This window comes from Zea mays, chromosome 2 (genome assembly GCF_902167145.1).
Source record: "Zea mays cultivar B73 chromosome 2, Zm-B73-REFERENCE-NAM-5.0, whole genome shotgun sequence".
Classification (NCBI taxonomy): Eukaryota; Viridiplantae; Streptophyta; class Magnoliopsida; order Poales; family Poaceae; genus Zea; species Zea mays.
This window is the reverse complement of record NC_050097.1, coordinates 170,743,795-170,886,662: the sequence shown is the minus strand read 5'-3', so window position 1 is coordinate 170,886,662 and position 142,868 is coordinate 170,743,795. Positions and strand designations below refer to the sequence as shown.

Genomic DNA, 142,868 nt, shown 5'->3' with positions numbered 1-142,868 from the left:
TCGCCAAAACACATATGCTAATCAACGAGTGATTCTATTAAGCACCTGTGTGTTTTGAGCTATGGATTGGTGTTTAAACTCACATACTATGTATCTCAGCTCTCTACACTTGCAAATTATCTTTTGGGGTGGTACTTATAGCCCCCAAGTCCAAAGGAGTCGTTCTCAAAAAGTTGTTGTAGTTTGCGTATGCACTGGACCTGTCCTGAGCGCCACCTGTGTGCACCTGACCTGTCCGGTGCCTTCCATGTGGACTAGTTATTGGAGCATATGTTGTCTAATGTCACATCGGACCTATATCCTATAGCGCACCGGACTTGTTGTCCAGTGTTACACCAGACTTGTCCTATGGCGCAATTGACTGTCATGTGCATAGTACGACCCTTCTTGTATTTTGAGCATAACTTTTATCTCTAAACTCCGATTGTGATGATCTTGGACTTTTTGGAAAGCTAATGAAAATCTCTACAACCTAGATGGAAACCATGTCAATTTGAGTAGATCCAAATATATCAGACACTTATAATTCATTCACCTTTTTGTCTCAACTTTGGTGACTTCACTTTTGTTTGTTAGGGGCACTACCAGGTGACATGACAATTAAGTCCTTAGATTAAGTGCAAGGGGAGGATGAACCAGGCTAAGAAAAAGTGACACCATAACAAAGCAGATTTATATCATGATTTAGTTATACCTAGTGTTTCATCTCCAAATCTTGCTAATATGCTCATGTAGGGCCGGTCGTTGTTACTTTGGCCCAGAAGCCAAAGTGTTGGTTGCAATGACATTTCATGTCTGCACCCTTTTTAATGAGGCGTGTCATGTCTTGAACCCAAATCCCAATCATTAAATGGAAAAAGGATTAATTGTTGATATTTTTAGGAGAGATTAATTGGTAATCTTGTGTGGTCCTCGAGTGGGGCTAGCTTTCCAAGTGCGTATGATGAAACTATCCCATCATGTGTGACATGAATTTCATGCATATTAATCAAAGTAGTTGGTTGGTTATCTTCTGTGCATTTGCTATATCGCACGAGTCACTTATCATGCAGGACATGAGATGCTTCAGGTTCTTCACCTAGGAATAGAGAGGAAGAGGCAAGCAAGGATTTTAAGTAGGTTATGTGGTATTTACCTTCCTCTTTCATGTAGTTTGTAGCCTTTTTCTCCTATCTTCTCCTTTCTCTAGTAATCTTCTTCCTCTGGCTATCCTCCTCCCAAAATGGTTGCCTTCATTGTCCTTCCCATTGACCATTGTGGTTGCAATCTCCGTTATCGATTAACTGTCTTAAGGCAAATTGATGAATTAGGAGGGGTTAGATAAGACGCGAGAGCTCCTAGGTGGGTAGTGCCTCCTGCTTCCAACAATGTCTCTTTGGTGTAAGCTCCACTACAAAGCCCTTGGGAAGAATTTGGAGAGTATATCATGTTTTATTCTCACATGATGGTGGGCATAAACTACCTTCTTCATGCTTTCTTCTCTGAATCCTTGACGGATATGGCCTCTAGGTTGGGCATCTCATGCCCAACACTATTATTGCCCTCTCGACCTTCACATACCTATGCAAAGCATTCATGGGGGTGATAGTGTGCATAGAACTTTTTTGTCACTTTTTCGTTCTTTAGGCTTTGAGCAACCAACGTCTCTTTGGCAAAGTCTATTTCTAGCTCTATATTAGGCTCTAGTACTGGGATTCTTATGTGTTGGCTCCTCAAACGACCGTCCACCAGTTTACCTTGATAATAGATAATGTTGGTCAGTTGTTTTTGATTGCTACATGGTATCAAAAACAAGGCAACACAGTCAACAGTATGAACCTTCGACATGTTGTTACTTGTTCGAAGTAATAACTTGAAGACGAAGGTTCTCGAGAAGAAGTATGGAAAAAAGAATATTAAATTGTAAAGCAATAAGTAATGAAGTACAAGACTCATCTCTTATGCCTTAGCATTTTCATTCCATTTCTCTTCGTATTAAACGAGTTTACAATCATACCTTCGGCTTCTCTACATAGGATAGTTCGAAGATACTTTGAAGGCTAAGTGAAACCAAGCTAAGGCCCTTAAAAAGGTGTCTTTATATATGGCACTATTCACCTATTTATAGGGAAGACAAACAATCACTCATGAAATTACATGCATGCCCACGAAGCTTACATATGTGGTTAACAAATGGTACAGGGGCAATGTCGCCTTTTCTCTTTTTTCTTGCTGCATAAGACTTTAGATTCTCCCCCTTTGTTACCTCGCGCTTGATCCTTTCTTTACGCTGATGCCAGCAACCTTTGTCCCGCGTCTTTGCTGCGCGTACACATAGAAGAAACTCTTTTATTCACTGCACAACCAAAGGTCAGCTTCGTCTGCCCTTTACTGCATATCTGAAACACATTTGCATATAGCAGAGTAAAGACGTTTTGAGGATCTTTGACAAGGCAAGCCCCCAATAGTAGCCCCTTGCGTGATGAGTTTATTCCTTCATAACATGCTTAGATCGCAAAAAACATAAATGGGAGGCCTTGCGCCGAAGGTCCAAAAACACCTTCCCGAAGCTTGTTATGAATCAACATGGGACCATTTTGACTAGTGGGGTTCGATGCTTAGAGAGTGCAACGATTAAATTTTTAAAGTTGCCCGTATAAAAGGGACAATGCCCGGTGGCATTTAGCTCAGCATTTGTTGCTTGCGCTCATTTGTTGCTATAGCCTGTTCTGCCTTCGAAGCTTGCTTCGAACCCTTTCACTGCCTCCGAACTAGCATTAGACAGTTGCGAAGCATCCACGTTTCCATTAAAAATGGTCGAGGAGCGATCTATCCCTGAGGTGTCCTTGGCACCTTCATTAGATGTGGCTGAGATGAAGGTTGAAGATTTGTTTGCAGCGACAGAGCCTACCGCCTACCAAACCGAAGCTGATACCGTGGATCCTTCTGAAGATAGCTGTAACACCCCTGGTGTTACTGTAACTAAAACTTGAGCATGACATCATAAGCATTGGCATTGCATATGTTTGATACACCTAGAGTGCATTCACTAGGTAAAAATTTCAAACAAGTTGTATTGTTTTAGTGTTTTGCAAATAGAACCCTAGATAGGGGACTTAACCCTAAATAGGGATTAAAGGGGTAAGACCTAACCCAAACTGAGAAAACCTAAAGGCTTTAGGGAAATAGTTATAAAATATCCCCAAAAATAAAGTTGAATCACATTTATACCCCTGGGATACCAGAAACCCTAATTGGAACCCTGAAAAACCCTAAAACCAAACCCTAGGGACCTATGTGCAAAATTTGTCCACTTTTGGACTAAAGTGCAAAAACCAAGTTAAATAAGTATCTTAAGTCATTTGGGTCACTCATATGGGAATTTACAAGCCAAACCCTGAGTTTTGGACCTAATTGCAAAATAGACCTCAATTGAGTTCTATCCTAAGTCTGAAAAACAATGTTATGGGCTCAACTTTTGAGCTTTGTAACTTTTTAATCATAGGGTTTTTGCCCTAGGTCACCACATCAAAATTTTAGACCAAACTAAGGAGAACAACTTTGCTTAAGAGTGGGGGCATAGTTGTTAAGAAAATACTGGAGATAATTGAGCCTGAAGTTGGACTGTCAGACTGCTTGAAATCTGAAATTCAGATTAACATTGGGATGACATGAACTTAGGGCTTGATTTTAAGCAAGATCCAGTGACTTTTTGTGGGAGCACATTGTAGCAAAGTTATAGATGGATTGTAGCTCTACAACTTTGCTGCAGATCATTGGTTATGTTGCCATGAAAATTTGTGAGAAAATCAAGCCTAAACTATGGCTGTCAGGTTGACTGAATGCTGCAGCCCATGGTACAGTGACTGTTGTGGATCAGATCGCCAGCACCAGAAAAGATCTCGCCGCCGGTGGCTCCCCACCGTGATTCGTGCCGTCGTCACCACGATTGGTGCTCGGATGGTGTTGGATAGCACTGCGGGGTCGTGAAAATATCGTCACCGTGGATAACTCCGGGCAGTAAACAATCCCGGCCGCCGTACCGCACTCACCGCGGCGGATGTGGATATGCTCGCCGGCGACAGCCGCCTCCCGGCCTTGCGCCGCGTGGCTCTGCCCCTCCACTGCATCACCGTGAACCCTTGTGCCTCTTTGTGGCTCGTCGGAGTAACTGCCACGGTAGATGCCACGAATTCACGTGCGCCAATACCTTCTTCTACCTCCGGCCGTCGCGCGTCGTCGCCCAAATCCACGGCCACCGCTCGCGGGCTCTATAAATTGACCGTGCCCCCAGCTCCGCCATGTACCCAAGCAGCTACCGCACCCACCTGCATCCCAAATCCCCCACTAGCGAGCACAAATTTTGAATTCCCCCCAATTCGGTTCTCCGCCACCGCAAAGGGTACCTCACCGTGGCTAGCTCGATTTAGGTGAGCTCAAGTCCCTCTGCTGCTTGTTCTAGCATCCTTATGTCCTCCTTAAGCTCTTCGACCCCTCCAATTGAATTAGACCGCCACCAATCGCCGGGAACGCGTGGTTCTTTGGTTCATCCGCGCGGTTACCGTGGCCAGGCCAAATTAGCTCATCCTTCTTGAAATTAACTTGGGGAAAACACTGGATAGGACTTGAATTCGGTTTCAACCGAAGTAGGGCACCAGTCCTTAAGTTAATCGGCCGGTGCAAGTGCTCGCCGGAGCGTCCCTGCGCCCACCGCCGTCGTGGACCTCTCCCTATGAAGACTTAGAAGTTGGAGGACTCTTCTGCAAAGTGTCAGTGACTGTGTTAAACAGTGGAAGGACCTATCCCCAGTTAGTGAAAACACCGAGGGCTTTTCCGCAAAGCCGCCAGCGCGGGCGCGCGCGTGCGCTTTCTCCTTTGGATTGGGCCGCTGGGCTGAAACCAGCCCATCACTGTTGCAACCTTTTCCTTTTTCTTTTTCAGTAGAGCTTTGGAAATTTGTTAAAAATTATAGAAAAATCCTAAAATTGTGAAACCAATTTTCCTAGACTCCTTATTTTCCCTAGTATTTAATAAAAATAGTTTTATGATTTTTAGTTTAAACAGGGAATTTTAGGGCATTTAAAATAGCTTCAAGAAATAGTTCTGGATTTTTAAAAGATAAATGGTAATCCCAAAAATGTTCACAATTTTTATATGAACTCCCCACATTATTTAGAAGCCTTGGGTAGAGTTTGAATTGATTTGGACCATGTTTGATAACTAGAACCCAAACCCCCCTGCTCTATGAACTCCTTTACAGACTCCGGAAACCCTAAGTTCTCGAAGTTCCGTGAAGGAAAGTTATATTCAAGACTTAGATAATAAATCTTTATTATCTTCGCACTCTCATGAGCATTACATGGCATTCATTCTTATATATGTATGTATATATATATGGTTATGTTAGAACGTGAAGAAGAAGTGGAAGTCACTGAAGAAAGGACACCACCACCCTCGGATTCTCAAGCAGGCAACTGCTTCTACTTTGATATTTGTGGATCCGAGCCTGACTCACCTGTGAACGAAGGCAAGCCCCGGTGCATTTGCCACCTTCCTTGATGTTTTTAAAATCTTTCTCACTTGATTGTTGCATTAGGTGATAGGAGTTGAATGCTTAAACAATTCCTACATTACCTTCCTTGAACTTGATTACCTTCCTTGAAACCCTGTTTTTACAAAAAGGTTTTTCTATGCTTAGTATTGCTTTAGAAAAACAAAAGGATTTGTTTTACAAAAGATGATTGGCAAAGTGGGAGGGTTGTTTTCAAAAATAAAACTTGATGGTGAATCCATCATGGCCATGATGGATTCAACATCGGAAAAGATGTACCTCTGCCAGGTACCAAGTTTTTGGGTTGAAATGATTAAGCTGAGACCGGGCGGGTGACTTGCACGAGAAGAGAGTCTCGGTGTAGTGTCTCCGTCTGAGTCGATTAAGGACCTTGTCGATGTAGGCTTGATGATCGAGGACCCTTTAACTGGTCACATGCCTCGTCATGGGTAAGCCTTGCCTCAGGCAGACTAAGGCCAGAATAAGATAACACGAAATGGGCGTGGAGCGGTGGCGAGAGTAGCGTGTACCCTCCGTGGCAAGAGGCTGGACGGTGGTGTATCTATGCTCTCGGTTTGCGTGAACCTGATCTGGTCTTAAGAACCCCGGTGGCGGGTTGACATATGCAAGGGTTAAGTGCTACATATGTCGTGTGATTGGAGATCCTCAGCTGAGTATAATCGATTCAGATCGCCGTACCTTCGCGGTTATGAAGACTTGGTCACTGACCTACACGTAGCATTCCACTAAAGATGATGGGTTTTTGTTAAGAAATTGGCTAGTGCAGGACCAGTGATTGAACTAGGGTAGAAAGAACTCTAGTTGCAGGTAATTGTACTTAACTTGACAAATAAAATTGGATTTCTAAGGATCCACTTTAGTAAGCATTTCTGCAAAACAGAGTCTTTGATTATTGAAAAGCCTTACCTTGACTCCCTTAAGCCAGCATACCCTTGAGAGTCTTTTCTTAGTCGGGTAAGACTTGCTGAGTAATTCCATACTCAGGGTTTATCCCTTCGTTGTTTTTAGGTGAGGAAGTAGCAGATTTCTGTTGCTTCTGTGCCAAGGTGGTTCCTAAGGAGGAGAAACAAGAGTGAAGATGCGAGAGGATTTGGTCCTCCATATAGAAAACTTTTGTGAAAAACTTATCGGGAGGAGTTTTTGCCTCCCTTAGTTATGTAATAATACTACTCAACACTTGTTTTATATTTCTGGTCTGTAATAAACAACTTGATCTTACTTTTTAATAAATGTAAGTTTATGTAATCGCTTCTGCATTTCTTTATCTCTGATGTTCTGCAATGTCTGCAAGACAGGTGAAACGTTCCTGGAAAGGTAAGGAAAGATATCGAACTTGTCAAGTAGTTCAGGGGCACCTACAGGGTTGTCTGAGGTCCGTTGGACAAGGACAACTGTAGATGGGCCTAATTACTTGGGAGGTTCCGTCACAGCTGGTATCGGAGCGTAGCCCTTCTTTGCAGATATTATGAGGCATCTTCAAAAGGATTTTCTAAAAAGACTTACCTAAAAAAACTCTTTTCTCTTCTTACCTAAGTATTCTGAAGAGTTTATCTTAAAGACCAGATAGGAAGAGTGCAATGTATAGAAGGTTGAATCAACTAAGGTTGATTCTGTACTTACACATGCATCATGCTAAGAATTATACTAATAAAGTTTTCCCCCTTAGAAAGATGTCGCCGCGCACAAGGAAAACGGCGCGCAAGTCAACTGGACCAAACGGTGTGCCTCGGCATCAACTGGCCCCTCGACATGAGAACAGTAGCAGCGGGAGTAATGATCCAATAGGAGATCTTGAAGCACGAGTAAGTCGACTTCAAGCGGAGTTGCAACACAGGACCAATGCATGGGTTGCGGATGGAGATAGAATAAATGAATTAAGAAGGGACATCCGCCACCTGCGGGATCAGCTTGCTGATCGGGACTTGGCGCTCGACTGGGCAGTTCAGTCCCGTTTGCTGGCTTGTGCTAAGGAAGCAAGGGCTCAGGCCCGAATCAAGGAACTTAGCTCAACTGTCGATGACCTGCAAGTCTATTGCAATATGTTACATGAGGAAGTCCATGTACTGTATTCGCAATTACACCCTAGTGCACCTGTGCACCCTGTTGAGGCGGAAGCCGGACCCTCCCATGTTGCGGGACACGCGCTTGGTGGGGAGTTAGACCTTTTTGAGCCCCCTCCATCCATGAGGTTGGTCGACGTATGGACTCCCACACCCGACGACGAGGCCGCTAAAAACAACGGGAAGCAGGACTAGTGGTATGGTAGAAGTAGAAGTAGTGTAGTGTATTGTAGGTTGTACTAGTGTATAATAGGTAGTGCTATTGTATACTAGGTATTGTATCCTGTTGTAAGAGTCTTGAGTCTGTAACATTACTTTTGGTAATGTAAAATGGAATGGCTTTTTCTTTGGCATATCATATTGTTTTCAAATGTTGTTGCCACAGATGCCTTCCAAGACTCGAGCTCAGGACGGAGCTGGTACCTCCCGAGGGAGGGAATCTACACCCAATCCACCTCCTGTTCCTCCCACATTGGCTGAGGCAATTGCTGCCTTAGTGAACGCAACTGCTGACAATACCCGCTTTCTGAGAGAAATGGCGGGCCAACAGTTCCAGCAGCCCGGTGGGCGGGGCTATCAACAAGGCCTCCGCGAAACTTCTTATTTGGACTTCTCGGAAACCCGCCCACCACTATTTGTTAAAGCTGAAGATCCACTAGAAGCCGATGAATGGATACGGGTTATTGAGCAGAAATTTGGTCTTCTGCGCTGTTCAGAGACATAGAAGCCTTTATTCACAGCGCAACAGCTACGCGGCTCTGCCAGTACTTGGTGGGGTAATTTTGTGGCCGTTCAGCCGGCCAATCACCAAGTAACCTGGGAGGAATTCAAAGTAGCCTTCCGTGAGCATTATATACCCGAAGGTGTTCTGCATATGAAGCAAGAAGAGTTCATGAAGCTAAAACAAGGAGGAGATACTGTCAATCAGTATCTCAACAAGTTCAATCATCTATCACAGTATGCAATCGATCAGGTGAACACTGATCTGAAAAAGAAAAATTGCTTTATGAGAGGATTAAATGATCGATTGCAGAGAAAAATGGCCACCTGCATAGATCTCACGTATGGAAAGGCTGTCAGCACAGCCCTATCTGTTGAAGCAAAATATGCAGGTTCCGGAAAGAACAAGGGATTTGGTGGTGAGAAGACTAATTAGGGCCAGGCAAAAAGGCAACGGTTTATTCTCCGGCCTTCTAACCAGACTCCTCCACGTGCACCATCCTTCCCTTTCAAGCAGCCGATAATTATTCGTCCCAATAAAGCCCCCACTGCCCCAAGTCAACCGGGTGCCCCAGGCACTCGATTCCCTGCTTTGCCCAGCTCTTCAACCGGATGTTTCAACTGTGGCAAGTCTGGGCATTTCATCAAAGATTGCCCCTATCCCAAGCAGAATCAGACAAATAATCAGCAAGGGTCGGGGAATTCATCTCAAAGCAAGGGAAATGTTAAGGGCAAAAATTTCAAGAAGACGGGACGCGTATACTATACACAAGTGGCCACTACACCGGAAGGTGAACCAGTGATGATGGGTACGTTTCTCGTGGCCAGTCACCCTGCAATTATTCTTTTTGATTCTGGTGCTTCGCATACGTTCATTAGCAAGAAATTTGTGCAGCAACATCACATTGCATGCCATGAATCAAAAGAGGGATTTAAAATACACTCACCTAGGGGACAAATCTTTACTAGAGAAGTGGCCTATCAAGTGCCCGTATCATTGGCCGGACGGGACTTTCCTACCAATATGATCGTCCTGAAAGGCCAAGACATAGATGTTATTTTGGGTATGAATTGGTTGGCCAAGCATAAAGCAACACTCAATACTGATCAAAGAACCATCAGGTTGAGTCATAATCAAGAAGAAATTCTTTTGCCCATCCCTATTCCAAACAAAATTACTGGCAGAGTTTACGAAGTTATGGTACCGGAAATCAAGGATATCCCGGTAGTATGCGAGTTCCCTGATGTCTTTCCTGAGGATTTGCCGGGATTGCCACCTGAGCGGGAGGTAGAGTTTGTAATAGAGTTGAAGCCCGGTACGACTCCAATATCTAGAAGATCGTATCGGATGCCTCCTAATGAGTTGGCAGAGTTGAAGATTCAATTGCAAGATCTCCTGGAGAAAGGATTTATCCGGCCAAGCTCATCGTTGTGGGGTTGTCTGGCCATATTCGTCAAAAAGAAGGATCAAACCTTACGAATGTGTGTGGATTATTGGCTCCTGAATGAGGTCACCATCAAAAACAAGTACCATCTTCCAAGGATTGACATTCTATTTGATCAATTGACTGGAGCTAGGGTATTTTCAAAAATTGATCTTCGATCGGGCTATCACCAGATCCGTATTCGGCCCGAAGATATACCAAAGACCGCCTTCACTACGCGGTATGGGTTGTTTGAATATCTGGTAATGTCTTTCGGGTTAACAAATGCTCCGGCCCACTTCACATATCTGATGAACTCGGTATTCATGCCCGAGTTGGACAAGTTTGTAGTGGTCTTCATTGATGACATTTTGATATATTCCAAGAATGAAGAGGAGCACGCCCAACATTTACGGATCGTGTTAACGCGCCTGAGGGAACATCAGTTGTATGCCAAGTTCAGTAAATGCGCGTTTTGGCTGGAGGAAATTCAATTTCTGGGACATGTTCTATCTGCCAGAGGGATTGCGGTAGACCCCAGCAAAGTCAAGGACATTTTGGAGTGGAAACCCCCGACCACTGTTCATCAGGTCCGAAGCTTCCTTGGACTGGCGGGATATTACCGCAGATTTATACTAGACTTTTCAAAGCTTGTGAAACCAATCACAAGTTTATTGAAGAATGATGTTAAATTCAACTGGTCTTCGAAGTGTGATGAAGCCTTTGAACAATTGAAGACATTATTAACCACTGCTCCGGTATTGGCTCAACCGGACATCACCAAGCCTTTTGATGTATATTGTGATGCATCTAGCAGTGGACTCGGCTGCGTGCTAATGAAAGAGGGCCGAGTAATTGCATATGCTTCAAGGCAATTACGCCGACATGAGGAGCATTACCCAACTCATGATCTGGAACTAGCTGCTGTTGTTCATGCTCTGAAAATTTGGCGTCACTATCTGCTGGGAAATGTCTGTCATATCTATACATATCATAAAAGTTTGAAGTATATCTTCACCCAGTCAGAATTAAATATGAGGCAGAGACGATGGCTTGAGCTTATTAAGGACTATGAGCTGGAAATTCATTATCACCCAGGCAAAGCCAATGTTGTGGCAGATGCACTAAGCCGCAAGGTTTCCTGCCATTGTTTAACGATGAAAACCTCTGACAACACTTTATGTCAAGAGATGGAGAAGCTAAACCTGGGAATGGTCCAACAAGGAACTTTGAATCAGCTAAAGCTTGAGTCAGTCCACTTGCAAAGGATAATTGATGCCCAAAAGGATAATGAGGGTATGAAAAACATTCGTGAGAAGTTGAGGGCTGGAAAAGCCAAATGTTTCAAAGAAGATGATCAAGGCATTGTATGGTTTAATAACCGCATAGTGGTGCCAAAGAATGGAGAGCTCCGCCAGCAAATTCTTGATGAAGCACATCTTAGCCGTTACTCTATTCATCCCGGAAGCACTAAGATGTACCAAGACTTGAAGCAACATTACTGGTGGACAAAGATGAAGATCGAAATTGCACGCTATGTGGCCAGATGTGACACCTGCAGATGTGTCAAAGCCATACATTTGAAAGCTGCCGGTCCATTACAGTCACTACCAATACCGACATGGAAATGGGAAGACATAAGTATGGACTTTATCGTGGGATTGCCCAGGACCGCAAAAGGATATGACTCTATTTGGGTGATTGTTGATCGACTTACAAAGATTGCTCACTTTCTGTCAGTCAAGACATATTACCCGGTACTTACCTATGCCGAGTTGTACATTGCCCGCATTCTCAGTTTGCACGGTGTTTCGAAGACTATAGTGTCGGATCGTGGACCACAATTTGTATCCAAATTCTGGGAAGAACTCCATACTTCCCTGGGTACCAAGCTGCTCCACAGTTCGGCCTACCATCCTCAAACCAGTGGACAGACTGAGAGGGTTAATCAAATACTCGAAGATATGTTGCGAGCATGTGTTCTGGACTTCTCACAGAAATGGGATGAATGTTTGCCCTTGGCGGAGTTTTCGTATAATAATAGCTATCAAGAAAGTATCAAGATGGCACCCTTCGAAGCCTTATATGGACGACGGTGTCGTACTCCACTAAATTGGTCTGAACCTGGAGAAAGGTACTTCTTTAGGCCTGATATGGTGAAGGAGGCCGAAGAAAAGGTTCAGAAAATTATTCATAATATGAAGAAAGCACAAGCTCGTTAGAGGGGTTATGCAGACAAACGGCGAATGCCCTTGTATTTTCATGAAGGGGACTATGTCTACCTGAAAGTTTCACCAATGAAGGGAGTATCGCGTTTTGGGGTTAAAGGGAAGCTTGCACCCAGGTACATTGGTCCATTCCTGGTACTTGAGCAATGTGGACCAGTGGCGTATCGACTACAGCTCCTCGAAACTTTGTCTGCTATACATAATGTGTTCCATGTGTCACAATTGAAGAAGTGTCTTCGGGTTCCCGATCGAACCATTGAAGTAACAGATGTTGTCCTTGAGCCGGACTTGACATATTCTAAGCACCCTATTCGAGTCTTGGATCAAAAGGACAGGGTTACCCAGAGAAAAACCCTCAAGTTTTATAAGATACAGTGGAACCATCATTCTGAAGATGAGGCTACATGGGAAACTCAAGACTTTTTAAATAAGAATTTCCCAGGCTTTTTAGCCTCATGTAATTTGTAAAGTATATTTAGTCTTGTAATAAAGAAGTGACCCCCACATCACCCCTGCCTTGTACCAGAAATAAGGAAATAAAAGTATGACGCGTTTCCTTTTCCATTACTTACCCTAGGACTTTTAATCTCGGGACGAGATTCTTTTATGGGGGGAAGGATGTAACACCCCTGGTGTTACTGTAACTAAAACTTGAGCATGACATCATAAGCATTGGCATTGCATATGTTTGACACACCTAGAGTGCATTCACTAGGTAAAAATTTCAAACAAGTTGTATTGTTTTAGTGTTTTGCAAATAGAACCCTGGATAGGGGACTTAACCCTAAATAGGGATTAAAGGGGTAAGACCTAACCCAAACTGAGAAAACCTAAAGGCTTTAGGGAAATAGTTATAAAATATCCCCAAAAATAAAGTTGAATCACATTTATACCCCTGGGATACCAGAAACCCTAATTGGAACCCTAGAAAACCCTAAAACCAAACCCTAGGGACCTATGTGCAAAATTTGTCCACTTTTGGACTAAAGTGCAAAAACCAAGTTAAATAAGTATCTTAAGTCATTTGGGTCACTCATATGGGAATTTACAAGCCAAACCCTGAGTTTTGGACCTAATTGCAAAATAGACCTCAATTGAGTTCTATCCTAAGTCTGAAAAACAGTGTTATGGGCTCAACTTTTGAGCTTTGTAACTTTTTAATCATAGGGTTTTTGCCCTAGGTCACCACATCAAAATTTTAGACCAAACTAAGGAGAACAACTTTGCTTAAGAGTGGGGGCATAGTTGTTAAGAAAATACTGGAGATAATTGAGCCTGAAGTTGGACTGTCAGACTGCTTGAAATCTGAAATTCAGATTAACAGTGGGATGACATGAACTTAGGGCTTGATTTTAAGCAAGATCCAGTGACTTTTTGTGGGAGCACATTGTAGCAAAGTTATAGATGGATTGTAGCTCTACAACTTTGCTGCAGATCATTGGTTATGTTGCCATGAAAATTTGTGAGAAAATCGAGCCTAAACTATGGCTGTCAGGTTGACTAAATGCTGCAGCCCATGGTACAGTGACTGTTGAGGATCAGATCGCCAGCACCAGAAAAGATCTCACCGCCGGTGGATCCCCGCCGTGATTCGTGCCGTCGTCGCCACGATTGGTGCTCGGATGGTGTTGGATAGCACTGCGGGGTCGCGAAAATATCGTCGCCGTGGATAACTCCGGGCAGTAAACAATCCCGGTCGCCGTACCGCACTCACCGCGGCGGATGTGGATATGCTCATCGGCGACAGCCGCCTCCCGGCCTTGCGCCACGTGGCTCTGCCCCTCCACTGCATCGCCGTGAACCCTTATGCCTCTTCGTGGCTCGTCGGAGTAACTGCCACGGTAGATGCCACGAATTCACGTGCGCCAGTACCTTCTTCTACCTCCGGCCGCCGCGCGTCGTCGCCCAAATCCACGGCCACCGCTCGCGGGCTCTATAAATTGACCGTGCCCCCAGCTCCGCCATGTACCCAAGCAGCTACCGCACCCACCTGCATCCCAAATCCCCCACTAGCGAGCACAAATTTTGAATTCCCCCCAATTCGGTTCTCCGCCACCGCAAAGGGTACCTCACCGTGGCCAGCTCGATTTAGGTGAGCTCAAGTCCCTCTGCTGCTTGTTCTAGCATCCTTATGTCCTCCTTAAGCTCTTCGACCCCTCCAATTGAATTAGACCGCCACCAATCGCCAGGAACGCGTGGTTCTTTGGTTCATCCGCGCGGTTACCGTGGCCAGGCCAAATTAGCTCATCCTTCTTGAAATTAACTTGGGGAAAACATTGGATAGGACTTGAATTCGGTTTCAACCGAAGTAGGGCACCAGTCCTTAAGTTAATCGGCTGGTGCAAGTGCTCGCCGGAGCGTCCCTGCGCCCACCGCCGTCGTGGACCTCTCCCTGTGAAGACTTAGAAGTTGGAGGACTCTTCTGCAAAGTGTCAGTGACTGTGTTATACAGTGGAAGGACCTATCCCCAGTTAGTGAAAACACCGAGGGCTTTTCCGCAAAGCCGCCAGCGCGGGCGCGCGCGCGTGCGCTTTCTCCTTTGGATTGGACCGCTGGGCTGAAACCAGCCCATCACTGTTGCAATCTTTTCCTTTTTCTTTTTCAGTAGAGCTTTGGAAATTTGTTAAAAATTATAGAAAAATCCTAAAATTGTGAAACCAATTTTCCTAGACTCCTTATTTTCCCTAGTATTTAATAAAAATAGTTTTATGATTTTTAGTTTAAACAGGGAATTTTAGGGCATTTAAAATAGCTTCAAGAAATAGTTCTAGATTTTTAAAAGATAAATGGTAATCCCAAAAATGTTCACAATTTTTATATGAACTCCCCACATTATTTAGAAGCCTTGGGTAGAGTTTGAATTGATTTGGACCATGTTTGATAACTAGAACCCAAACCCCCCTGCTCTATGAACTCCTTTACAGACTCCGGAAACCCTAAGTTCTCGAAGTTCCGTGAAGGAAAGTTATATTCAAGACTTAGATAATAAATCTTTATTATCTTCGCACTCTCATGAGCATTACATGGCATTCATTCTTATATATGTATATATATATGGTTATGTTAGAACGTGAAGAAGAAGTGGAAGTCACTGAAGAAAGGACACCACCACCCTCGGATTCTCAAGCAGGCAACTGCTTCTACTTTGATATTTGTGGATCCGAGCCTGACTCACCTGTGAACGAAGGCAAGCCCCGGTGCATTTGCCACCTTCCTTGATGTTTTTAAAATCTTTCTCACTTGATTGTTGCATTAGGTGATAGGAGTTGAATGCTTAAACAATTCCTACATTACCTTCCTTGAACTTGATTACCTTCCTTGAAACCCTGTTTTTACAAAAAAGGTTTTTCTATGCTTAGTATTGCTTTAGAAAAACAAAAGGATTTGTTTTACAAAAGATGATTGGCAAAGTGGGAGGGTTGTTTTCAAAAATAAAACTTGATGGTGAATCCATCATGGCCATGATGGATTCAACATCGGAAAAGATGTACCTCTGCCAGGTACCAAGTTTTTGGGTTGAAATGATTAAGTTGAGACCGGGCGGGTGACTTGCACGAGAAGAGAGTCTCGGTGTAGTGTCTCCGTCTGAGTCGATTAAGGACCTTGTCGATGTAGGCTTGATGATCGAGGACCCTTTAACTGGTCACATGCCTCGTCATGGGTAAGCCTTGCCTCGGGCAGACTAAGGCCAGAATAAGATAACACGAAATGGGCGTGGAGCGGTGGCGAGAGTAGCGTGTACCCTCCGTGGCAAGAGGCTGGACGGTGGTGTATCTGTGCTCTCGGTTTGCGTGAACCTGATCTGGTCTTAAGAACCCCGGTGGCGGGTTGACATATGCAAGGGTTAAGTGCTACATATGTCGTGTGATTGGAGATCCTCAGCTGAGTATAATCGATTCGGATCGCCGTACCTTCGCGGTTATGAAGACTTGGTCACTGACCTACACGTAGCATTCCACTAAAGATGATGGGTTTTTGTTAAGAAATTGGCTAGTGCAGGACCAGTGATTGAACTAGGGTAGAAAGAACTCTAGTTGCAGGTAATTGTACTTAACTTGACAAATAAAATTGGATTTTAAGGATCCACTTTAGTAAGCATTTCTGCAAAACAGAGTCTTTGATTATTGAAAAGCCTTACCTTGACTCCCTTAAGCCAGCATACCCTTGAGAGTCTTTTCTTTAGTCGGGTAAGACTTGCTGAGTAATTCCATACCCAGGGTTTATCCCTTCGTTGTTTTTAGGTGAGGAAGTAGCAGATTTCTGTTGCTTTTGTGCCAAGGTGGTTCCTAAGGAGGAGAAACAAGAGTGAAGATGCGGGAGGACTTGGTCCTCCATATAGAAAACTTTTGTGAAAAACTTATCGGGAGGAGTTTTTGCCTCCCTTAGTTATGTAATAATACTACTCAGCACTCGTTTTATATTTCTGGTCTGTAATAAACAACTTGATCTTACTTTTTAATAAATGTAAGTTTATGTAATCGCTTCCGCATTTCTTTATCTCCGATGTTCTGCAATGTCTGCAAGACGGGTGAAACGTTCCTGGAAAGGTAAGGAAAGATACCAAACTTGTCAAGTAGTTCAGGGGCACCTACAGGGTTGTCTGAGGTCCGTTGGACAAGGACAACTGTAGATGGGCCTAATTACTTGGGAGGTTCCGTCACAATAGCGACAACATCGACATCACACCGTCATCCGTCCGACAAAGCCAAGTCACGTGGACTTTGGCAAAGCAAAGATCAAAGGAGGACACATTGAGTTAATTAATCGGTTTGGTTACATTGACAACATTAACTGGGTCCAACTAGGAGGCGACGCCTTAGTGCCGAAGCCGAAAGAAGACGAAGTTGTTGGCTTCCTAAGCTTTTTGAAGGTTGCTCTTAGATCCCCATTACATAAGACGATAGTTGCTATTTTGAAAAGGTTTAACATATACCTGCACCAGCTTACACCAAATGCCATAGTGCGCTTAGGACATTTTTATCTAGGCCGTGCGGAGCCAAGGCATTGAGCCTGATGCTGAAGCTCTTTGTGAAGCTTTTTGTCAGATACATGAATTACACTTTCAGATGAAGGCAACCAGAGGCCTTCACAACAACTTTGGGTGTTATAACTTTGCCTATTGGAGAGGTGCTCTATTTATGGCTCTTACATACTGAAGCAAGTGGCCGAATGGGTGGGCAAAGGAATGGTTTTATATGAAGAATGATTTGAAAGAGAGACCTGATATAAAGAGAATCATTCTGACTCCTATTCATACATGCTTAGGCTATAAAAAACAACATGTTATATCAACTTCGAAGCTCAAGATGTTATGGTTGCTTTCAATGTCGTTTGCACATATGTTGGGTCAAGGGATCTCGTTCAAGAGCAATTAGCATTTAAAACATGGCCACTGAGGGCTGAGTGGGAGATGCCGAAGATGTCTAAAAAGATACTTTGGACGCGGAGCCTAGACTAGTTAGATGTCGCTATAATTATAAGTTTTAAGATGAGTTCAGTGAGCCTTGCGATGAATGATGAGATTTTATCGAAGCAAAATGCTACGAAATTCTTGAGAATAATATCAAGTCGGAGGCCGAAGCTTTACATCGGGCTTTCGCAGCATGAAAGAAACGTTGATTAAACCGTGTTTTTTATGTTATTGGCTTCTTCTATCCTGATTACCCTGACCTGGTTTAGGATTCAAAAAATAGGAAAAAGAAGAACGTGACAACAAAGCGTAGCAAGAAACTGAAGATACGGTCTGGGGCTACACCTTCTCAGGCTTCGGAAGAGATTTTGCCGGTAGAACAAACTCTTTCTTGTCTTTTTTTTAAGTCGTATTGTTTTAGATATATATTATTTGACTTAGTTATTCTAGAATTTTTCACAGGCTGCACCCGAGGTTGCGACGCTTTCTACTATGGAGGAGGCTTCTTTGATCATTGCAGCTTCGGAGACTCGGGAAGCAAAGGCCAAAGAGGTTATTATTCCGAAGGTTCAAGGGGTTGCTACTTTGTACCCCCTTTTAGAAAGTTAATAATAAGAAGATGAGGAGCGCATAGTGTCACACCCGGATTTAAGGGACAAAGCCGGATGCGTCTCATGTGCGCCAAGGAAGAACAACACATATAATAACAGAGTGCATAGAGATAAATGTCATAAATATCATAAATGTACTTATTACATAGCGGAAGTCTTACAAAATAAATGATAAATATAAAACTAACTAATTATCATTTCCCTGGTGCCACAAAGCTGACTGGGAGACGCCACCTAGATTAAGTTCAACTCTTCATTGCGTGGCTCCTCTTCGACCACCTGCTCTTCTCCTGTGGGGGTGTGAGACAGCAAGAGTGAGCTCACATATGTTCATTGCTCAACAAGTTGCGAGGAATAATGTGCATGAACTCACCAAAGGTGGGAGTTCATGTGAAGTGTAAGGCTGATCAATAAAATAAAGGTTGAAGCTGAGCATTGCTTTTATAAGTTGGTCAAAATTTTATTAGCAGTTACTAAGTGTAAGTAAATACCAAACCATAGTAATAATAAATAAAAGTAATAATAAATAATCCCAATGCGATGCAAATGACAAATTAAATTTAATTCCATAGATTAATCATGTGAGTGTCCGAGCTACTCATGACCGTGAGCACCGCTAGTATACCAGTTTTACACTCTGCAGAGGATGCACATCTTTACCCACAAGTCGTGTTACCCATTTGCCACGGGGTTGATCGGACCCCATACACCTCTACCAAGGAAGCGAGGCAGGGTACCACTACGAGGCTTTTACAAAGTTCCACTAGCTTCAGAAAACCTGCTACAGTTTATATATAGGAAGCTCCAGTGCAGGGATCTCTCGCCTGACCGTCATCGCAGCAAAATCAACTCAAAGACCTCCCTACACTAACCACTCCTCTACTGCCCTTGCCCCTATCGGGTAAGGTAGTCATCCACTAGCTTTCCTAGTTAATCAGCCAAGGGTGTCCCATACCACCCTTGTGGTAGCACTGTTTTCCCGGGTGGTTCTCCATGTTCCATTAACATAATTATCTTATCATGAATAGTAATAATTAACTGATAATAAAAGGTATAATCATGAGTGATGTATATCTTTATACCCAAAATCACATAAAGCAATAACATGTACTACCCAAAAATTCAGTGGTAAAACAAGGTATAAAGATAGCCAAACTAGGGTAACCTATTGGGTCCCATCAAAATTAACCTATGGAGATTATTATGATTAATAAGAACATGACTGGGTAAAAAGGAAGTGATCAATGGCACAACTTGCCTTCAACGAGCTCCTGCTCAGCAGTCTCCACCTGCTGAACCCCTGGATCCTCTGTGGCTTGCTCATCTACTCGTATCAATACAAACATACATAGTATAGCAAAAATTAACATCACACCAAACAATAGAATAGAATGCATGATAATATTCTACGCTCCGTAACGAGATCATAGGAACAAGAATCACTAAATTCGGACCTACGGTTATTAAGTTATGTATTTTAGTAATTAGAATGGAATAATTCATGTGCATAATTTTAATTCAAGTTTAATGATTAAACAGAGCTACGAATTGATAGACAATATTATTACAAAATTAATGCAACTAGAATAGATCGAAAAGGAATTAAAATGAATTAGTTATGCATTTTCTAAGGTTTTAGAATTATTTTGGCAATAAAATCAATTTTAGAATTAGTTTTATTACTATACAACGATTCCTGGGTTGGCGATATTATTTTAGAGTTTTCCAGGGAGCCCGGTGTAAATTTTGGGACCTATGCGTATTATTCTATGTCTTTGGGTGGATGGCGGGCTGATTCATCGAAAATAGAGGGGCTCATATGTAAAAGCGGCTGACCAAAAGGATATGCGCGTGCCTGAACCGTTAGATTCACCATCTATGGTCACGATCTACTAAAGTGAAGGGGTCTCCATTGGTCTAATCTACGCCGTCTAGATTAGATCAGACAACACAAATCCAGTCTTCATCGCGTTTGTTGATTGTGACCCCGACGTCCCGGATCACAATAGCACGGACCGGTATCCCATTTTGATCTGGATCACCCACGCCGCGTTCGACGACCCAGCAACACCCTCTGAGCCAAAACTTGAAAACCTAATCGTAGTCGTTGCTGAACAGATCAACGACCTAGAGGGGATGATGCGGTAGATAATCAACGAAACTCATGCATACAAAAGCGTTCTCTCAACTCGAGATGACTATGACGCATGGATAGACACCGAAGCACTGCTTCGTTCTATTGAAGGTTGGGTCAACCATGTGAAATCTTGTATTGAGCCTAATTTTAAAGTTTCTGCCGACAACATCCAAAGATCGAATGTTGAAGCTTCGGAGTGGTTGACAAAATTCTTATCCAATATATGGAAGGAAGGCTGAAAGGAAATCAGTATCGAGGAATCATTGAAGAACATAGAGAAGGTTCGTACTTGACTACCTTCGTCTTACCTACGCGAAGTACATGTGTGTTCTAATATCCAACCATTTTGCAGGCTCAAAAGGTGGCTGAAAAAGCTGCAAGCAATAGGAAAATCTATAGACCAAGAAAGCCAAAGGTACCTTTTCTTTTTCACTTATGTTGGATTTCTTTGTGATTATTTTGATAATTGCCCTCTAGCTTTTGGCGGGAAGTTTCTACTTCATAGGTAATAGTTGAAGTAAAACATACTGAAGTCGAAGCCGAAGATGTTGCTATTAAAGCCGAAGCGATAGCTGCCATGGCCACGAAGAAAGATGCAGATGACATTGTTTCAAAATATGTGAACAAATTTATGATGAGACGATGCAAGGATTGTGAACACTTGGTGGAGCTCTTTGTTGTAATATTTGTGATGTGATGGGATCAAACATTCGAAGCTCTTTAGCTCCTTTATTGTAATATAATGTACTTCTATTTTGATTTGTTGGTTTCCTTTTTTCCTTTGTGATGTGTGAAACTTATGATTTGTGCATTTTTTAGCCGGAGGTGAAAAACATCTTCCCTTCTTTTCAAATATTACAAAGGAAAACTTTATAGTGTTTTTACCATTACTTAGGTGATCGAAACAAATCTCTACATTCCATTAGGAACGACTTCAGAGCTTTTTTCACCGTTACTTAGGTGATTGAATCGGAGCTCTGTATTCCCTTAGGAACGACTTCGGAGCTTTTTTACCGTTACTTAGGTGATTGAGAAAAGCTCTATATTCCCTTAGGAACGACTTAGGAGCTTTTTCACCATTACTTAGGTGATTGAAACGAAGCTCTGCATTCCCTTAGAAACGACTTTGGATATTTTTTCACCGTTACTTAGACGATCGTAACACTTGATCATTGCACTCGAAGGTGCCAACTTATTATTACATTGGGTTGGAGAATAGAAACAAGTTTGGGAAATAAACATGAATGTATAATAGCTTCTCCTTGATAGCTTCGGGTCTTCTTACCCAGCCCCTTGGGGTCTTCAGTATATATGCTTCATCTCCGAGACCATACTGTTAACAGTACGAGTTTCGGATCCCTCCCTTCTATCCCCTTGTTGCAAATCTTGCACTGGAAACTTGGGATGACCAGGGGGCCTGATCATAAAGAGGTGGTCCTGGGGCAAAGGAAGAAGAAGACAACCACACACTCATCACAAGGTTACTTGAAGCATTTGAGGCCGAAGGTAGATGCAACCTTGGCTCCTATGACTGAGGCTGGACATATTATGAAACATAAGGTGAACAGTATGAAGATGTACATAACACCTCCTTCGACTGTGAAGGTTGAGTGGTTGACAAAGTAAGCTCTTTTTGCTTGTTGATTGTATGGAGGAAGGTTCTTGCTGTGTGGACTTTGTCCTCACCACAAAATAAATAAAATGGATTCCATGGGGGTGCATTAAACTTGTCTCCAAAGCTTTGGCCTCCCCTTCTCCCTCTCAAAGCTGGCGGTCAGAATGTGCTATGAGAAGATTGTTGTTGAGAGCTTGTTTGTTGTTGTGCTGATTGACCCTGAGACTAGGCTGACTTTTCTTCACTCTGCACCGGGTTATGGATGCTTCGAACATGCCTTGGATGAAATCTTCCGCCAAAGCACCTAGTGGCTTCGGTGTACTTGTGTAACTCCTCCATTCTTTGGCAAAAGTAGTTGTCAGCCCTTATGTACTCATCCATCTTCTGCAACAACTTCTCAAGAGAATACAGAGGTTATCGATCTCTTGATCAAGCTCCTCATCTTGCGGTTTGTGCTGATGGCATTCCTCTACTAGTTTCTTGCCTCCCTGAGGAAAACTTGGTCCCATTGATTAGGGTCCAAGGTCCTAAGGACAGAGCCGATTGTTGTTACCTTCTTCGATGGCATGATGTGAGTTGTTGTGGTCGTGGAGTCACCGGAGGTGGGCGCCAATGTTGATCACTTGTTTTCGATTGCTACATGGCATCAAAAACAAGGCAACACAATTTGGAGTATGAACCTTCTCCCACATGTTGTTACTTGTTCGAAGTAATAACTTGAAGACGAAGGTTCTCGAGAAGAAGTATGGACAGAAGAATATTAAATAATAAAGCAAAGGTAACGAAGTGCAAGAATCATCTCTTATGCCTTAGCATTTTCATTCCATTTGTCTTCGTATTAAACGAGTTTACAAGCATGCATTCGGCTTCCCTACACAGGATACCTCGAAGATACTTCAAAGGCTAAGCAAAACGAAGCTAAGGCCCTTAAAAGGGTGGCTTAATACATGTCACTATTCACCTATTTATAGGGAAGACGAACAATCACTCATGAAATTACATGCATGCCCATGAAGCTTACATGTGTGATTAACAAATGATACATGGGCAATATTGTCTTTTCTCTTTCTTTCTTGCCACATAAGACTTTAACTTCTCCCCCTTCACTACCTCGCGCTTGATCCTTTCTTTACGCCGAAGGCAGCAACCTCTGTCATGTGTCTTCGTTGTGTGTACACACAGATAAAGCTCTTTTATTCACTGCTTTGGCCAAAGGCCAGATTCGTCTGTGATTTAATGCATATCTGAAACACATTTGCATACAACAGAGCAAAGGTATTTTGAGGATCTTTGGTAAGGCAAGCCCCCAACAGATAGTTTGCCAAACAAAATGAAAATCCTTAGCATACATAATGATGATCTATCTAACAAGCTATAAACCGTCCATAGTACCCTCGAGGCATCTAAAATTGAAATAATTAATTTTGATGGCACCTCTACTTCTTGCATTAGTTTAATGATATAAACTTACCCTTTGCAAACAAGTTTGTGTTAAGAATGTCATTTTAGAAACATATTGAAAATAAACTACAAGGGTAAATAAGCAACTCAAGCAAGAAGTGGCTCACCTCACTAGCGACTTGATCAAGAAGAAAGGCAACACAAAGCCAACCCGGCCTCATCAGGATAACACCATCAACCAATGAAGCCTGATGGTCAAGTAAAATACAGTAGCATCAGCTTCAGAAGCTATGGTGGTGGTATGCAGATGCTTGCCACAATTATAAACAGGGAGCATCATTTGGTTGACTGTACATTCACACGATCGACCTGTCCATTGGATTTCGGGTGTGCCACCGCTGTCCAGTCGATGCAGATGTTGAAGTCATCGTAGAATTACAGGAAAGGTTCCCCCATAAACTGGGTCTTGTTGTTAGTGATGATGGAGTTGGGCACCCCGAAATGGTACATGATGTCACAGAATAAAGTTGCAGCCTCCGATGATGTGAGCTCAGCAATTGGTCTGGCCTTGCTCCATTTGTGAACTTATCCCCCGCCACAAGTAGGTGAGTGCAGCCCCCGGGTGCTTTCATGAAGGGCCCAACCAAGTCCAACCCCCAAACCACGAATAGCAAGGTGATAGGGATGGCTGGAGGGCTTGAGCCGACATATGTGTTTGCGAGCATAGTACTGGCAGCCAGGCATCAAAAGTCTTTATGTACATGATGTTGAGTCTGCTCCTCCCCGTCCATGAAGACTTTGGAGAGACGCTTCGGTCCGACGATTGCTTCGACGATAAGGGGTAAGTTCCCTGATGCGGGACCCTACTGGGGTGATCGCGTCGATCGTATGCGATTAGGGCCTCCAGCCATGAGGGGCATGGCGAGCTAGAGGACTCCGCGCGCGTACACCTCTCGGTTGCTAGACTCATGGGGTGCTTGTTGTTGTCCTTCTATGGATGGTTGGCGACGACCTCGAACACTGGCGACGGTGCCTCCTCTACTTGCCAACTAGCAGAGGCAGCAAGTTGGCTAGGGCGTTGCTTGATAGTGGTAGCACGCTTCCCACGGCATCGCCTCTCCGGCCTGCTTTTGGTGGAGCGCCCGGGTGCCTCACCCGTGACGGCTCGCACGTTGAAGCGTCCCGATCCTTTGAGACTCAAATGTGATACAATTACTAGTCCCAGGAGGCTAGTAAACACATTCATTTCCTCATATAGCATAGAGTCTTACATAAAATTATTACATTACCAAAAGCAAGCTCTAGCGAGCTTTGGATACGTAGCGGAGTGGAAGAAAACTAGCCCAAGCCACAGGCAGTCTGGGTGCAAACATGAAGTGTCCCGATCCTCTGGGACTCAAATGTGATACAATTACTAGTCCTAGGAGGCTAGTAACCACATTCCTTACTTCAAATAGTATAGAGTTCGAATAAAAGTTATTACAATACCAGAGTACAAGCTCTAGCGAGCCTGAAATACAAAGCACAGTGGAAGTTCAACTAGCCCAAGCCACAGGCAGACTGGGTGCAGACACGGCCCCCTTCTAGTCAAGCATAGCAGAAAAGAAGTCTTCAGCTGCTGAAAAACATAAATAAATCTGGGTGAATACACTAGGTATTTCGCAAGCCCATCCCGCTCGTAAAGAGAGAGGGACCTATATAATACATGCTTTATATGGTGGAGCTAAAGTCACTCTTTTTTCTAGAAAAAGGCAATACTTTGATGGTTTTCCCCAAAGGAAGAAGTAGCACATTTTCACACTCAACCACCACTGAGCTTCCTGCTCCCGTGGCATTGTTTTCATTTCCAAAAACACCCACTCACACATTTCCCTGTTCGCGGAGGTCATAAACACTAATTGTCATACCACACCAGACTCGTCCATACCAGTGGACACGAACTATTCGAATAGGTTTGAACTCTGCGTAGAGGGGTACACTTTACCCACTAGTCCGGCTCTGCGGTCTCATGGCCAATGAGACCCAAATCCGAATCTCTTTCTTTCCTCGCACGTCCTTACCTTAACGGTCATACCGGAAGGAGTCAGGCCACCGCCATGTCCAAACCGGACAAAACATTCCCCCTCCTTATCCTCCCGGTGCTCCCCAGCCATCATAACCCTGGGGTTTGGACCGTACGAGTTCAGATTGAGTGACTACCCATACAGTCTCGAGTGGTTGTACTTGTCATGAGTACAGGTAGTGAAGGATGACAAACCGGTCCTTATATGAGGGGACAATCCTTCTGCTCACACCTAACCCGGCTGAGCCAATCACCTGAGGCCCTCCCCTAAACCAGGGAGTCCCTAATTATCCCACTCAAAAGGTGATAAGGGTGAATACCCTTCATCATACACTTTTTGAAAACATCGTTTAGTAAAAACACCACCCTTTTCTCATCCCACATTTTGTACTCAAAAGATATTCTTTAATGCGGGTTATCTCTCTTCTCACAATGCAAAGGACCCAACCCTTATTCCCGGCTTAGGTAGTGGTAGAAAGAGTAGGTAATTTATGCATCAAGGGAAGAATGGACTTGCCTTCGTCGAAGTTCTCCTAGCACGAAAGATCTATTTCGGAGAGGTCAGGTTCCTGCCCTTCTTCCGGAGCTACAAATTCCGAACGACTGAATCCCTCTTCTCCTAGCAAAAATAGGTAATGAACAATACATCAACCATGGTGGCTTGGTGGAGTGTGCCAAGTTTTAAATATTATTTTTTTGTGTCCTATAATTTATTTAGATTGTTTTTGGTGCATAAAATATCAATATATGCATTTTTATATGAAAATAGGAAAAGAAAAAGGGGAAAATAAAAAGGGAAAAGGATTTTGGATAGCAGGGCCTGGGGGATTTCGGCCCAGCCGAGCGCGGGCTTGCGGCGCCGCGGCTGAATGGGCCAGACGACCCACGAGGAGAGGGGACGGCGCGGCTGATGCCGTGGGCGCGGGCCCACACGCCAGAGAGAGGAGGGGGTAACGGCGTCAGGGGGGAGGAGGAGGGCGGTCCGCGGCGGTGAGAACCGATCGCCGGTGAACCCGGCGGCGGTTCCTCGCCGGTGGTCTAGTTCTGTGTTGACGGAATGGTGGCAAAGCACGGGTGGAGGTAGGGGGTCACGGAGGTGGAGTCAATTTGGCCGGTGGACGCTCGGGATGGCCGGTCCACGGCGGGTGGCGAGCTCCGCGGCGGTGAGATCGCCGGCGAGGCCAACAGGTGTAATAGGCGAGGGGAAAAAGGTGTGTCGTGCTCGTGGTGAAGTGGTGGAGCTCAAGAGCTACACTAATTTGACCAAAACCACCCTACTGGGGTGATCACGTCGATCGTATGCGATTAGGGCCTCCAGCCATGAGGGGCATGGCGAGCTAGAGGACTCCGCGCGCGTACACCTCTCGGTTGCTAGACTCATGGGGTGCTTGTTGTTGTCCTTCTATGGATGGTTGGCGACGACCTCGAACACTGGCGACGGTGCCTCCTCTACTTGCCAACTAGCAGAGGCAGCAAGTTGGCTAGGGCGTTGCTTGATAGTGGTAGCACGCTTCCCACGGCATCGCCTCTCCGGCCTGCTTTTGGTGGAGCGCCCGGGTGCCTCACCCGTGACGGCTCGCACGTTGAAGCGTCCCGATCCTTTGAGACTCAAATGTGATACAATTACTAGTCCCAGGAGGCTAGTAAACACATTCATTTCCTCATATAGCATAGAGTCTTACATAAAATTATTACATTACCAAAAGCAAGCTCTAGCGAGCTTTGGATACGTAGCGGAGTGGAAGAAAACTAGCCCAAGCCACAGGCAGTCTGGGTGCAAACATGAAGTGTCCCGATCCTCTGGGACTCAAATGTGATACAATTACTAGTCCTAGGAGGCTAGTAACCACATTCCTTACTTCAAATAGTATAGAGTTCGAATAAAAGTTATTACAATACCAGAGTACAAGCTCTAGCGAGTCTGAAATACAAAGCACAGTGGAAGTTCAACTAGCCCAAGCCACAGGCAGACTGGGTGCAGACACGGCCCCCTTCTAGTCAAGCATAGCAGAAAAGAAGTCTTCAGCTGCTGAAAAACATAAATAAATCTGGGTGAATACACTAGGTATTTCGCAAGCCCATCCCGCTCGTAAAGAGAGAGGGACCTATATAATACATGCTTTATATGGTGGAGCTAAAGTCACTCTTTTTTCTAGAAAAAGGCAATACTTTGATGGTTTTCCCCAAAGGAAGAAGTAGCACATTTTCACACTCAACCACCACTGAGCTTCCTGCTCCCGTGGCATTGTTTTCATTTCCAAAAACACCCACTCACACATTTCCCTGTTCGCGGAGGTCATAAACACTAATTGTCATACCACACCAGACTCGTCCATACCAGTGGACACGAACTATTCGAATAGGTTTGAACTCTGCGTAGAGGGGTACACTTTACCCACTAGTCCGGCTCTGCGGTCTCATGGCCAATGAGACCCAAATCCGAATCTCTTTCTTTCCTCGCACGTCCTTACCTTAACGGTCATACCGGAAGGAGTCAGGCCACCGCCATGTCCAAACCGGACAAAACATTCCCCCTCCTTATCCTCCCGGTGCTCCCCAGCCATCATAACCCTGGGGTTTGGACCGTACGAGTTCAGATTGAGTGACTACCCATACAGTCTCGAGTGGTTGTACTTGTCATGAGTACAGGTAGTGAAGGATGACAAACCGGTCCTTATATGAGGGGACAATCCTTCTGCTCACACCTAACCCGGCTGAGCCAATCACCTGAGGCCCTCCCCTAAACCAGGGAGTCCCTAATTATCCCACTCAAAATGTGATAAGGGTGAATACCCTTCATCATACACTTTTTGAAAACATCGTTTAGTAAAAACACCACCCTTTTCTCATCCCACATTTTGTACTCAAAAGATATTCTTTAATGCGGGTTATCTCTCTTCTCACAATGCAAAGGACCCAACCCTTATTCCCGGCTTAGGTAGTGGTAGAAAGAGTAGGTAATTTATGCATCAAGGGAAGGATGGACTTGCCTTCGTCGAAGTTCTCCTAGCACGAAAGATCTATTTCGGAGAGGTCGGGTTCCTGCCCTTCTTCCGGAGCTACAAATTCCGAACGACTGAATCCCTCTTCTCCTAGCAAAAATAGGTAATGAACAATACATCAACCATATGGTGGCTTGGTGGAGTGTGCCAAGTTTTAAATATTATTTTTTTTGTGTCCTATAATTTATTTAGATTGTTTTTGGTGCATAAAATATCAATATATGCATTTTTATATGAAAATAGGAAAAGAAAAAGGGGAAAATAAAAAGGGAAAAGGATTTTGGATAGCAGGGCCTGGGGGATTTCGGCCCAGCCGAGCGCGGGCTTGCGGCGCCGCGGCTGAATGGGCCAGACGATCCACGAGGAGAGGGGACGGCGCGGCTGATGCCGTGGGCGCGGGCCCACGCGCCAGAGAGAGGAGGGGGTAACGGCGTCAGGGGGGAGGAGGAGGGCGGTCCGCGGCGGTGAGAACCGTTCGCCGGTGAACCCGACGGCGGTTCCTCGCCGGTGTTCCAGTTCTGTGTTGACGGAATGGTGGCAAAGCACGGGTGGAGGTAGGGGGTCACGGAGGTGGAGTCAATTTGGCCGGTGGACGCTCGGGATGGCCGGTCCACGGCGGGTGGCGAGCTCCGCGGCGGTGAGATCGCCGGCGAGGCCAACAGGTGTAATAGGCGAGGGGAAAAAGGTGTGTCGTGCTCGTGGTGAAGTGGTGGAGCTCAAGAGCTACACTAATTTGACCAAAACCCAACAAGTAGGGGAAGGGGGGAGCTCACCGGAGATGAAGATGATGGCGACGCTGGCTCAATCGAGCTCGGGGAAGGGGGAAGAGGTGGCCGAGGCCGGGGTGAGGAGTTGGGGAGCTCGGGGCGGTCCTTTTATAGGCGGACGGGGAGGGGGAGGAAGGGGGTGGCGAGCACCGGCGACGCTTCCCGCGGCGGCGATGATGGCGCAAAGTGGTGGCGACGGGATGGCTCGGGCAGACCGGGTGACGGTATGGCTCGGGCAGGCACAAGGAGACAGGGACGCAAGGCGCCAAACCTTGCTGGCGAGCGCATTAATGGTGAGGCGACGGGGCGGGTGGTGGCCGGCGGTGATCGCGCCGATAGCTTGATCATGGGCGCGAGGGAGGGGCTGACAAGCGGGGTCGGGTTGACAGAGGGAGAGCGAATGCGGGGGAGAGGGCAGGAGCGGCCGACGTGCGGGGTCGGGCTGTCAGGCGGGTGCGGGCGCGCGGGAGGTGGGCCGAGTGGGCCACGAGGGAGAGCGCGGGCGCGCGGAAGAGAGAGGGGGGAACTTGGGCCGAAAACTGGCCCAACCGGGGGGAAGAGAAATTTCCTTTTCTTTTTTTCTTTTCCTATTTCCAAATCTATTTTACTTTCTTCTTTTCTATAATCTCCCTTTTCCGTTAAACAAATATTTATCTATATTTCTTAGGTGTCAAAATATTCTATGTGAGGTGCTACTAACAACCATAGTGTATGCATATGATGAATGAAATGTCTCATGAGCTGGGGGTCTTAGGAGATAATTAGGGGGGTTTAGGAGTTTTAGGGTTTCTAACCTTGGGATCATAATTGGGATGTTACAAGACACAACCCCCTTCTAGTCGAACATAGCGGAAAGGAAGTCTTCAGTAGCTAAAAACATAAATAAATCTGTGTGAATACTTTACGTATTCCGCAAGCCCATCCCACCCGTAAAGAGGGAGAGACCTATACAGTACATGCTTGGTATGGTGGAGTTGTAGTCACTCTTTATTTTTCTCAGAGAAAGGCGATACTTGATGTTTTTACCCAGAAAAGAGAGAGGTAACACATTTTCACACTCAACCACCACAGAGCTCCCCGCTTTCGTGGCCTTGTTTTTATTTCCAAAAATACTCACACACCTTCCCTTTTCTGAAGATAAAAGCACTAATTGTCATACCACACCAGACTCGTCCATACCAGTGGACACGGACTATTCGAATAGGTTTCAAACTCTGCGCAGAGGGGTACACTTTACCCACTAGTCCGGCTCTGCGATCTCACTGCCATGAGATCCAACATCGAAGCTATTTCCTTCCTTGCATGTCCTTACCTTAGAGATTATACCAGAAGAACAAGGCCACCATCATGCCCAAACCAGGCCAAAACATTCCCCTTCCTTATCCTCCCGGTGCTCTGTAACACCCCTGGTGTTACTGTCACTAAAACTTGAGCATCACATCATGAGCATTGGCATATCATGTGTTTGTTACACCTAGAATGCATTCACTAGATAAAAATTTCAAACAAGTTGTACTGACATGACTTGATGTGTGGTTAACCCTAGGGTAAAGTGCTTAACCTCAGATCAGGGTTTATGGATATAAGTGAAGCCCAAATATGTGAAAACATCAAAATACATGAGATATGATCATAAGATATCACATTTGAAGGACTTTAGTGATACCAAAACCCTAAAGTGCTAAAAACCCTGAAAAGACCCCTGGAAAACCCTAAATTAGAACCCTAGGGGGCTAAGTGTAAAATTGGTGCACTTTTGGACCAAAGTGCAAATACCAAAGTATTATAACACCACAATTTATGTGTTGCCCTGCTCCGCCTCGCAGACTTGCTCGACAGGGGACTTGGTCTCGTGCTCCACTTCGTTGTCCTCAATGAAGTTTATGACCTTATGTTCGGCATATTTGACAAATTCTTGTTTGAGGAACCAGAAGAGCATTCAACCTTTGTATGGACTGAGTTGGATTTGTATTTGGAGGAGCCAACACTGTCAAGAACTCAAGAGCTTGACATCATCAATTGGTGGCAATATGCAGGGATCAAGTATCCAACTTTGAGAAAAAATGCTCGAGATGTAATGGCAATTCATGTTACAACAATGGCATCTGAGTCTGTCTTTAGTACTAGGGGAGAGTAATTAGCCCACATCGTAGTAGACTTGCTCCAAAAATAGTAGAAGGATTGATATGTATGCAAGCTTGGACCCGAGCTAACATGTTAGGCGACCAATCCTGTTTTATAAATGCACTAATGACTTGGTTGGAAGATGAAGAGGAAGAAATGGTAACATGATTCAACTCTTTAGTATGTTCTTATTTTTTGGTTATTGAATCTCATCATTGATTTAACCATTTATCTTTTTTGTTGTTTGCCAGGATGGACATGATTCTACTATCATTGACTAAAAAATTCAACCTCGGCTACTTTGGTGATGGCTCTGTGCTGAGATTTTCTGGTATGTTTTTGCATATATAATATATTTATGATAAAATATTATAACTAGAAAACAAAATGTTCTTTTCTTTGATTTGCATGCTATTAAGCACTAGTATATTGCCTTAGTGGTGGTTCTCTTTTGTTGTTGTCAGATAACAAAATGTTCTTTTCTTTGAATTGTTGAAAATGGTTCTTTGACATATCCGATGGATATCCGAAACCCGATGAACATGAATATGAATATGAGTTTCTATCCGTGGGTATAATTGCGTACGGATATTATCTGTGATCGTGGATATAGCTACGGACAAATACTTATAATATCCGTTTCGAATTCGACCCGTTGCTATCACTATTCATTGCTGTTGTTCTCGCTATTTCGGCAAACCTTCTTGCATGTTCGGCTCGCAGCTAACAGCTCGGTGACAAAGGATATTCAGGAGCCTGGTGACTACGGTGGCTTCACCGCTGTGAGCAACTTTGCTCCCCTCTTTATTCTAGGACAGCAGTAAATTCTAATGGTTGGCTGTGCATGCTTTAGGTACCGATAAATGAGTGGCGCCGGCAAATTGCAAATTGCAAATCTGCGGTTGTTCTCCTGTAGCGGAGAACGAGGGGATGGTGTGCTTCAACATTTCGGCTATACAATGGAAATTTTTACTCTTTGTTGTTTAACTTGGCCATAAGGAAAGAAAGCTCTGCATCAGTAGCCGATTCTTTTCTAGCTCGCTCTTCATGCCTCTTTCAGAGGTAGTATTACTATCATGCTCTTAGTAATAATACAGTACACGGCAAAACTCTTGTCATCACTCCGAGAAAAAATGGTTTCCCCACACTTTCCAGAGAAAAAAAGAAATGCAAGAAGGTTTTTTTTTTTGGAAGACATACCACCTACGCAAGAAACTGGACTGACATGAACATAAGAGCAAGTTTGAAAGGAAACCACAAAAATTCTGGTGCGGACGATCAATCAGGCACAAGCCAAGCTCGTAATCGGCGTCGCACTCGGGCCTTGACGAGCATTAAAAAAAATAGCGACCACGATGGGACTCGAACCCACAATCTCCCGCTCCGGAGGCGAGCGCCTTATCCATTAGGCCACGCGGTCCTGTTGTTTAAGGGATGCGTGATTATTGTTTACTAGTGTATGAGCGCGCCCATGCGCGCATGTTAAACCATGGTGCAAAATCTTGTTATATAAGCATGTAAAACTTGTCAATGTGTCATGAACATTTTTACATCTAGAATATTTATTACTAAGGATAATGAGTACATAAGTATTAGACCAAAGTAGCATTAAAGTAGCATGCACCAAGAGCTGGTAACAATGTGTTTCTAGGCGCTGCATTTACACATAAACGACTTCTGTCCAGAAGTGGTGTTGCTCTTGAAGTGTGGGTAAAAACCAAATATCTACCTGTATACATGGGAGGAAAATATCAGTTATGGTAAAAGTGTTTGTCAAACATTTTTGTTGTTGTGTACTTGGTTCAAGGAAGAGTGAAAGATAATATGTGGACTGTGTATAAGAAAATATGTCATGTATGACATAGGAGTGCACATGATGTTATAACTTTATAAATCAGAAGCAATTTGGTAAAACTCAAACATTAGAAATAGGTAACAAAACTCGAGAAGGTATGAAATTGAAACTAGATTGGAGAAAACTAATTGGATTACTTCTCTTTCTACAAGAAGTAGCCGTGAAAGCTGCTATCGTCATTGTGCCCAAAAAGGTACTGCAACAATGTATGACCACAAAAAACTATTTTGTTGGACAAATGAAATGCAACAAAAATTCGCATCCTAGACGGAGCAGAATAACCAGGGATTAGATGGAAGAGTTGGGACTAGAGAGGAACAAGATTTTTAGAAAATATTAGTAAACACCGTAGACCCTAAAATTGGGGCCGTAAAAAAGGTTAAGATTGAAGAACGGAGAAGAGAGACAATGGATGAACCAGCGAAGAAAAATAGTGGCCTTTTGGAACCTAGATGCGTCTATAAATAAAAGAAAGCAAAATCTGAACATCGTACGGTACGAACCATTTCACCCAAAAGAAATGAGTTGTCCACTAAAACAAAACGTCTACGAACGAAGAATGGAAACGTAGCTTAGGAAATGAAAGCACCGAGGACCAAGCTGACAGAGGAACCGTAAAATAAGAAAATACAACCTGCACTTGATGCGAACAACTTTACCAAAAGAAAATAGTGGCCTTCTCGGTCTCAATGTCCAAAATGAAGTTCAATAAAGTAGAAACATTTCCTTATAGGTCTACATGTACCAAAGCAAGAGGATCTCGGCTAGAGGATGCCAGATATGATCCAAGCACGAATCTGGAACCAGATGTCCATATGCATTGCATGCGAACCACTTTACCAAAAGGATATGATCCAAGAGGATTTTCGGTCTCAAGCTCCAAAAAATATAGTTGGATGAGGTAGAAGCATTTCCTTATTTATCTACATGTACAAAAGCAACAAGATCTCCAAAAAAACAAGATGCACTCGTCTAGAGGACCTGCACAGTGCACACATAAAACATAATTGAATTATGTGTTTCAGTTATATATAATTTAGATGCAACTATAGAATAAGAACTCTTTTGAGGTGATTCAAGATGGTTGGTAATGTCTTTGTTGACGACAGGATAAACATCATCCATTTGCTGCCTAAAAATGGTCCTAGTATTTAGTGAAAAAAATTGGAAAAACAATTTCGATGGTAGCATGCAAGTACCAATTAATATGGAGGCTAACCTTAGTTGGATCTATGTTAGTTTTAGTTACTTGGAAAGCTAACCTGCATACATAAATAGGAAATATGCGTTAAGCATGAGGTGATATGCCGAAAACAGTGATATATACATTATGTGTTAAAATGCATGCAAAGTGAAACTAAAGTATTCTAGTATGTTTTCTTCACTTGTATGATAGATTAATGCTCTAGAAACATGTTTTACAGAGTATATCATATTTCTTTGCATATAACATGTCGTATTAGTAAAAAAGTCACATATCTAAAGTATTTATAAATGGTTATATAGTCATATTTGAACCCATAACAGAATTTCTTTAGCATTCTCATATCAAAAAAGTTTCTGTTCTAAGCATCTCTGGACCATTGGTAGCAGCTTATATATATAGAAACAATTAGAAACACCAATTCTCCTTTCGTTATTATCAGCTTGCTACAAAAATTCAGTATAACTCTTCAGAGATTGTATTCTTGATGAAAGAAGAGCCACCCAACATTAAAAAGCATAACGACTGATGGCTTGTTGTAGTTTTAAAGAAAAATAAGTTACTTTGTAACTTTTATAAGCATGCATTGTGCCCATCTTAAAAGCAATACAATCATAAATCAACTAAACTTAAATACAGAGTATAGGAAGAATGAGTGTGCACCTTGCACTTTGGGAAGTTATGAAGCACTCACCAAGCTAAACATCATTTTCTACAGGCCAAAGGAAGAGAAAAAAATGTGAGAGTTAGTAACCGGTGAATGAAAATCATGTGAAGGTAATAAAAAACAGTTTTAGAAAGAATATAATGTCGATTGTCTAAGAAGATTTTAAGACAAAAACCATATTTTTACATTTTTTCAGGAAAAAGGAAAAAATGATGTGAAAATATAAACACGAAAATGCAGTATAAATGGCCGACTAAGTAAGGTAAGGGAAAAAATAAATATGCGATTAAAAAGACTGTGGATCTTAGAAATGAAGAACGTGTATAGGGGAGGGGTTAGGGAGAGAAAATCCAGTACATTTTGCAAGTAAATACAGAGTAAATAAGTTATAAGGGTGCATGTCGAACCCTAAAAAGAGGGGAAAAGATAAAGCTACACCGGAAGCACACGTTCTTATGTTGGAGAAGAACAGTTAAAATGGAGTATCAGACAAAAGAAATCCAGTGATTCCTATGGACGAAGTCATTATTTCAGTAGATCCCAACACAAGAATGCTAGACCCACATACAAGCAGCCCAAATCGATAGAATTTGAAGCATATTTTATAAATGAGAAGATATAGGAATGGAAAACGCAAGGAACAGGAGCCAACATTGAGTTGTAATACAAACGCAGGTGAGCAAGTGCTAATTTACCGAAGGAATGGAGATCTCTTTCCCATGCAGAACACACGCCCCTGTGACATATCCTCCTCCGGTGCTGCAACCTCGTTGCCATGACTTGATCTCCACCGCCGTCGATGCACGCGTCTGTGGGTAGCAGTAGCATTAGTAGAGGCTTCGTGTGGTGCTTGTTGACAGGGGATTGAGAGTGGCACCAGCACCGTGGAGAAGCCAGCACCGGCATCACCAGGGCCATCGACGGCAAGGTGCCGGTGGGGCACATGTCGAGCGCTTCGACGAGGAGACGGAGGGAGAAGGGGACGGGGACGCGTCGGTTGTTGATCGGTGCCCGCCGGTGCACTGCAAGCTCGCCCACTCGAGTTGTTTCGATCCGTCACCTGGCGACTGCGAAATTACGTGTTTTATACAGTGCATGGAACTGGGAAGGCGTCGCGTGGGTTCTGGAATAATCGAGAACGAAGTCTGTCGTCCGCTGATGAAAAGAAACACTTGGTGATGCTGTCAATATCGGATCGGACGGTCGAGAAAAATAGAACTACGTGGATGCTGTCTCTGTGGCCGTTTTGAACCGCGTTTCATATATAGAAATGATGCAATATCTGGCACATAGCTAGATAGAAACTAGTTTTTTTTGTTTACAAACTGCATAAATCGAGCGTGGCGCAAATTAGGATAGGAGAGTTTTCCCTTCTCGGTTTTAAGAACACAAACCCTATACATTTTTGCGCACCTATTTACTCAATCAGGCTCGGTGCCTCATGTTGTTTGCCTCAATCCAAACAATTGCCACGATGAGTTACTGAGTTAGGTTATTGATAGCATGCTTATTTAATACTCCGTCTATCCATCTTTGATACTCACTACGTTTTAAAATATAATTCGTTTAGACTAATTGCACATTCATTAAATAACATATGAATGCAGTTTGCATTTAGGTCTATGTTTATTATTATTTAGGTGAATGTGGATAGAAAAAATGGACTAGAAAAAACTATATTTTGGAACGGATAGAGTAGAATCGAGTTGTACGTCATTTATTAGCTTTAGCCCTTATACGATCGTTGTTGGAAATTTTTCTTTTGCTTATATGACTATCAAGAACGGAGGGAGTGCATGGCATATGTGATGAAAAGTTGATGTAGCATATAAGTAAAGAAGAAAGAGAATAAAACAGTATCTTGAGGAAAATACTACTGTCGGGGACCATAATTAAGGGTACCCTCAAGACGCCTAATTCTCAGCTGGTAACCCCATCAGCATAAAGCTGCAAAGGCCTGATGGGTACGATTAAGTCAGAGATCAGTCCACACGAGTGACTCGATCACGCTTCAACCGAGCCTAGCCTCGGCCAAGGGCAGCCGACCTCGAGAGACTTCCGTCTCGCCCGAGGCCCCCCTTTTTACGGCGGACACATCACCGGCTCGCCCAAGGCCTTGGCTTCGCTCAGAAGCAACCTTGACTAAATCGCCACACCGACTGACTAAATTGCAGGAGCATTTAACGCAAAGGTGGCCTGACACCTTTATCCTGACACGCGCCCCCGGCAGAGCCGAAGTGACCGCCGTCACTCCACCGCTCCACTGACCAGTCTGACAGAAGGACAGCGCCGCCTGCGCCACTCCGACTGCGGTGCCACTCGACAGAGTGAGTCTGACAGGCAGTTAGGCCTTGCCAAAAGCGCCACGGCGAACTCCGCTCCGCCCGAACCCAGGGCTCGGACTCGGGCTAAGACCCGGAAGACGGCGAACTCCGCTCCGCCCGACCCCAGGGCTCGGACTCGGGCTAAGACCCGGAAGACGGCGAACTCCGCTCCGCCCGACCCCAGGGCTCGGACTCGGGCTAAGACCCGGAAGACGGCGAACTCCGCTCCGCCCGACCCCAGGGCTCGGACTCGGGCTAAGACCCGGAAGACGGCGAACTCCGCTCCGCCCGACCCCAGGGCTCGGACTCGGGCTAAGACCCGGAAGACGACGAAACTCCGCCTCGCCCGACCCCAGGGCTCGGACTCGGGCTAAGACCCGGAAGACGACGAAACTCCGCCTCGCCTGACCCTAGGGCTCGGACTCCGCCCTGGCCTCGGCCGAACGACTTCCGCCTCGCCCGACCCCATGGCTCGGGCTCGGCCTCGGCAACAGAGGACAGACTCAACCTCGGCTTCGGAGGAGCCCCCACGTCACCCTGCCTAGGGCACAGACCCGCCACGTCAACAGGAAGCGCCATCATCATCCTACCCCGAATCGACTCAGGTCACGGAGAACAAGACCGGCGTCCCATCCGGCCAGCTCCGCCGGATGGGCAATGATGGCGCTCCACAAGCTCTGTGACGACGGTGGCCCCCAGCTCTCTTACGGAAGCAGGACGACGTCAGCAGGGACTCGACCGCTCCAACAGCTGTCCCTCCGCCAGGCTCCGTCGCACCTCCGACCGCCACGACATCACGCCAGCAAGGTGCCAAGACCTCTCCGGCTGCCACATTGGCATGTACCAAGGGTGCTAGTTCTCCTTCCGCTAGACACGTAGCACTCTGCTACACCCCCCATTGTACACCTGGATCCTCTCCTTACGACTATAAAAGGGAGGACCAGGGCCTTCTTAGAAAAGGTTGGTCGCGCGGGACCGAGGACGGGACAGGCGCTCTCTTGGGGCCGCTCGCTTCCCTCACCCGCGTGGACGCTTGTAACCCCCCTACTGCAAGCGCACCTGACCTGGGCGCGGGACGAACACGAAGGCCGCGGGACTTCCACCTCTCTCACGCTCGACTCCGGCCACCTCGCCTCTCCCCCCTTCGCGCTCGCCCACGCGCTCGACCCATCTGGGCTGGGGCACGCAGCACACTCACTCGTCGGCTTAGGGACCCCCCTGTCTCGAAACGCCGACAGTTGGCGCGCCAGGTAGGGGCCTGCTGCGTGCTGACGAACAGCTCCCCGTCAAGCTCCAGATGGGCAGTCTCCAGCAACCCCTCCGGCCCGGGACGGTGCTTCGTTTCGGGACTCTTGAGTTCATGTCCTTCGACGGCAGCTAAGACATGATACTCCTTCCACCGCCGCGCGACGACGACAATGGCGGCCGACAACCCGCCCGCCGACGGCGGAATCGACGACATCTTCCCCGCGTGGTGGAAGAGCAACATTCGGGCTCGCTCCGTTCTCTCCCCCGCCAACGGAGGAGGAGGCGGGGCCATCAAGGCCAGGCGGGAGGCCGCGCTTCGTTGGCCGTCGAGCGAATCGACGCCCCCGACGCCCCGACGGAGGGCACGCCGGACGTCGACCTCGCGTTCAAGACGAAGGCAAGCGCCGTCCCCCCGCGACGCGCTGACCCCGAACAAGAAGACGACGCCAGCGCGCTCGCGGAAAGCCTGCAGGACGTCGCCCTCGTACCTGAGATGACGGTGCAACCAGTTCCCGATGTGACTACGTCGCTCCTCGTCGACCAAAAGGTACCAACTAACTCCCATCTTGCGTCATTTCGACTCGGCCTCAACCCGCCAAACGACCTCGTTTTGGCGGGCACTCTCATTGAGGCGAGTGCAACCCCACTGGGGTTTCGTATGCGGTCGCCTTGGGACCGGCTGACGGACGTCTCGACCTACGGGCCCTCTAGGTCCGAGGAAGATGACGATCCCAGCATCTGTTGGGATTTCTCCGGACTTGGCAACCCCAGTGCCGTGCGAGACTTCATGACCGCATGTGACTACTGCCTCTCCGACTGTTCCGACGGAAGCCACAGCCTTGGCGACGAGAGCTGCGGCCCAAGCCGCGAATGTTTCCACATCGAGCTAGGGGATCCCTCCGAAGGCAACCATCTTGGCATGCCGGAGGACGGTGATCTCCCTAGGCCAGCGCCTCGCGCCGACATCCCACGGGAGCTAGCTGTGGTCCCCGCTCCGGCGGGGGGTTACGACCCACAACTCGAGCAAGTCCGCGAGGCGCAGGCCAGGCTCAACGAGGGAACAGGAGCGCTTGAGCCGATCCATCGGGACGTCGGACAGGCATGGGTGGGCCAACCCCTGGCCGGAGAAATACGTCACCTGCCCCAAGGTCTCCAGCACCGCGTCGCCAACGATGCTAGGGTCAGGCCGCCGCCCGCATCCAGCGGGGTTGGTCAGAACCTGGCAGCCGCAGCGATGCTCATCCGCGCGATGCCGGAGCCATCAACCACCGAGGGTCGGCGAATCCAGGGAGAGCTCAAGAATCTCCTGGAAGGCGCTGCGGCCCGACGGGCCGAAAGCGCTGCCTCCCGAAGGCAAGGATATCCCTCGGAACCTCACGCCGCGACTTCCCGATTCATGCGGGAAGCCTCGGTCTACATCGGGCGCACGCGCAACACCGCGCCTGCGGCCCCGGGCTACCTCGGCAACGAGCACCATCGACGCGACCGTCGGGCTCACCTCGACGAAAGGGTGCGCCGAGGTTACCACCCCAGGCGTGGGGGACGCTACGACAGCGGGGAGGATCGGAGTCCCTCGCCCGAACCACCCGGTCCGCAGGCCTTCAGTCGGGCCATCCGACGGGCGCCATTCCCGACCCGGTTCCGACCCCCGACTACTATCACGAAGTACTCGAGGGAAACGAGACCGGAACTGTGGCTCGCGGACTACCGCCTTGCCTGCCAACTAGGTGGGACGGACGACGACAACCTCATCATCCGTAACCTCCCCCTGTTCCTCTCCGACACTGCTCGCGCCTGGTTGGAGCACCTGCCTCCGGGGCAGATCTCCAACTGGGACGACTTGGTCCAAGCCTTCGCTGGCAATTTCCAGGGCACATACGTGCGCCCCGGGAATTCCTGGGACCTTCGAAGCTGCCGGCAACAGCCGGGGGAGTCGCTCCGGGACTACATCCGGCGATTCTCGAAGCAGCGCACCGAGCTGCCCAACATCACCGACTCAGATGTCATCGGCGCGTTCCTCGCCGGCACCACTTGCCGCGACCTGGTGAGCAAGCTGGGTCGCAAGACCCCCACCAGGGCGAGCGAGCTGATGGACATCGCCACCAAGTTCGCCTCTGGCCAGGAGGCGGTTGAAGCTATCTTCCGAAAGGACAAGCAGCCCCAGGGCCGCCCATCGGAAGAGGCTCCCGAGGCGTCTGCTCCGTGCGGCGCCAAGAAGAAGGGCAAGAAGAAGTCGCAATTGAAACGCGACGCCGCTGACGCGGACCTTGTCGCCGCCGCCGAGTACAAGAACCCTCGGAAGCCCCCCGGAGGTGCAAACCTCTTCGACAAGATGCTCAAGGAGCCGTGCCCCTACCATCAGGGGCCCGTCAAGCACACCCTCGAGGAGTGCGTTATGCTTCGGCGTCACTTCCACAGGGCCGGGCCACCCGCCGAGGGTGGCAGGGCCCGCGACGACGACAAGAACGAAGATCACCCAGCAGGAGAGTTCCCCGAGGTCCGCGACTGCTTCATGATCTATGGAGGGCATGCGGCGAATGCCTCGGCTCGGCATCGCAAGCAAGAGCGCCGGGAGGTCTGCTCGGTGAAGGTGGCGGCGCCAGTCTACCTAGACTGGTCCGACAAGCCCATCACCTTCGACCAGGCCGACCACCCCGACCATGTGCCGAGCCCGGGGAAATACCCGCTCGTCGTCGACCCCGTGGTCGGCAATGTCAGGCTCACCAAGGTCCTGATGGATGGGGGCAGCTGCCTCAACATTATCTACGCCGAGACCCTCAGGCTCCTGCGCGTCGATCTATCCTCCGTCCGAGCAGGCGCTGCGCCCTTCCACGGGATCATCCCTGGGAAGCGCGTCCAGCCCCTCAGGCGACTCGACCTCCCCGTCTGCTTCGGGACGCCCTCCAACTTCCGAAGGGAGACCCTGACGTTCGAGGTGGTCGGGTTCCGAGGAACCTACCACGCCGTACTAGGGAGGCCATGCTACGCGAAGTTCATGGCCGTCCCCAACTACACCTACCTGAAGCTCAAGATGTCGGGCCCCAACGGGGTCATCACCGTCGGCCCCACGTACAAACACGCGTTCGAATGCGACGTGGAGTGCGTGGAGTACGCCGAGGCCCTCGCCGAGTCCGAGGCCCTCATCGCCGACCTGGAGAACCTCTCCAAGGAGGTGCCAGACGTGAAGCGCCATGCCGGCAACTTCGAGCCAGCGGAGACGGTCAAGGCCGTCCCTCTTGACCCCGGTGGCGACACCGCCAAGCAGATCCGGATCGGTTCCGGGCTCGACCCCAAATAGGAAGCAGTGCTCGTCGACTTTCTCCGCGCAAACGCCGACGTCTTTGCGTGGAGTCCCTCGGACATGCCCGGCATACCGAGGGATGTCGCCGAGCACTCGCTGGATATTCGGGCCGGAGCCCGACCCGTCAGGCAGCCTCTACGCCGATTCGACGAGGAGAAGCGCAGAGTGATTGGCGAAGAGATCCACAAGCTAATGGCAGCAGGGTTCATCAAAGAGGTATTCCATCCCGAATGGCTTGCCAACCCTGTGCTTGTGAGGAAGAAAGGGGGGAAATGGCGGATGTGTGTAGACTACACTGGTCTCAACAAAGCATGTCCGAAGGTTCCCTACCCTCTGCCTCGCATCGATCAAATCGTGGATTCCACCGCTGGGTGCGAAACCCTGTCCTTCCTCGATGCCTACTCAGGGTATCACCAGATCCGGATGAAAGAGTCCGACCAGCTTGCGACTTCCTTCATCACGCCGTTCGGCATGTACTGCTATGTCACCATGCCGTTCGGTTTGAGGAATGCGGGCGCGACGTACCAGCGGTGCACGAACCATGTGTTCGGCGAACACATCGGTCGCACAGTCGAGGCCTACGTCGATGACATCGTAGTCAAGACAAGGAAGGCTTCCGACCTCCTCTCCGACCTTGAAGTGACATTCCGATGTCTCAAGGCGAAAGGAGTCAAGCTCAATCCCGAGAAGTGTGTCTTCGGGGTGCCCCGAGGCATGCTCCTAGGGTTCATCGTCTCCGAGCGAGGCATCGAAGCCAACCCGGAGAAGATCGCGGCCATCACCAGCATGGGACCCATCAAGGACTTAAAAGGTGTACAGAGGGTCATGGGGTGCCTCGCGGCCCTGAGCCGCTTCATCTCACGCCTCGGCGAAAGAGGTCTGCCTCTGTACCGCCTCTTAAGGAAGGCCGAGTGTTTCGCTTGGACCCCTGAGGCCGAGGAAGCCCTCGGCAACCTGAAGGCGCTCCTTACGAAGGCGCCTGTCTTGGTGCCCCCGGCGGATGGAGAAGCCCTCTTGGTCTACGTCGCCACGACCACGCAGGTGGTTAGCGCCGCGATTGTGGTCGAGAGGCAAGAGGAAGGGCATGCATTGCCCGTTCAGAGGCCGGTCTACTTCGTCAGCGAAGTGCTGTCCGAGACCAAGATCCGCTACCCACAAGTTCAAAAGCTGCTGTATGCTGTGATCCTGACAAGGCGGAAGCTACGACACTACTTCGAGTCTCATCCGGTAACTGTGGTGTCATCCTTCCCCCTGGGGGAGATCATCCAGTGCCGAGAGGCCTCGGGCAGGATCGCAAGGTGGGCGGTGGAAATCATGGGCGAAACAATCTCGTTCGCCCCTCGGAAGGCCATCAAGTCCCAGGTGTTGGCAGACTTCGTGGCCGAATGGGTCGACACCCAGCTGCCGACGGCTCCGATCCGACCGGAGCTCTGGACCATGTTTTTCGACGGGTCGCTGATGAAGACGGGAGCCGACGCGGGCCTGCTCTTCATCTCGCCCCTCGGAAAGCACTTGCGCTACGTGCTGCGCCTCCATTTCCCGGCGTCCAACAATGTGGCCGAGTACGAAGCTCTGGTCAACGGGTTGCGGATCGCCATCGAGCTAGGGGTCAGACGCCTCGACGCCCGCGGTGATTCGCAGCTCGTCATCGACCAAGTCATGAAGAACTCCCACTGCCGCGACCCGAAGATGGAGGCCTACTGCGACGAGGTTCGGCGCCTGGAAGACAAGTTCTTTGGGCTCGAGCTCAACCACGTCGCTCGGCGCTACAACGAAACCGCAGACAAGCTGGCTAAAATAGCCTCGGGGCGAACGACGGTCCCCCCGGACGTCTTCTCCCGGGATCTGCATCAACCCTCCGTCAAGCTCGACGACGCGCCCGAGCCCGAGGTACCCTCGGCTCAGCCCGAGGTACCCTCGGCACAGCCCGAGGTACCCTCGGCCCCCGAGGGCGAGACACTGGACGTCGAGGAAGAGCAGAGCGAGGCCATGCCAGATCGAGATTGGCAGGCCCCGTACCTGCAATATCTCCGTCGAGGAGAGCTACCCCTCGACCAAGTCGAGGCTCGGCGGGTAGCGTGACGCGCCAAGTCATTCGTCTTGCTGGGCGACGAAGAGGAGCTCTACCATCGCAGCCCCTCGGGCATCCTCCAGCGATGCATCTCCATCGCCGAAGGTCGGGAACTGCTGCAAGAAATACACTCGGGGGCTTGCGGCCACCACGCAGCGCCCCGAGCCCTTGTCGGGAATGCTTTCCGACAAGGCTTCTGCTGGCCAACGGCGGTGGCTGACGCCACTAGAATTGTCCGCACCTGCGAAGGGTGCCAATTCTATGCGAAGCAGACTCACCTGCCCGCTCAGGCTCTGCAGACGATACCCATCACCTGGCCCTTCGATGTATGGGGTCTGGACCTCGTCGGTCCCTTGCAGAAGGCGCCCGGGGGCTACACGCACCTGCTGGTCGCCATCGACAAATTCTCCAAGTGGATCGAAGTCCGACCTCTGAACAGCATCAGGTCCGAGCAGGCGGTGGCGTTCTTCACCAACATCATCCATCGCTTCGGGGTCCCGAACTCCATCATCACCGACAACGGCACCCAGTTCACCGGCAAAAAATTCCTGAATTTTTTGCGAGGATCACCATATCCGGGTGGACTGGGCCGCCGTGGCTCATCCCATGTCGAATGGGCAAGTAGAGCGTGCCAACGGCATGATTCTACAAGGGCTCAAGCCTCGGATCTACAACGACCTCAACAAGTTCGGCAAGCGATGGATGAAGGAACTCCCCTCGGTGGTCTGGAGCCTAAGGACGACGCCGAGTCGTGCCACGGGCTTCACGCCGTTTTTCCTGGTCTACGGGGCTGAAGCTATCTTGCCCACTGACCTGGAATACGGCTCCCCGAGGACGAGGACCTACACCGATCAAAGCAACCAAGCTAGCCGAGAGGAATCGCTGGACCAGCTGGAGGAGGCTCGGGACAGGGCCTTACTACACTCGGCGCGGTACCAGCAGTCCCTGCGACGCTACCACGCCCGAGGGGTCCGGTCCCGAGACCTCCAGGTGGGCGATCTGGTGCTTCGGCTGCGGCAAGACGCCCGAGGGAGGCACAAGCTCACGCCCCCCTGGGAAGGGCCATTCGTCATCGCCAAAGTTCTGAAGCCCGGAACATACAAGCTGGCCAACAATCAAGGCGAGATCTACGGCAACGCTTGGAACATCAAACAGCTACGTCGCTTCTACCCTTAAGATGTTTTCAAGTTGTTCATATACCTCGCACCCATGCAAAGTTTAGTCGTCAAGGAAGGGTCGGCCTAGCCTCGGCAAAGCCCGACCCTCCCTCGGGGGCTAAAAGGGGGGAGACCCCCTCTGCGTCGAATTTTTCCTCGAAAAAGGATCTCTTTTTAGCAGGATTTCTTTCGTACTTCTCGACTACTTCGAAAAGCGGATCCTAGAAACGACGGAGTACACGTAAGCAGCCAAGGCTGACCGAGCCGAGGGACTCCTACGCCTCCGGGATACGGATACCTCACTCATCACCTTCTGCGATAAGTAACTCGCGCTCGGATAAAGCGACTCCGTGGACCGAACAAGTCTTCACGTTCGGAAGCTCTCCTGCCGAAGCAGTCCTTCAAGCTTTCTCGACTAAGTCGGGGACAGGGCCTCATGAACGGGTGAAAGTACGCGTAAGCGGCAAGGCCGACCGAGCCGAGGGATTCCCACGCCTCTGGGATACGGATACCTCACTCGTCCCTTCCGCGAGAAGCAACTCTCGCTCACACAAACATCCCTGTTACCGACAGAGTCCAGATGCTCGAAACAAGAGGAAAAAAGACGCAGCTTCGCAAGCGCGGCGAGGGTGTGTTTCCTGGCCTCGGCGGCCGCAGAAAGCACACGCTACAAGACGATCTGATCCTGCAGGCTCGGGTCTTCACGCTGAAGGGAGCCGTAGCACCCTCGGCATCGACGACGTCTTCAGCAAAGTCCGACCAAGCCTCGGACGGCAACGCGGTCCAGGGACTCCTTCGGGAATCCGGCCCGAGCAGGCGGCTCGGCCGGTTACCCCTGGGGCCTCGGCCAACCGGCCTCCAAGGGCGCCAGCCCGACCCGAGGCCTCAGCTGATCGACTTTGGTGTCGGCTCCGCTGACGACACGACTAGGCTCCGGCCAATCAGGTTCCCATTCTCGAGCCAACTCCGCCTCTGTTCATACTGATATCGCTACCCCTGGCCTCGGTCCATCAAAGGGCGGCCGAGGGGTCTCTTTAACTAAGCTAGAGGAGCCCCAGACAACAAGGCCGAACGGGCCGAGGGATTCCTACGCCTCCGGGATACGGATACCTCACTCGTCACCTTGACACGGGGCGACTCATGCTTGGTAAAGCGGTTCAGATAATCAACAGGCGAGACTTAGTGCTCGAAAATGAGGAAAAAACACGGCTCCGTGCCGAAATGACATACATGTTCAGGCCTCGACAGCCACAATGAACAAAAAACACTGGCATTCGAAGTGCCATTACAAACGGAACTCCGGTTCCCCTCCGCAGGAACGAACAACCCCACTCCGAGGGGGAAGGCCTGCGGAGCAACGGGAGGCCGACGGATGGCGCGCCGTCACCTGCTCCAGCAGCGGCGACTACGACGACTTCTGCTCCGAGGGGCCAAGCAGCGGCAACGCTGACCTCAGGCTAGATGCCGCTGCCAGGAGGCCCCCGCCCATGCCAAAACTCGTAAGGCAAGGACGGGCAGAAGGCCGTAGAGTTGGAGGTCAGTCCGTGGCCGGCCCCGGCTATCTTGCCGGCAGCAGAACCTCTTCAAGCTGCCATGGCGGATGCCGGCACCACGAGCGGCCCCGAAGCCACTCGCGCTCGAAAGCCAGGCACGCTGCAGCTGCCAGCGCCACGGACGACGGCCGCCCTTCCCTCCGATCACTGAGTGAAGGAGCGGGCCGCCGCCCACGCAGGGGCCGACCTCAACTCGGCGCACTCCCCTCCCCAGCCCTGGTGATGAAAATCCTTGAGGCTGAGGGAGGGGCAGAGGCCGCAGCCCGGCTCGCTTTCCCCCACCATCAAGCCGGAGGTCGCTGTCTCGGGTGACCGCCGGTGGAGGGGTGCGACCGGGCTGCCTGATGAAAATCCTTGAAGCCGAACGATGGCTGAGAGGTACCAACTCCCATGGAGTTGCGTTCCTCCAACAAGGAGGCGGAAAGGCGGCGGATACCACCCATCCGGGGGCTTGGAAGATGGAAGGACACGACGCATAAGGGAGGAAGAAGACATGGTTGCCTTCTGAAAGGAGTCTCCCTCCTTTTAAAGGCAACTCTCCCTACGTGCGCCCCCAGACGCCGCGGGCTAAGTCTTCTCCAACACGCTCCAAGGCCCTCCCCTGCGACTCGGGGGCTGGGTCCCGCATGTCATGCAAACCGGCTCAGGGCAGAAGAAGCCAAACCGCCGCGCGTGGTGCGCACGACCGCCCAGCGGTTACAAGCGACACCCCACTTTTGCCCAGACCAACGGGCGGAAGGGGCGGCCAGCCATGCAGGCGGCATGCAACCGCGCCAGGTGGATGCGCTTCTCCGACTTCTGACACGCCAGCTTGGAAGCCCAGGCCCACGTGTCAAGCAATCGGCGCGCCAGTTGCTGCACGCACGCAACCGCACCGCCACTTGTGCCACCGTCGCGCCTCTTCAGTTGCGGAGCCTATGCCGCGACTCGAGGCGACCCAGCAGCGCCAGCCTGGCGCGTCGGTCAAAGCGACCGAAAGTGGGCCGGCAGTAATGGCGGTGGCAGGCGGGCGGACGCAGCAGTCACGTCGTCAGCCAGGCTCACGTCCCGTCCCGGGACAGCAAGAGAGCCTCCTCTCACGGCGTGAAGACGGTGCACCCGTGACCCGTTCCTCGAACGGATCGCGCACGCGCAACAGCCGCCCCGCCAACCACTCGCCCCGTCGCATTAACTCCGCGGCGGGACAGGCGGCGCCTCTGGCGGGAGAAGCGCGCGACGCTTCACCTTCGCCGTAATAACTGCGTCAGAAAAGGTACGCCACGTCATTCGATTTCGTATCCTTTTCCTTTTTCCTCTTTCTCTATCTCTTGCAACAGGGACCGGGAAAGGGGGATACCCCGAAAAGGACCCTTCTCCGCGAAGGAACCGGGCTCCGAGCCCCCCCTACTGATCAGGGGTTCGAAGACTGGCCCTCCGAAGGGTTCAACAGTCGCCTCAGATCGCGTGGGCCCGACACCCACTACTGGTCAGGGGTTCGAAGGCCAGCCCCCCGAAGGGTTCCATGGCTGCCTCAGGCTACTCGGGCTCCGCGCCCATTACTGATCAGGGGTTCGAAGGCTGGCCCCCGAAGGGTCACAGTCGCCTCAGACACCGAGCGAGGGATGACCAGGGGTACGTTCGATACATAACCGAGGCTCGGGCTGCGCTCCCGAGGTACCCTAGGACATTTCCGAGACCAGCGAGAACGATCTTGTAACGGAATCCCATCGGAGGGAGGCATCGAGCCCTCGGACCCCGTCGCCAGGGGACCGGGTCCGGCAAATCACTCGCAGGTACTTTTGGGCGTGCCTCCGGGCCCCTAGCCGACCCCCAACGAACGGGGCACGGACGTCCACTCGGATTACCCGCTTGCAGCTCACCAGAGACACCATGTTCGGTGCCCATCGAGGGTAACATGGCGCACTCCCCCCTCCTCCTTGCGGAAAGGCGACGTAGGGGCGTATGCAAAAAGTTGAGTCTGTCCCTGATCGTCCTCCTGCCCTGTGCAGAGGCTCGGGGGCTGCTCTCGCAAAAACCGGCTCCGGCCAAACCGTTGACAGCGTCAACATACCAGCCCGAGAGCTTGGGCCCCGACCGTGCACCCGGGCTACGGCCAGTTCGCATGAGGGAACGACCAGACCAGCCGAAGCGTTACGCGAGGTATTAAGACCTCGAAGGAGTGTAACCGCTCCTCCGAGGCCTCGGGGGCTACACCCGGCGGGTGCGCTCGCGCGCACCCACCGGAACAAAATGCAACCGAGAAAGGCTGGTCCCCTTGCAAAAAAGTGCGACGAAAGCCTCCAAGCGAGTGCTAACACTCCCTTCGAGGCTCGGGGGCTACTGTCGGGGACCATAATTAGGGGTACCCTCAAGACGCCTAATTCTCAGCTGGTAACCCCCATCAGCATAAAGCTGCAAAGGCCTGATGGGTACGATTAAGTCAGGGATCAGTCCACACGAGTGACTCGATCACGCTTCACCCGAGCCTAGCCTCGGCCAAGGGCAGCCGACCTCGAGAGACTTCCGTCTCGCCCGAGGCCCCCCTTTTTACGGCGGACACATCACCGGCTCGCCCAAGGCCTTGGCTTCGCTCAGAAGCAACCTTGACTAAATCGCCACACCGACTGACCAAATTGCAGGAGCATTTAACGCAAAGGTGGCCTGACACCTTTATCCTGACACTCGCCCCCGGCAGAGCCGAAGTGACCGCCATCACTCCACCGCTCCACTGACCAGTCTGACAGAAGGACAGCGCCGCCTGCACCACTCCGACTGCGGTGCCACTCGACAGAGTGAGTCTGACAAGCAGTCAGGCCTTGCCAAAAGCGCCACGACGAACTCCTCTCCGCCCGACCCCAGGGCTCGGACTCGGGCTAAGACCCGGAAGACGGCGAACTCCGCTCCGCCCGACCCCAGGGCTCGGACTCGGGCTAAGACCCGGAAGACGGCGAACTCCGCTCCGCCCGACCCCAGGGCTCGGACTCGGGCTAAGACCCGGAAGACGGCGAACTCCGCTCCGCCCGACCCCAGGGCTCGGACTCGGGCTAAGACCCGGAAGACGACGAAACTCCGCCTCGCCCGACCCCAGGGCTCGGACTCGGGCTAAGACCCGGAAGACGACGAAACTCCGCCTCGCCCGACCCTAGGGCTCGGACTCCGCCCTGGCCTCGGCCGAACGACTTCCGCCTCGCCCGACCCCATGGCTCGGGCTCGGCCTCGGCAACAGAGGACAGACTCAACCTCGGCTTCAGAGGAGCCCCCACGTCACCCTGCCTAGGGCACAGACCCGCCACGTCAACAGGAAGCGCCATCATCATCCTACCCCGAATCGACTCGGGTCACGGAGAACAAGACCGGCGTCCCATCCGGCCAGCTCCGCCGGATGGGCAATGATGGCGCTCCACAAGCTCTGTGACGACGGCGGCCCCCAGCTCTCTTACGGAAGCAGGACGACGTCAGCAGGGACTCGACCGCTCCAACAGCTGTCCCTCTGCCAGGCTCCGTCGCACCTCCGACCGCCACGACATCACGCCAGCAAGGTGCCAAGACCTCTCCGGCTGCCACATTGGCATGTACCAAGGGCGCTAGTTCTCCTTCCGCTAGACACGTAGCACTCTGCTACACCCCCCATTGTACACCTGGATCCTCTCCTTACGACTATAAAAGGGAGGACCAGGGCCTTCTTAGAAAAGGTTGGCCGCGCGGGACCGAGGACGGGACAGGCGCTCTCTTGGGGCCGCTCGCTTCCCTCACCCGCGTAGGGATGGCAATGGGTCGGGTTCGGATCGGGTATGGTAAATATCCGCCCGCGACAATACCCGCGGGTATTACTTATACCCGCCCATGACTATACCCGCGGGTAGGAATTTGTACCCGTGCCCGTACCCATCGGGTATCGGGCGGGTATCGGATACCCGCGGGTATAATCACAAAACAATATATCTGTACTGTTACAGAAGGTTGACAAAACAATATATGTGTACATAGCGTTTACACTTGAATTGAACCAAACAATATATCGGATCGCAGCGTTTACACTTGAATTGAACCAAACAATATACGCAGGGTCGCAGGCAGCGGCTGACCAGCTCGCTAGCGGTGGCGGCTGGCTGTTGGAGAACGCAGCCACACAGGGTCGCAGCCTCGCTCCTCGCAGGGACGCCGGACCTAGACCGCTGGACGACAGCCGGACCTGGACGGCAGTCGGCAGGAACGCACCACGGGTCCACGGCAGCCGGACCTGGACCACGGCAGCCTCGCAGGGACGTAGCCACGCAGGAACGCCGAACGCACCACGGGCCACGGCAGGAATGCACCACGGCAGCCGGACCTGGTTTGGCCTTTCTGGCCGCCGGCGGCTGGCGGATGGGGTGGCGCGGCTGCTTGTGGCTGGAGCGCTGGGCGTGCAGGCGGCTGGCGGATGAGAGGATTGAGAGCGAGAGTGCGAGACAGAGAGTCAGAGAGAGACACGGCGTGAGAGTCTGAGAGAGCCAGAGAGGAGAGACCGAGACTAGGGTTCCCTGGGTGAAAACTGGACGTTGGGCCGGTTTCGGTTTCTAGACTCTGGTGGGCTCAAAAGTGAAAACTGAGAATAATTCGGATATCCGCCAGGACCCGCGGGTGAAATATAAAACCCGTACCCGACCCGATTTTACCACGGGTCGGGTATGGGTGAGACCCGCGGGTTAAATTTCGTACCCGAACCCGAAACCGACGGGTCGGATATCCGTGGATATCCGAACCCGCGGGTAAAATTGCCATCCCTACACCCGCGTGGACGCTTGTAACCCCCCTACTGCAAGCGCACCTGACCTGGGCGCGGGACGAACACGAAGGCCGCGGGACTTCCACCTCTCTCACGCTCGACTCCGGCCACCTCGCCTCTCCCCCCTTCGCGCTCGCCCACACGCTCGACCCATCTGGGCTGGGGCACGTAGCACACTCACTCGTCGGCTTAGGGACCCCCCTGTCTCGAAACGCCGACAACTACTCTAGCACGAGATTATAGGTATTGAAATCTGAACCATCTAAGGTCTTGTTCGGTTATTCCCAATATATATGGATTGGATGGGATTGAAAAAAATTAAGAAAAAGTTTGACTTGTTTGGGATTCAAACCTATCCAATCTCACTCAATCCACATGAATTGAGAGCTAACCGAACAAACTCTAAGTAAACCCACAATTTATACTCTCTGCACATCTAGCATTTAATTGTCTCGTGGAGACTAGGCAACAACACACAATACTATGCACCAAGACAATTATATCTTCTATGATATGATGTGACGACCTTGAATATTGTGACAAAAATGACGGGTTAGGAATGCAAAAAAAGTGCATGCGCCGAGGAGTCAGCTCGGCTCCGAGCAGGCTCGTTGAGCTAACGAGCTAGTTCGACTCGCTCGTTAAGCCACAGAATTAGCTCGGCTCGTCTTATTTACGAGCTTAACCTGACTCGTTTAGTTTGCGAGCCAGAGTAAAAAAACAATATATATAATAATTAATTTCTAGTTAACTCTAAACCAATTTAACAATAGAAAATAATAATTATACTAATAGTTTCATGGACCACATCAATGTAACACCAATTAACATAACTAATCATTTATCATCAATTGACAAGTCACACACATATATTCATCAGTTTAACCCACAGTTGCAGTCGTAAAATACCAATTTAACACAAACACAGTTCATTAATCATCAAGTTAACTCATAGGACATAGGCACTACCCATACATATAACATGTTCATCAGTTGATGCGCATATAATGTGCATATAATTTCGTTTTGCTGAAATTTGATAGCTCATTTAACTCGTTAAAACTTATAGGACATAGGCACTATCCATACATATAACATGTTCATCAGTTGATACACATATAATATACATATAATTTCGTTTTGCTGAAATTTGATAGCTCATTTAACTTGTTAACAAACTGAGCTGACTTGTCAGCTCATAAAGAAATTCAAACGAGCTAATCCGAGTCGAACCAAGCTAACCACAAACTGAACGAGCCGATGAGTCATAAGCATTTCATCCAGCCCTACAAAGAAACACAAATTATACTAGCACCTTCCTGTTCACACGAGTAGGATCCAGGGCTATCAGGGATCAGGTAATAAAATCTGAACCAATTGCAAATTCTGGTAACCAAAAAATATTCTCATGCAATGTCACCACATTATGTACGGGAAAAACTACAATGATTCAAGTCACATGTGATCTGACAGAAACACAAAAAAAAAGAGAAACAAACATGATCCATGTCCTAATCATACATCAGTCGGCAAAATGGAAAGAGCCCAAACGCTGCTATTCTTCCTTCTTGGTAGCAACCTTGTTGCCAGACTTCAGCGGCGTTGAGAAGAGCAGAGTGTACTTGTGGTGCTTCATCACCATGAGCATAACAAAGGTGTTCGCAGCCAGAAACATGAGGCCTGCAACCCAGAGCTGCACAAAAACGTTTCGGCCCTCGAATTCCAGCAGGTAAGCCCACATGAGCCAATGCAGTTGGGACCCCATCCACACTACCGCGCAGGCCAGACCCTTCCACTTAAGTTTCATGCTGCTCCAAGGGAGAATGAGGGGCAACAAGCAGAAGAACCACACGAAGTACTGTGCTGTCATCACCTGCTTGTTTAACAAACCAAGAGTAAGGCACCATGTAAACACTGTGCTGCCATTACCTCAAGGCGCTACCACGTAAAAGAAAATATCAAATGTATGTATGAGTCACCATATACCTTGTTAAAAGCAACAAATGCAACCGTCTGGAGAAACATGCAGAATGGAAGATCCCTAGAGAAGCGTAGAATGAGTGCCAGTTGCACGATCAGTTGAGGAAGAAACGAAGCGAGCCTCTGAATACTTGAGAACCCTTGCTGATGGTGTAGATATATGTGGTAGAAATATATCGAGAAATTGTGCCTTGGGTCGGTACGAGTAAGGTGATAAAGTAATGCTTCATTTAGGAAGTCCCACCCATACAGATAGAAGAAAACACCGGTCCAGGCAAAGAACATGGATCCAGAGAGTAATCCAAACAGGATCCCATTTCTGCTTATGAAGTTTGAAAGAAAACCCCATACAGTGGCCAGAAATGATGTTGGTTCTTCTATTTGACTGACTTTATCATCTTGCAACTGTTGTTTGGACCTCCACATCGTAAGAGTAGGCCTACCAACAGGACCAGCATAGCCCTTGCCAAGAACTATTACAAAAGGAATTGCATATATGATTGGGTATATTCTGAAGTGCACAATAAACCCATACCAGAAAGCTGCCTGCAACACTCTACCTGCAAAAGACACTTAAACTGTAACATACCAATGTTAATCTATCCAGCAAATTTTTAAAAGCAATCTTTCTTCCTAGACATAAGATGAATAACAATGTCCTCATGCAACTGCAAAGTAAATGACATAAGCTTTTTTGGGGGGTGGGTCGGGGTGGGTGTGGGGGTGGGGATGGGGGGTGGGGTGGGGAGGTTGCAGAACAAGCAAGTAGTACAAATCAAACCATATGGTTCAAATAATGTTAACATTTGACTTCATGAACTAAATAGCAACAGACACCTTTGGATGAGTTTGGCACGGCCTAAACTGGGGCCATCCACATGGATGGGCCAGGGATTTCATCCATTCAAAAAAAGACCTTAATGAACACAGCAAAAAAAGCCGAACATGAATTAGTAACGTCTTCAGGGAGAAACAAGAAGGACAGGCCTAGTGCAACGTCGAGAACTGTCTCACTGAGTCACCAGGTTGCGGGTTCGAAGCGGCTTCTCCGCATTTGCGGGGAAAGGCTTGCATCAGCTTATCCCTTCCCCAGACCCGACTTGTTTTGCAGCCTCTGGCATTGGGTCTGCCCTTCAATGAGAAACAACTACACTCAATGCATATAAGAAGATGGATATTCCAAAATTCAGCGGTCAAGCCCTGATAAACTATCTGTTTGAACAAGTGGCATAACTAGTACTTTATACACTTCAAGGCCAAAAGAAATCACTAACTACAAATTTCACTGAATATGAGTACATAAGTGTGTACTGTATTTCATTGTATGAGCAAAACTGAACTTGGCAAATGCATGAGTGTGAAGAGATCTATTAGCACAGGACAAACTGAGGGCTTGTAATTCAGCTACATATATGGTGAGGTTGATCTAACAATGTAGTATAAAATATTGGCTATCAAAACCAAACAGAAGATATCTGAGACATTGCATAAAAAATCACGGATATGAAAAAATTATATACTGTGTATAGAACAATAATATGCATACCCCATGTTGAAATAAAAAAAAAATTAAAAACAAACACACAGTTACAAAAGCATACATTAGTACATGAGAGCACAAGTTGGAACATGTTTAATGGTCCTATCACATTCCACCATAGCAACTTAACAAAGGTAGCAATAACTGAACAAACAGCATAAGAGATTCAGAGCTTACACCCTTCATCAAACATATGAGAATCCAGAGTATGACTGCGCAGACTATTGGTTCACAGTTTCCTCTTGTACCAATGGTGAATGTGAAGGGATTGAACAGCCAAGCTACCACAGACCACATCCGCATTTTCTCAGGAATTCCTCTTAGTTCCAGAATGGTGTTTATGAACAACCCTACGAGCAAATCTGCGTAACAAGAACATTCATACAAGGCCATCACAAACTTTATCAAGGTAGTTACACAAAGAAGGTATTATCATACAACACAGTAGTCCTGAAGCCACGATAAATCCTAGCAATTGATGATTCAGGATCAAAAACTCCCTTTCCCAACCAAGCGTGATTGTAAATGTGACCAAGAAAATAAAAGTTTGCTGTAAAACTAAATGCTACACCCTATCATTGCGAATGTAGATCACAGGCCGAACAACGCCTGTGTTATGATCACTGTGAATGAAATGGATAAAAGTAACGCACTTAAGTCTCATACATCGATTCTCAATTAGGAGTACGTTACCGAAACAAACCCAGGCATCTCGAGCGCCCATTATAAATGAACCGTAGATCAAGCACACGACGTTCTAGAAACGAAATAAATTACAAATATGTACGTAAATTAGTTACCGGTGGCAAACACAATAGATCGGGAAGCAAACAGTTCCAAAAACAGCAGCAATGCGTGAGCAGAGAAGGATACCTGCGGCAGAGAAGAGGAGCTTGCCCCAGGCAGCATGGAGGAGTGAGTTCGGGACAAGCAGGAAGGCCAGGATTGGAGAGTAGCGGTAGGTTGCGCGGGCGAACGGGGAACCGCCTGTGGCCAGAGAGGCAGCGGCGTCGGAGAAGACGAGGTAGTCGACATCGGTATAGCGCACCTCAAGGTGGGCATCCTGCCACTCCCCGAACACCACTAGTGCGAGCCGCAGCGCAGCGGACACAAGCACCACGCGCCGGAGAGTAACGGCGGCGGCGTAGGCCATTGGAGGGATCGTCGCCGGAGCTGCGAGGCCGGGTCGTGAGATGCGCTGGGCAGTTGAGTAATTTCTGCTAGAACTTTGGTGGTCAAAGAGGCGCACTTTGGCCCTCCGTTTATAAACGAACGGCTTTTATGGTCCGATCTGAGAGAGCGGCCGCAACTCCTGGAGTTTTTTCTTTTGGACAATTGCGTCGGTGCCGTCCTTGTTTTGGGTGTAATAAGAGTAGCCCCTATTTGTATGTTTGTCTTTTTTTTTAAATGAAACTGTTGTATTGTAATTAACGGTGCTATAACAATAATTCAAATTATTTCCACGATGATTCAAATTATTTTTACAATAATTCAAAAATGTTTTAATAAGTTAAATTATTTTCAAAATAAAAAATGTCAGTAATTTAACAATATTTTTGAACATATTAGCAACATAACACCCTCATCATATTAAGTCTATGGATATTAGTACTTATGCTCATTTTATATAGATCCCAACTCTTGCTACCCTTTCTCCCCATGCCCTAGCTATTCTATTTAAATCGTAGATGACATTAGAAGCGATTATGATATTTTTTTAATATATTTTAATTGAAAATATGAAAACCTTTATTTTGATTTTTTAAATATAAAATTGATTACATTTCAAAAAAAATACTATAAGCTCAAGGAGAGCAAGATATAGAACATATCTCTCATACAACTCTAATTTAATAGTAAATTCTATTCATTCATAAAGTAAAATAAACTTATTCCTGTATATAAACAAAACAAAAAAATTAAGTTCATTCATAAGACGATGATAGATTGCTTGGGTGCGGTAGCCCATGATCAGAGAGCGGCTGGCAGCGGCGTGAGGAAGATGTCGAGCGATGGCGACACTGTCTTAGGGACTGACTTTATTAATGTATCGTTAGAGAGATCAAGAGGAAAGATATTATTTTAAGTGATAGAGAATGATAAAACAAATTAAAAGGATAAAATAAGGCTAGAATACTATTTTAGAGAAGATTTGCATTTATAAGTGCTATTTTATAGAAGCTCAAACTGTGAATACTATTTTAGAAATTGCATACAATACAAGTACTATAATATCAAAAACCTCCTTAGATAGTGTTTGTTTCCAAAGCCAGTTGGGATGGAGCGACTTCATCTTGACGATTTTGGGGGAGTCGGATGGTTAAACATTTAAGCATAATTTTCTTTTTTTAGAGTTATTTTGTCCTACATGGAACCAATTCAAACAACAATAAATTAAAAAGTGGACAACTATGTCACACCATACTCTGAAATCAAACACTACCTTAGTTTTTTTTGCATGTAGGGCAGGTGCATCTAGAGGTGGAAACTAGACGAGCAAGCTCAGCTCAGCTCGTTGCGGCTCGATCACGTAAGCTCGACTCGCTCCTAGCTCGCCGAGCCAACGAGTCTGACCATAAGCTTAAACTTGTACTCTAAATTATAATATAACATCTCAAAAATAATTTAAGTAATATATTTTAAATTAGTAAAATAAATGTATTACTCATATAATATAGAAAATAGATTGTTTTTTATAGTAATATCAAATAACATAAACTAATTGTCTATTTGGTACTAACATTATATGCTAATCCGTGCTGCCAGCGTTGGCTCAGCACGGTGGACGAAAAGCTGCTCTTGTAGCCGGCGCCCTTGTCATCAGCTCACTGAAGGGAAAAAAAAAAGGCACTGGAACAATCAAATTCCATGACAGCAATCAACTCTAACAACAGAAGAACCATCTAAACGACGCATCTGTACCTGATGTTCTGGCTGATTATGGCATCGTGCTGGGCCGGTATCTTCATCAGCGCTTCCAACGTGAACTTGCCCTCCTTGTCGCCCTGTGACGTTTCCCTCGACATGATCTCGGTGAAATCCATGAACTGCAAGGAACACAGACGGGCACAGGAGGAGGACAGATCGAGTTAAGCGCTAGACTGAAACAATCCTCTTCTTGAAACTGGCATGTCGCGATTGGGGCACGCAAACCGCCGCAGCGAACCAGATCATCCCATGGTCCGTTGCCTACTCCGACGAGCACAATCGACAGAGGGGAATCGCTGCAGTGCAGAAAACAAGAAACGCATCAGGTTTCCTTTTTCAAGAAAGCTAAGAACAGGTCGCTTTGCCGTCAATCAAGCGAAGCAGGGGGTGAAGTTTGTTTTGGATCACCTCTCTTTTCTCTCTTAATATAAAGATACACAGCTCTCCTACCTATTCGAGAGAAGAAAAAAAGAAGAATATATGCCTATCGACAGCATGAGATTGGCTTCATATCCTATTCCTAGTGTGACCTGGCATGTATGAGAGCCTGAACAGTCCTTTCTTCTAGCCTTCTAGGTAGTTTTCTAATCTTTGCTTCTTCCAAGCCGCGAGCACTAGTAGACGTTGGGACCTGGAGGCTGGAGCAATACAAGGAAAAACAATTGCCTTAGCAAAAGCAGAGGAAATTGATCTCGGAGTGAGAATCCTGTGCTTCTGTACATTATTTAGTTCGTTGCTGCAGCATGCATGAGTACTGATGTTTCTTATCTAAAGAAAATACAAAGACAAAAACATGGATATACATCAATATCCGCTGCAGCGCTTCATTGACGCCATTGCATGCCCGGCCACCTCGGTAGAAGCTGAAGGCGTTGGTCATGAGTGGACGCTGGAGAGATGAGGAGGAAGGAACCATCATTATTCAGACTAGTAAAGACCCAAGGACTGAGCTGCTGCTCATGGGTATCGTGGAACGAGCCAAACAAGAGAGTGGCCTAGCGCTCTTACTGTCACCGAAGCCGAAGAAAGACGAGGGAGGCCAAGCACATCGATTGGCCCGAGCAGAAACTTGGCTTGCCCAAGAAACAAAGAATGCCAGTCTTATTCCTACACTGACACTCAAGTCATGCGTCAAAAATCCCACAGATAGTTTCTGAAATATCCACTTCTTTGTTTGTGCACTCAAGTCACAACAATCCACCGACAGAAAACATAGGGGCTTCCTTGCATCCAGCTTATTTTATATAGATTATATAATTCAGATATTATATAATCCTGTCAAAGAAAGGTGTTTGTTTACATAAATTATTAATAGGTAAAAAGCCAAACAAGAATCCTATGTTGTTTGTCTGTCGACTTATTTAAACTGGATTATTATATAATCTAAAGGGTAAACAAACAAGTTCCTCCGTCTAAGTAGAGTAGCAGTGTAGCACATTGTTATCACAATGAAGATCAAGCGAGACTTGTTTCAAGAACAATCTTGTCAAAGAATGAACTTCTCAGCATCTTCACTAAGTGGTACCTTTTACAATTACACGGCGCCTTCCAGCACCCGCCCGTTTTCCGCAAAGCATGCATCAAGAAATTGCGAAAACATCTACACAAGAACCCATCAACCCAACCCCCCTCCCAAAAAAAAAACTACTGTTCCCCCTTATCTAGTGAAAGAGCAGGATCTGTATATATCTGTAATCTGTACAAGTATGGAGGTCGGAGCACCTATATTATTAGGGGCTCAGATAGCTCCATCTCGTTGGACGTCTGGTCTGTCTCCGCTAGAGGTAACTGCACGTAGTTCAGTCCCAGCCACTGCCATGGCCAGCACATGTACCTATGGCCATTGCGATTCACCGACTCGGTTCTCGTATCTGATTCTTCGAGCTGCTTGTTGAGCTCCTCCAGCCTCTCACGTAGCCTGGACGATCGCGTATCTGCTAGCTTTAGAGACTTCTCTGCAGCATCGCGTGCCGCCATTGCAGCAGCAGCTGTCTCTTCCTTGAACTTCAGCTTGTTTTCTAGCTCCACCATAGCTCGGTTTGCTTCGTCCAACTCCTTGCGAAGGGATGATATCTGTGCAACAAATAAAAATCGGTTAGATTCGGCTCGGCCAATCAGACATGAAAGTGATGCTTCAACATCATAGGCAAACTATCCATTCCCCTTGCACAAGTTGATCTATACCAAGGATACAATGGCTCTATATAAAAGTTCCCTTGCAGATTATTGTAAGCTTCACACAGTTGTTAGCAGAGAATAACCAGGGAACCTTATCCTTATCCCTACAGGGCTTATTCCTTTACTCTAGCAATCGGTTAGCTGAGAATATCAAGGGCCTCTAAGCTGTACACGGACAGTAGCTTGTACCAGGACTTCCATCAAAGAAGTCTCCCCCAGACGAGTTTGGCTCCTTCGGTCACCGTGGCAACTAATCAGAAGCAGTCCTTTCCGCTCCCTTCCCCAGTCTAAAGCTCTCTTGCATTCCCCTGCACACTCCCAAAATGCCATGCCGTAGCCAGCTGCGCCGACGATCGCCCGCACCGCAAGGCAGCAGAGGTAGACACCCAAAATTATGTTGGTCACCTCAGACTGGTCATCAGATTGCGGGTGAAAGGCTGTGCTCATTCGCAGCTGGATGCCAAAGAGACGGAAAAGGTCCTGCGAGAAAGTGCTGGTGAAGACAGGGTAGGATTTTTGGAGAGGCTTCTGGGCTTAAAACAAATATGTCAAAGAGCAGCGTCTTCCCCATCCGGTGTGCTGCTGAAAATCTGGATATCATTCACAACTTGTTGCCATGCGTCGTTGCCAGCTTCCCCTGCAAGTATTTGGGGGTGCCTCTTTCCTTGAAGAGGCTTGGGAAACAGCACCTCCAACCGCTCATTGATAAAATTGCGGGTCGTCTTCCCAGCTGGAAAGCTGATCTGTTAACCAAAGCTGGAAGATTGATCCTTGTCCAAGCTGTCTTGTCGTCAATGACTATTTATTTAACTATGGCCATGGATCTACCTACTTGGGTGATTAAAGCAATTGACAAAATCAGAAGAAGTTTCTTGTGGAGAGGAAGGAAGAATGCTTTGGGAGGACATTGTATGGTAGCCTGGAACAAGGTTACTAGACCAAAAAAAGCTTGGGGGGTTGGGCATCTCGGACCTACAAAAAATGAATTGGGCTCTTAGGCTGTGCTGGCTCTGGCTGCAAAAAACTGATCCTGGCCGGCCTTGGGCTTCCTTTAATATAAAGGCTCACCCTTCAGTGAAGGCCTTTTTCTCGGCAGCGGTTTCCTCGGTGGTGGGCAACGGTAAAAACACTTTGTTTTGGACTGATAAATGGATTGATGGCCAGAGTCTCTGTCAGTTGGCCCCTCACCTGGTCAAGACGGTCTCTTCTAGGGCTAAAAAGAGGAGTGTCCACAATGCTCTCACTACAAGGGGATGGGTGCAGGACATTCAAGGTGCTATCACCCTAAGTGTTCTATCTGAATTCTTCAAAGTTTGGGATCTCACCGCTCACTGGGATTTACAACAGGACCATGAGGATAAGCACATCTGGCTACTCTCTAGCTCAGGTCTTTATTCCACCAATTCGGCATACACTGGTTTCTTTTTTGGATCAACAACATTTGAACCCTGGGAGAGGATTTGGAAAGCTTGGGCACCTGGAAAATGCAAGTTCTTCATATGGCTTGTGGCTCATGGTCGCTGCTGGACAACTGACCGTCTGGCAAGAAAGGGGCTGCCTCACCCTCATCTCTGTCCGTTGTGTGATCAGGAGGAGACCCTAAACCATCTGTTAGTTTCCTGCGTCTTCTCACGTGACGTTTGGTTCCAGATTCTGAAAATTGTCCGTTTGCAGCACCTTGCTCCTAACCTTGCGACCTCTTCCTTTGAGGTTTGGTGGGAAGGAGTTGTCGCGGTCCCGGGTGATCCAACGTATAAGGGGTTGTCAAAGGGCCTCAATTCTTTTATCATTCTTGGGGCTTGGGCCATTTGGAATCACCGCAACCGTTGTGTCTTCAATGGAGAGCAGCCTTGTTCTACCATGGTCATCAAGTGGGTCAAGGAGGAGTCTCACAACTGGTGTAGGGCTGGAGCCAGTGGATTAGATAGCATCCTTTCCGCTCCAGCGCACTAATCGGCGACCTTCTTTCTTGGTCATGAGTGCAGTTGGTAACATTATCATTGTATTTCTAGCTATCCTAGAGTGCGTGTGTGTGTGGTTTTGTTTGGCTTTGTATGAGGTTTCCTATCCTCACCTTTTTTCCTCTTAATATAATGATATGCAGCTCTCCTGCGTTTTCGAAAAAAAACAATTGTTGACAATGGAGCATAGAACACCATAAAGCTTGACGACGTTGTCGCTTGGAGAAGCGGTCAACCACCGTGTGGATCACAGACGTCCCACCGACGCAAGGGAAACCCTCCATAAAGTCCATGGCGATGTCAACCCACACCGAACGGGGCGGCTCAAGAGGTTGTAGTAGGCCCACTGGCACTGGATGAAGATTCTTAGACTTGTTACGCTGACAAGTAGCGCAGCTCCTAGCCTCGTAATGTAGTCTTTCACAAGCTTTGTGGTGTTGGTGTTGTAGAACGAGGCGCGTAGATGATGCAGAGTCTTCTAGACGCCATCATGCCCTGCCCCGTGCGTCATGGCTAGAATGGCCAGCCACATGGAGGAGGCAGTGGGCACAAAGATGCAGCCTGAATAGACAGCAAAGCCGTCCACCGCAGACCACTGTGCGGCGACTGCAGCCTTGCTGCCGTACTTGGAGAAACACAGCTTGTGAGTGGCGGCATTGATGAAGGTGTCGGTCCTGCCCTCGGACGTAGAGGATTCCGGCTGGAACATGAGTTGGGTCTGCTCGCATGGCTTCTTGTCGCTGACTACCGATTGCTTCGACTGGACGTTGTTGACAGCGATGTGGAGACGGCCCTGATCAGCCTTGAGGGAGGAGGCCTTGGTGGAAGGTCGGTGACCTTATCCTCCATGTCCGTCTGCCGGCTGGTGTTGCCGGTGATCTTGTCAAGCACTTCCTGCATGGTGGTGGTGAGGCATTGCAGCTAGGCGGAGAGATCATCGACAGTAGCAGAGTTGGCAGCGCTGGTGGAGAACATAATGGCGGCTAGGCGGTGGTGCAGGGGTGGTGGTGGGGCTGGGAAGCGCAGGATCTATGTCTCTGATACCAAGTTGTTGGAAACCAGGGAGTTTATTGCTCAAGAGGAAAGGTTACAACAGATTTAAGGGGGAGGAACCCCTACCTGCGGCAGGCTTAAGGGTCTTTCTTCTTTACCTGATTACCTCAGCCTTGTCGCAAGAGCCCTCTATTTATAGCCTTGACATCCCAAATCTGTAACTAACAAATATAGCTGTAATCCAGCCATATCTCTAAAGACAGCAACTAACAGATTTATTTCTCTGTCTAGTGCTTTATCTCCTTTAGCCCCTTTTGCAGCCTGATGGGCTAGCTGTACCTTCTCTGGCCTGGGCCAGCGGCCGTAGGTCTTGCCTATGCAAGCATCCGCAACAAGTGAAAAAATCATAGAATCACTAGATTCTAAGAGCAAACCCATCCGCCCAAGAAAACGCAAAAATGACAATGAAAGCATAGAGAATAAGAACTATATGGAATATGTTTGTATTAAAACACCTGAATTTGGAACTCTTGTTCAATTGATCTACCAGCTTCAGCTTCCTCCTCTGCTGCCATCTTCCACCGTTTAATCTCCTCTTCAGCAGCTGTCACGTCCATCATCAGACCCTCAACCTGAAACAAGTGCATCAAAATGCAGTTACCAATTGATAATTGATCATAATCTTAAAGAGATATAAGTGGTGTACTTGAGACATCAAACAAGACATGAGGAAGAAAATTACGCTTTCATTTGCCACCTTCTCCTTCTCTTCAAGATTTTTTATTTGCTTTCTTAGCTGACCAATCTCCTTCTCTTGCCCTTCTAGCCTTGTTCTAAGTAAACCAGACTCCGCCCTTAAATCCAGCAAATCATATAGATGATCAGAAGCACGAAGCAATTTACGATGGTTCAAAATATCCACAACATGAAATAGCAACACACCAATTCCAAATGTTTTTCTTTTGCTGCAAAGAAGCTCAATACAAATGTCCTAGAAAACCATATGATCAGTTTACACAACCTAGATAAACACGCTTCCAAGTTCATTAAGTGATTATATGTTCAACAGGCAGAGAAAACAAGACCTTGAAACAGGGGATTTCTCTAACCCCTACAACTAGGTCTGATCTGAAGAAACTTGGTTATGCAAGATATGAACATCACATTTCACAAATCATAGAATCAAAACTCATCTGTCACAGTAAGTACCTTAGTGCTTCGACAAGATGTTGGAGCTCAATAATTTTGACCTGAGACTCCTTCATGGTATTCTCAAGAGCCCCTGCCTGTAATGTTGATTGCACAACAAACAACTCAGGCACTATACAGGTTCAGGAACTGTCAATTCCATGTATGGTAACATCAATTGAACTTACCAGGGTATAAACCTCGTCCTTCTCCACACTCCCTAGCATGTGCTCCTTTCGCTCGTTAAGTCCAATCTCAATGCCAGCTTCTCTCAGACCATCCTCTGCAACCTTTAACACCTCACTTGTGGTGGCCTGCAGTGCGTTCCGGAGCAGTACACTAATGTGCTCCTTCTCTTTAATCAGTCCATCCACCATGTTCTCCAAACGTCTAAGCTTGCTCTCCTTGTCATCGATACAAGCCCCAACCTTCTCCAGAGCTATTGCCGCAAGCTCATAGGCCAATTTCGTCCCTTCCAGAGACACCTTGAGGCTCTCCTCGACGTCAGTCTCCTTCCAGACAAAAACCGAGTCCGATAGGGCACTGACAGCTTCGGCATCGACCAGCTTGACCACCTCCCGCATCTCGTGATACAGCTTCGAGGTGCACCCGATCTGTTCCGCGAGCACGGGCCTCTGCGCGGCGAGCTTCCCCTCGAGAGAGGTGATTTTATCACGGAGCTCGGAGATCTCGGCTTCACGCTGGGAGAGGGACTTGGAGAGGGATTCGCCCTCGGCAGACCTGGATGCGAGCGATGCCTCAAGCTCAGAGACCTCGATGGCGATCTGGTAGTTGCGGTGTTCCATCTGCTCCCGCGCGCGATCGCGGTCGCGGTTAGCGGCGTCGATCTGGGCGAGGAGTTCGTCGACGATATCGTTGGCGCGCTTGAGAACGCCGTACGCGAGGGCCGGGAGGCCGGAGGAGTACTTCTGGGAGGTCGGGAGCGGTGCGGGGGGCGAGGAAGGGGAGGCCTTGGCGGAGATCCTCTCGAAGCCAGAGGAGAGCATGGAGGAGGCGGTGGCGGCCTCGGCCTGGAGCGCGGCGAGGGACCGCGCGGAGGCCGCGGCTTGGGCGGTGAGGTCGTCGCGCTTGCGGAGCGCTTCCTGCGCGAAGGCCTTGAAGCGGGCGACGCGGGGCTCGGCCTCTGCGAGGGAGGCCTCGGCTGCGCGGCGGAGGCGGCGCTCCTCCTCGAGCTCCGCGGCCAGGTCCAGCAGCCGCTGCTGCTGCGCCTGGGCATCGGACTGTGATTGGGGTTGAGCTTGTGGAAGGGATTTGTGGGAAGAGGCGGAAGAGGTGGAGGGGGGCGGGAGTGGGTCCTCGTCGACGTCGGAGAGGACAGCGTCGTCGTCGACGTCGGCCATGGCGTCGGAATTGGCCGGCTTTGGGCTTTGGCGGTGCTTCCGGTGATGGGGTGGGTGTCTGTCCTGTCGTCGCGTGGACGGGAGGGTACCGTATCCCTTGCTGCGTCGCCGGCTCCGCGAGCTTGGCACCACGGGGTGGGAACTGGGAAGCAAACGGGACCGAGCCGGCCCGGACCGGGCCCTTATAGATATATATATTTTTTTATTTTATCCGCGCACAAGATGCATGCGTTGATGTGGGTGGGAACTGTCCCCTTGTGATTGGGTGATTGGGTTGATTGGGTCGTATTGTGAGGCGTTGACTTTATCTAAATTTATGTTTAACTAGGTTAGTGCCCGTGCGTTGCAACGAGAACATATAATATCATGATAACTTATATATAAATGTGTTATATTGTTATGAGAAAAGATTTTATAATCTATTGGTGATCCTAGCTATACATATAAATTTTGTTATCTCTGGACCATTGATTAGAAAGAAAAAGGCTCCAGTCTCGTTTGCAACAGCACGAGCAATAAGAGTCTTTCCAGAACCAGGTGGCCCATATAGCAATATGCCCTTTGGTGGCTTCACACCAATAGATTTGAAAAGCTGAGGATGACGTAGTGGAAGCTCAACAAGCTCTCTGATTTGGGTCATTTGCTTTCTAACTCCACCAACATCATAATAACCAACTTCATCAAGACGCTCCTCATCCTCTCTCTTAATAGGCTCCCCATCACAAAATATTTCAGTATCTGGGGCAACGATACAATATTCATAAGGGTCAGTCTCTATCACTTTGAATTCCACGCTTCTCATTCCACCCATGACAAGGAAAAGGTCTCCTTTCCTCACGGGCCTGTATGCTTCTAGGAAGTATGTTGCACAGTTCCATAAGGGGTGTTATTATGACAAAACAGCTGCAAGGTCTACATGAAATGGCAGAAACAATATACAAGCATATTAATTAGGTAGTATAAATGGCAGACTCCTCCTTGATCAGAACTCAGTAAACCATTGACAACAAAAGAAAAGGGAGCTACTTCAGTTGAAGTAACATGAGAAATAAGCGCCATGGAGCCATGCTGATGCCCAAAAAAACCTAGATCAACTAAGAAATTCACAAGATCAGAAACTTACGTTTCAAGAAGGCATCAAATAGGTTCCCTGTAATGCCTTGAACTGTACCATCAATTGGAAGAATGTGCACACGCTTCCCATATTTCACATCCTGGCACTGGTGGACAAACAGTAGCCATAAAGAGACTTTAAAAAAGATAGGCCAACCCATATCCAATTGACCAGTCCCTTGAACACACTTGAGTTACAAGTACAGCCATCAAATCCAAATTATCACGATAGGGATCACAAAAAAGAATTTTGTATGCAGCACATCATCTTCATCTAGCAGAACAATGAAGACAAATTTGAATAATACTAAATAGTGTTGCTTCCCTGTTCTAACTATGAACAATGAGTTAATCATGCATTACTAAATAGTGTTGATTCTCTGTTCTAACTATGAACAATGAATTAATTCATACAAAAAAATGGTTGCATTTAAATATAGAACAAATGTATGAGGAGATTTGAACACAACAAACCAAGTGTCGGCGTTTCGAGACAGGGGGGTCCCTAAGCCGACGAGTGAGTGTGCTGCGTGCCCCAGCCCAGATGGGTCGAGCGCGTGGGCGAGCGCGGAGGGGGGAGAGGCGAGGCGGCCGGAGCCGAGCGTGAGAGAGGTGGAAGTCCCGCGGCCTTCGTGTTCGTCCCGCGCCCAGGTCGGGTGCGCTTGCAGTAGGGGGGTTACAAGCGTCCACGCGGGTGAGGGAAGCGAGCGGCCCCAAGAGAGCGCCTGTCCCGTCCTCGGTCCCGCGCGGCCAACCTTCTCTGAGAAGGCCCTGGTCCTTCCTTTTATAGTCGTAAGGAGAGGACCTAGGTGTACAATGGGGATGTAGCAGAGTGCTACGTGTCTAGCGGAGGGAAAGCTAGTGCCCTAGGTACATGCCGATGTGGCAGCCGGAGAGATCTGGGCATCCTGCTGGCGTGATGTCGTGGCTATCGGAGGTGCGGCGGAGCCTGATGGAGGGACAGCTGTTGGAGCGGTCGAGTCCCTGCTGACGTTGTCCTGCTGCCGTAAGAGAGCTGGGGGCCGCCGTCGTCATAGAGCTCGTGGAGCGCCATCATTGCCCCTCTGGCGGAGCTGGCCGGACGAGACGCCGGTCTTGTTCTCCGTGACCCGAGTCGATTCGGGGTAGGATGATGATGACGTTTCCTGTTGACGTGGCGGTCTGTGCTCTAGGCAGGGCGACATGGGGTTTCCTCCGAAGCCGAGGTTGAGTCTTGCCTTCAGTTGCCGTGGCCGAGCCCGAGCCAAGGGGTCGGGCGAGGCGGAGGTCGTTCGGCCGAGGCCAGGGCGGAGTCCGAGCCCTGGGGTCGGGCGGAGCGGGGTTCGTCGTCTTCCGGGTCTTAGCCCGAGTCCGAGCCCTGGGGTCGGGCGGAGCGGAGTTCGCCGTCTTCCGGGTCTTAGCCCGAGTCCGAGCCCTGGGGTCGGGCGGAGCGGAGTTCGCCGTCTTCCGGGTCTTAGCCCGAGTCCGAGCCCTGGGGTCGGGCGGAGCGGAGTTCGTCGTGGCGCCCTTGGCAAGGCCTGATTGCCTGTCAGACTCACTCTGTCGAGTGGCACTGCAGTCGGAGTGGCGCAGGTGGCGCTGTCCTTCTGTCAGACTGGCCAGTGGAGCGGTGGAGTGACGGCGGTCACCTCGGCTCTGCCGGGGGCGCGTGTCAGGATAGAGGTGTCAGGCCACCTTTGCGTTAAATGCCCCTGCAATTTGGTCAGTCGGTGTGGTGATTTAGTCAAGGTTGCTTCTGAGCGAAGCCAAGACCTTGGGCAAGCCGGTGATGTGTCCGCCATAAAAAGGGGGCCTCGGGCGAGACGGAAGTCTCTCGAGGTCGGTTGCCTTCGGCCGAGGCTAGGCTCGGGTGAAGCGTGATCGAGTCACTCGTGTGGACTGATCCCTGACTTAATCGTGCCCATCAGGCCTTTGCAGCTTTATGCTGATGGGGGTTACCAGCTGAGAATTAGGCGTCTTGAGGGTACCCCTAATTATGGTCCCCGACAGTAGCCCCCGAGCCTCGAAGGGAGTGTTAGCACTCGCTTGGAGGCTTTTGTCGCACTTTTTTGCAAGGGGACCAGCCTTTCTCGGTTGCATTTCGTTCCGGTGGGTGCGCGCGAGCGCACCCGCCGGGTGTAGCCCCCGAGGCCTCGGAGGAGTGGTTACACTCCTTCGAGGTCTTAATACTTCGCTTAACGCTTCGGCTGGTCTGGTCGTTCCCTCATGCGAACTGGCCGTAGCCCGGGTGCACGGTCGGGGCCCAAGCTCTCGGGCTGGTATGTTGACGCTGTCAACGATTTGGCCGGAGCCGGTTTTTGCGAGAGCAGCCCCCGAGCCTCTGCACAGGGCGAGAGGACGATCAGGGACAGACTCGGCTTTTTACATACGCCCCTTCGTCGCCTTTCCGCAAGGAGGAGGGGGGGAGTGCGCCATGTTACCCTCGATGGGCACCGAACATGGTGTCTCCGGTGAGCTGCAAGCGGGTAATCCGAGTGGACGTCCGTGCCCCGTTCGTTGGGGGTCGGCTAGGGGCCCAGAGGCACGCCCAAAAGTACCTGCGGGTGATTTGCCGGACCCGGTCCCCTGGCGACGGGGTCCAAGGGCTCGATGCCTCCCTCTGATGGGATTCCGTTACAAGATCGTTCCCGCTGGTCTCGGAAATGTCCTAGGGTACCTCGGGAGCGCAGCCCGAGCCTCGGTTATGTATCGAACGTACCCCTGGTCATCCCTCGCTCGGTGTCTGAGGCGACTGTGAACCCTTCGGGGGCCAGCCTTCGAACCCCTGATCAGTAATGGGCGCGGAGCCCGAGTAGCCTGAGGCGGCCATGGAGCCCTTCGGGGGGCTGGCCTTCGAACCCCTGACCAGTAGTGGGTGTCGGGCCCACGCGATCTGAGGCGGCTGTTGAACCCTTGGGGGCCAGCCTTCGAACCCCTGATCAGTAATGGGGGGCTCGGAGCCTGGTTCCTTCGCGGAGAAGGATCCCTTTCGGGGTATCCCCCTTCCCCGGTCCCTGTTGCAAGAGATAGAGAAAGAGGAAAACGGAAAAGGATACGAAATCGGACGGCGTGGCGTACCTTTTCTGACGCGGTTATTATGGCGAAGGTGAAGCGTCGCGTGCTCCTCCTACCAGAGGCGCCGCGTGTCCCGCCGCGGAGTTAATGCGACGGGGCGAGTGGTTGGCGGGGCGGCCGTTGCGCGCGGGTGATCCGTTCGAGGAACGGGTCACGGGTGCACCGTCTTCACGCCGTGAGAGGGGGCTCTCTTGCTGTCTCAGGATGGGACGTGAGCCTGGCTGACGACGTGACCGCTGCGCCCGCACGCCTGCCACCGCTATTACTGCCGGCCCACTTTCGGTCGCTTTGACCGACGCGCCAGTCTGGCGCTGTTGGGTCGCCTCGAGTCGTGGCATAGGCTTCGCAACCGAAGATGCGCGATGGTGGCACAAGTGGCGGTGCGGTTGCTTGCATGTAGCAACTGGCGTGCCGGTTGCTCGACGCGTGGGCCTGGGTTCCAAGCTGGCGTGTCAGAAGTCGGAGAAGCACGTCCATCTGGCGCGGTTGCATGCCGCCTGCATGGCTGCCCGCCCCTTCTGCCCGTTGGTCTGGGCGAAAATGGGGGGTCGCCTGTAACCGCTGGACGGTCGTGCGCACTATGCGCGGCGGTTTGGCTTCTTCTGCCCTGAGCCGGCTTGCATGACATGCGGGACCCAGCCCCCGAGTCGCAGGGGAGGGCCTTGGAGCGTGTTGGAGAAGACTCGGCCCGCGGCGCCTGGGGGCGCACGTAGGGGGAGTTGCCTTTAAAAGGAGGGAGGCTCCTTTCGCTTAGTTGAAGAGACCCCTCGGCCGCCCTTTGGTGGATCGAGGCCGGGGGTAGCGATATCAGTATGAACAGAGGCGGAGTTGACTCGAGAATGGGGAACCTGGTTGGCCGGAGCCTAGCCGTGTTGCCCGTCAGCGGAGCCGACGCCCAAGTCGGTCAGTCGAGACCTCGGATCGGGCTAGCGCCCTTGGAAGCCGGTTGCCCGAGGCCTCAGGGGTAACCGGTTGAGCCGCCTGCTCGAGCCGGATTCCTGGAGGAGCCCCTGGACCTCGGCGCCGCCCGAGGCTGGGTCGGGCTTTGCTGTAGACGTCGTCGATGCCGAGGGTGCTACGGCTCCCTTCGGCGTGAAGACCCGAGCCTGCAGGATCAGATCATCTTGTAGCGTGCGCTTTCTGCGGCCGCCGAGGCCAGAAGAACACGCCCTCGCCGCGCTTGCGAAGCTGCGTCTTTTTTCCTCCTGCTTCGAGCATCTGGACTGCGTACTTTCACCCGTCCATGAGGCCCTGTCCCCGACTTAGTCGAGAAAGCTTGAAGGACTGCTTCGGCAGGAGAGCTTCCGAACGTGATGACTCGTTCGGTTCACGGAGTCGCTTTACCCGAGCGCAAGTTACTTATCGCAGAAAGGGACGAGTGAGGTATCCGTATCCCGGAGGCGTAGGAGTCCCTCGGCTCGGTCAGCCTTGGCTGCTTACGTGTACCTCGTCGTTTCCAGGATCCGCTTTCCGAAGTAGTCAAGAGGCACGGAAGAAACCCTGCTAAAAAGAGATCCTTTTTCGAGGAAAAATTCGACGCAGAGGGGGTCTCCCCCTTTTTAGCCCCCGAGGGAGGGTCGGGCTTTGCCGGGGCTAGGCCGACCCTTCCTTGACAACTAAACTTTGCGTAGGTGCGAGGTATATGGACAACTTGAAAACATCTTAAGGGTAGAAGCGACGTAGCTGTTTGATGTTCCAAGCGTTGCCGTAGATCTCGCCTTGATTGTTGGCCAGCTTGTATGTTCCGGGCTTCAGAACTTTGGCGACGACGAATGGCCCTTCCCAGGGGGGCGTGAGCTTGTGCCTCCCTCGGGCATCTTGTCGCAGCCGAAGCACCAGGTCGCCCACCTGGAGTTCTCGGGACCGGACCCCTCGGGCGTGGTAGCGTCGCAAGGACTGTTGATACCGCGCCGAGTGTAGCAAAGCCCTGTCCCGAGCTTCCTCCAGCTGGTCCAGCGATTCCCCTCGGCTAGCTTGGTTGCTTTGTTCGGTGTATGCCCTCGCCCTCGGGGAGCCGTATTCCAGGTCAGTGGGCAAGATAGCTTCAGCCCCGTAGACCAGGAAAAACGGCGTGAAGCCCGTGGCACGACTCGGCGTCGTCCTTAGGCTCCAGACCACCGAGGGGAGTTCCTTCATCCATCGCCTGCCGAACTTGTTGAGGTCGTTGTAGATCCGAGGCTTGAGCCCTTGTAGAATCATGCCGTTGGCACGCTTTACTTGCCCATTCGACATGGGATGAGCCATGGCGGCCCAGTCCACCCGGATATGGTGATCCTCGCAAAAATCCAAGAATTTTTTGCCGGTGAACTGGGTGCCATTGTCGGTGATGATGGAGTTTGGGACCCCGAAGCGATGGATGATGTTGGTGAAGAATGCCACCGCCTGCTCGGACCTGATGCTGTTCAGAGGTCGGACCTCGATCCACTTGGAGAATTTGTCGATGGCGACCAGCAGGTGCGTGTAGCCCCCGGGCGCCTTCTGCAAGGGGCCGACGAGGTCCAGACCCCATACAGCGAAGGGCCAGGTGATGGGTATTGTCTGCAGAGCCTGAGCGGGCAGGTGTGTCCGCTTCGCGTAGAATTGGCACCCTTCGCAGGTGCGGACAATTCTAGTGGCGTCAGCCACCGCCGTTGGCCAGTAGAAGCCTTGCCGGAAAGCATTTCCAACAAGGGCTCGGGGTGCTGCGTGGTGGCCGCAAGCCCCCGAGTGTACTTCTTGCAGCAGTTCCCGACCTTCGGCGATGGAGATGCATCGCTGGAGGATGCCCGAGGGGCTGCGATGGTAGAGCTCCTCTTTGTCGCCCAGCAAGACGAATGACTTGGCGCGTCGCGCTACCCGCCGAGCCTCGACTTGGTCGAGGGGTAGCTCTCCTCGACGGAGATATTGCAGGTACGGGGCCTGCCAATCTTGGTCTGGCGTGGCCCCGCTCTGCTCTTCCTCGATGTTCAATGCCCCGCCCTCGGGGGCCGAGGGTACCTCGGGCCGGCCCGAGGTTTCCTCGGGCTGAGCCGAGGGTACCTCGGGCTGAGCCGAGGGTACCTCGGGCTGAGCCGAGGGTACCTCGGGCCGAGCCGAGGGTATCTCGGGCTGAGCCGAGGGTACCTCGGGCTCGGGCGCGTCGTCGAGCTTGACGGAGGGTTGATGCAGGTCCCGGGAGAAGACGTCCGGGGGGACTGTCGTTCGCCCCGAGGCTATCTTCGCCAGCTCGTCTGCGGTTTCGTTGTAGCGCCGAGCGATGTGGTTGAGCTCGAGCCCGAAGAACTTGTCTTCCAGGCGCCGAACCTCGTCGCAGTAGGCCTCCATCTTCGGGTCGCGGCAGTGGGAGTTCTTCATGACTTGGTCGATGACGAGCTGCGAATCACCGCGGGCGTCGAGGCGTCTGACCCCTAGCTCGATGGCGATCCGCAATCCGTTGACCAGAGCTTCGTACTCGGCCACATTGTTGGACGCCGGGAAGTGGAGGCGCAGCACGTAGCGCAAGTGCTTTCCGAGGGGCAAGATGAAGAGCAGGCCCGCACCGGCCCCCGTCTTCATCAGCGACCCGTCGAAAAACATGGTCCAGAGCTCCGGTTGGATCGGAGTCGTTGGTAGTTGGGTATCGACCCATTCGGCCATGAAATCCGCCAACACTTGGGACTTGATGGCCTTCCGAGGGGCGAACGAGATCGTTTCGCCCATGATCTCCACCGCCCACTTTGCGATTCTGCCCGAGGCCTCTCGGCACTGGATGATCTCCCCCAGGGGGAAGGATGACACCACAGTCACCGGATGGGACTCGAAGTAGTGTCGTAGCTTCCGCCTTGTCAGGATCACAGCGTACAGCAGCTTTTGAACTTGTGGGTAGCGGATCTTGGTCTCGGACAGCACTTCGCTGATGAAGTAGACCGGCCTCTGAACGGGCAATGTATGCCCTTCCTCCTGCCTCTCGACCACAATCGCGGCGCTAACCACCTGAGTGGTCGCGGCAACGTAGACCAAGAGGACTTCTCCGTCCACCGGCGGCACCAAGACCGGCGCCTTTGTAAGGAGTGCCTTCAGGTTGTCGAGGGCTTCCTCGGCCTCTGGGGTCCAAACGAAACATTCGGCCTTCCTTAAGAGGCGGTACAGAGGCAGACCTCTTTCGCCGAGGCGTGAGATGAAGCGGCTCAGGGCCGCGAGGCATCCCATGACCCTATGTACCCCTTTTAAGTCCTTGATGGGTCCCATGCTGGTGATGGCCGCGATCTTCTCCGGGTTGGCCTCGATGCCTCGCTCGGAGACGATGAAACCTAGGAGCATGCCTCGGGGCACCCCGAAGACACACTTCTCAGGATTAAGCTTGACTCCTTTCGCCTTGAGACACCGGAATGTCACTTCAAGGTCGGAGAGGAGGTCGGAAGCCTTCCGAGTCTTGACTACGATGTCATCGACGTAGGCCTCGACCGTGCGACCGATGTGTTCGCCGAACACATGGTTCATGCACCGCTGGTACGTCGCACCTGCATTCCTCAAGCCGAACGGCATGGTGACATAGCAGTACATGCCGAACGGCGTGATGAAAGAAGTCGCGAGCTGGTCGGACTCTTTCATTCGGATCTGGTGATACCCTGAGTAGGCATCGAGGAAGGACAGGGTTTCGCACCCAGCAGTGGAATCCACGATTTGGTCGATGCGAGGCAGAGGGTAGGGAACCTTCGGACATGCTTTGTTGAGACCAGTGTAGTCTACACACATCCGCCATTTCCCCCCTTTCTTCCTCACAAGCACAGGGTTGGCAAGCCATTCGGGATGGAATACCTCTTTGATGAACCCTGCCGCCATTAGCTTGTGGATCTCTTCGCCAATCGCTCTGCGCTTCTCCTCGTCGAATCGGCGCAGAGGCTGTCTGACGGGTCGGGCTTCGGCCCGAATATCCAGCGAGTGCTCGGCGACATCCCTCGGTATGCCGGGCATGTCCGAGGGACTCCACGCAAAGACGTCGGCGTTCGCGCGGAGAAAGTCGACGAGCACTGCTTCCTATTTGGGGTCGAGCCCGGAGCCGATCCGGATTTGCTTGGTGGTGTCGCCACTGGGGTCGAGGGGGACGGCCTTGACCGTCTCCGCTGGCTCGAAGTTGCCGGCATGGCGCTTCACGTCTGGGACCTCCTTGGAGAGGTTCTCCAGGTCGGCGATGAGGGCCTCGGACTCAGCGAGGGCCTCGGCGTACTCCACGCACTCCACGTCGCATTCGAACGCGTGTTTGTACGTGGGGCCGACAGTGATGACCCCGTTGGGGCCCGGCATCTTGAGCTTCAGGTAGGTGTAGTTGGGGACGGCCATGAACTTCGCGTAGCATGGCCTCCCTAGCACGGCGTGGTAGGTTCCTCGGAACCCGACCACTTCGAACGTCAGGGTCTCCCTTCGGAAGTTGGAGGGTGTCCCGAAGCAGACTGGGAGGTCGAGTCGCCCGAGGGGCTGGACGCGCTTCCCAGGGATGATCCCGTGGAAGGGCGCAGCGCCTGCTCGGACGGAGGACGGATCGACGCGCAGGAGCTTGAGGGTCTCGGCGTAGATGATGTTGAAGCAGCTGCCCCCGTCCATCAGGACCTTGGTGAGCCTGACATCGCCGACAACGGGGTCGACGACGAGTGGGTATTTCCCCGGGCTTGGCACATGGTCGGGGTGGTCGGCCCGGTCGAAAGTGATGGGCTTGTCGGACCAGTCTAGGTAGACTGGCGCCGCCACCTTCACCGAGCAGACCTCCCGGCGCTCTTGCTTGCGGTGCCGAGCCGAGGTACTCGCCGCATGCCCTCCATAGATCATGTAGCAGTCGCGGACCTCGGGGAACCCCCCTGCTGGGTGATCTTCGTTCTTGTCGTCGTCGTGGGCCCTGCCACCCTCGGCGGGTGGCCCGGCCCTGTGGAAATGACGCCGAAGCATAACGCACTCCTCGAGGGTGTGCTTGACGGGCCCCTGATGGTAGGGGCACGGCTCCTTGAGCATCTTGTCGAAGAGGTTTGCACCTCCGGGGGGCTTCCGAGGGTTTTTATACTCGGCGGCGGCGACAAGGTCCGCGTCGGCGGCGTCGCGTTTCGATTGCGACTTCTTCTTGCCTTTCTTCTTGGCGCCGCGCGGAGCAGACGCCTCGGGGGCTTCTTCCGATGGGCGGCCCTGGGGCTGCTTGTCCTTTCGGAAGATAGCCTCGACTGCCTCCTGGCCAGAGGCGAATTTGGTGGCGATGTCCATCAGCTCGCTCGCCAGGTCGCGGCAAGTGGTGCCGGCGAGGAACGCGCCGATGACATCCGAGTCGGTGATGTTGGGCAGCTCGGTGCGCTGCTTCGAGAATCGCCGGATGTAGTCCTGGAGCGACTCCCCCGGCTGTTGCCGGCAGCTTCGAAGGTCCCAGGAATTCCCGGGGCGCACGTATGTGCCCTGGAAATTGCCAGCGAAGGCTTGGACCAAGTCGTCCCAGTTGGAAATCTGCCCCGGAGGCAGGTGCTCCAACCAGGCACGAGCAGTGTCGGAGAGGAACAGGGGGAGGTTGCGGATGATGAGGTTGTCGTCATCCGTTCCACCCAGTTGGCAGGCAAGGCGGTAGTCCGCGAGCCACAGCTCCGGTCTCGTTTCCCCCGAGTACTTTACGATAGTAGTCGGGGGTCGGAACCGGGTCGGGAATGGCGCCCGTCGGATGGCCCGACTGAAAGCCTGCGGACCGGGTGGTTCGGGCGAAGGACTCCGATCCTCCCCGCTGTCGTAACGTCCCCCACGCCTGGGGTGATAGCCTCGGCGCACCCTTTCGTCGAGGTGAGCCCGACGGTCGCGTCGATGGTGCTCGTTGCCGAGGTGGCCCGGGGCCGCAGGCGCGGTGTTGCGCGTGCGCCCGGTGTAGACCGAGGCTTCCCGCATGAATCGGGAAGTCGCGGCATGAGGTTCCGAGGGATATCCTTGCCTTCGGGATGCAGTGCTCTCGGCCCGCCGGGCCGCGGCGCCTTCCAGGAGATTCTTGAGTTCTCCCTGGATTCGCCGACCCTCGGTGGTTGACGGCTCCGGCATCGCGCGGATGAGCATTGCTGCGGTTGCCAGGTTCTGACCGACCCCGCTGGATGCGGGCGACGGCCTGATCCTGACGTCGTTGGCGACGCGGTGCTGGAGACCTTGGGGCAGATGACGTATTTCTCCGGCCAGGGGTTGGCCCACCCATGCCTGTCCGACGTCCCGACGGATCGGCTCAAGCGCTCCCGTTCCCTCGTTGAGCCTGGCCTGCGCCTCACGGACTTGCTCGAGTTGTGGGTCGTAACCCCCCGCCGGAGCGGGGACCACAGCTAGCTCCCGTGGGATGTCGGCGCGAGGCACCGGCCTAGGGAGATCACCATCCTCCGGCATGCCAAGATGGTTGCCTTCGGTGGGATTCCCTAGCTCGATGTGGAAACATTCGCGGCTTGGGCCGCAGCTCTCGTCGCCAAGGCTGCGGCTTCCATCGGAACAGTCGGACAGACAGTAGTCACATGCGGCCATGAAGTCCCGCACGGCACTGGGGTTGCCAAGTCCGGAGAAATCCCAACCGATGCTGGGGTCGTCATCTTCCTCGGACCCAGAGGGCCCGTAGGTCGAGACGTCCGTCAGTCGGTCCCAAGGCGACCGCATACAGAACCTCAGTGGGGTTGCACTCGCCTCAATGAGAGCGCCCGCCAAATCGAGGTCGTTTGGCGGGTGGAGGCCGAGTCGAAATGACGCAAGATGGGAGTTAGTCGTTACCTTTTGGTCGACGAGGAGCGACGTAGTCACATCGGGGACTGGTTGCGCCGTCATCTCTGGTTCGAGGGCGACGTCCTGCAGGCTTTCCGCGAGCGCGCCGGCGTCGTCTTCTTGCTCAGGGTCAGCGTGCCGCGGGGGGACGGCGCTCGCCTCCGTCTCGAACACGAGGTCGACGTCCGGCGTGCCTTCCGTCGGGGCGTCGGGGGCGTCGATTCGCTCGACGGCTGACGAAGCGCGGCCTTCCGTCTGGCCTTGACGGCTCCGCCTTCCCCTCCGTTGGCGGGGGAGAGAACGGAGCAAGCCCGAATATAGCTCTTCCACCACGCGGGGAAGACGTCGTCGATTCCGCCGCCGGCGGGCGGGTTGTCGGCCGCCATTGTCGTGGTCGCACGGCGGTGGAAGAAGTATCATGTCGTAGCTGCCGTCGAAGGACATGAACTCGAGAGCCCCGAAACGAAGCACCGTCCCGGGCCGGAGAGGTTGCTGGAGACTGCCCATCTGGAGCTTGACGGGGAGCTATTCGTCAGCACGCAGCAGGCCCCTACCTGGCGCGCCAACTGTCGGCGTTTCGAGACAGGGGGGTCCCTAAGCCGACGAGTGAGTGTGCTGCGTGCCCCAGCCCAGATGGGTCGAGCGCGTGGGCGAGCGCGGAGGGGGGAGAGGCGAGGCGGCCGGAGCCGAGCGTGAGAGAGGTGGAAGTCCCGCGGCCTTCGTGTTCGTCCCGCGCCCAGGTCGGGTGCGCTTGCAGTAGGGGGGTTACAAGCGTCCACGCGGGTGAGGGAAGCGAGCGGCCCCAAGAGAGCGCCTGTCCCGTCCTCGGTCCCGCGCGGCCAACCTTCTCTGAGAAGGCCCTGGTCCTTCCTTTTATAGTCGTAAGGAGAGGACCTAGGTGTACAATGGGGATGTAGCAGAGTGCTACGTGTCTAGCGGAGGGAAAGCTAGTGCCCTAGGTACATGCCGATGTGGCAGCCGGAGAGATCTGGGCATCCTGCTGGCGTGATGTCGTGGCTATCGGAGGTGCGGCGGAGCCTGATGGAGGGACAGCTGTTGGAGCGGTCGAGTCCCTGCTGACGTTGTCCTGCTGCCGTAAGAGAGCTGGGGGCCGCCGTCGTCATAGAGCTCGTGGAGCGCCATCATTGCCCCTCTGGCGGAGCTGGCCGAACGAGACGCCGGTCTTGTTCTCCGTGACCCGAGTCGATTCGGGGTAGGATGATGATGACGTTTCCTGTTGACGTGGCGGTCTGTGCTCTAGGCAGGGCGACGTGGGGTTTCCTCCGAAGCCGAGGTTGAGTCTTGCCTTCAGTTGCCGTGGCCGAGCCCGAGCCAAGGGGTCGGGCGAGGCGGAGGTCGTTCGGCCGAGGCCAGGGCGGAGTCCGAGCCCTGGGGTCGGGCGGAGCGGGGTTCGTCGTCTTCCGGGTCTTAGCCCGAGTCCGAGCCCTGGGGTCGGGCGGAGCGGAGTTCGCTGTCTTCCGGGTCTTAGCCCGAGTCCGAGCCCTGGGGTCGGGCGGAGCGGAGTTCGCCGTCTTCCGGGTCTTAGCCCGAGTCCGAGCCCTGGGGTCGGGCGGAGCGGAGTTCGTCGTGGCGCCCTTGGCAAGGCCTGATTGCCTGTCAGACTCACTCTGTCGAGTGGCACTGCAGTCGGAGTGGCGCAGGTGGCGCTGTCCTTCTGTCAGACTGGCCAGTGGAGCGGTGGAGTGACGGCGGTCACCTCGGCTCTGCCGGGGGCGCGTGTCAGGATAGAGGTGTCAGGCCACCTTTGTGTTAAATGCCCCTGCAATTTGGTCAGTCGGTGTGGTGATTTAGTCAAGGTTGCTTCTGAGCGAAGCCAAGACCTTGGGCAAGCCGGTGATGTGTCCGCCATAAAAAGGGGGCCTCGGGCGAGACGGAAGTCTCTCGAGGTCGGCTGCCTTCGGCCGAGGCTAGGCTCGGGTGAAGCGTGATCGAGTCACTCGTGTGGACTGATCCCTGACTTAATCGTGCCCATCAGGCCTTTGCAGCTTTATGCTGATGGGGGTTACCAGCTGAGAATTAGGCGTCTTGAGGGTACCCCTAATTATGGTCCCCGACACCAAGTATATTAAAATATGTTACTGAAGCAAGCAATAAAAGAAATCTAGATTACTACTACCTTCAAATGAATCAATGGTGTACGAATGTGAATTGGTAAATTTCTAAAATCTACACACTACAGCAGCAAAGCAGAGGGAGCCCAAATACCCTCACTGCCTCAGCATACTCAAGTTCTCAAACAATACAACAAATTACAACATTAAACACTTCAGCAAGTACTTGAGATAAAAGCAAAGTTTATTTCTAACAGGTCTGCACTCCAAATACACGGAATTCAGATCGAACACACAGAGATCGGTCACGTGATAATACAATATGCTAAATTAGCTCAACATCCCAAAGCTGCTGCAACAAGCTCAGATTAGCCATATAATATAAGACCTTGAGGAGCACAATATCGTCGCGGAAGAGCTGCAACCTCTGTCAGGGTGCAATGCGACGATGGAGTTATCGTCGTTGGTGGCCTCGTCGACGACAAGGCGGTTCGATGACTTTTTTCTCTCTAGTATCGCCGTCGAGTAGACCTTCTTCTCTCTAGTATAGCAGTAGCAAATTGGTTTAGATTATATTTACTTCTCATTCAGTACTGGATGAAATCAACATGCAGCTACCGCATTAGAAGATTAGAACAGATAAAACTGTAGATATCTTTTGATATAAAACTCACATGGCTTATTCTTGACTCAGCATTATTCTTCCTTGTTTCCCCTGGAACTATGTTGTGACTGGCCTTTGACTCCTTTCCATTCTGCAGGCACTTGTATTTCCTTCTAGTCAGGCACCCACGCATCACTGCAGCAACATATGATAACACATGATTAGATAGATCCAGTACTCTAGGGTAATGTTAATATGCCAATTTTTATCATATTAATTACCAGACTGAAGAAGAATGATATGATTTAGTTGATCATTAAACATGTTAGCTGCAAGTCGACGCCTAGTGTACTTCTGTATTAGAACAGCTGCCCTCCATCTCTTGACAAGATTATCAAAGTGTATTCTTGCTCTTTCACCACGTATAACTGCAGTTTGGAAAGTCAAGAAAATAAGATAAAATAAACAGCATTTGTCAGCCGATAACTAAAATAGGAAGAGTATGATAGATGTTCATAGTATTAGAATTCAGAAATGTTTTGAACAAAAAGAAAATGAAGTATATTACATGATTGCAAATTCATTGCTGCTTTCTTGAGTCGTTGATATCCCTAACGAGAATGCATACCCCGGAAGTGTTTCTGAATACGGAGGGTTCCATGAAGCATCTGTATTTTAGCATTTTCCAGTGCAGCAACCTACAGAATAATCAAGATTAGAAACCACACATAAAATATAGCAGCTGTGATCGAAAATTAAACCAAACTATTAAAGCATTTTGTATGCTAGTGCAGCTGGTCGTTGCATTGTACCTGTCCTGTACGGAAAAACAATTTTGTGTAGCCAACTTGATACATTTCAGGGGGGATGTTCAACTGTTGCAAAACAGCAATTGAAACACTAAGTGGGTCTTGAGATGCAATCGAACGCAAGAGAAGAAACCCATATCTGTGTATTATTGAACAAATAGCAAGTCAAGTGACGCACAGTATCAAACAAAATAAAACAAGTAAATTTTTGAAGTCAGATTCTACGAATTAGCAACCTTTCAGCAAACTGTTGGTGAGTGATCCTAGTTGGATAGCATGTTCTTGATATCCGGACAACTTCAAGCACCCCACAGCATTTAAGCTGGTGCAAGATAAGATCATGCTCGAATAACCTGGGAAGTTGTTTGCTATTTGGTTGAATGCATCGAATAAAATGTGGGGTTGTACTCTCCAACTGCTGCATCAGCTTGAACAGTTGAGGCTGAATACACAGCAGAGCATTGGGATGGCTAAATGTAATACAACTTTATATAAGAATGATAAGGCATTAAGGTATTATTATGAACAAAGAATCAAAAGAACTACCAAGAAACTGTATACAACTTATATAGACCAAAAGCATAGAGATCTAGAGAACCATTTTTGACAATATTTACTGTGAAGATGAAAGAATGGAAGATTTGAATCAGTACCTTAAATTTCGTGACAACACTTTGTTTCTGTGTATCCATTACTGAATGCCATGACAGACTTGATTTATTCTGAGAATCAGCAACCATGACAGAGGCAAAATGTTTTGGAAGTTCACATTTACATGATGATAGTAGTTGGATCGATTCAGAGTGTAGTGGATCTCTGTTCTTCTCCAGGAACCCAGCTGTATCATATGTCACCTGGAATGAAAATCAGCCAATCAGGACCACTATCATGTTGCATATAGAAGAGCTACAACAGCAAATTAGTATATAATCAACTATTGAATGGGCAAACTTGCAGATCTGGAGGATGTTGAAGATTAGAAATAGCTTAAAGATAAAACAAGACAGAATTCACCAACCTCCCCTGCATAATGGCAAATCTTAAATGTGCCTTCTTGCGGTGTATGTGCTTGAGCATTGTTTATGTTTGCTTGAAAATCTTGCGCCGACGAAAGTGCCATGTTGTGCTCTACCATCCCTGGATAATAAAATGGGAAATGGTATGCAGGTGGAGTTCCTGAAGTATCATTATGGCCTTCGCTGCTTCGCTCCATATGCATGTTAGAGGAAGAAAACCATACCATAGGGTACTGCGCAGGCATCTCAAAAGCTTCTTTGTTCCGAATATTTACATCAGTACCGGTGTCACTTCTATCGGTTGCGCTAGAGCAATTACCCTGGTTATCCAAGGAATCTAATCGGCTGCCACCCCTTTGTAATTCGCTGTCAAATGAGCTGGTGGCTGGGGTGCTTGACTTGACATATGCTAGAAATGCAGACGACTCGGCAACCCTCAGGTTAGTTTTTATAGGGCGTGAAAACGCTCTTCTCGGAGAGGCTGGCAATTAAAATAATTTATCAGAAAACAGATAGAGAAATAAAGGTGATTAACAATACAAGACCAGATATTCCAGGGCAGAACAAAGGTCCGGCTGAAACATCTTACATTTTTGACTGGCATCTAGGGCAGAGCCTGGAACACCCTCCATCTTTTCTCTCTGGTCGGGCTCAGCAACTGAAGGATTAGACTGAAACACGCAAAGAAGTGGAAGGGCATTTAAACAAGTATATTGTTAGCATGTCATCAACATACAACATAGAGCCAAAAGGGCAGATCTTTGTGGCAACATCAAACAACAGAACTGGAAACATCTAGACAAACAAAAAAACTGGACTGCAACAATCTTCCAAATGGGTGCTTGGTTCATTACCTCGTATTCAAGTTGCTTTGAGGTGCCTGTTTCTTGATTCGTGTTTCCTTTAGGCCTATCGTCGGTCTCGTCTGAGAGGAGGGTGGTGCTATTGGTATTGGCATCGCTAGGTTCTGAGAGCACCAACTCGAAGTTGTCATTGAAGAAGTTTTTCTCGGGCAAACCAAGCTGCCAACACCAGCACTCGATTTAAAGAATAATTCACGGCGGTACATCAACGCCTACGAGCATCTCAGCCTAGAGCATGCTTCTAAACGCAGAGGTTAAGGTGAGTCAGCATAGTGCCCTTTACCATCCGTCTCCGCCGCCACACATGGGTCCAAAGGTTCAGCAGCTCATTCGTGCGCAGCGGCTTCACCAGGTACTCGGCGGCGCCAAGCCGCAAGCACTTGACAACAACAGACACCTCGTCTCTGTTGGACATCACTGCACGGTTCCATCGAACAGGAGGATGGTCACAGCAAGCACAATCACAGTAGCTACAAGAGTTACAGAGTTTATGATAGCTACAAGCCTAGGAGGCTACGGAAGCTGTAGGTGAGAGAGCTGACTAACAGATACACAAGCTGGCCGTAGAGACAGAGCCAAGGCCTGGCCTGGGCAGTGCCGGTGTGGGTGCCTGGGGCCTGGGCGGTGCCGCTCGGCCGCGGAGGCGAAGCGCCGGCGGAGGGCGGTGGCCGGGCGCGCTGCGCGCTGCAAACGAAGGCGTGGAGCCGTGGAAGGTGGAAGGGCTGGGGCACCTGGCTCCCAGCACGGACGCACGATGATCTCCTGGCGGCCGGCGCAGTGGCTCTCATCTCGCAAATGCGGCGCACGCCTAGTTTCTGTTTGAGGAATCGGGGTTCGCCGATGCTGCGCTCGCCTGAGACCCGACCTGCTCGGCCGCGAAGCCCGTCCACGGAACGAACGAACGAACGAACAACCTCAGTCTAGAACCGGACTCGACTGATGAGTAATGACTAACCCGATCCAACCCAATCCACTTGAATCCAGGCGCAAAACAGTAGTGTTGTCGTCGCTAGGGAGACGAAGAAGAACCGCGACGCAATGCTCACCTGCCTCCTGGAATTCCCCCGATCCTGGACGGATACAGCAGCAACCGACCGGGGCTGCCTCCGCGTGCGTCGTCCCACTCCTCCACGCCCCACGGAGATCCAGAGGTCCCTCCTCCCTCTCGCACGACGGCGGTGGAGGGGGCGGCGGCGTACGAGTGAGGGCAGGGGAAGGGAGGGGGAGGCCTTGAATCCTGGACGCGTCCGCAGGGGTGTTCTCGAATCCTGTCACCGCGGCGCGGGACAGGGGGAGCAGGGGCGGCGGGTGCGAACAGGGGGAGCAGGGGCGGCGGCTCACGCGGGGTGGGATAGGGGGAGGCGGGGGACGAACGTGGGCGTGGAGACGAGGACGAACGTGGGCGTAAGCAGGGGCGGACGGTGTAGATTTACAGAAGTCATTGGACGGTGTAGATTCACCGAGGGCAGAACCAGGGGAGGCAGCCTACCCCTTGCAGCCTTAATAGGTAGTATAGATTGACTGCATACGAGAGACTTAAGCTACATTGGTGGATATTATCAGTGTTTTGACGTGAGGGTCTTAACCAATAAGTAATTTTTGTGCTACATGCTCCGGTCCAGATAGATGATGCAAGAAGACACAAGATTTATCCGGGTTCAGGCAAGAGAAGGCACTGCTTTTCTAACGAGGGGTAATATTTATATTATTTTGCACCTAGATGCTCGTAGTAAGGGATAAAAGCTAGTCGAGGTAAAGAGCAGGTCCCAAGTCTCTAAGTGTGATTAAGGTCGACGTTAATATCAGGAGTGAAGTGAGCCGTGAAGTGTCGTGTCCCTCCCCCTCTGAAGGCCCCCTGACTCCCTCCTTTTATAATCACAAGGAGGAAACCCAGGCGTACAGATGTTGCTACTGGAGGTGCGCCCGAAGCCCTGTAGCAGCATGGTCGAAGGAATGGCCTTCAGAGGGGACGTGTTCGAGCCCTGTAGCGGCACGACTGGTGGGATGGTGAAAGTCGCCTAGGGGGTGAATAGGCAAATCTGAAATTTATAAAGTTTAAGCACAACCACAAGCCGGGGTTAGCGTTAGAAATATAAACGAGTCCGAAAGAGAGGAAAAACAAATCAACAAAGAAATAAAGCGGATGAACACGGTGATTTGTTTTACCGAGGTTCGGTTCTTGCAAACCTACTCCCCGTTGAGGTGGTCACAAAGACCGGGTCTTTTTCAACCATTTCCCTCTCTCAAACGGTCACCTAGACCGAGTGAGCTTCTCTTCTCAATCAAACGGGACACTAAGTCCCTATAAGGACCACCACACAATTGGTGTCTCTTGCTTTGATTACAAGTGAGTTGAAAACAAGAATAGAGGAAGAAGAAAAGTGATCCAAGCGCAAGAGCTCAAAAGAACACAAAAGTCTCTCTCTCTAGTCACTAATTTGTTTGGAGTGATTCCGGACTTGGGAGAGGATTTGATCTCTTTGTTTGTGTCTTGGAGTGAAGTCTAGAGCTCTTGTATGAGGTCTGATGGCTGAAAACTTGGATACATTGAAGTGTGGTGGTTGGGAGGTATTTATAGCACCAACCACCAAAGTGACCGTTGGTGAAGGCTTCTATCGTATGGTGCCAGCCACATCACCAGGCCGTTGGGTTTCGACCGTTGGAGCTTCTGACAACGGGGCCACGGGACAGTCCGGTGGTGCACCGGACAGGTCCTGTTCACTGTCTAGTGCGCCTTCTGGCGCCTGCTCTGACTTCTGCGCGTAGGTGCGCTGTTCACTGTTCACTATAGCGTTGCAGACGACCGTTGGCGTGGACGACCGTTGCTCCGCTTGGCATACCGGACAGTCCGGTGCTACACCGGACAGTCCGGTGAATTATAGCAGAGCGGCCTCCCCGAATTCCCGAAGGTGGCAAGTTTGGAATGGAACTCCCTGGTGCACCGAACACTGTCCGGTGCGCCAGACCAGGGCTGTCTTTGGGTTGTCTTTTGCTCTTTTTATTTGAACTCTTTCTTGGACTTTTTATTGGTTTGTGTTGAACCTTTGGCACCTGTAAAACTTATAATCTAGAGCAAACTAGTTAGTTCAATTATTTGTGTTGGGCAATTCAACCACCAAAATCATATAGAAAAAGGTGTAAGCCTATTTCCCTTTCAATCTCCCCCTTTTTGATGATTGATGCCAACACAAACCAAAGCAAATATATAAACGCAGAATTGAACTAGTTTGCATAAGGTAAGTGCAAAGGTTACTTGGAATTAAACCAATATATATTCTCATAAGATATGCATGGATGCTTTTAACATTTTGGACCACGCTTGCACCACTTGTTTTGTTTTTGCAAATTCTTTTGGAAATTCTTTTCAAAGTCTTTTTGCAAATAGTCAAAGGTAAATGAATAAGATTTTGAGAAGCATTTTCACGCTTTGAAATTTTCTCCTCCTGTTTCAAATGTTTTTCCTTTGACTAAACAAAACTCCTCCTCAATCAAATTCTCCTCTTAGTGTTCAAGAGGGTTTTAGATATTAATTTTGAAAGAGGTTATACCAATTTTCAAATTTCTATCAAAAATAAGATACTAATTGAAAAACCTTCTTTTAATACAAATTTGAAAGACTACATTTTTGAAATTGGTGGTGGTGCGGTCCTTTTGCTTTGGGCTAATATTTTCTCCCCCTTTGGCATGAATTGCCAAAAACGGATATTTGTGAGTAAAATATAAGCCCTTACTCAAACTTTCTCCCGCTTTGGTAAATAATATAGGAGTGAAGATGATACCAAATTGGAGAGGGGTGTGGAGCGACGGCGAAGGATGAGTATTTCGATGGAGTGGAGTGGAAGCCTTGTCTTCGCCGAAGACTCCATTTCCCTTTCAATCTATGACTTAGCGTGAAATACACTTAAAAAACACATTAGTCATAGCACATGAAAGAGATGATCAAAGGTATATAAATGAGCTATGTGTGCAAGGAGTCAATCAAAGTTCCTAGAATCAAGAATATTTAGCTCATGCCTAAGTTTGGTAAAAGTTTTCTCATCTAGTGGTTTGGTAAAGATATCGGCTAATTGTTCTTTGGTGCTAACATATGCAATCTCGATATCCCCCTTTGTTGGTGATCCCTCAAAAAGCGATACCGAATGGCTATGTGCTTAGTGCGGCTGTGCTCAACGGGATTATCCGCCATGCGGATTGCACTCTTATTATCACATAGGAGAGGAACTTTGGTTAATTTGTAATCATAGTCCCTAAGGGTTTGCCTCATCCAAAGCAATTGCGCACAACAATGGCCTGCGGCAATGTACTCGGCTTCGGCGGTAGAAAGAGCTACAAAATTTTGTTTCTTAGAATCCCAAGACATCAGAGATCTTCCCAAGAACTGGCAAGTCCCTGATGTGCTCTTTCTATCAATTTTACACCCTGCCCAATCAGCATCTGAATATCCAATTAAATCAAAAGTGGATCCCCTGGGGTACCAAAGGCCAAACTTAGGAGTATAAACTAAATATCTCAAGATTCGTTTTACAGCCCTAAGGTGAACTTCCTTAGGATCGGCTTGAAATCTTGCACACATGCATACGGAAAGCATAATATTCGGTCGAGATGCACATAAATAGAGTAAAGATCATATCATCGACCGGTATACCTTTTGATCTACGAATTTACCTCTCGTGTCGAGGTCGAGATGCCCATTGGTTCTCATGGGTGTCTTGATGGGCTTGGCATCCTTCATCCCAAATTTGGTGAGTATGTCTTGAATGTACTTCGTTTGGCTAATGAAGGTGCCCTCTTGGAGTTGCTTGACTTGAAATCCTAGAAAATACTTCAACTCCTCCATCATAGACATCTCGAATTTTTGAACCATTATCCTACTAAACTCTTCACATATAGATTTGTTAGTAGACCCAAATATGATATCATCAACATAAATTTGGCATATAAACAAATCATTTTCAATAGTCTTAGTAAAGAGAGTAGGATCGGCTTTGCCGACTTTGAAGCCATTAGCGATAAGAAAATCTCTTAGGCATTCATACCATGCTCTTGGGGCTTGCTTGAGCCTATAAAGCGCCTTAGAGAGTTTATAGACATGGTTAGGGTACTCACTATCTTCAAAGCCGGGAGGTTACTCAACATAGACCTCCTCTTTGATTGGTCCATTGAGGAAGGCACTTTTCACGTCCATTTGATAGAGCTTAAAGCCATGGTAAGTAGCATAGGCAAGTAATATACGAATTGACTTAAGCCTAGCTACGGGTGCATAGGTTTCACCGAAATCCAAACCTTCGACTTGTGAATAACCCTTGGCCACAAGTCGAGCTTTGTTCCTTGTCACCACACCATACTCATCTTGCTTGTTGCGGAAGACCCACTTGGTTCCTACAACATTTTGGTTAGGACGTGGAACTAAATGCCATACCTCGTTCTTAGTGAAGTTGTTGAGTTCCTCTTGCATAGCCAACACCCAATCTGAATCCCTTAATGCATCGTCTACCCTGTATGGCTCAATAGAAGACACAAATGAGTAATGTTCACAAAAATGAGCAACACGAGATCGAGTAGTTACCCCCTTATGAAGTTCACAGGGTGATCTCGTTGTATTGCTTGGTGGACTCTTGGGTGTGGCGGTCTTGGACTCTCATCATCTTCCTTGTCTTGATCATTGGCATCTCCCCCTTGATCATTGTCCTCCTCTTGAGGTGGCTCATCTTCTTGATCTTCATTTTCATCATCTTGAGCTTGATCCTCATCTTGGGTTGGTGGAGATGCTTGCATGGAGGAAGATGGTTGATCTTGTGCTTGTGGAGGCTCTTCGGATTCCTTAGGACACACATTCCCAATGGACATGTTCCTTAGCGCTACGCCCGAAGCCTCTTCATCATCTAGCTCATCAAGATCAACTTGCTCTACTTGAGAGCCGTTAGTCTCATCAAACACAATGTCACAAGAAACTTCAACTAGTCCAGTGGACTTGTTAAAGACTCTATATGCCCTTGTGTTTGAATCATATCCTAGTAAAAAGTCTTCTACATCCTTAGGAGCAAATTTAGATTTTCTACCTCTTTTAACAAGAATAAAGCATTTGCTACCAAAGACTCTAAAATATGAAACATTGGGCTTTTTACCGGTGAGGAGTTCATAGGATGTCTTCTTGAGGATTCGGTGAAGGTAGATACGGTTGATGGCGTAGCAAGCGGTGTTGATTGCTTCCGCCCAAAACCGATCCGAAGTCTTGTACTCATCAAGCATGGTCCTCGCCATGTCAAGTAGAGTTCTATTCTTCCTCTCCACTACACCATTTTGTTGTGGCGTGTAGGGAGAAGAGAACTCATGCTTGATGCCCTCGTCCTCAAGAAATCCTTCCATTTGTGAGTTCTTGAACTCCGTCCCGTTGTCGCTTCTAATCTTTTTTATCCTTAAGACGAACTCGTTTTGAGCCTGTCTCAAGAATCCCTTTAAGGTCTCTTGGGTTTGAGATTTATCCTGCAAAAAGAACACCCAAGTGAAGCGAGAATAATCATCCACAATAACTAGACAGTACTTACTCCCGCCGATGCTTATGTAAGCCATCAGACCGAATAGGTCCATGTGGAGTAGCTCAAGCGTCCTATCGGTCGTCATGATGTTCTTGTGTGGATGATGAACACCAACTTGCTTCCCTGCTTGACATGCGCTACAAATCCTGTCTTTCTCAAAATGAACATTTGTTAGTCCCAAAATGTGCTCTCCCTTTAGAAGCTTATGAAGATTCTTCATCCCAACGTGGGCTAGTCGGCGATGCCAGAGCCAACCCATGTTAGTCTTAGCTATTAAGCAAGTGTCAAGTTCAGCTCTATTAAAATCAACTAAGTATAGCTGACCCTCTAACACTCCCTTAAAAGCTACTGAATCAACACTTCTTCTAAAGATAGTAACACCTACATCCGTAAAAAGACAGTTGTAGCCCATTTTGCATAATTGAGAAACAGAAAGCAAATTGTAATCTAATGAATCTACAAGAAAAACATTGAAAATAGAATGGTCAGTTGATATAGCAATTTTACCAAGTCCTTTGACCAAACCTTGATTTCTATCCCCGAATGTGATAGCTCGTTGGGAATCTTGGTTTTTCTCATAGGAGGAGAACATCATTTTCTCCCCAGTCATGTGGTTTGTGCATCCGCTATCGATGGTCCAACTTGAGCCCCCGGATGCATAAACCTACAAAACAAGTTTAGGCCTTGTTCTTAGGTACCCAAATGGTCTTGGGTCCTTTGACATTAGAAACAAGCACCTTGGGTACCCAAACACAAGTCTTTGACCCCTTGTGTTTACCCCCGACATATTTGGCAACTATCTTGCCTGATTTGTTAGTAAGCACATAGGAAGCATCAAAAGTCTTAAATGAATTGTTATGATCATTTGATGCAATAGGAGTTTTCTTCTTAGGCATTTTAACATGTGTAGAACGCCTAGAGCTAGAAGCCTCATTCTTATAAATAAAAGCATGATGAGAATGAGTCTTCTTTGCATGAATTCTCCTAATCTTATCCTCAGGATAACCAGCAGGATATAAAATATAGCCCTCATTATCCTGAGGCATGGGAGCTTTGCCCTTAACAAAATTAGACAATCTTTTAGGAGGAGCATTAAGCTTGACATTGTCTCCCTGTTGGAAGCCAATGCCATCCTTAATGCAGGGCGTCTCCCACTATAAAGCATGCTACGAACAAATTTAAATTTCTCATTTTCTAGTTCATGCTCGTTAATTTTAGCACTAAGTTAAGCTATGTGATCATTTTGTTGTTGAATTAAGGCTAGGTGATCATGAATAGAATCAACATTAATATCTCTACATCTAGTGCAAATAGAAACATGCTCAACGATAGATGTAGAGGGTTTGCATGTATTTAATTCAACAATCTTAGCATGTAAAATAGCATTCTCATCTCTAAGATTGGTGATACCATCATTGCAAACATTCAAAACTTTAGCCTTAGCAATTAATTTTTCATTCTCAATCTTAAGGCTAGCAAGAGATTCATTCAACATGTCAATCTTAGCAATTAGACTAGCATTATCATTTCTAAGATTAACAATTGAATCATCACAAACATTTGATTTCTCAACCTTAGCAATTAATTTGACATTTTCATTTCTAAGGCTAGAAATAGTGTCATGGCAAGTGCTTAGCTCACTAGTCAATTTTTCACATTTTTCTACTTCTAGAGCATAAGCATTTTTAACCTTAACATGCTTTTTGTTTTCCTTAATAAGGAAGTTCTCTTGACTATCCAAGAGTTCATCCTTCTCATGAATAGCACTAATCAATTCGTTCAATTTTTCCTTTTGTTGCATGTTTAAGTTGGCAAAAAGAGTGAGCAAGTTATCCTCATCATCACTAGAATTATCCTCATCACTAGAAGTTGCATACTTAGTGGAGGATCTAGATTTTACCTTCTTCTTCTTGCCGTCTTTTGCCATAAGGCACTTGTGGCCGGCGTTGGGGAAGAGGAGACCCTTGTTGACGGCGATGTTTGCGGCGTCCTCGTCGGAGGAGGAGTCGGTGGAGCTCTCGTCGGAGTCCCACTCCCGGCAAACATGGGCATCGCCGCCCTTCTTCTTGTAGTATCTCTTCTTTTCTCTTCTCTTTCCCTTCTTGTCGTCGCCCCTGTCACTATCACTAGATAATGGACATTTAGCAATGAAATGACCGGGCTTACCACACTTATAGCAAACTTTCTTGGAGCGAGGCTTGTAGTCCTTTCCCTTCTTTTGTTTGAGGATTTGGCGGAAACTCTTGATGATGAGCGCCATTTCCTCGTTGTCGAGCTTGGAGGCGTCGATGGGGAGTCTACTTGATGTAGACTCTTCTTTCTTCTCCTCTGTCGCCTTGAATGCGACGGGTTGCATCTCGGGTGTGGAGGAGACGCCTTGCTCGATGATTTTCTTGGAGCCTTTGATCATCAATTCAAAGCTCACAAATTTTCCTATCACTTCCTCGGGAGACATTAGTTTATATCTAGGATCACCACTGTCGGGGACCATAATTAGGGGTACCCTCAAGACTCCTAATCTCAGCTGGTAACCCCCATCAGCACAAAGCTCCAAAGGCCTGATGAGTGCGATTAAGTCAAGGCTCGGTCCACTCAAGGGACACGATCTCGCCTCGCCCGAGCCCAGCCTCGGGCAAGGGCAGCCGACCCCGGAGGATTTACGTCTCGCCCGAGGACCCCCTCAAGCAACAGACACACCTTCGGCTCGCCCGAGGCCCAGTCTTCGCCAAGAAGCAACCTTGGCCAAGTCGCTACGACGACCGACCGTATCGCAGGAGCATTTAATGCAAGGATGGCCTGACATCTTATCCTGACGCGCGCCCTTCAGTCGACAGAGCCAAAGTGACCGCAGTCACTTCGCCGCTCCACTGACCGGCCTGACAAGAGGACAGCATCGCCTGTGCCGCTCCGACTGCTGTGCCACTCGACAGAGTGAGGCTGACAGCAGCCAAGTCCGGCCTCGGGCGCCATAGGAAACTCCGCATCGCCCGACCCAAGGGCTTGGACTCGGGCTCGGCCCCGAAAGACGACGAACTCCGCCTCGCCCGACCCCAGGGCTCGGACTCGGGCTCAGCCCTGGAAGACGACGAACTCCGCCTCGCCCGACCCCAGGGCTCGGACTCAGCCCTGGCCTCAGCCGACGGTCTCCGCCTCGCCCGACCCAGGGGCTCGGACTCGACCTCGGCCTCGGAAGACAGACTCGACCTCGACCTCGGAGGAGCCTCCGCCTCGCCCAACCCAGGGCTCGGACCGACCATGTCACAGGAGGCGCCATCATTACCCTACCCCAAGCTAACTCAGGCTACGGGGAACAAGACCAGCGTCCCATCTGGCTCGCCCCGATAAACAAGTAATGATGGTGCCCCGCATGCTACATGACGACGACGGCTCTCAGCCCCCTTACGGAAGCAAGGAGACATCAGCAAGGACTCGACGGCCCCGACAGCTGTCCTTCCGCCAGGCTCCAGCGCCCCTCCGACGGCCACGACACCACACGAACAGGGTGCCAAAACCTCTCCGGCTGCCACGACGACATGTACTTAGGGCACTAGCTCTTCTCTGCTAGACATGTTAGCACACTGCTACACCTCCCATTGTACACCTGGACCCTCTCCTTACGCCTATAAAAGGAAGGTCCAGGGCCCTCTTACAGAGGGTTGGCCGCGCGGGGAAGGACGGGACGACGCGCGCACAGGCCTCTCGCTCCCTCTCGCGCGGACGCTTGTAACCCCCTACTGCAAGCGCACCCGACCTGGGCGTGGGACAAACACGAAGGCCGTGGGTTTCCCCTTTTACGCCTGTCTCCCCCCTTCGCGCTCCGTCTCGCGCCGACCCATCTGGGCTGGGGCACGCGGCGACAATTTACTCGTCGGTCCAGGGACCCCCCGGGGTCGAAACGCCGACAACCACGAATTAATTGAACTTGAGTAGGATTAAGAAATACAAGTGATCTTAGAATAACCTTGACCATTTCATGGTCATCCCATTTGGTGCTCCCGAGGTTGCGCACTTGGTTCACCAAGGTTTTGAGCCGGTTGTACATCGCTTGTGGCTCCTCCCCTTGGTGAAGCATGAATCGACCGAGCTCCCCCTCGATCGTCTCTCTCTTGGTGATCCTTGTCACCTCATCTCTTTCGTGCGCGGTCTTGAGCACGTCCCAAATATCTTTGGCGGACTCTAACCCATGCACTTTGTTATACTCCTCTCGACTTAAAGAGGCGAGGAGTATAGTTGTTGCTTGGGAGTTAAAGTGTTGTATTTGGTCGGCCTCATCCGAGTCATAGTCTTTATCCCCCACCTGTGGTACCTGCGCTCCATACTCAACAACTTCCCATATGCTTTTGTGGAGTGAGGTTAGATGACCTTTCATTCTAGCACTCCACATAGAATAATCTTCACCCTCAAAGACAGGTGGTTTGCCTAATGGAACAGAGAGTAACGGAGTATGTTTAGGAATGCGAGGATAGCGTAGGGGAATCTTACTAAACTTCTTGCGCTCATGGCGCTTAGAAGTGACGGATGGCGCGTCGGAGCCGGATGTAGAAGGTGATGAAGAATCGGTCTCGTAGTAGACCACCTTCTTCATTTTCTTTTTCTTCTCGCCGCTCCGATGCGACTTGGTGTGTGAAGGGGATCCCTTCACCTCGTTGCCGGACTCTTCCGATGGAGCCTTCCCGTGGCTTGTGGCGGGCTTCTCACCGGTCACCATCTCCTTCTTGGCGTGATCTCCCAACATCACTTTGAGCGGTTAGGCTCTAATGAAGTACCGGGCTCTGATACCAATTGAAAGTCGCCTAGAGGGGGGGTGAATAGGCAAATCTGAAATTTATAAAGTTTAAGCACAACCACAAGCCGGGGTTAGCGTTAGAAATATAAACGAGTCTGAAAGAGAGGAAAAACAAATCAACAAAGAAATAAAGCGAATGAACACGGTGATTTGTTTTACCGAGGTTCGGTTCTTGCAAACATACTCCCCGTTGAGGTGGTCACAAAGACCGGGTCTTTGTCAACCCTTTTCCTCTCTCAAACGGTCACCTAGACCGAGTGAGCTTCTCTTCTCAATCAAACGAGACACTAAGTCCCCACAAGGACCACCACACAATTGGTGTCTCTTGCTTTGATTACAAGTGAGTTGAAAACAAGAATAGAGGAAGAAGAAAAGCGATCCAAGCGCAAGAGCTCAAAAGAACACTAAAGTCTCTCTCTATAGTCACTAATTTGTTTGGAGTGATTCCGGACTTGGGAGAGGATTTGATCTCTTTGTTTGTGTCTTGTAGTGAAGTCTAGAGCTCTTGTATGAGGTTTGATGGCTGAAAACTTGGATACATTGAAGTGTGGTGGTTGGGGGGTATTTATAGCCCCAACCACCAAAATGACCGTTGGTGAAGGCTTCTGTCGTATGGCGCACCGAACACTGTCCGGTGCGCCAGCCACGTCACCAGGCCGTTGGGTTCCGACCGTTGGAGCTTCTGACAACGGGGCCACCGGACAGTCCGGTGGTGCATCGGACAGGTCCTGTTCATTGTCCGGTGCGCCTTTTGGCGACTGCTCTGACTTCTGCGCGCGTAGGTGCACTGTTCACTGTTCACTGTAGCGTTGCAGACGACCGTTGGCGCGGACGACCGTTGCTCCGCTTGGCACACCGGACAGTCCGGTGAATTATAGCGGAGCGGCCTCCCCGAATTCCCGAAGGTGACAAGTTTGGAGTGGAACTCCCTGGTGCACCCGACACTGTCCGGTGTGCCAGACCAGGGCTGCCTTTGGGTTGTCTTTTGCTCTTTTTATTTGAACCCTTTCTTGGACTTTTTATTGGTTTGTGTTGAACCTTTGGCACCTGTAAAACTTATAATCTAGAGCAAACTAGTTAGTTCAATTATTTGTGTTGGGCAATTCAACCACTAAAATCATATAGAAAAAGGTGTAAGCCTATTTCCCTTTCAGATGGCCCTTGTCCTTGCGTCGTCTTTTGTTCAGGAGGTCGTCTGATCCCTGTAGTTTGATGGGGCAGAGAGCTGAGGCTGGGCTCGGGAGCATGAGTGTGTGCCCGAGCCCTAGCCTATACAGAGGTGCGGATGTCGAGTTGAAGTGGTTATTACAGTGCTCGGCATGGTCTCTTGCGAGATTCACGAGAGAGTATATGGCATTTAATGCGCTTCTACTAGGGCAGTTGGTCGAAGCCGAGCTCGGGTGAGATGGAGATGTCTCCCGAGGCCGAGGCCTTGACCAGACGTTACATGTCTCGCTTGGAGTGGTTGAAACAGTGTTCGGAGTGGGGGAACAGTGTCTGGTATTCACATCTTGTGCATCATCATGGGCGGTGAAAGTAGATTAGACCATAGTCGTGTCGTTCTTTATTTACTTTGGCGCCCTCAGAGGGGCAGGTGAACGTACGAACACACGTTTTGGAACTAGAGTGGTTGGCTGAAGCGGGTAGCTCCTAAGCGTCGTCTGAGGCGCCCTCAGGCGAATCAGAAATGTGCATCTCGCCCGAGACTGGCCTCGGGCAAGTCGCGGTTATGTTTCCCGCTCGGAGGTGGCCTCGGTCGAGCCGTGGCCTCGGGTGAGTTCATGACTAGGGTCTCCCTTTCGGAGTTGGCCTCGGGTGAGGCATGATTTGGATCCCTTGCCTTGGTATGGTCGGGAGCGTGTTTTGCTCATATTCCCTTCTTACTCAAACGTCTAGGAATTTTTAGGGTTGTGATCTGGATACCCGTATTATGGTACCCGAGAGATACAAAACAAGTTATATTGAGACTATAGTAGGGTGCCCGTGCGTTGCAACGGAACCGAATAATAACACGATAACTTACATGTCTCTGTTGTATGTTATAGATATGTGCCCGTGCGTTGCGACGGAAGTAAAAGATTTGTATGAAACATTAATACGGAACGACAAATATCACTATAATATGCAAAATCCATGTGGTAAACATTATCAATATCACACTAATCAGCTAATCCTTTTTAGCGATATCGATAAGTCTCTGTTGTATGTTTGCAGGGATGACATATCAGCACGAATTATCCTCATAACTTAACAGATCAATCACAAAGTTCCTTCGAACAATCTTTGCATCCTACAGACAAAGACATAAGAGAACAAAACATATTATCTTGTAAAAAGAGATATCTGGAATATATGTTTTGAACATAGAACGAACGTACTACACTTACCCCAACAAATTTCATTCGTCTGTCATTCCCCCACATGGCCATAGCTTGTAGAACGAGGTAGCTGGTATTAAACCTATAATATAATGTTTGGTCAACTATGTTTTATACAATGAATTATCATAGAAAAAAATTAAACTGCTGAGAATGTGGTACGAAGAAAATACCCTCTTAAATCAATTGGAACATCAGTCTGAATTGTATGTTCCCACTTAAAGATATCCTCCGCCCATCCAGAACGTTTCTTGCTGTAAGCAATCTTATATTTCTTTGAGGCCATGATAATCGCTTCCGCAAACCTCTTGTATGGCATGTGTTTACACCAATCTTGAGTCAGTGTAAAGTCGATAAAAGTCACATGCTTTTTAACATGATCTATTACGAAAAGGGCATAACATCCGTTGAATTTCCATGGCATAAGAACCTGCAAAATATCAGTCATTAGGATTGCAAAGAAGTGTCATTTATAAATACATTCGAAATGAACACATACTTACATATCTACAACCCGTGATATAATAATTCATTGATGGCCAACAATCGAGTGTTTTGGCTAACTCTTCTGCTGTAGGATCTTGATGGTACTTTGGAAGTTTACCAAAGCCAACCATTCTCTGGACAGTATATATACATGTATACATGAGGATTACATGTAGATACTATATATTAATACATTAATGATTGGAAACAAACTTACCCAGAAACGCATGTCCATATAATGCTTTCTATTATTTATGATTTCTCCTTTCGGCCTACGTGACTCTTTATTGGCAAGCAGTCGAACAGCCATATCAAAACATCTTAGAGTCATATCTAGATTTATCGTTAATATGTTTTGCAGGTCTTTGACAGAGATTTCTATCTTAAAAGGATTGAAACTTCACACCCATGTCATCCTGTAATGTAGCATGATGAAAGTCTATACCAAGAATCTAAGTAGTTGATATACATAAAATAGATAAATCAATGAGCACTTACTCTAGTGTCGTATCGTCTTCTATTGCCATGATATAATCACATAAAACATCTATTGATTCGGCTTTGGTCACTGGCATGTCCTTTGTGGAAAGACCAACCATTAAAAAGTCATTGGTGCACCCATCGTTAGATACTTTTACAGGAGTTCTTTTATCCCAATCATCAACAAACCACTTTTGCAAGTCTGCTTGAGTAATAGGGCCTTCCTCATCTTCATACACTACTTCGTTATCATCAAGCACGTGGAGTAGCTTCCTCTTCTTAGAATCTGTTGGGTTTTCTAATATCTCAACATCCGATGGGCTTCCAGAGTCAACTTCTTTATCATTTTTGTATAACAGACACCCCCTTCTCTTATTCAGTTCTGAAGATAGTAATATAGCAGCCATTTTCTTCCTAAAGTGTGACATGTCATCCTACAAATAAGAAATAATTATTATATTAGCATTATATATGTAACACTGACTGTAGATGTGCATATATGTCGTAGTAGTAATAATATACCTGGGTAAAACTGTCAGACAGTTCATCCCCTGTCCAGTATTCGATATAGTTCAAAAGAAAGAGGCCACATGAAGAGCTACAATATACATTAATATCAACATAAAGATTAGTATGAATGAAGAAATAGGTAAATAATATTTTAGGGCGTACCTATCTGTCTGCTTTGCATATCCCATGTCTATTTCTCTGAGCGGCCAAGAAGCAACTTGGAGGTCTGGCCACCTGTGGTCTTTTAACTCCTTACGTTGAGATATCATATCAATTTGCCTTTGGAGACCTTTAATCTTTATATATTGTAAAACAAAATTAGAGATTGGGATAAGTTAATAGTGAATTCATAATTGTTTAGTTTGTGCATACTCACAGAGTCAGTGAGGTCTTTACGGTCTTGTGAAGTACCAAGTGAATCGAGCACTTGTATCTCCATATTTCTTGCATGGATCACAGCAAGATACCATTGCGTCTCTCGGATGTTTATCGGAATAAACACCTACAAAATAGTTATAAATACTTGCATAAGAATAAAATACATGTAAACACTAACTGTTTTGTTTAGATTTAAACTCATATGTACCATGTCATGGTCTAGGTAAAGTAACACCCTTCGTTCAGCGCTACATATTTGTGTCATGTCTTCAATTGGATATAGCTCCTCTGTTTTAATGTCAACATCGCCATCTCGCTTCAAGAAATTAAACTGGAAAGCATTTTCTATGTGAACGCGACCTCCAGATCGGCACTTTAGATGCTTTTGAGCTTTTATCAAATTTATATAACAGTCTATAACCTGTAAGTGTGTAAGTTGTGGTTAAAAATACCAAGATGAGTAAAAAATCTATACATAACAAGGTCGACAAATTTAAAAACTAAGCATGGATTACCTCGTCGCCTAGATACGCATTCGGTTGAAATAAACATTCCATCGACTTTCTTTCAACAAAGGCATCATCAATAAGTACGACTTCCACCCTTGGTTCACAAGGGATTTCCTTAATAAAATCGATGAGGGCAAGATCACCCTGCGTGCAAATATAGTCTAGAGCAAACAATCGTGAGATAAAACTAAAATTAGTTATTACAAAAAAATACAACTTGATCCATAGAGAACTACGGAAATTATAATACCTTCCGGAACTATTGCGGTTGCCACCGATTTTTTTGGCTTGCTATGACACAAGCCTACAGATAGAGATTCCATTCTCGCGGAACAAAAACCTATTGAAAAATTGTGTGACTTATGAGTGTAAATATTTACATAATCGATTCTCAAACTGATGCTAGATTTACATATCTATTCAAACCATAAATCTCTCAACCCTGCCCTCTGCTGCCACAATCTCAGTTCCTGTCTACCATTTCCTCACAAGAAACAAGTGCCAGTTCCTTCAAAAAAAATAAGGACCAGACCTGCAGGGCCCACCGGCCCAGGGCCTTCAGATAAAGCAGCACAAGGTCAGGCAAGGAGAAAAAAGAAAAAGAAACGACACTCCTTCCTCTCTGTCTTTCTCTCTCTCATCTTCCTCCTCCGTCCTGTTTTCTCAGTTGGTGGGTTCTGCTCACCAGCCTCCTCCCCAGTACAAAAGCCCTAGCGCCGTGGACTGTGCTTTGGTGCCCTCCTACAGTTCAGCTCAGCCTTGGATATAACCTCGCGCACACAGCCCAGCACAAGCACGCAGCAGACCTCCATCTCCAGCCAAGCAAAGCACAGGGTCCATTGCACTGCATTGTATTGCAGCATTTCTCTGCTTCGCTTCGCTTGCTTCAGGAAAGCTTGAGCTAGCTCGAAGTAGAAGGACAAGACAGCAAAGTCACGCACCATGAGAACCATCGCGGCGAGGAACACGCACGACTCGCTCTCCTTCTCCAGGCGCCACTTCAAGTGGCCCGTCCTCGGCAAGAGCAAGAGCCACGGCGCCGCGACGTTCGGGGACGAGGAGTACATGAAGAGTTCGAGACGACCATGACCTTCTCCTACGCCTGCCCGTCCTTCCACTCCGATGGTTTCGTGTCCCCTCCGCTGAAACCGGCGCCGTCGGCCCAGCAACAGAAAGCGGCGGCGGCGGGGCAGAGGAGGAGGATGAAGGTCTGGACTGCCGTGTCGCGCCTGCGCTCCGCGCTGGCCAACGCCGTGGCCGGGCGGCACCGACAGGTGGGCATGGGCGCGCGGCTCACCGACGCGCTCTACGGCCACCGGCGCGGCCACGTGCACCTGGCGTTCCAGGTGGACCCGCGCGCGTGCCCGGCACAGCTGCTGGAGCTGGCGGCGCCCACGGCGGCGCTGGTGCGGGAGATGGCCTCGGACCTGGTGCGCATCGCGCTGGAGTGCGACCGCGCCAGGGGGTCGCCTGCCGCCGCGCTGCCATCTCTGGGCATCCCTATGCGCCGCGCAGAGCCAGAGGAGAGCAAAAGTTGCCGTGCGCCTGGACTGGTCATGTGGCCATGTGGGTGGTGTCACATCGACGACATCCGCGAAATATCTCATGGACGAGCGCGACCGCGCGAGGCAAACGCAACCGCGGAGTTGGGAACATGTGTCGACGCCAGGGAACCAAGCGGATTTGATGCCCATGCATGACAGCGCCGCTCGGAAGGAAACGGATGCTTGTGGTGCTTGGCGAAGCTTGCACGGCAAAAGCTGTGAGAATTGGAGAGAAGCTTGTCTCCGCCCAGTCCAATTGCTAAGCAGAAAAACCGATGTACACGCAGACAGCTTGAAGAGGACAGCACGACAAAAGAGTAGCAGGGATTTCGATAGATGTTTTTTTCCCTTTGCGACACGACTGACTCCACTCCTCATTACAGTTCCAGTCAAAGGACGCACGATTGCTCTTATCAACCGCGCCGGCAAGAGGATGGTGGAGGAGACGGTGTGGCGCGCCTACTGAAAACGGCAAGGGCGGAGCGGATCCATGATTAGGGCAGGCGGAGCATAAAGCTGTCGATGAGAGAGGGCCGCGTCTGCCACGGGAGCGAGAGCGATTAGGGCAGGCGGAGCAGCACGCGCGTGGGAAGGCAGGAGGAGCAGGCGGAGCAACACGCGCGGCGGAACTGGAAGGCAGGAGCAGGAAGCGCGCGTGATTGTGGAAGGCAAGAGCAGGAGGCGCGTGTGATTATGGAAAGCAGGAGCAGAGCCCAGCAGGGGAAGGCAGCATGTGGTGACGGCGCTGCAGGCATCGAACCGAAAACCAGGGCAGAACGTGCACCGTGGAGTAGTGGACGCCTACGTTAAGTTCTTAAGAAATAGTACATATTATATATTGATATTAACTTGTTACATGTTTTTATAGACCTATTGTCAATTTATCGATATGTGATTATATTACTCATATTAATATAGTTATTATCATGTAATTGTTGTTTATTGATGATATTATATATGGTATGTATGGTACTTTCATTTCAGATTTCCGATTTTCAATTGTTACTGATGTATTTCTGTTTGAATTAGTTCGGTTTCGTCATGCCACATATTTCGTGTTCAATCCATTTTCCAACCAATCTGAATCCAAATCCGTTTCCAAACTAAAGTATAAAAATAAAAACGAGAGATGATTTATTCCGACCGTATATATGATATATCCTAGTCTCGATCTCGATATAGAATATTAGCAGGGAGAGTGGCCAGCAAAGTGCCAAAGGAAAAGGGAATCGCCACCACCCTTAAGGATTAGTAAAATATGATAAGGTCGACCGCAAACTAATATGATAAAGTCGACAACGAACATGCATGGCAGAACAAGACTCCATGCAGGGAGAGAGAGAGTAAGAAGGAAAGACAAACCTGAGGTGCCGCTGCTGTTGCCGGAAACTGGCCGGCGTTGGCGTGAGGAATCTGGTGCCGCTGCTGTTGGCAGAAACTGGCCGGCGTTGGTGTGAGGAAGAAGAGAACTCACAGCGATCTGGAGGCGCGAAAAAATATAGGAGATAGAAACTTAGGATGTGGCTACATTTATAGCCGGTGAGGACACTGCCGATTTCCACCTTCCATCAATGGAGAAAGTTGGAAAGGAAAGAGATCCACACATTCAAGGAAACAGAGCAGAGGAAAATATAGAAAGAGATCCACCTCAGCTAAAATTACGGAGGTAAATATGGCAGTCGCACTACAGACATAAGGCAGACTATCTTCTAAATGGAGCAAAATCATAAACCCAAAATAGCAGTCAAATCTGTTCAAACAAAATTTTCTATCAATATGGCCGGTCAGTGTAATGGATTAAGAAAATGAACCACACACAGCTCGGTCAGTGTAATGGATTAAAAAAATGAACCCTAGCAGAAAGAGGAGCGTAGAGCGGGCGGACCACATAAAATGTGTAGCTGAAGTAAGTGATAAAAATATGGCTAGTTCAGATCCATAAATTCTAGAAACAAGTGATAAAAATATGGCTGATTTCACAGTTTAGAAAACTATTTCACAACTGTCTAGAAACAAGTGATAAAATATAGATTGGCCAGTGATAAGGCTGCTGGCAAGGCATGGTACAAGACCATGGTCTCGGACAGCGACTACACCGAGTTTAAGAACTTCTCAAAGTGGCTCGGCGTGACTCAGTGAGCGGCAAGGGTAGTTAAGTTGTCTGAACTGTGCTTGGATTTGTGCACTGATGCTTTGGCGCAACCTTCTTTGTATCACGAATGCCCTGGTCCTTGCTGAAAATGGTTTACAGAAAAAGAAAACAGGAATACTCGTTACAAGAAAAGATGGGATTAGAAATATTTAGATAGCAGATGGGGATTGGAGGGCACAACACGAACCTTCCCTGGTATCTTCGTATCTAAGCAAGCCCTGAAGTTCCTTCTGCTCGGTTGCCAAGCGGCAGCACAGATAGGCCAGTAGACCATCTCCAGATCCTGCAGTTCTTGAGAGGTATCATTTGCTCAAATTATCTCTTAATCACTACTTTTGGAACGCAGGAACTTTGTAGGATGATGATATATGAATTTCACAGAATATAGTTGAAAAATACAGGATTAAGGAAATTATCCTTTGATGTAAAGAATGCCTTACAAGTTCAAGTATTTCCCATTTGCTGTGACGTTGAAGAAAGAAAACACCATATTTGTGAGACAAAGAGGTCAATCAAATATTAAATACACTACTTTACTATGAGAGACTTATTATATGAGAATATTTTTAGTTGGCTGGCTATATATGACATGAGAATAACTGAAATTAAAGATCAAGCATTCGAATGTCTAGACAGCATTGTAAATTTGAACCCATTTAAACTCAAGAATAACTGAAAGATCAAGCATTCGAATGTCTAATAAAACCACTCATTAAAGTTCAGATCCATAAATACAAGTGAACGTGATCAAACTAACCCTTATGAATGATTATATAAAGTGTTCCCTTGGTAGAACATGCCTGTCGAAATCATATCCAGACCTAAGATGTGCAAGACTTCTTCTGATGCCACAAGATATTGTTAGGTGACATAAAAGGAAAACTCTAAACCAGGACAAGATGTCCATATCCATAGATAAGCAGTATCCTTTAGTACTACTACTGCCAATGAAAAAAAATCCAACGTCTAGAAATAAGGTAATTATTCATAGTCACTTCACATTTCAGAATATGCTTCTTGATAAACAAATGCTGCAAATAAAGTGCCCACTTCTGAATCTCAGCAGCTATCTTGTCAAAATAATTATTACCGGCAACAACATCAAGCTCATCAGTCCATAGCATATAACCTTACATGATATAATTCATGCTAGAAATGGATGAAGCATCAAAATTAAGCTCTTCTAATTAATCTATCAATCAGGTTCAGCTAGCACAAGTGAAGAACAAGTGAAATTTATCGCCACAAGTTCCTCTTCCTTGCTCATGGCTAACAGAACATACTAAGCCAAAGTATTATGTAACACACTATGTTGCACTGGAAACCTACGTGATAAAGGATTTTACTGGCTAACCTGTAATTCTAGTCATCTAAGAACCATTGTATATCTGTATCACTTAGGACAACTAAGCAACCAAATAGCAAGAAGATATACTTTTCCAATTCCTATTTAAGAATAATAAGTTCTGTTTGCCTGGTTTGAATTCACACGTGAGTCTTATAGAAAAATACATGACTTTCAAAAGTAATATCGTTTATCGTCTAAATCTCTTGTAAAGTACTTGGTCCTTTTAGACACCCTGAATTAATTGCGAACCATGTGTCCTGCAGCTCACTCTGGCAATGCGCGAAGTAGGAGTTGATGAACACCCATGCCTCTCGGTTTGCTTTCAAACTGTCTAAAAGATGTCAGCATTCCACTTCTCAGTCCTGCCCAAAAAAATCAAAATCAATTGAGTGTTAGTCTTGTGTCGGTGTATTTTTATTGAAACAAACAATTGAGTTTTAACAGACTTACTGTAGGTCTAGTTTGTTAGGACCTCCTTGTAGACGATGTTCTTAGTATATGTTCCACAATCAACTGTGGGGTTCTTTCTTACACCCTTCCTCAACGTTTTCTTCCCATCGACGGGTGGGATTGCAAGAATTTTTATGTTTGATCGGGCTGTCGCTCTAGATAGAGCAACGTATAGTTGGCCATGAGAGAACACTGGTTCGGGCAAGTATACACCAACGTTGGGAATGGTCTGACCCTGTGCTTTGTTAACCGTCATTGCAAAGCTAAGCCGTATAGGAAATTGCTTTCTTTTGAACTGGAAAGGGAACATCTCTTCATCAGAGGGACACAGAGGTATACGCGGCAGGAAAATCCGTTTTCCAGCGTGTTGACCCAGTACAATTTCTGCGTCAATGCTATTTCTTTGGAAACCACGAACGACCAGCCTGGTGCCATTGCAAAGTCCATTCGCAGGGTCTATATTCCGAAGCAATATAACAGGGCATCCAATCTTGAGCTTCAAAACATGTGGTGGCAGCCCATTAGGCGTCAGTGTGTTTAGGAACTCGGGTGGGTAGTAGTTATGGGGATCATCCATGGCGCTATCGAAACTATGGTACACCATATGCTCCCCTTGAAAACGATCAATCATCTTAACATTTATCATATCCACCCATTCGTTCCGCGTTGACAGTATCGCCCTTGAAGTGATGTAGGTCGAATCGGACATATTTTTGTTAAGATTTGGGAAAACGAAGTCTATTAGGTTGTCAAGATCGGTGTCACTCCCACTATAAGGCACACATACCTCGTCAGGAAGACAGATGTCGCCGTCAGTATTTGTGTCCTCAGTTCCACCGCCTACGCGCAGCAAATACTCCGCAAACCAAGGGTCGTTTTTTGTCCTCATATTGGTAACAAGCTTTAAGTGGGACATGGACTCCCATAGGTAAGACATCCGTAGCGAAGAAGCGACCACTTGAGCCCTTGTCCCTTTACGAACAATAGGCAAGACCTGTCTGAAATCCCCACCGAAGACAATGGTTTTACCACCGAATGGCAGTCCGGGCCGACCCATTATATCGCGCATGCTATTGTCCAGTGCCTCCACAGCTTGTCTCTTAGTCATAGAAGCCTCGTCCTAGATAATGAGAGATGCTTTCCGTAGCAACTCTGCGGTTCCACTCTGCTTCGTGAAGCTACATACAGCGCCATCGTCAATAGTGAGAGGTATCTTGAAGCGTGAATGGGCGGTTCTTCCTCCAGGCATTATGGAAGCCGCAACGCCAGATGTAGCTGTTGCCACTGCAATCTTGCCCTGGCTGCGTAGCGTCGCGAGTAGCACTCTATATAGGTAAGTCTTTCCGGTGCCACCAGGTCCATCCACAAAGAATAATCCGCCCTGATCAGTGTCAACGGCAGATAAAATCTTATCATAGGCGGCCCTCTGTTCCTTGTTAAGACAGTCTTTAAGAGCCACATCTTCTGCTGCTGGTTCGATAATTTCCTCCTCGTAAACCTCCCTAGCAGTACCAATAGCATCGTCATACGCATCCATGATAGGAGGAAGAGGGAATGTCTTTATGTCCTTTCCCATTGACTGCAACATGTTCCTAATGTCAATCAATACCATCTGCTCAACATGAGTTTTGCACGGATTCCTGTGTTGATAGTCCTCGGACATAGAATCTAGGTGTTTCTGCCAGAGTACAACCACATCGCTTGGCTCACAGTACACAAGTATTGTGGCAAAAAGCCGTCGCAGCGCCGATGGCATCTGGAAAAGAGCACGTTCAGTGAGACACTCATCCAGTGTGTTGTCCGACTCAAGCAGTCCCCTTCTCTCTGCTGCCTCACGAAAAGTGGGTAGCGTGACACCATCTACTGTCCTTAGATCCACATAGGAAGTGGCGCCAGTCACATGGTTTAGGAGAACACGAAGATAGTAGCGCTCCCCCTCGGCCGGATGAGCAGAGACTATTCTACCGACTTGTCCACCCGTATCTCGTTTCCTCTTTTGCCATATTTTTCCCTTACCACTCTGCCAAGTGTACCATTTAGGGAAGTCACGATACAGGATGCCACGAGCCTCCTTGTGTAGACTATTCGCCTCAAAATATGTTGTGAGCATTGACCTATCAACACCTGGACGGTTGACGACTCGCTCGACCATTTGCCGCTCGTGAAACGCCACCATGTGCATGTTTGGAAGATGGAGTTGCAGCTGCATCACAGGTGGAGATATCTGACTAAGCTCAAAGCCGTATATCCTCCATAAGGCTTCTGGAGGAGTCACCCACCTTGCATCTCTGTACTGCTTGATCTCATCTACATCATCATCTGCCTTGCTCGCATCTCTCATAACAACAGAAGCACGATCATGGCCTTTGTATATGTACTTGAACAGGTATTTAACAGCCTTGATGCTCCCACATGCCTCAACATTGATGTGACAGTTGAAGAGACGAAGGAGGTATGGGTTGTAAGGGACAACCCATCTATTGTCCAATTCGCACCCTCGAACCTTTTCGGTACGACCATCGTCACGACGTCTGTAAACAGGGTACGAATCCTTCCCTTGCAAGGTTGTGTCACTGAAAGGCCGAGGGTAATGATTCTTGCACGATTTACGACCCTTAGTGCATGGGCAGTTAGGGTTTAGCGACCCACACGGGCCATGCATCATATGCTTGATAACCATCTTTCGTAGTTCAGGGTACTTGTTGCTTGGGATCTCAGCTGAGATCAAAAGGTCATACTGCTCAGGGCATGTGAGCTTGTACTTCCTCTGCATTATGAGTAGAAAATGGGCATGCGGCAAACCCCGCTTCTGAAACTCCACGACATAGACGTAGGCTCGGACCTTACCAAGAATATCCTGTTTAGTCAGCCTATGCTTTAACTCCTGTAGCTTTGCATGAAAGACACGCACTACAAGATCCGGACGATCTTGCGGTGTCTGCCCAGGGAGAAGCTCCCTCCTTATCTCATCCCAGTTAGGGTTACATGTCATGGTAAGAAAGATGTCTGGTTTACCAAACTTGCGCACCAGAGCCATAGCATCCATATACCGACGTCTCATGTCACGAGGACCGCCAATAAACGATGTTGACAGCACAGTTCGCTTGCCAATCTTCTCTGCTCTAATATCTCCATCTAGCATGCTATCCACCAAGCCCTGGTATAGGTCTGCCCTTAACCGATCTTGATTCTTACGTATGAAATCTAAACGAGAGCTCTCAATCTTTATGTACGTGTCGACCGCGAACTGCTGGAAAAGCCGCTTTCCATGAAGTATTGGATTGAATACCCCGGGACGAATCTGGAATTTGTAGCAGTAGTAGTCACGTACAAAGACACATAAATGGCTAGGAGATTCTGCATATGCAAGGATTGAAAAGTGAGTGATGTCGAAAGCATAGTTAATATTGTGCAAATATCTCAAATATCAAATTAACAACTAACCCGCATCTTCATCATTTGCATTACTTGCCCTATGTGTCGCGCGGTATGCATCCACTTCGTCCATGGATACTCCAACCTTTGGGATATTTGCATGCCATCCAAGTTCGCCTCTAGGGAAGAACAATGGATATGATAGTGCATCGTAGCATCCATGGTATGAGCGGATGCAGTGTCTTGAACTGTCCTTCCCATGGAGCATAACACTCTTGCTGAATTGGCCTCGCCCTTCGCTCCCTTCGATCCAGACAGCGGCCACCTCCGAAGTGAGAGGTGCGTTATATGTCTTCTGGTTCAACGTCTGGTCAAGGTTCAACGCGATACGATAGTCATCAAGGTTGTCAACGTGGCCCATGGTCCTAAGGTGCTCGGAGTATGGGTTTCCACGTAGTATGTCGACTATCTGGTTGATAACCTCCTTGTCTTTCTGTTGATGCTCTTCACGGCACTTACGGTACCGATGCTCGAGGCTGGGATCGTCATCATAAAAGTAAAGCTCAAGGTGTTTATGCTCTGCCCCATCTTCCCTACCAAATGACTTAATATTGTGGTACATCATGCCTTGTGCTCGAAACGTGTATATACCAGAATCCCTTACATTAGTTGTCATACTATCGAGGCAACAGTATAGGGAAGTGAAAGAGAAATGGCCATTGAAAAACCTAATGTTATCACGAAAGTGCCTAGCATCAGAGTCTGCACTATCCCACAACCTCTTCAGTTGGGGAGGGGTCTCCACTGGAGCTAGCTCAACCTTCCCACCACGACAACAAAACCCAGGTGGCTCATACTCAAACTTCTTCGCGGTGCAATAACCGCAGTTAGGAACAAGCTTTAGCATATGTGTCTCTTCAGGGATGTTGCTGTACACCTTGTCGTACGGGTCAGAAACATAAGTGGCAGTAGATTCATCTTGAGTACCATCGATCTCGATATCCTCATCGGTATCCTCATCTGATATTTTTTTGAAAACAATGAGTAAGACACGAATATTTACATAAGCCTTGCTAGGATAAAAAAGTGAAAAGAGTACATTGCGCAGCGAATAGGTATCCCTCGTTCTCATCATCATCGTCTTCGAATATGACACCCTCATCGTCATCACCTAAATGGTTCCAAGATGATGTAAGCACATGTTTAGTCAGACTACATACTATCGATGTCTTGCAAGATCCATATAAACTTGGATAGTAATTACCATTGTTGGTGATCTTCATAGGCGTATGGCGCTGTGTCCAATCGTCCCCTTCAACAACGTCACCGCTAGTATCCTCAATCGAAGTTCCCACCTTCCTTGATATGGCTGATTCAAATAGCTGGTTTCGACGAGCTAATATAGCTTGTCTTTCCCCACGAGGAACATGATGTTTACGCTTTAGTGTATTGGTAGACATATCGGGCGAAGCGACATCCTCGGTCTGGGTTGGAGATGGCAAGAAAGGTGCGTTGACGAATTCAGGGATAACCCAGTCGCAGACAGATAATATGGATCCATCAGATCCCTTTGCATCTGCTGTAGGGTGTACAAACTCAGGGGTATATGTTGGGTCCTCCATGGCGATGGATGTGGGATTCAAAGTGTCGGCTTGCATAACTCTATGTCTCCTGTTGTGGTCTACCTTTGCCTCTTTTCGCCTTGGTGTTCTATTATACAACCTAAGGCGTTCACGCCTAAACTCCTTCTCGACGGGAGTTAAGTTTTTGTACCGCTCGCTAAAGTAGGCGGTCCTCTGCGTAGTATGCTTAGTGTGTGGCCAACAGTTTCGTGCACACTGCCTGTAATAAGGCATACTACGTTAAACCGTATGAAACTTGATTTTTTTGCATGTTTAGTCTAATGAACAGTCATGTACCTGGTGTTAGAACTTCTGTCGGTGCGTCAATGTCGTTCGACTGTACTGTATAATTGATATGCAAACAGTCGGAATCATCATTTGGATCAACATTTACTTTTTTGTCTCCACCTACAAAAATATGAACACATTACTTTTCAGTAGTAGGTTTATGCACAGAAACATTACTCTAAAGTTGACGCATTTCATCACCTCTTGGCGCGTTGGGCATCATATTTTGGCAATTGTTTCGTTGACGCGCTTCAGGCAGCTTCTTATTCAACTGTTTATTTCGTAGACGTGCTTCTCGACGCTTTTTGTTTTTCTCGTTTTTCTGTTCATCGGACATCGTGGCATATCTTTCCTTATCTCTTTGCCTCTTACGTTCCTTGGCATCAACAATTGGTCGAAACGAGTTTGATCCATTTTGATCACCTACAATGTAACTTTGTATATTACTGTTCTATTACATATACTACGTTGCATTCATTAATATACACGCATGTACTAAGTTTTACCTGTATTAATGGTGTTTGAGATGTCTGCACATGGTGTGCGAGCAACATTATGTCCCATCTGATTTGTTTGTGTTTGTTCTCTGTTCTCCATAAAGAAAACCTGATAGGGGCAATAGACTTTTTTAATAATTTTCAAGCCCGTCAAGGTTCACAGACTATTCAAACAAACATGCACACAGATTCATTTTGGCATACTGCTTGGATAATTGGGATTTGGATAATTTGGTCATGCAATCATGTATGTAGAAATAACCTTGGAAAGATTTTTATATCCCTCTACTTATTGGACGTGGAAACTGTTTTCTTTTGATCTTATTTAGGTCCTCTTGAATTCTGTTCATGGTTCGGGTATCAAGACCGTCAGGCCAAACTATTCCAAATAAATTTTCAGATAACCATTCTACTGCTATGTTTTGTTTTGATGGCAGAATCAGATTACATGAAGTACAAGGATCCAAAACAACCTATTAACTCTAGGACAGTGATCTTATTGGTAGAATGACCCTTGCTAAAAAAATTGGCAAAATGACACAGATTGAGTATCTAATCTTTCCCTATTCATTTGACAAGAAAAGAAAGTGTTGCACCATATTCATGGTGACTGAATAACTACAATAGTCACCCCACATTGATGATTGGTGTCCTAGAGCTAATATAAACTGAAGGTGGTTGCTTTTGTGCTTATTGGCACAATCTGTGCCTAGCTTAAATTAGCAGACAATGGCTTAAAAGACTTTCATTGTCAGAAGATTCTTGCCAGTAAAAACAAAAAAAGGCATTATTTGGGGTTATCATATTCATGGTGATTTATTCATGTAATTGGATTAGCGCAGTCTATCTATAGCAGCCTTACTCATCTTCCATTTCAAGCTCCAACTCTGTGAACAGTGCATTGCAAAATAGGCCAAATATTTTCCCCTTAAACACTTTCGCAACTTGCTATCACAAATCAAAAGGGGAAATGCAGAGAACTGTCATCAATCCTCTTTGTCTGTATAGTGAAAGTTCAGATTTTTATATGTTTAGAGTAAGTCACTGGGTCAAACATTCAAACAAAAAGTTCAGATATTGGTTTTGATTTATGGGATACAATCTGGTATGTAGTGTTCAACTGGAATATAAGATATCGCTGCATAGGTAAAAGGTTTGTACGAGTGAAAAATGTATTTATTTTTAAGTTCATTTAGTATTATTTTGGCTGGCTGAATTGTATATTTCTGTTGTATTTTTACTATACTATTGATAATCTGAACTTTTACACGACAGACCAGCAGCTACTGTCATGGCTCAGCATGAAGCTGTGGCTACCTAGAAGACTGCAAATACAACACAGATAGATTGTACAAATAATAACTCACAATTTCGAAGCCAACTCATGCATACAATTAGAACTTCTCATAAAACTGAAGCAAGGACATGCTCATTCTTTATTGCTGTTTTTGATAACATAAATTGCGAAATACAAATAATTGTGACCATCTTTAGTTGACACATAACTTCAAATCCTATAATGTAACAAGCTATCACACTACACATCCGGTACCAATGTTGCCAGATAAGCCCGTCTCCTCTCTAGATAATTGTTGATTAAAGCACTCCTCGGATTTTGGATCATGGAGCGCCGAATTGCTGCAATTTAGTAAATGATATGTAATAACATGATTACTTAATTATAATTTCTAAATTATTGCAAGAAACACTCACTCTGCAATCGTTGTGTGGTGTGATGATCTGGATCGAATTCAACAGTGCTATGGTCCGAGGTTTGCAAGCATCCTATTGTTATGTAGTAGACTTAGTTACTAAAGAAGTTCATTGACATTACTCCAACAAAGAAGTTTAAGTATAATAGAATTTACTGTGTAGCTTGTTATGGCGCAGCATAGTTCCGATAATTATGCTCTTGTTTTCTCTAGCTAACACCCACCGTAGAGCATTTCTTTGCAACAGTTCAGGCCAAATACCCACGACGATTATATCCCACCTATAAATAAAGCTTGTATTGTTTGAATAAAATATAACACGTCTGCAGTTTAAAAAAGATTGTAGTTAAAATTAATGACCTGGAATCCATTAGTATGGCCTCTCTGTACGGCCTTCCACCGATGTGCTCTAACGGCGCCAAATGAATGACAATTCCTATTACATCTGAGACATTCATATATGAGGGATTAAATTTCGAGTATATTTTTTATGGTTTAGTGCGGTATAAGTATACTCCATATAGAAAGGCTGGCACATACCTATAAACCTCTTATGAGGTTGTTGGAGGACCTCATGAAATGGCATAAGATGTTTTGGATACGGCGGGAACTGAATTGGCAAGTGGAATGGTTCCACAACAGTCTGAGTTGCCAAGGTCAATTCTAGCCTATGTCCAAAATTCCGAAATAGATACGGCCCCCAGCTTACATAGAACGCCACTCCATATAATGTATATGTAGATCCTTGTTGGAGTAAGGTGTCAAATCTTTGGACATTATCGCGGTATGAAATTGCTTCTATTTTTGACCCCTAGTCATTTCAGAATGCACGTCGTATGAGTAAGAGGAATACGTTGACGTCATTTATTTTTGTTTGAATGTTTGACCCAGTGACTTACAGTGATGTCTTGTAGAATAAAATGTTGGCTGTCATGACGTCTAGGGAACTTAACAACGATTCTGGCTACGATACTCTTAAATTTTGGTAAGTCATCGCTCTCAACGTCATCAAATAACACGAAACTACATTAAAAGTGAGTTTAGATTCTTTTGTCCACGCATATATATATGCGACAAGTGAAATGTGTACTTACGGAAACTTTGTAGGGACGTGATGTAGGGCTGCAACCGACCTATGTTGGTTAAGTGTAGATGGTGCCATTGATCTTATAGTATTGATCATAGTTAAAAATATGTTTGAAATAAATCAAAACATAAAAAAGCCATGTAAATCTCCACATTTGAAGGAAGTATGAAACAAAGTAGGAAAATAAACCAAAAAAACATAGATTTGAGGTTTATAACATGAAATAAGCTTTCTTAATCGTGAAATAAATCAAAAACATGTATAGTGAATGTTTCATCTACCAAGTATATATAGCTTTCTTTTGCAGGAAGTATGAAACAAAAATAAAAATATACCGAAAAACAAAGCATAGAATAAAAATTTGAGGAAAACTTGTGTACCGTGATTAATACACGGGGTAGGAGAAGAAGTTGTAGATGAGGCTGCGCTCGCCGCTGATTTCCAAGACCTTCGGAATCTCCTCGGGCATATACCAGCTGAATTTAAGCAGATTTCGAACATTCAAACTTCACAAAAACATTGAACTTAAGCAGCAGGAGAGCAGTAAAAAAGAGCTTCCACATCATACAAGACTAAACATCTTGTAGTCATAAAACAAAACATCTTATGCCATTTCATGAGGTCCCCCAACAACCTCACAAGTTCAGTTTTAGCGCAAGTAAGGAGCTGGAGCAGATAGGTAAGAGTCCATCACCGAGAATTGATGAAGAATTGTGAATATGGAGACATGCTACAATACACTACCCCAATCACCCCATATCTCCAACCAACCAGATAAAGAGTTCTAATCAGGCTTGAAATAAGATGAAAAACAGTACAATTCTAAATCCAAACCCGCAAAAAGGAATCATTTTCTCGATTTCTGTAACAATAGCATGGCAAGACATGGATTCATCCACCGAGCAGAACAAAACATGAACTGAAGATAAAGAGGTTTGCTATGGATTTTGGCATACAGTCTAAATTAACATCTAAAAACTGTAGAACAGAAACTGCAGGAGCATGGTCACTGGCATATGGTAAAACTGTCCAGTGTTGCAGTGCCTGAACCAAATACCAGAACAAAACATGAACTGAAGATATGGCCGTAAAGAGAGAACGATAATCTAAATGCAGAATGGGAACCATGAAATCCCAAAAATCTAGAGCTCGATTCCCCTAAATTATACGCAAAAGAACAACCATTTTCCCTGCAGCTGCCAAGAATCGCTGCCAATATCATGACACCCAAGATGCAGTCAGTATTGGCCAAAATCATAGATCAAGCAATGAAAAAAGTATGAACAAACAAAAAACATGCCAGTGTCAACATTATTATGAACAAAACCCACAAAAAACATGTCAGTGTCAACATTATTATGAACAAAACCTCTTGGCACTACTAATTTCAAGAACTCAATTCAATACCGAAGATATATATATATATATATATATATGGTTTAGCAATTTAGTACAACATAGAACAAAACAATGTGCAAGTGGGTAGACCTGATGAGCACAATGTAAAGCTTCTTCTCCTTATTGTCGTCAGACCATACGGTAAGGTCAGAGAAGTTCCTCTGGAACTTCTTCTTGGTCGTCTCAACCGGCGCAAGCTCGCCGATGGTGTCTCCCTTCTCGCCTTCTGACAGATCCTCGGCCAGGTCCTCCGTCGCCTCACGACGCACCTGCTCCTGTTCCTTCCTTCTTGCCGAGATTCTCTGGATGCCCTCCAGCTCCAGCTGCTCATAACACAATTCAGAAGCATCAGCAGAGGGCGAGAATCTGAGCGCGAATATGCGGAATTCTCTGTTGCCATGGACAAAACCGTAAATCCAGGTTGTGACCAGTTTATTTCAATTCAAAAAAAGGCGAGGAGAAAGCAAACTAAATCCGCGAGTATACCGTATCCGTCCTGACAGGTAGTACGTGCTAGAACGACTGAATGAGTTACCTTTATATGAACAACAGTGAAACACTGCAATCAACAAGCTAGTAAGCTTCTTTTTAGATGTGACATCCAGTTAAGCGTGCGGTTCTGAATTCAGAAAGCACCACAACCAACCATGCATGCCTGATCTACCGTCCCTTCATCATCGGGCATAAACATTAATGCAAGAACGACCTACCTCTGAGAAATGCAAGAACGGCCTACCTCTGAGAAATGCAAGAACGGCTGTGAATCGGTGGATCTGAGGAGAGTGGGGATGGGTTGGAGGGATCACCTGTGTCCTAGCTTTTAATAGCAGGCGCGGAAGGGAGCGCGGTGAATCCTGTCGCCGAGTATGGAATGGGGCAAGCTTGGAGGGGGGCGGGCTCGAGGACGGGGTTGGTGGGCGGCGGGATTGGCGGGGGCGCGGAGGTAGCGGCTCTCCCGGCGTTTCCCCCCGAGCGGCCTTCCTTCCTCTCCCTCGCGAGCAAGCGGATCTGGCCGGCGGCTATCCCGCCGTCTCCCTCGCGCGGCATAACTGTGGCGGATCTCGCGCGGAGCTGGCGGGTTTGGTAGGCGGCGAGCTTGGTGGTGGGCGGGATTGATGGGGGCGTGGAGGTGCGGCTTTCCCAGCGTCTCCCCCGCGCGGCCTTCATCGCGCGGCAGCACTGCGGCGAGCAAGCGGATCTGCCTGGCGGCTATCCCGTCGTCTCCCTCGCGCGGCATAACTGTGGCGGATCTCGCGCGGAGCTGGCGGGTTTGGTAGGCGGCGAGCTTGGTGGTGGGCGCGCGCGCGGCATCACTGCGGCGGACGCGTGGAGCTGGCGGCTCGCGCGGAGTTGTCGGGGGCGCGGGGGAGGCGGGTATCCCGCCGGCGGCTCGCGCGGAGCTGGCGGGTGCCGGGGAAGGAAGGGCACCATCGGCGTTGTCGCGCGGGGTAGGCGGCGGTGGGCATCACGGGCGTTGTCGCGCGGGGTAGGCGGCTGCTGACGTCACGGGCGGGGGCACGAGAGACTGTGGACGCCCTCGTTACGTTCTTAATAGGAGTAGAGATTTCCCTGCATTGACAGGTATGTCCAAAATGACCGTACGAGGCTAGCCAGGCTCGTAGAAACCTGCGCGGGCGCACGGTCATCTAATCAGGCGATTTGTTTGAGCTGATGTGCCGTGCCACGAACTGCCTGTTTGGGTTGACCTGGGCGGCGCTTGGTTTACCATGGGTTCTTGGAATTCAAATACTGCACAAAACCAATGTAAAATAGTTTATCAGCTCTAGAGGAGATTGTGAGATTTTGGACACAGAATCCAATACAAAATCTAAAGCTACTTGGCTAACAAATTAATTCTAGAATGAGATCCTGAAAATGACTCGTAAACCAAACGGACCTGATTAGACCATGTTCAACGTTGTCGCCTCCCCTTGCCTTGTACACATTTAGCATTCCTCTTCCGGTTCAATGCACGTCCCTACAGCCTCCTCTTTGCGCTACGCACAGTACTCCACCAGATGTGGGGGCATGGAGGCAGCCTCCTGCCTTCGTTTTTAGTGCATGGCTGTGTTTTTAGTTGAGAAAAAAATGATAATAAGTAATGAATAGATATAAAAATCATATTTTATAGTTGTAGTGTGGTAAGTGGGAGAATTTAGAGGAAACCCCTATAAAAGTTGAAGAGAGATTGTTGACGTGACAGAATAGTGGATATATGGAGAAAATATAGAGGAGACTATTGAAGAGAGTCTTAGAGCATCCACAATAGTTACTTAAAATCCAACCTATATTTATGTTTAGAAAAATATTAACAAAAAACCCTGCCCCCACAGTTCTTTATATCTTGTTTCTAAATATGAGAAGTTCTTATCTAAACCTATTTTCTCCCCATATGTAGCAACCAAGCCAGAACTACCGAAATCAATCCTCCCGCCAGTTTTACAACCACCACTGTATAAATATGAAAACTGCACAGGGTTGGTGGATGACAATACGAAAGCTACACGTGATTGATAATAATAATAATAATTTAGACAAAGATCAATTAAATAATTCAATTGAAATAATATAGTTTTATGAGAAATATATTTATATATTATTATTAGCAATATATATAATATATTTATATGCTACATTTTTATATATAGAAGTGAGCTAAATAGTCTCTTATAATTTAAAGAATAGAATCATATTATATTGAATATATAATCATTTTCCATACTCTATGAGCTTTGGAAAGTAATAGAATGTCTAATTCCAAGCAAATAGACTACTTTATTAAATAAATTATAATTCCTCTAAAATTAATAAATCCAAACGGCCCTTAAAAAAATTCGTCCTCGATTTATGTCCCACGGTTGAGTCCATGCCGATCGATGCTTATTGTTCAACGGAACTCTGCGTGTGTGAGCTTGCAGCTTATAAAGAAAAATTTGTAACAGTTAATTCAGTTACACTTGCATTTACATTGGTATCCAACCGCAATCTTCGTGCACACACACATATACCAGATATGTCTACAAGCACTCGCGCCAAGTTCTCTTTGTTCAACGACCATCTGAATTCTCTCAAGGCTGTATCTCTTGCCTCTGAATACTCAGAACTCGCCAACTGTCTCTAGATTTTGTTAATTCTTCGTCAGATAAATGTGCCATAGCCAATCATCGAAGATGTCATGGCGAGGCGACTTGTTATTGCCGGTATCTGGTAAAGAAGACATGGCCCAACGCTTCTTGAGCAGTCAACCTTCCCGAGGGCTCATAGGCTAAGAGGCGCTTCAGAAGGTCAATGAAGTCCCCCGCAGAGTGATCCACATGCTGCATCACCAGGTTCTGGACCAGAGACAGGGGAGCACGGTTAGAAGAATAAATAAACAAATTCAAAAGGATGCAATACCAAACCAAAGAGGAGCTAGATGTAATAGCAAGGTGGGAAAGAAAACCGAAAACACAGGAGGAAGAATCAAACAACCAAGCATCAGGAGCCTTTACCTGAAGGCGAGGCAGTTTGAGAACAGCTCTAACGCTCTCTACTGTTGTTATTGCTTGTGGCCAGTTCAATCCTCCTTTTCTGACGTACTTCTCCGCATGCTGGCTGAGTATACGGAAGGCAAACAACTGGAATTAGTCTCAAAAGGCAGCATTTTAGGTACAAAAAAATGCCAGCAGGTAACAAAAGCCATACTCGGCTCTTTCCAGCATGTGCCGTGGAAGAGGACCTAGAACTCTATCCATCATTGCAAGGTGTTCCAAGTTATCGTGAGTCTGAAACAGTGTCTCACCCTGTAAAATGAGGCATATGATTTAATCAGACAATCACCTTTTTTATATCAACAACAAAAAACCAGAGAAATACATACCGAGCAAAGCTCAACAAGTATACAACCAACACTCCAGATATCACATGGATAGCTCCATCCATGTCCTTACAACAGCAACACAAATATTAAGCAACTGGGCTCCACAAGTAATGAAAAGGACGTGTGCAATTAGGCAGCGACTACATTCATACCCAAAATAACTTCAGGGGCGCGATAGTGTCTGGTAGATACAATGTAACTGCGATCCTGGTGATGGTATGCTGCACTTCCAAAGTCAATCAATTTAATGGCACTTGATTTTGGCAGTTTCCTTGAGAATGATCCGTCCTAGATTGAAAATTTGCTAGTTAAGATAACTCATGAAACAGACAGTAGCTCAAGAAAAATTACAGTAAACAAGAGATTAAATTGATGAGCATGTCATGGGCTCGGCCTTAGCAGAGACAGCAGCATAAAGGTTAAGCACAAGCAGCAGAAGCGTGCAATTGATCATATTAAGTTAATCGGTTTGTTAGTTAGCTTCTTAGCTAAGAGATAGACATTGAACTGTTAGTTAGATGAGATCAAGTTTGAGAACCATTTGTTAGGGTTAGCTCCATAAAAGAGATGGCACATCACACCGATTCAAGTAAGAAACAAGTTACGCTTAATCATGTAGCGTAAAGTACCTTGGGATCAGGTAACTTGACATAATCTGAAGAAACGAGGAGGATGTTCTCTGGTTTCAGATCAGTATGAATTAGCTGAAGACGATGCATGACTGCAAGTAAAGGCAAATATCAGGATACATCAGAAAAAGAATATGTGAAACCAAGTTACGAGAACTGGCATAAAAGACGCCAATCCCAAAAGGCAAAGAAAATAACATAAATTAGCACACAAGTATTTGAAAAATATGAAAATAGTTTTCTAAATAAAGGAATCAAAAATATGAAAAGCACTACTGGTTGTCTTTCAAATGTGTTACAGAATTTTGAACTTGGAATCAAAGAAGGGTAAAACATCAGAGAAAGAAAACAAAAAACAAGAAGCTTGAATAAATAAAAATATATAGATATTCAAAGTTTGCAGGGTATTGTCTCTACACACATGCAACAGATTCCAAAAGTTGCTGTCCGATCCGGCGAATTAGATCAATTGGGAATGGATGGAAGCCGGTTTTCTGCAGAAAATCATATAAGCTTGGGCCAAGCTTCTCGCAGACCTGTTAATTCATCAAAAAATATTGATTGATTTGGCCCCAATGTCTACTTGCCGGTGAGGGGAAATTCTATAAACCAACCATTATACTTACAATACAAATATGGCTACGATAGTCAAACCAGTTCCGTATTTGAACACAACTGCAAAAACACCATAAGCATGTAACTTTCCTCCATTACAGCAGCATCATAGTTTTTAAGAAAGCCCACAATTTAATGCACAGAAGTACAGAACTTATTCCTTTGTTTCCAAAATGGGGACAAGTAAATGTATAACTTACTGTTTGCCTGCAGCATCATTTTTTGCAAGCTTCTGCAGGACATCAATTTCTATCATTGCTGCATCACTGTATTTCTTTACAGAGCGAACAATTTTAATAGCCACCATCTCTTTGCTTTCTCGGTCCCAGCATTCCAGTACTTGACCAAAAGTACCTAAACAAATAAAAAGGTAACAAATATTAAAGGAAGTTTTGCTGAGTTACTTGCATCATAAAAACATGATCCTTTAGAAACAATAACAATGGGTCAATGGCACAGATCCTTGGACATACAAATTAATAAACTAAATTAAATAGTCTGTATCCAGCAATATGAACACATGACGGCAAAGAAATACTAACCTTCACCCATTTTTCTGTATATCTTGTCTGCAAAAAAACATAAAAATGATATATTAGAACAGTATCATTCCCACGAAGTGCAATATGTTAAGATCTAAGAACATTTATAGGAATACAGAAACAGACAGACGACATGCACGATTTTTTTTTTAAAAAAGATCTTATGTCAAGATGCAACATAACATTAACATCATTGGGAGCTAAAAATAAGTCAACATGCAATGAAAACCTTGAACCACATAGATGTTAGAAACGCAAAATAAAATAGGAGCATCCAAGAAAACAAGGTCCTAAAAGAGTATGAAACCAAATAGATGTCTACTGAGGCATGATTGAAAAATAATGAAAAAGTTCAAATGGCAATATCTGTTCAAAAGAAAAAAATGCTAACAACATAAAGAAGCCCACAACTTTTAAAACGAGTAAGAAAAAGGGAAATGTAAACCCCAGAAGGATGAGCATCACATCACAGAGAAATTACTCCAATAGTGATAGTCAAGTGTAATTACAGCGAGAGGCCAAATTCTCTCCAACAGCAAATACATAATGGCCATCTTTATCGTCTTCTCTCCAGGGAGGGGAAGCATTTCGAGCCACACCCTTCGGGAGCAGAGACGAACAAGTATGGTCGGAAGGATTTGCTGATAATAGCAGGCTGGCCACATCACCAACTTCTTGCCCACAAAATGTTCCTATCTGAGCCTACACACATCCATCCATTGTTTTTTCATGCAAGAGAAAATATAAACAAATACTTCCCTGTGTGATGGCCACAGTGACAATTGAGCCATATAAGACAAAAGGAACACAGTGGTGAATAGAGCATCAGTTATCACAGGCATAATACATGAGAGATTATAGATACGAACTTGAAAGCATGTAGTTGTAATACTTGTATTAAGACGCAAAATCCAATATACACACACTATTCATAGATGCTAACAAATGGTTCTTATTTGATTAATAAAATTCAGTCAGATCATAATCATGTAGATCAAGCATAATAAGAATTGCAACATAAGGTGTCGTTGATTTATGTGAAACCATGTTCCCATTTAAGGTAGAAAGCACATATTTTTTACCCTACTAATTCAGTCCAAGATATTTTTCCATGAATTGAACATAACTTAAAAGGAGTGCTGGCCCACATACAAAAAAATCTAATACGTATTGAGACCAAACTTCCCAGTATGTTAAACCAAACTATCTGCAGCTCTAATCGTGCTCTCGGGAAAAAAACAAAGCATGCATGCATGCTCTAAGTCAAATATAATTATATAAACCTGGTCAGATTAATCAGGCTAAAAAGGTAGACAGCACCATCGAGAACATTGTCATACTAATTTTGCAAGACCAGTATAGAATAGAATTTCTGTGGATCTGGGCTCTAAATACAACACATAAACGACCTAGATCTAAAAGATCAATGTATCCACGAATACCATAACAAGGTACTGATATCTAACGGGATAGATGATAGTTCTATGCGGAATCGCCGCATGGAGAGGCGAACAGTATCCTGAATTACAACATATCGGAGAGGAGAGGAGTCGGTGAGGGGTATTTACCTCGGCAGCCGACGCCACGTCCCAGCCAAGCCTCGCCCGCTTCCGCGGACGGCCCGTGACCAGATCAGCCGCGGCGGCAGCGTACTTCGTCGCCATCGCTGTTGCTCTGCTTAGCGCGGAGGAATTGGGGAAACGTCAGGAAGAGGTCGTGATGGGAGGTGGAAAACGCGCGAATGCAAGGGAAGGGAAGGGGAAAGTGGAAGGGCGTCCGGTCTATGCGGGTCGCGGGGCGGGGATGGATGTTAAATCGGATGCTGCTACACCCGTAAGTCGTTTGCTATGGGCGTTTTAGGTATTTTGGATTCGAGTTTCGGGTTTTTTATCTAGCCCTACAGGTAATACACTAAGAGCAACTCCAGTAGTTCTCTAAAAGACTTCCTAAATCAATAATTTAGGTAGTTAACATAAAAACTATTCTCCAACAGTTCTCTAAACGAACTTTCTAAATTTAAGAACTTGTCATCTAACCTCATTTTCTCTCTACATTTGGCAACCATTTAACAACTCCCTAAACAAAAATGTTGACTGCATTATATAGTTTTTGTGACTTATTTTTTATATGGATATATACAACACAAAATTACAACCTATATTTAGAGAACTATTGGAGAACTCACATTTTTTACTTAAAAAACATTTAGCAACTTCTTAAATCTATGATTTAAAGAGCTAAAATTTACATAACTATTGGAGTTACTCTAACACACGTTCTCTTCTATCCGTGGTTTGACCCAAAAAATAAAGCACGCACTGCGCTACTGGATTCGTGCTTATCTTCTTCCCTTTTTAGAGCAGTGTGGTAATCTGTTTTTTTTTCAAAGGATTCTTATTTTCTAAGAGCTAATTTGGAAACTCAATTTTTTTACTGGATTCCTATTTTTCAAAGGGGAAATAAACTATTTTTTTTGGAAAATGAAAATCTCTTAGAAAAATGATGTTCCTAAATTAATCTAAAAAATAGTTTATTTTCTCTTGAAAAAATAGAAAACTCTCTTAGTAAAATAGAGTTCCTAAACTAGTCTTTATTAATGGAAAAAACTAGGCAATTTTTTTATTTGTTACAGTTTAGTTCAATAGAGCGACAAATATTAGCAATGCAATCAAATTTTGTGCGAACGTGATGAAACGAAGATGATGAGAACGATATCATTTGTTAGGGGTGTTTGTTTCCTTCTAAGGTTATGTAATTTAACTTATTTTTTAATTATATGATAGGGGTGTTTGTTTACTCAGCTTATTTCAACGGATAAATTTTGATGAGCACATATATCATCAAAAGTTTGTACAAGCAAGATAGTGCGCTCACCAAGTTACTATAAAACTCTTCGTGGCTGCCTTTAGGTTCAACATCAATGAGTTCTTCGTTCTCCTCCCATCCCTGGGCATTAAGATTGATGGCCAGACGACGCCTAGTGCCGCTACTGAGGCCCCCATCAATATCAGTCGTGTCTTGTGTCTTGTGTTGATGTTGTGTCTAGAATTATAACTGTGTTGCGCTTACAGCTCAAAGAAGGTATCCTTGATCCTGGTCTATCACGGCTAAGAGCAGTCCCAACCCATGAAGCCCATAAGTAGAGTCTATACTGCCACATCATCAAGACATGAGTTGTAGAAACTACATCTTCCAACTCAAACGGCGAAACTCACACATGTCGAGGGGTCGCAAGCTACGTACATGGTATCCGAGGCTTTACTACGGTCTCATAAAACATGTGGTAGAAGTGGTGTCTTGCTCTCCAACGTATTTGGGACGGTGTCCTAGCTTATTGGAGATTGAGCCGACATGGTTTCCTGCATGAGACCCAGTGTCTTCATTTTTTTTCCTTTCTTTCATTAAAGCTCTTGCCACATCATTATTTTGTCTATGTGGCAGTCTATTTAATGTTATGGAAACCGGTTGACGTGGAGGGTTGAGACTGCTCTAATGGCCCTACCACGGCTTCCATCGCTACCATTACTCCTCCCACAACCAGCGTGTAACACCTAAAATCATATTTTGGATTTATAAAAGTTTTTGAGTTAAAAAGATATTTTTAAGGATAGTTTTAAACCTAGAAGAATAAATAGTAGAGAAGATTATCTCCTTCACGAACTATATATTTATAAACACTCTTTACAAAATTTGAATTAAGGTAATCCTTGATAAAGATTATACTCTACTCTCTCCTAAAGTAAATAAGTTATCTGAATAAACCTCTAAACTAGCCACACATTTAAAATATATGCATGAGAGGAATTAGGTGTGTGTTGCATTTGCCTAAATAAATGAATACATAATTTAAATAAAAATATATAACTTTGCATCAAGCTGAATTTTTGGCTGTGCATTTATTTTTGAATTTGAAACTTTGATCCATATTTGAATTTGAAAACTGGGAAAAGAAATAGAAGATAAAAAAGAAGCTCACGTGTGGGCCACCTTGGTCAGCCTTCGCTCGCTCGCGGACTTGGCCGTTGCAACCACCTCCGCAGCGCCCGCCGTGATCCCTATTGCCGATCCTACGTAGCCTCAACCGAAGCACCTAGGAACGAACCCCGCCTCTGTGCTATAAAGCACGAGGTTACGACCTCCCATCCAATCGTGAGCCATGTGCCGGCTGAAAGTCGCCTAGAGGGGGGGTGAATAGGCGTAATATGAAATTTACAACTTTAAACACACACTACAAGCCGGGGTTAGCGTTAGAACTTAAATCAAGTCCGAGAGAGATGGGAAAACAAATCAAATAGAAATCAAGCGAATGACCACAATGATTTGTTTTATCGAGGTTCGGTTCCAAATAACCTAATCCCCGTTGAGGTGGTCACAAAGACCGGGTCTCTTTCAACCCTTTCCCTCTCTCAAACGGTCACTTAGACCGAGTGAGCTTTCTCCTTAATCAAACGGGTCACTTAGACCCCGCAAGGACCACCACACACTTAGGTGTCTCTTGCTTTGATTATAAGTCTCTTTGCAACAAGAATGAGGAAGGAAGAAAGTGATCCAAGCAACAAGAGCGCAAATGAACACGAACGCACTCTCTCTCAAGTCACTAGGTGGTTGGAATGAATTTGGGTATTGGAGAGGCTTTGATCTTTTGAATTGTGTCTAGGATTGAATGCACTAGCTCTTGTATTGAATGAGAACTTCAGAAAACTTGGATGCTTGGAGTTGTGGTGGTTGGGGGTATTTATAGCCCTCAACCACCAAGAAGCCATTGGGGAAGGCTGCTGGCGATGGGCGCACCGGACAGGTGATGTTCACTGTCCGGTGCGCCGCCACGTCACCCAACCGTTAGGGTTCTGGAGCAGTCGACCGTTGGCGACGTTGTCTTCTTGTGGCACCAGACAGTCCGGTGCCACACCAGACACTGTCCGGTGCGCCTCTGACTCTACTGCTGCACTGTTCACGCGTCAGGTAATTTTGCAGTCGACCGTTGCACACAGATAGCCGTTGCTCGCTGACTCACCAGACAGTCCGGTGGCACATCGGACAGTCCGGTGAATTATAGCGGAGCGCGCCTGCGGAAACCCGAGAGGTTGGTTTGAGCTGTACTGTCCTGGTGCACCGGACACTGTCCGGTGCGCGTTTCCTCAGCACGCTCAAGTTTCTTTTGCTCCTTCAAATTGGATCCCTAACTTGAATATTTATTGGTTTGTGTTGAGCCTTTATGCACTTGTAGAACATGTATTCTAGAGTAAACTAGTTAGTCCATTTATTTGTGTTGGACATTCAACCACCAAAATTAATTGTGGTAAAAGGTTAACCCTATTTCCCTTTCAATCTCCCCCTTTTTGGTGATTGATGCCAACACAAACCAAAGCAAATATATAAAGTGTAGAAATGAACTAGTTTGCATAAGGTAAGTGCATAGGTTACTTGGATTTAAACCAATTGATAATCTTACTAGATATGAATGGATTGCTTTCTTCTATTTAATATTTTGGACCACATTTGCACCACTTGTTTTCTTTTTGCAAATCTTTTTGGAAAATCTTTTCAAAGTCTTTTGCAAATAGTCAAAGGTATATGAATAAGATTGCAAGAAGCATTTTCAAGATTTGAAATTTCTCCCTCTGTTTCAAATGCTTTTCCTTTGACTAAACAAAACTCCCCCTGAATGAAATTCTCCTCTTATTTTTCAAGAGGATTTTAATAGATACCAATTTTGAAAATCTATCTTTAAATATACCAATTGAAGAAATTGTCATTGCAAGATACCAATTGAAGTTTGAAACAATACCAATTGAGATTTTGCTTTCTCAAGATAAGGATATCAATTGATATATTGTCATGACATAGATACCAATGAAAAATATCAATTAAAGCTTCATTTTGAAATTGGTGGTGTGGTCCTTTTGCTTTGGGCTTAATATTTTCTCCCCCTTTGGCATTAATCGCCAAAACGGAGACTTTGAGAGCCCCTTGAACACTTTCTTCCCATTGGTACATGAAATATGAGTGAAGGATTATACCAATTGAGAGTGTTGTGGAGTGACGACGAAGGGTGAATGATACCGTTAGAGTGGAGTGGAAGCCTTGTCTTCGTCGAATACTCCATTTCCCTTTCAATCTACGACTTAGTATAGAAATATACTTGGAAACACATTAGTCGTAGTCTGGGTACAAGAGTAATAAGAAATATGCATTTGTACCAAAATGAAAGAAATATGATCAAAGGTATGTAAATGAGCTATGTGTGCAATGTTTCAATCAAAATTCCGAGAATCAAGAATATTTAGCTCATTCCTAAGTTTTCTAAAGGTTTTCTCATCTAATGGCTTGGTAAAGATATCGGTTAATTGATTCTTGGTGTTGACATAAGCTATTTCGATATCCCCCCTTTGTTGGTGATCCCTCAAAAAGTGATACCGAATGTCTATGTGCTTAGTGCGGCTGTGTTCAACGGGATTATCCGCCATGCAGATTGCACTCTCATTGTCACATAGGAAAGAGACTTTGCTCAATTTGTAGCCATAGTCCCTTAGGGTTTGCCTCATCCAAAGTAATTGCGCACAACAATGGCCTGCGGCAATATACTCAGCTTCGACGGTGGAAAGAGCCACTGAGTTTTGTTTCTTTGAAGCCCATGACACCAGGGATCTCCCCAGAAACCGATAAGTCCCTGTTGTGCTCTTCCTATCAATTTTACACCCTGCCCAATCGGCATCGGAATATCCTATTAGATCAAAAGTGGATCCCTTGGAGTACCAAAGCCCAAACTTAGGAGTGTAAACTAAATATCTCAAGATTCTCTTCACGGCCCTAAGGTGAACTTCCTTAGGATCGGCTTGGAGCCTTGCACACATGCATACGGAAAGCATAATATCCGGTCGAGATGCACATAAGTAGAGTAAAGATCCTATCATCGACCAGTATACCTTTTGATCTACGGACTTACCTCCTGTGTCGAGGTCGAGATGCCCATTGGTTTCCATGGGTGTCTTGATGGGTTTGCCATCCTTCATCCCAAACTTCTTAAGTATGTCTTGAATATACTTTGTTTAGCTGATGAAGGTGCCCTCTTGGAGTTGCTTGATTTGAAATCCAAGGAAATATTTTAACTCCCCCATCATTGACATCTCGAATTTCTGTATCATGATCCTACTAAACTCTTCACAAGTTGATTTGTTAGTAGACCCAAATATAATATCATCAACATAAATTTGGCATACAAACAAATCTTTTACAGCAGTTTTACTAAGAGAGTAGGATCGGCTTTACCGACTTTGAAGCCATTAGTGATAAGAAAATCTCGCAGGCATTCATACCATGCTCTTAGGGCTTGCTTGAGCCCATAAAGCACCTTTGAGAGTTTATAAACATAGTTAAGATACTCACTATCTTCAAAGCCGGGAGGTTGCTCAACATAGACCTCTTCCTTGATTGGTCCATTGAGGAAGGCACTTTTTCATGTCCATTTGATAAAGCTTAAAGCCATGGTAAGTAGCATAGATAAGTAATATACAAATTGACTCAAGCCTAGCTACGGGTGCATAAGTTTCATCAAAATCTAAACCTTCGACTTGTGAATAACCTTTGGCCACAAGTCGGCCTTTGTTTCTTGTCACCACACCATGCTCATCTTGCTTGTTGCGGAATACCCATTTGCTACTGTTGGGGGTATGCTTCGTCGCCGAAGATCTTGTAAGAAGAAACACCTTCGGCAGATCCTTTCAAAAGCAGTGCCGAAGCTGTCACCCATAAAGCTTCGGCATAGTGACATGTCTCAAGACGAAGGAGTGAACCGACTTAAAGATGAAATGACCAATCAACCCGTGGTAGCTTGTATTATGATTGTAAGCATTTGTAAATGGCATGAATGTAATTTCTCACAGGCTGCGTCCTGTGCCTATAAATAGATGAACAGTACCCCCGTACTGTTCACGCAATCTTGTAATCAGTTGCACGCGATACTCGGATTATTGTCTTCTGTCAAGACGAAGGTATAAATACGATTAAATGTTATATTTTAATATTTAAGTTTGCATGAGGAAATATGTGAATAAGTTTAAGTGTTTTGGTATATTATTCTCTCATGTTTCATATCTTATATATATTTTATCTTTCATTATTTCATAACTCTAATCACGAAGGTATGATCTTCGTGATCTTTGTTCATGACCTTCGTCCGAAGATCATTATACCCTTGGGGAGATAATGCTTCAATGGACGAAGGGCACTAACATTTAACATTTTATGTTGTCTTGTTCTTAATTCGAAGCATTTGAGAACAAGTTCCCAACATTGGCGCCCACCTCCGGTGAACTCACTTCCATTTTTTGAGCTGATGGCTTCGTTCAACAACCAAGCTGAAGCTGCTTCGGCTACGAAACTGGTGCTCCCAATAACAGGCGGTTCATGCTCAGAGCCGACCAACAAGAAGCAGAAGAAGGAGGCCTAGAGAAGGGTACAACATGTTGGGGTGCAGGGACCCTTCATCAAGTCAAAATGGTCTCACATCCCAATTACCTTCTCCCAAGAGGACCTTCAGCTCAAGGATTACCCTCACAATGATGCTATTGTCATATCTTGTGTCATCAAGGGATTTCTAGTCCACAATGTTCTGGTTGATACAGGCAGTGCAGCGGATATCATATTTGCTAAGGCCTTCAGACAGATGCAAGAGCCAGAGGATAAGATCCATGATGCTACACACCCTATCTGTAGTTTCGGAGGAAGGCAAATTGTAGCACTTGGCAAGATCACAATACCAGTGACCTTCGGATTTGTCCACAATACAAGAACTGAGCAGGTTGTGTTTGATATTGTTGACATGGAATACCCCTACAATGCAATTATTGGTCGTGGAACACTCAATGCATTCGAAGCAATTCTTCATCCAGCATATCTATGCATGAAGATACCTTCGGATCAAGGGCCCATTGCTATTCATGGAAGTCAGGAAGCTGCCAGAAAGGCTGAAGGAAATTGGATAGACTCAAAAGCAATCCACAATATAGATGGATCCGAAGCTTGGGAACAGTATAAGTACAGAAGAGAGAAGGCTGCTTCGGCTGATCAGCCGAAGCCCATGCTTCTATGTGAAGACATAGCAGAGCATAAGGTATTGCTGGGATCCCAATTATCTGAAGAGTAGGAGAAAACCTTGATAAGGTTTTTATTCAACAACAAAGATGTTTTTGCATGGTCAGCCAACGATCTCTATGGTGTCAACATGGACGTCATTGAACATTCACTCAATGTCGATCCATCCTTCCGACCCAGGAAACAAAAGCTTCGGAAAATGTCTGACGATAAAGTCGAAGGTGCTCGGAACGAAGTAAAAAGACTTTTCAGTGCTGGTGTCATCAGAGAAGTGAAATACCTAGAATGGCTAGCCAACACTGTTATGGTGAAGAAGGCCAATGGTAAATGGAGAATGTGCATTGATTTTACTGATCTGAACAAGGCTTGTCCAAAGGATGAGTTCCCATTACCAAGAATAGATTCTCTAGTAGACGCAGCAGCTTCGTTAGAGCTCATGAGTCTGCTAGATTGTTATTCAGGCTACCACCAAATCTAGATGAAGAAGGAAGATGAGCCAAAGACCAGTTTCATAACCCCTAGTGGTACATATTGTTATCTTCAGATGCCTAAGGGGCTCAAGAATGCTGGAGGAAGCTTCAGCAGGATGACAACCAAGGTCCTTCACTCTCAGATAGGCAGAAATGTGCTAACATATGTTGATGACATTATAGTGAAGAGCACGAAGCAAGAAAACTACATTACTGATCTGCAGGAAACATTTGCTAATTTTAGGCAAGCTGGCCTGAAATTAAATCCAGAAAAATGTGTCTTCGGAGTAAAGAAGGGCAAGTTCCTTGGCTGTCTAGTTTCAACGAAGGGGATCGAAGCCAACCCAAGCAAGATCGAAGCTATCCTTCGAATGGAGCCGCCAAGCACAAAGAAAGGGGCCCAACGACTGACAGGAAGACTGGCATCTTTGAATCGATTTATATCTAGATCAACAGAAAGAAATTTACCATTCTTTGAAGTACTAAAGTCAGCTGAAGTTTTTTAATGGGGCCCAATTCAACAGAAAGCTTTCGAAGAGCTGAAGCAATATCTGATCGATTTAATAACATTAACTCCACCTGTGCTAGGGGCTCCACTATTATTGTATGTGGAAGCTTCGCACTCTGCAGTAAGTGCGACACTTGTACAAGAGAAGCTCGAAGGACAAGCTAAAAGGCAAGTCCTAGTATACTTTGTCTCCGAAGTTTTGAGTTTATCAAAGAAAAACTATACAGAATTGGATAAGGTGTTGTATGCTGTGTTAATGGCGTCCAGGAAGCTTCGACATTATTTTCAAGCATATCACATAATTGTTCTTTCATCACAACCCTTGAAGGATATCATGAGGAATAGAGAAGCTACTGGAAGGATTGGAAAATGGGCCGCGGAGCTTAATGAATTCAATATTGACTACGTGCACAGATCTTTAATTCAATCTCAAGCGCTAGCAGATTTCATCGCTGATTGGACGCCAGGGGCTCACGAAGAGGGGACATGCAAAGATGCCGAAGCTTGGACAGTGTTTTGCGATGGTTCTTAGGGAGCCTTCGGTGCAGGAGCATCTGCGGTCCTAGTGGCACCTTCAAAAGTCAAAACATGTTATGCAGTCAAACTAGATTTCAGTTGTATAAATAATATTGCTGAGTACGAAGCACTTCTATTGGGGCTTCGTAAACTAAGGGCAATGGGAATAAGAAGGGCTATCCTAAAGACTGATTCTCAAGTTATTGCTGGCCATGTGGATAAGAGCAGCAAGGCATGAGATCCGAAGCTTGAAAAATATCTGGATGCAGTTCGAAGGTTGGAAGCTTCCTTCGAAAGTTTTTCCGTCAAGAATATTCCAAGAGGTGAAAATGAGCATGCAGATTTGCTAGCCAAATCAGCGGCTCAGGGGCTCCCCTACCCTCCGAAGTATTTTTTGAAACAATAAAAGCACCTTCAGTTGAGCTCATGGAGAGAGCAGTGCTTACTATTTCTCTAGTACACAGTGAAGACTGGAGAACTGAAATAATATCTTTCCTCCAAGGCAATTGTCTTTCAAGTGACGAAGCTTATAACAAGAGAATGGAGGCAAGAACAAGACCATATGTGTTAATAGAAGGGGAATTGTATAAACATGGAGTTTGTTCACCACTCCTTAAGTGTTTATCAAGAACTGAAGGTATGGAATTAATGAAAGAGATACATGCAGGTCTGTGTGGATCTCACATTGGATCTAGACCCTTGTTGGGAAAAGTTTTTCGACAAGGATTTTATTGGCCGAAGGCAGCTTCAGATGCAGTAGAATTAGTCCAAAAATGTGAAGGCTGTCAAAAATGTGCAAGAGACCAGAAGCAACCTTCATCTCTCACTCAGTTAATACAGCCCACTTGGTCGTTGCAAAGGTGGGGCCTCGATTTGCTAGGCCCACTTCCACCAGCACAAGGAAATCTAAAATATGTTGTGGTGGCGGTAGAGTATTTTTCCAAGTGGATTGAGGCGAAGCCTTTAGCCACAATAACTTCGGTCACCGTCCAGAAATTCTTTTGGCAAAACATTGTTTGTCGCTTCGGAGTACCGAAGGCTGTTACCGTAGACAATGGGACACAGTTCGATGCTGAAGCTTTCAAGGAATTCTGTGAACAAATTGGCACGAAGATTCATTTTGCATCGGTCAGACATCCGAAGTCAAATGGACTTGTTGAAAGAGCCAACATCATTATAATGACGGGAATAATGAAGTTAATCTTCAATCAGCCCAGAGAAAAGTGGCCAGATGAATTGATCAAAGTGGTGTGGAGCCACAACACAACAATATCAAGGTCAATAGGTTTTACACCATTCAAACTATTGTTTGGTGACGAAGCAATAACCCCAGAAGAAGCTAAGGCAGGATCTATAAGAACAGTGGCTTCTGCAGAAGACGAAGCTGATTATTCTGTGGCAAAAGATGCTATAGAAGGGATCAGGCTTCAGGCCGTGGAGAATATCAATAAATACCAAGCCGAAACAATAAAATGGCGTGACAGAAAAGTTCGGCTAAAGAACATTAAACTAGGACATTTGGTACTTCAGATAATGGCCAACCCAGATACAGTAGGCAAGTTACAGCTCAAGTGGGAAGGACATTTTCTGGTAGTATCTTCGTCAAGACCCGGTTCTTACAGATTGAAGGATATGGACGACAACGACATTCCTAGATCTTGGAATGCGGATGAGCTTCGATGATATTATGTCTAGCTTGATGTAATCTTTTTGTTTTTTCTGTGGCACCCTTTTCCTTTCCAAAGGGGAGAAAGGTTTTTAATGGGGCCATAACATGTAATTTCTCTTTTTCTTATTCAGCTCTACGAGAGCAAAATCCCCCAAATATGTAAATATAAAAACTGAGCATGCACCATCGAGTGCAGGGAAAAAAAGGAAAAAACAGGGAGAAGCTCGAAAGTCATCCCTAAGGGGATGCAGAGCGCGACGAAGCTACAAAAAGCCGTTCCTAAGGGAGCGCAGTGTAAGTTTTATACTCAAAAGTTGTTCCCCAGGGAATGCAGAGCTTACAGCGAAAAGTCAACGCTGATACCGCCGAAATATAAGACGAAGCGCGAAAAGTCAACGCGATACCGCCGAAATAGAAGGCGAAGAAGTTCAAAAGACGTTCCTAAGGGGATGCAGAACTTACAACGAAAAGTCAGTGTTGATACACCGAAAAATAAGCAGTGAAGCCGAAAAATAAACGGCAAAGAGACTTCGGTCATTCCCAAGTGAATGAAGGCTATGGTTGTGGCTTCGTATGCGTGTGTTTGTACATTCATTTGCACGACACATTACATCATACATTCGCATTCATAAACATTCATTTAGACATACATAAGATCATCATCATCATAACATACAGACACAGGCGGATGCTTCAGCTATAAAGATAAGGCTTCGACAAAAAGGAAAAGAAGCAGTTTCATGCTTGGTTGTGTACGAAAAGAAGGGAAGGTGTTTTTCGCCTTCGGCTCAAAAATACTAAGTTTTGTCCACATCAAAGCAGTTCATACACAGACAAAAAGGTAAAAATATATTACAAGGTATGCACAAATTTACATAATTAGTATCTGATTCTTAAAATGCAAGTATTTTTACAACGATGGTACAAGATTTTCTCTAGAATTTTTTCAGCAAGGTCTTCAGCTTTGACATCATTAAGCTTTGGATCATCTGAGCTTCGGATCACCTGTCAACCTTCGGCTCATTTTTCTTCAGCATCATCATCCTGTACATATTAAAAACAGTATGAGAGAAGTGCAGATTTCAAGGAGAAGGTAAAGAAACAGGCATAAATTTTTTACCGGCTTAAGGTGGCTTCGAGCTTCGTCGCCAGCCATTTTTCGCCCGCCTTTTACCCAAATTTGAGTTATGAATCTGTTTCCTATACTCCGAGCTAAGCTAGGGATATCAATTAAATCTATCGGAGATAAGCTAAAATTTGGTCTGTTGACAATCTTTCCATGTTCACAGCCAGATTTCATGAAGGCAACAGCTGTGCCCCGAGAAGCTAGCAGAGCGCAGAAATCGGCGTGTCCACCTATAACTTCGTCGAGTGCATCAACTTCGCCCTCAATATGTTCGAAGGTTTCTGGCAGGTTCTCAACCGAAGGACTGAATTTCTCAGCGTTGACTCCAGCTGAGTTGAAAACCTGTTTTAACCGTTGCAAGCACCGGTTGCTGAAGCCTACACATTTTTCTTGAAGCTCTTTTAGTGATTTCCGCAAATTTGAATTTTTCTCAGCTTCAGCTTCGAGTTTGGCTTCGAAATTTTTCTTTTCCATGGAGAGTTCACTATTCAATCTAGCAATTTCGGCCTGGGCTTCCGCTAGTGAACTTTCCATGGTTTGAAGTACGAAGTTTTTCTTTTCCAGAGTAGCCTCATGATCTTTAATCTTCTTCTCCAGGCCCTCAATTATAACTTCGTTCTTTTTGTCCTTGAGGTCTTGTTGCATCCTCAGGACTTTGCTTAGCAGTAAGCTCTGACAAATAAGCTCCATCCGAAAACAATCTTCATATCAAAACAATGAAAAGTTAAGAATTTTACCTTAAAGTTAGCATAAAATAGGCTACCGGCGATATGTTGTCGCCGGTACCTGCTGAGGTCTGCCTCAACCTTCGGGAGACCAACACTCTTTGATATAGTGCCGATAACCTTCGCCCCTGTGTGGTCCCGAAGGCATCCTAAGCTTTCTTCGTTAACTCCCACGAAGAGTAGTGCACCTGGTCTGTATCCGCAAGATATAACATACTCTTTCAGTTCTTCTTTTTCAGCTTTCGACAATTCTTGCCCAAGTATATCTTGGAAGTTGAAGTCCTCTTCTTCTGAAATATCCTCGGCTTTCTCCTTTCCTTTTCCAGCCACTATGCCCGGGATCGCTTCAGCGGCTGCAGCAGCTTCTTCCGCGGCCGCATCTAGAAGCATTGTATCAATTTTAGAGAGCGCGACATCTAGATCCACATCTTTAGCGGTTTCAGCTTTGGCACTTTCGGCTTCGGCGGGTGCAGCTTCGGCAACAGCAAAGCTCTCAATAGCTGGAGTCTTTGACGCCAATGTTAGCGGCAACGTCTGCTTGATAACTTCAACTACACGAATAATTCTTCGTTTTTTTCGGCTCATCTGGCTTCTTCGCTGCCGAAGGCTCCTTTTTCCTTCTAATAAAGCTTCGTCAGATGTGGCCCTAGTGGACTTATCTTGACAGGCAAAGATTCAGTCATTACCTTTAAAATTTCTTCTACATCGATAGCAGGAGGTGTTGAAGGAGCTTCATCCTCAATTTCAGTTGTTTTTCGTTTCAGAGCCGGAGCTTTCTTTTTCTTCGAAGCAGTTATCTTCGGCTCAGGGCTTAATTTTCTTTTCTTCGAAGTTTCTTCATCCTTTTCACCAATTTAGCAGCCTCTTTATCCATGACGCTAGCAACTCTCTTTCTCTTCTGTCCTTCGGCACCTCTGTCCAGTTGTTCATAGTCAGGATACTCAAAGTTCAGAGCATCCATCACCCGGTTTAACCTTCGCTTCGAACGAGTGCTGAAGGCTGCAGTCATTAGTTGATCTTCTTTTTTAGAATAATTCCCAAGGATCTCGTTGCACATAACTTCAATCGTGTCTAACCATTCTTGGCACAGTACTTTGAAGTGTTTCTTGAATTTATAATAATAGGGCAACCGAACAAGTTCCTTCCTTTTCTTTTCCCCTTTGAGCTTCGGCATGTCCCATTCTTTCAAAGTTGGGAACACTCTAAAAGCCAAGAATTCTTGCACCAGATCCCTAGTACCAATGTGCTCTGCAATAACTCGAAATTCGCCCAGTGCAATTTGGCCTGGACTATTCGGTTTCATGTCGCACCGGGGCCTAGTCTCTCCGAAGATTAATTCTAATGGGCTTTGAACCAACTTCTCCTTCTTCTCATCAACTTTAACATAAAACCATTCAGTCTTCCAGCCAGCCGACCACTTGGTACGATAGCTGATAACTGGAGACTTCGCATCTTTGCGATAAGCAAAATTGTAGCAGCCGAAGTTTTCATGCAGCCCATCTTCTCTAGCTTTTGTTTGATAATGAAGCTCATGCACTCGGCAGAAGCCTTCGGCAAACGGTTCTATCCCCTGGCTTCGAAGGGCCCATATGTAGACGCTAAGCCTAACGATGGCGTTAGGAGTTAGCTGATGAAGATAAATCCCAAACTTCTTCAAAACATCAGCAATCATCTCATTCAAAGGAAATCTTAATCCTGCTTTGAAGAAGCTTTTAAAGACTACCACCTCATCCTTTTTTGGCTTCGGAATAATTTCCTCTCCGCCAAAGCGAATTAGCTCCTTTTTGGCCTAACTGAAATAGCCTAACTTCATCAACTTAGGCATATCATCTTTGGTAATGGTGGACCTCCCAAATTCCAGGTGGCTGGGTTTAGATGGCACGACACTATAATCATCTTCAGATTCATCTTCCTCAGCACCAACCTGCTCAGCCTTAGTAGCAGGTGCACCTTCGTCAGAAACATCTTCCGACACTACTAGCCCCGACCGTTTCATCACTTTGGAAATCGAAGCAGTTTCGGCTTCTTCTCCGTCACGTGTAACCCTAGTAGTGGAAAGTACTGTTGCCATTTGGTGATGAAGTTATTGACTTTTTTAAAATTTTTCCGAAGCTCTTCCTTTTGTGACGAAGAAAAATCAACAGCGGTCCTTCGGTTGAGTGCGACGAATAAGCTTCGGCTATGGTCAAATTTTTGGCAGCAAAACAGGGCAATAGCAATGAATGCTGTGGTAACTTCACACCTACCCGTCTGTTTATATAGTGCCCGCACTCACTGAGTGGTGGGCCACAGAACCCGAGAAGGTGAATCACCAGGATGCGTTTACCCGCTGCATGGTGGGATCATCTCGCGCTCGAAATTTTGTGATCGTTTCTCGGCAACGAGCTCAGGGAAGGTATTTTTTGGATCTTCGGCTCTCCGAAGCCTAGGAGACTTTTTCACGGATCAAGCTCGTTACGAAAAACAATCTAGCACCACGAAGGGGCTACAGTTGGGGGTATGCTTCATCGCCGAAGATCCTGTAAGAAGAAACACCTTCGGCAGATCCTTTCAAAAGCAGTGCCGAAGCTGTCACCCATAAAGCTTCGGCATAGTGACATGTCTCAAGACGAAGGAGTGAACCGACTTAAAGATGAAATGACCAATCAACCCGTGGTAGCTTGTATTATGATTGTAAGCATTTGTAAAGGGCATGAATGTAATTTCTCATAGGCTACGTCATGTGCCTATAAATAGATGAACAATACCCCCATACTGTTCACGCAATCTTGTAATCAGTTGCACGCGATACTCAGATTATTGTCTTCTGTCAAGACGAAGGTATAAATACGATTAAATGTTATATTTTAATATTTAAGTTTGCATGAGGAAATATGTGAATAAGTTTAAGTGTTTTGGTATATTAATCTCTCATGTTTCATATCTTATATATATTTTATCTTTCATTATTTCATAACTCTAATCACGAAGGTATGATCTTCGTGATCATTGTTCATGACCTTCGTCCGAAGATCATTATACCCTTGGGGAGATAATGCTTCAATGGACAAAGGGCATTAACATTTAACATTTTATGTTGTCTTGTTGTTAATTCGAAGCATTTGAGAACAAGTTCCCAACAGCTACCTACAACATTTTGATTAGGACGTGGAACAAAATGCCATACCTCATTCCTCGTGAAGTTGTTGAGTTCCTCTTGCATTGCCAGCACCCAATCCAGATCTCTTAGTGCATCCTCCACCCTGTATGGCTCAATAGAGGACACAAAAGAGTAATGTTCACAAAAATGTGCAACTCGAGATCTAGTGGTTACCCCCTTATGAATATCACCAAGGATGGAGTTTACGAGGTGATCTCGTTGAATTGCTTGGTGGACTCTTGGGTGTGGTGGTCTTTGACCCTGAATTTCTTGATCATCTTCCTTGTCTTTATCAATATCATCTCCCCCTTGATCATTGTCCTCCTCTTGAGGTGGCTCATCCTCTTGATCTTCATTTTCATCATCTTGAGCCCGTTCCTCATCTTGAGTTGGTGGAGATGCTTGATTGGAAGATGACAGTTGATCTTGTGCTTGTAGAGGCTCTTCGGATTCCTTAGGATACACATCCCCAATGGACATGTTCCTTAGCGCGACGCACGGATCCTCTTCATCGTCTAGTTCATCAAGATCAACTTGCTCCACTTGGGAGCCATTAGTCTCATCAAACACAATGTCACAAGAAACCTCAACTAATCCAGTGGATTTGTTGAAGACTCTATATGCCCTTGTGTTTGAGTCATATCCTAGTAAAAAGCCTTCTACAGCCTTAGGAGCAAATTTAGATTTTCTACCTCTTTTAATAAGAATAAAACATTTGCTTCCAAAGACTTTAAAATATTAAACATTGGGCTTTTTACCGGTGAGGAGTTCGTAAGATGTTTTCTTGAGGATTCGGTGAAGGTAGAACCGGTTGATGGAGTAGCAGGCGGTGTTAATCGCCTCAGCCCAAAACCGGTCCAGTGTCTTATACTCATCAAGCATGGTTCTAGCCATATCCAGTAGAGTTCTATTCTTCCTCTCCACTATGCCATTTTTTTGAGGTGTGTAGGGAGAAGAGAACTCATTCTTGATGCCCTCATCCTCAAGAAAACCTTCAATTTGAGAATTCTTGAACTCCGTCCCATTATCGCTTCTTATCTTTTTGATCCTTAATCCGAACTCATTTTGAGCCCGTCTCAAGAATCCTTTTAAGGTCCCTTGGGTCTGTGATTTTTCCTGCAAAAAGAATACCCAAGTGAAGCGAGAATAATCATCCACAATAACTAGACAGTACTTACTCCCGCCGATGTTTATGTAAGCTATCGGGCTGAATAAATCCATGTGAAGTAGCTCGAGTAGCCTGTCAGTCGTCATGATATTCTTGTGTGGATGATGGGCGCCAACTTGCTTTCCTGCTTGACATGCGCTACAAACCCTGTCTTTCTCAAAATGAGCATTCGTTAGTCCCAAAATGTGTTCGCCCTTTAGAAGTTTGTGAAGATTCTTCATTCCCACATGGGCTAGTCGGCGATGCAAGAGCCAACCCATATTAGTCTTAACTATTAAGCAAGTGTCAAGTTTAGCTTTGTTAAAATCAACTAAGTATAGCTGACCCTCTAACACTCCCTTAAATGCTACTGAATCATCACTCCTTCTAAAGACAGTAATACCTATATCTGTAAAAAGACAGTTGTAGCCCATTTTGCATAATTGAGAAACGAAAAGCAAATTGTAATCTAAAAAATCTACAAGAAAAACATTTGAATGGAATGGTCAGGGGATATAGCAATTTTACCCAAACCTTTGACCAATCCTTGATTTCCATCCCCGAATGTGATAGCTCGTTGGGGATCTTCATTTTTCTCGTAGGAGGAGAACATCCTTTTCTCCCCAGTCATGTGGTTTGTGCACCTGCTATTGATTATCCAACTTGAACCATCGGATGCATAAACCTACAAAACAGATTTAGGCCTTGTTCTTAGGTACCCAAATGGTTTTGGGCCCTTTCACATTAGAAACAAGCACCTTGGGTACCCAAACACAAGTCTTTGAACCCTTGTGTTTGCCCCCAACATATTTGGCAACTACTTTGCCTGATTTGTTAGTAAGCACATAAGAAGCATCAAAAGTTTTGAATGAAACATTATGCTCATTTGATGCAGCAGGAGTTTTCTTTTTAGCCATTTTAACATGAGCAGAATGCCTAGACTTAGAAGCCTCATTTTTATACATAAAAGCATGGTGAGAAACAGTGTGAGGTTTTCTAGCATGAATCCTTCTGATTTTGTGCTCAGGATAATTAGTAGGATACAGAATATAGCCCTCATTATCCTGAACCATGGGAGATTTGCCCTTAACAAAATTAGACAATCTTTTAGGCGCATTAAGCTTGGCATTGCTCCCTGTTGGAAACCAATCTCATCCTTAATGCCAGGGCGTCTCCCATTATAGAGCATGCTTCTAGCAAATTTAAACTTTTCATTTTCAAGTTCATGCTCATTAATTTTAGCAGCTAATTTAGCTATGCGATCATTTTGTTGTTTAATTATGGCAAGGTGATCATCAATAGCATCATTAATATCTCTACATCTAGTGCAAATGGAAACATGCTCGATAGTAGATGTAGAGGGTTTGCAAACATTTAATTCATCTATCTTAGATTTTTAACATGTCATTTTCATTTCTAAGATAGGAAATGGAATCATTGCAAACATTTAAAATTTTGACCTTAGAATTTAAGCTAGCATTTTCATTTCTAAGGCTAGAAATTGACTCATGGCAAATGCTAAGCTCCTTAGATAAATTTTCACATTTTTCTACTTCCTGAGCAAAGGCAATTTTCAACTTATTAACATGTTTTTTGTTTTCTTTAATAAGGAATTCCTCTTGGCTATCCAAGAGTTCATCCTTCTCATGAATGGATCCTATTAATTCATTTAACTTTTCCTTTGGTTCCATGCTAAGGTTGGCAAAAAGAGTAAGCAAATCATCTTCATCTTCACTAGAGCTACCCTCATCACTAGATGTTGTATATTTGGGGTGGCTCTAGATTGTACCTTCTTTTTCTAGCCATCCTTGGCCATGAAACATTTGTGGCCGACGTTGGGGAAGAGAAGGCCCTTGTTGACGACGATGTTTGCGGCGTCCTCGTCGGAGGAGGAGTCGGTGGAGCTCTCGTCGGAGTCCCATTCCCGGCACACGTGGGCATCGCCACCCTTCTTCTTGTAGTACTTCTTCTTCTCCTTCTTCTTCCCCTTCTTGTCTTCACCCCTGTCACTATCACTAGACATTGGGCATTTAGCGATAAAATGATCGGGCTTACCACATTTGTAGCACACCCTTTTGGAGCGGGGTTTGTAGTCCTTCCCCCTCCTTTGCTTGAGGATTTGGCGGAAGCTCTTGATGATGAGCGCCATCTCCTCGTTGTCGAGCTTGGAGGCGTCGATTGGAAGCCTACTTGATGTAGACTCCCTCTTCTCTTCTTCTGTCGCCTTGAATGCGACGGGTTGCACCTCGGGTGTGGAGGTAGCACCTTGCTCCAAGTTGACAATATGTTTGGAGTCTTTGATCATAAGTTCAAAGCTCACAAACTTGCCAATAACTTCCTCGGGATACATCTGTTTATATCTAGGATCTCCACGGATTAGTTGCACTTGAGTGGGATTATGAAAAACAAGTGATCTAAGAATAACTTTGACCATTTCATGGTCATCCCACTTAGTGCTCCCGAGGTTGCGCACTTGGTTCACCAAGGTATTGAGCCGGTTGTACATTGCTTGTGGCTTCTCTCCCTTGTTGAAGACGAATCGACCGAGTTCTCCCTCGATCGTTTCGCGCTTGGTGATATGATCTTGGTCACCTCGTCCCCTTCGTGCGCCATTTTGAGGATGTCCCAAATTTCTTTGGCGCTCTTTAACCCTTGCACATTGTTATACTCCTCTCGACATAAGGGGGCGAGGAGTATAGTTGTGGCTTGGGAGTTAAAGTGCCTAATTTGGGCGACCTCGTCCGAGTCGTATACGTAGCCTTCGTCCCCCACCTCAGGTACATGCGCTCCAAACTCAACAATGTCCCAAATGCTTGCGTGGAGTGAGGTTAGGTGATGCCTCATTTTATCACTCCACATACAATAATCCACACCATCAAAATATGGTGGTTTGCCTAAGGGAATGGAAAGTAGAGGAGTGCATTTAGAAATACGGGGATAGCGAAGTGGCATCTTACTATACTTCTTGCGCTCATGGTGCTTAGAAGAAACGGATGCCTCCGAGCTTGATGTGGAGGGCGATGATGAGTCAGTCTCGTAGTAGACCACTTTCTTCATCTTCTTTTTCTTGTAGCCACTCTGATGCGACTTGATGGAGGGAGGGGATCCGTCCTTGGCTTTGTTGCCGGACTCCCTTGATGGAGCCTTCCCAAGGCTTGCGAGCTTGTCGCCGGTTTCGATCTCCCTCTTGGCGTGATCTCCCGACTGTTGGAGCGAAGGCAAAGACGCCACCCTTCGCTCGAGGCCTTCGCTGCAGCCGCTGGTCCGCCGGAGGCAAAGCGGGCAGGGACACCCTTCGCAGGACTCGGCGCTTTGACGAAGGCCTGCGGCGACGACCTCACACGGCGCGGCCTCGTTCAGCCCCAAGGCCCACGTGTGATCCGGCCCATTGTAACGGGCCCCGCGTGGCCGCCTCTGTATTACGGGCCTGACTTGTAAAGGCAAACTTGTAATTACAGCTTGTAACCCTGCTTTATGGGAATATTCCGGGGATAAACTAGGCGTCTGAGGGCACATGCGTCCTTAGCACAAGACGCTGGGCACTCAGACACCTATAAATACCCCCGCACAGTGCCCGTGAGAGGCTAGATCAACAGAGCTATTGCCCCCGTGCACGTAACCCTGTTGTCGCCATTGTTCACCCCCGTTGGCCCACTTGCAGCAGAGAGCAAGTTCCAACATTTGGCGCCCACCGTTCGTGCTACGACAAAACCACCCGCGATGGCACCCAAGAGAGCTAACCCCAAGGCTGACGAGGCTGCGAAGGCAGCACTGCTGGCCGCAAGAAAGGGCAAGGCCCTCGCCCTCACCCAATCCACCCACCAAGAGCCCATTGAGGACAATGTTCCCCACACCGGCGAAGACGACACCTTCCGCACCTGCGGAACCGAAGGACAGTCGCAGCCGCCCCCAGGCTTCGCCCCACTGGAAGGCGCCGACCTCACCGAGGATGGTGAGGCCCTCGGCGTCTCAACAGAAGAACAGCTGCAGCTGCGCGCCCTGCGCCTCAGGAACCGCAATCTCCAGAGGCAGAAAGAGATACTGGAGGCCAAGCGCCAACGTGTTTCCGCATTAGCCAAAGTGCGGCAAATGATACGCGACGAGGAGCAGAAAGCCCAAGACCTCGAGCGCGAGATCGCGCTGATGCAGCGCGAAGGCCACCTCGGTTTGCAGCAAGAACCACCCCTCCAACAACGCGCTCAGCCGGAGGACATGCGCGAAGGCTACCTCGGCCGACAGCACGGCCAACCCCTGCAGCACCGGGCGCAGCCGGAGAACCCGCGTTTCCCCCAGCATGACTACGCCCCCCAGCACGGCGCGCCATTCCAAGGGATCAACTACCTCGACGAGCGAAGTCCCCTGGCGCCACACCTGCAAGTGACGCCTTGGCCAGCCAACTTTCGAGCGGGGGCATACCCCAAGTACAACGGCAGCACCGATCCGGCGCAATACATCATGAGTTACCAAGTCGCCGTTGCATCAGCCGGAGGGGACGACGTCACAATGGCAAAGTCTTTCATCATCGCCCTAGAGGGCCCAGCACTCACCTGGTTCACCAGATTGCCCCCGCTGTCCATTGATTCGTGGCGAAGTCTCAGGGACAAGTTCCTCCTCAACTTCCAAGGGTACCGTCCAGACACCGACGCTTTGGCCGAGCTCTCGCTTTGCAAACAGCTGGAAAAGGAGACTCTGCG

At 47.4% G+C, this 142,868-nt stretch overlaps 5 protein-coding genes, 2 long non-coding RNA genes, 1 other non-coding gene and 2 pseudogenes across 9 annotated transcripts; 1 reads left to right on the top strand and 9 right to left on the bottom strand.

Annotated features, from left to right (window-relative positions):
- Positions 1-32,459: 32,459 nt before the first annotated feature.
- TRNAR-CCG (transfer RNA arginine (anticodon CCG)) lies at positions 32,460-32,532 on the bottom strand. Its single transcript has one exon. It is a non-coding gene; the product is annotated as a tRNA-Arg (tRNA).
- A 20,067-nt stretch (positions 32,533-52,599) lies between these two features.
- On the bottom strand, positions 52,600-55,983 carry LOC100193858 (PNT1). The gene is made up of 4 exons (NM_001138939.1): positions 55,630-55,983; positions 54,936-55,118; positions 53,223-53,776; positions 52,600-53,109 (listed from the first exon to the last, which is right to left on the bottom strand). Exons 1-4 carry the CDS (start codon positions 55,907-55,909, stop codon positions 52,792-52,794), a joined length of 1,335 nt encoding a protein of 444 aa, NP_001132411.1. The 5' UTR covers positions 55,910-55,983; the 3' UTR covers positions 52,600-52,791.
- Positions 55,984-59,156: 3,173 nt separating this feature from the next.
- On the bottom strand, positions 59,157-65,490 carry LOC100191915 (uncharacterized). Its single transcript, NM_001371775.1, has 5 exons — positions 64,193-65,490; positions 64,026-64,102; positions 63,559-63,670; positions 63,332-63,448; positions 59,157-59,757 (listed from the first exon to the last, which is right to left on the bottom strand). The coding sequence occupies exons 1-5, from the start codon at positions 65,363-65,365 to the stop codon at positions 59,407-59,409; spliced, it is 1,830 nt and encodes a 609-aa protein (NP_001358704.1). The 5' UTR covers positions 65,366-65,490; the 3' UTR covers positions 59,157-59,406.
- Positions 65,491-80,199: 14,709 nt separating this feature from the next.
- Positions 80,200-81,159, bottom strand: LOC103644049 (myosin pseudogene; annotated as a pseudogene). The gene is made up of 4 exons (NR_163419.1): positions 80,958-81,159; positions 80,725-80,860; positions 80,481-80,610; positions 80,200-80,340 (listed from the first exon to the last, which is right to left on the bottom strand). The product of NR_163419.1 is annotated as a myosin pseudogene (transcript).
- A 233-nt stretch (positions 81,160-81,392) lies between these two features.
- On the bottom strand, positions 81,393-83,388 carry LOC103644048 (uncharacterized). The gene is made up of 5 exons (XM_023301751.1): positions 83,147-83,388; positions 82,884-83,070; positions 82,592-82,759; positions 82,327-82,408; positions 81,393-82,218 (listed from the first exon to the last, which is right to left on the bottom strand). Exons 1-5 carry the CDS (start codon positions 83,386-83,388, stop codon positions 81,698-81,700), a joined length of 1,200 nt encoding a protein of 399 aa, XP_023157519.1. The 3' UTR covers positions 81,393-81,697.
- Positions 83,389-96,146: 12,758 nt separating this feature from the next.
- On the bottom strand, positions 96,147-99,607 carry LOC109944326 (uncharacterized). The gene is made up of 8 exons (XM_020549049.1): positions 99,434-99,607; positions 98,153-98,278; positions 97,939-98,072; positions 97,789-97,864; positions 97,671-97,700; positions 96,474-96,730; positions 96,310-96,382; positions 96,147-96,212 (listed from the first exon to the last, which is right to left on the bottom strand). Exons 1-8 carry the CDS (start codon positions 99,605-99,607, stop codon positions 96,147-96,149), a joined length of 936 nt encoding a protein of 311 aa, XP_020404638.1.
- On the top strand, positions 99,479-100,673 carry LOC103647270 (uncharacterized; annotated as a pseudogene).
- Positions 100,674-111,843: 11,170 nt separating this feature from the next.
- LOC103644051 (uncharacterized) lies at positions 111,844-112,279 on the bottom strand. Its single transcript, XR_561448.2, has 3 exons — positions 112,192-112,279; positions 112,012-112,096; positions 111,844-111,932 (listed from the first exon to the last, which is right to left on the bottom strand). It is a non-coding gene; the product is annotated as an uncharacterized lncRNA (long non-coding RNA).
- A 26-nt stretch (positions 112,280-112,305) lies between these two features.
- Positions 112,306-112,829, bottom strand: LOC103644052 (uncharacterized). Its single transcript, XR_002267664.1, has 3 exons — positions 112,746-112,829; positions 112,551-112,674; positions 112,306-112,462 (listed from the first exon to the last, which is right to left on the bottom strand). It is a non-coding gene; the product is annotated as an uncharacterized lncRNA (long non-coding RNA).
- Positions 112,830-117,042: 4,213 nt separating this feature from the next.
- Positions 117,043-121,554, bottom strand: LOC100501620 (putative protein kinase superfamily protein). The gene is made up of 12 exons (NM_001196303.1): positions 121,350-121,554; positions 120,291-120,483; positions 119,782-119,808; positions 119,440-119,593; positions 119,251-119,299; positions 119,046-119,160; positions 118,625-118,716; positions 118,148-118,283; positions 117,996-118,060; positions 117,821-117,918; positions 117,628-117,730; positions 117,043-117,468 (listed from the first exon to the last, which is right to left on the bottom strand). The coding sequence occupies exons 1-12, from the start codon at positions 121,443-121,445 to the stop codon at positions 117,328-117,330; spliced, it is 1,269 nt and encodes a 422-aa protein (NP_001183232.1). The 5' UTR covers positions 121,446-121,554; the 3' UTR covers positions 117,043-117,327.
- Between the last annotated feature and the right edge of the window lie 21,314 nt (positions 121,555-142,868).

Coding starts and splice junctions, on each gene's coding strand:
- LOC100193858 (NM_001138939.1), bottom strand. CDS start 55,909: ATGGCCTACGCCGCCGCCGTTACTCTCCGGCGCGTGGTGCTTGTGTCC. Junction 55,119..55,629: donor GCTCCTCTTCTCTGCCGCAG/GTATCCTTCTCT, acceptor CTTGTTACGCAG/ATTTGCTCGTAGGGTTGTTC. Junction 53,110..53,222: donor CATTTGTTGCTTTTAACAAG/GTATATGGTGAC, acceptor TTAAACAAGCAG/GTGATGACAGCACAGTACTT.
- LOC100191915 (NM_001371775.1), bottom strand. CDS start 65,365: ATGGCCGACGTCGACGACGACGCTGTCCTCTCCGACGTCGACGAGGAC. Junction 63,449..63,558: donor AGAAGGTGGCAAATGAAAGC/GTAATTTTCTTC, acceptor CACTTGTTTCAG/GTTGAGGGTCTGATGATGGA. Junction 59,758..63,331: donor AACAAGAGTTCCAAATTCAG/GTGTTTTAATAC, acceptor TTTGTTGCACAG/ATATCATCCCTTCGCAAGGA.
- LOC103644048 (XM_023301751.1), bottom strand. CDS start 83,388: ATGAGAGCCACTGCGCCGGCCGCCAGGAGATCATCGTGCGTCCGTGCT. Junction 82,409..82,591: donor CAAAGCAACTTGAATACGAG/GTAATGAACCAA, acceptor TGCGTGTTTCAG/TCTAATCCTTCAGTTGCTGA. Junction 82,219..82,326: donor CCTAGATGCCAGTCAAAAAT/GTAAGATGTTTC, acceptor TTTAATTGCCAG/CCTCTCCGAGAAGAGCGTTT.
- LOC109944326 (XM_020549049.1), bottom strand. CDS start 99,607: ATGGTGCGTGACTTTGCTGTCTTGTCCTTCTACTTCGAGCTAGCTCAA. Junction 97,701..97,788: donor TGTCTGACAGTTTTACCCAG/GTATATTATTAC, acceptor TCTTATTTGTAG/GATGACATGTCACACTTTAG. Junction 96,383..96,473: donor GTTCCAATTGATTTAAGAGG/GTATTTTCTTCG, acceptor ATTATATTATAG/GTTTAATACCAGCTACCTCG.
- LOC100501620 (NM_001196303.1), bottom strand. CDS start 121,445: ATGGCGACGAAGTACGCTGCCGCCGCGGCTGATCTGGTCACGGGCCGT. Junction 118,717..119,045: donor ACTTTTGGAATCTGTTGCAT/GTGTGTAGAGAC, acceptor CTTTACTTGCAG/TCATGCATCGTCTTCAGCTA. Junction 118,061..118,147: donor CGCCCCTGAAGTTATTTTGG/GTATGAATGTAG, acceptor TGCTGTTGTAAG/GACATGGATGGAGCTATCCA.